Raw genomic sequence first — 144,179 nt, 5'->3', positions numbered from 1 at the left:
AGAAAGGGGGAGCCTGATTTTTTTCGGGCTATTCTTCTCCTTGCTCTGTTAAAGGTGCCTTCCTAAGAGGAGTGGGCAATCTGTCTCACTGTTTCTCCTGATACCTTTGCTGACTTTCTTTTGCATGACAAGCTGTGAAACAGGCTACGGCCCTTCGGCAGTAGGCTAGAGAAACGGCTCCGGCTTTGATGGACAGACACACGGGCCCCAGATGCTCCTCCTCTAGCTCTAGAGCAGAGCTTTGCAATTTAATAGAATAGAATGTGAGCCACATGTATAATTTTAGATTTCCTAAGAGCCACGTTAAGAACTAAAATATCAGGTGACATTAAATTTAACAATGTGTTTTATTCAACCCAGTCTATTCATGCTATTATTATTTCAACATGTAACCCATATAAAAATTATGTCTGAAATACCCTATCTTCTCTTTTTTGTATTAAATCTTTGAAATCCAACCTGCATTTTATACTTAGAGCGTGCCTCAGTTCGAACAAGCCACATTCAAGTGCTCATGAGGCCAGTGCTCAGCAGATGCCTACTGGACAGGGCAGGTCTAGAGATCTGATTTTCTTTCCTTTGGAGGATGGGAGACATTGTAGTTTCTTGAACAGCTTCTCTGGAAAAGCAGTCCAGAGGTGCATATTACAAAATAGCAAACCAGCAGAACCTATTCTTTATAAAAGGAAGGCTTATACTCTACCTTGAGCCTCATCTGCTTCTTTTATCTGTTTTCACTTAGTTCAGCACACTGTTGCTAAAATTACAAAGCCTGACTTAATACCTAGTTGAGAAATATTCTGATTTACCAGGTCAGCTGATCCTTGGTCTCCTAAAAGCTTAGGACTGGATGAATTTTTAACTCAATTCCTTTTTTAAAAAAATATGTTTTTATTCATTTTTTAGAGAGAGAGAAAAAGAGAGAGATAGAAACATCGATGTGAGGGAGAAACATCAACTGGCTGCCCCTGCACGCCCCCTATTGGGGATCGAGCCCACAACCAGGGCATGTGCCCTGACCAGGAATCGAACCAAGAACTCTCAGTCCACGGGACAATGCTCAATCCACTGAGCCACACCGGCCAGGTGAGAGCAATTTTTATAAACTGGAACAGTTTATAAACAGATATCTGAGCTACTCATGGGTAAAGCTTGCAGCATTTTTAAGGGCATAGAATATTTCATAAAAATTAACAGAAAAATTCAACATATATTTCAACAGGGGTAGAAATACTTAAAGTCTGTATAATTATATTCCTTATACTTCAATTAACAAATTATTAGTTGCTAGTTCACACTCTATCTAAAGTGCAAAGCTCAGCCAAAGATATTTGTACACACAGAGCAATAAAAAAAGGGACATTTTAAGTTCCAATAACAAAGTTTACATACCATCGACCTTTAACTTGATATATTCGATGTTGTCCAATAAAGATAATTACTTTTGGTTGTAATGTAATGTCATAGTGTGTGACCATTCACAGTTATAGAGAACTTTATCTGACTGCCAATAAAATAGCAAAGTAAAATCCATTTAATGAAGTTCCAAGATGTCATAATGATAATTACCACACCGAAGGGATATCTCACTTGATTAAATCATTGTATAGAGATTTTGGCAGCAATTTCAGCTATTCTATCATCTATCAAATGTAGATACAGAAAGAAAGCCTCTTTGAACATGATGCATGTTTGCACCCTCTTTCTGGATACATGTCAGTCTTTAAAACACAGAAGTCTCATTGTATGGTTCAATTATGAAAGGTTCCACCATAATGTTTGGAGGAGCATATGTATTCAGTCACAAAAATTCTGGTCTCTATTAATGACCACAATTACAATGAATCTATAATGCTTTTATTTTTCTTTTCTATACCATTAATTAATCTTAGAAGTATTTGAATAAGACATGTGCAAGGCAGAATAAAATAATCATTACAATCGCAGGCTCTGCAGTCACACTATCTACATTTAAGTCCTAGCTATGCAGCTAGCTAGCTCTGTAATCTTGAACACTCTGTTAAAACTGCCTGTACCTATAGTTCAATAAATGATATTCTGCAATTTATTAAAAAACGTACACCTTTTGTTCTTTGAATTGAGATGCTTTATCATAAAAAAAGGAAGTAACAATTGAAAAAGTTAAAATATTTTCTAATCACATGAAGTGTTCCAAATTCCAAACAAAATCTATCACCAAGACTCCTTAGTAAACATACCTCTTCACACGCTGACCTCTATATTTTCTATTGGGAGATTAATAACATGTATCTTAGCAACAACACCTGGACCCAAGGCATATGGGAAAGTCTTGGCAGCATTCAAGGTTAAAATGCTGTAAGCTTAAATTGAATGCCAAGAAACTATAGGCCGTTTTGCCTCTAAAATATACTAATAGATGTGTACAGATGGAAAAGAGAAAGGAAAACCCTTAAAAAGAGGAAAAAGAAGGAAGAAAGAAATGAAAGAGGAAATAGGAAAAAAAGCTTAATAGATAGGTAAATAACTATCAAGCATGATAACGGAGAATGATCTAATTTAAGCCAATATAAATTTAGGTATTTATCTAATGCCATAAATACTTGGCCAAGTGATAGGCTTGAGATCATAACTACAAGAAAAAATAAGTACATGATTATTGATTACAGAAGAGAAAAAGGTAGTGTTTCAGAAGCATAAACAAACTGTATTAATGTCGGCACATATATTAGAGATGATACTTACATAACATTTCGTGGGCAAAGAACTAGGAAGCACAGGAGATGCTGATTTTCCTGTCGGGGCTAGACATGAACAGTCTCAAATACCTCACCAGCAAAGGTATTACAATGAAGTCAAGCGAAGTGATTGGAAAATATTGATGTTATTCTTATCCTCAACTCTATACATGTAGAAATGAGAGAACGACTCTGAATGAAGACTTCTTTTCAATGGATGTAAGAAAATCAGGATCTCTTCTGGTCCTAAGTGTGGAACAAGACTGAGAATGCATATTGCGAGATTCCCCGAGACTGGGGAGTGGCGTGGGAAGTTCAGAAAAGGTTAAAGAGGTGAGGATTTCTAAGGAAGGTTCGGAGATGGAGTCCATGTGCATGAACTTGCCTGATGAATCCTAAGGCAGGTTGAAATTAACAACTCCAATTTAATTATTCTGACTTAAAGACAACATCTTAAATTATAGTGGCTTGGAACCCATTAAAAGATTTGTGTAATCTATTCATTTTGACTTACAATTTTGATCATTATGTTCATATTCTATGCGTCTGAAAAATGACATGCCTTAAAATTCTTAAAATCAATATATTTGAATAATTTTGAGAATGGATCTTACTAAAATATTAGATATTTAAGGTTGAATTCCTGGCTCCTATAGGGCATGGAGAAATGGTCTCTAAGAGGGAGTCACAGATCTTTATACTCAGGCAGGGGCACTTTGTCATAAAGACAAATCCTCACCTGAGGATATGTTTTTAATTGATTTTAGAGAAAAAGGAAGGGAGAGGGAAAGAGAGAGAGAGAGACAGAAGGAGAAGGAGAAAAAGAAACATTGATGTGAGAGATAAACATTAAGCGTTGCCTCCCACAGGACCCCCAACCTGGGATCAAACCCACAACTCAGGTATGTGCCCTGACTGGGAATTGAACCTGTGACCCTTCAGTGCAATGAACAACACTCCAACCAACTAAGCCACATGGCCAAGGCTGTCATAAAAATATTTATTTTTACTTTCTAATTGCAGGGGTTAAAAAAGCATAGTGTAAAAATGAAAATAAGACCTCAAGAGCCTTTCAGGGGAAACACACACACTCACACACTCACACACACACACTTAAAATGTTTCCACGGGAGGAAATAGGAAGTGGTGGAATAATAAATAAGCATTTTTTGTCCCTTGTGCCATTCAAAGTACACAAAAATAAACAAATAATAAAAGGCAACAAGTTATCATAAAGATCTAAGATAGCAGTAGGTAGAGAGAAGCTCAGGTGATCAGGGAAGTTTCACATAGGAGGAGGAGCTTCTGCTGGGTGTCGAAGGGCGTAGATTTCATTCAGGTGACAATGGTACCACTGAAGGATAAGTCTACTCTGTCATCCAGGGTCATAGAGGGCAAATCCCTTCTCATGTCTCTTCTAACTATGCAGCAACCAAGATTTTAGTGTCCCTCTCAGCCAGGTATTCCCATTCATGCCTTATATTTTGATACAAGAATAAGCATTTCCAAAACACTTTCACACCTATTATTCCTGTGGATTAACACAATTACCTGGTATGAGACTATTAACATTTTACTTATGAGAAAATGCAGGCTCATACATTTGACCTAAGTTACCATAGTCATATAGCTATTTAGCCACAAAGATGGATTTGCATGCCGGCCTGACAACTCCACGCCTTGTGATTTTCACATGGCAGCCAGGACTTACACAGCCTGACACTGAGAAAGTTCTTGGCCAATGGAGAATACTGGAAAAAGGTGCAGGGGAATTTTAAAAAGACTGCTACCCCCTTTTTTTTTTGGTCAAGGAGATGATTATAACTTTAATTTGTATTTAATTTTAAGGAATTCCAGTGCAACTGTCTCATAAATCTGTTTCCCTCAAGGCTACTTAGGTGTCCTTGGGCTATTTTGTTGGCAGAAAGCTCAGAGATTAATGTCGCTGGGGTATGTCTAATGTCCCACATCATTATATGGCTCTTTTTCGCACCATCCAACTCCATCTCGTCAAGGGTAAGGGAAGGATATGATAGGATTTCACAATGTTAAAAATAAGTACAGTTTACTAATAATGATATTATGAGTAGGTATTAGGAAAGGCCAAAACACAATGTTGTTATGTTTCCATAGCAACCAAGTCATTTGCATGTCTAGGCTTTATTTCATCTGGGTCCAAGTTGAGTTCACCAATGATTTTGCAAATTCAAGACAAGATCAGTCACATCATTAAAGCAACAACAACACTGACCAAACCGTTAAAAGGTAGTCAAGTGGATGATGTTTTATAGTATACCATTGTAGGGGAGGTAAAATCATTTCTATTTACCCTTCTAGGTTCTTGGCCAAGTCCCTCCTCCCCAATTTGTAATAGAAGGCAGATTAACAGAAGAACAACAAACAAAAGTTAAATGATAGGTGTACCTCTTGCACACATGGGAGATAACCAGGAAAACCGAGTAACTCCCCCAAATGACCATCGCATTAAATACCTTCTCCAGCTAAAAACAAAAAGATGTTTGGGGAGCAGGCGGAGCCAGTTAGGAGAGGCTATCAGGAAAAACAAGTTTTTGGATGCCGTTTCCATCACTAAGAGGTTCTAGAGATTTAGTCATCTCCCTCTTCCCAGCACAAGAGGAAGACATCCTTACAAATGGAGGTTTCCTTCACGAATGTAAAAGTTTCTTACCAATGCGTCATTTCTCGGTGTTTAGAACTTGTCCTGTGCCTTCTCGTTCTTAAAAATAACCAGTTCAAGATCATCCATCTGCCAAGGAGACATACTTAGGGTCCAAACTGACTGCAATGATCGGTGCATTTTGCATTAGACCAATTTACCACCTTTCATTAAGGTGCCGTAACAGGTGTGCAGGCACACCACTCAGACTCCCCTGCAAGAAAGGACTCACTGCCCTGGCCGGTTTGGCTCAGAGGTTAGAGCATCTGCCTGTGGACCAGAGGTTCCTGGTTCGGTTCCCGCTAAGGGCATGTGCCTCGGTTGCAGTTTGTCCCCAGCCCCGGTTGGGGTCGTGTGGGTGGCAACCACTCGATGTGTCCCTCTCGCATTGATGTTTCTCTCTCTCTCTCTTTCCCCCTGTCTCCCTCCCGCTCTATCTGAAGATAAATACAAAAATGTCCGTGGGTGAGGATAAAAAAGAAAAAAGAAAAAGAAAGGACTCACTTCCCAGATCTGGGCCCATCAGGTGAGTGGACAGCCTCCAGCTGTTGGCTCTTCTGAGTCAGCTTCAGGTCTGCAGCTAAGATTACAATATTTGTGGGATGGCCTCTGGCCAGTGCCTGAGAAAGGTGGTGTAGCCAAGGGCGTGCTGTCTTAGGTGTGTTTTTATTGATATTTTAGAGAAACAGTAAGGAAGAGAGAGATAGAAACATCGATGTGAGAGAGGAACATTGATAGGCTGCCTCCTGCACGCCCCCTACTGGGGATCAAGCCTGCAACCCAGGCATGTGCCCTGACCAGCAATCAAACCGGGACCTCTCAGTCCATGGGACGACGCTCAATCCACTGAGCCACACCAGCTGGGTGGCATGCTGTTTTCCCTCGTAGCTCTAAAATACTTTTATAATTCATATTAGAAATAACTGAAACTTCTTATCAGAATAAAAGCTCAGATATTTTAAAGCGAAAATGTCACATCCTCTGTGAAATCTCTGGCATCTCCAGGCATACTTATGTAAGTTTCTTGGTTCCATATATTATTCATCTTATTTCATAATGCGCATCACAGTGTAACTGTAATTACTTGGTGAGGCTGCCCTTTCTAAGTCTGCCAGATGAAACAGTGTTTATTTTTTCACTGTGTCTCTGTTAGGTGTATTAGTTGTCTCTATCTACAACACACATTTAGGAAGGGGCATTCACTCCCAGGGACACTTTGTCTCCTTTGAACAGTAGATTGCGAGAGATTAGAGGATTAAGAAGCGAGAACATATCTGAGAATTGTAATCAGTCTGTCTCTGCTGGATGATCCACCCTTTCTTTACCCTCATAAAGAGACTAATAACTGAAATATGTACCAATTTAATGCTCAAATGCTAGCACAGAATTCACATAAGAACATCATATGCAGTGATATTTAGTACTTCTGTGGAGTGTTTAAATTAGAAATCGTTCTTGAATTCTACATTTCAACAATGAAAAGCTATCCTACCAAAAGATACCATTCGAAAAGGGAAAATCTTACAACACAATGGAATTCTGAGAAATTATGCAACAGCAGAGCACCCGCATTTTACATCAAATCCCTAGCAGAGCTGCACATACTGTAAGAAAAGCTAATCAGTAAATCAGTTACCTCTTGGTATAGTTTGGTTTCTGAAAACCTCTGAAATAAGATTGATAGCTTCCTTGGTAAATATGTTGAATGATTGTAATATATAGCATATATGGAAATAACAAATAAATGAGGTAAGTTTATCATATAATCCTTAATCTCTAGATGATAAAATAATATGGTACCTATTTTTTGAGGGGGGGCACTTTGCTTTTTAAATCACACTTTAATCGAAACAGCTAATAAGATACCTTTAACTCTGTGCCATGATCATTGAAAGTTATAAAATTCAAATATATTTTTGGAAAATAAAAATAATGTAATTTCCTGGCAGGCAACAATAATAAAATAAAACAAAACCAAAAAAAAAAAAAAAACACCTCCTTAATTCAAACCTTTATGAGTTTAGGAGGAACAAAAGAATTATAATATGATGGAAACAAAACAATTAAGAATTTTTTCTACCTGAGCTTTTATTCCATTGTTTCGTGTCAACATGTTAACCAATACAGTACACTGTTTATGGAAGGTGGAAGGCGAGGGTGGTGAACCACATTTTGCCATCAGGAAGTGAAGAGTAAGCTGGTGGCTGGCCAAGACGCCACCTATTCATGGCATGTCTCCAGGTTTCAAATCCAGCAGGTAAATGTGGGTCAAATCAAGATCAAGGGGGCATAAATACAGCCAGAATCCAGAGGCTAAAATCTTATAGCAAAGCTGGCAGAACCCACCGTCGGGGGTGAGGCTAATAAAAGAAACACCAGGGTAGTCAAATTGAGGCAGATGAAAACCCAGAGTAGAAATCGAAGTTCGAGAAACAGAGAGCAATAAGCTAAAGTTGAAGACAGCACCCATAAAAGGAGCAAATGAAAATCTGAAGTATAAAGAGTATATTGCTATGGTTTCTTTGATCCAGACATTCCTATCCCTAGTTTATAAATTCATGGAGCATAGCTTCAAAACAATGCCTAAAATGCAAAGTAAAATATGCACATTGTTAGTTGTATTTATCACATGTCCGTGTTCCTTTTACAATAAGAGTCCCCTCTTATCCATGAGGGATACATGACAAGACCCGCAGTGAAGGTCTGAAACCATGGATAGTACATAACCCTATATACACTTTTGTCCTATACATACATACTTATGATAAAGTTTTAATTTATAAATTAGTCACAGCAAGACATAAATAACAAAAATAATAAAATGAAACAACTATAACAATATCCTGCAATAAAAATGATGTGAATGTGGTTTCTCTCTCTCAAAATACCTTATTGTACTGTACTTACCCTTCTTTTGATAATGATGTGAGATGATAAAACGCTGTGTGATGAGATGAAGTGAGGTAAATGGGACATTAATAAGTAAAATTACGGTTACTTAAACACAATCGTTGTCATACTGAGATAGTCTCATAATCAAGAAGGCTACTAAGTGACTAAAGGGCAGGAGAGTGTGCAGCGTGGATATGCTGGACAAAGGGATGGTGTGTGTCCCCCGTGGGACAACAGCGAAGGCGCAAGATTTTTTCACACTACTCAGAATGGTGCTCAATTTAAAACTTGTGAAATGTTTATTTCCGGATTCTCCATGTAATATTTTCAGACCGCAGTTGCATACCGGTAACTGAAACCGTGGAAAATGGAAACCGCGGATGAGGGGGACTACTGTCATCGGTAAGCGTTAACATGGTTTTTGCATCTTTTTGAAAGTAAAAACTGGACACAGCCACAGACGTGACTCAATTATGTTTGAATGAGTACAATCGAGAAGACCTGATTCAAAGTTCAGCCATTCTAGAACTATGTTGTCTTTGTCTTATCAGAAGGTAACTTCATCAAAATTCTCTAAGCCTATTAGATTTTAATTTTGATGAGAAGTACATCTGGCAATCGGTTGTTTATGAAGGTTTCCTTTTGTGCATATATTCTTAAACCTACTGAAATGTAATTTACAAAAAAAAAAAAAAAAAAAAAAAAAGAGCCACACACATACAGGTTTGTACTGTAAGAGAAAATAGCACTACTAAATTTATCGTCAGACTTCTGTTCAAGGGTATTTTTTAGAATATCAGTATAGGATTATGTGTGGTTGATTAAACTGCTGAGTGGAAAAGTTTGAGCCAGGGAGCTTACAGAGAATCCTCATGGTCATTCTTTTCTATATGACCTCAGGCCATTTGCTTTATTTTTATGTTTATTTTTTGTTTTGTTTTCTTTTTCCTCTTTTATAAACCAAGATGACACATTTTATCTTTCTCCTTTATTGGGATTCGGGAGCATTATGGCACTGACTAATTGAGGCATCTTTGATTGATTTTTATTTTTCACCATGTACAAGTACTTCATGAAACCAGTACACTGGATATTAGAGTTAGCGTGCCTCATAATATATTATATTACATGTATTTGTATCCACAGACTCATAGACCACCAAAAGTAAGCGATTTAGAATTTCTAATATTTAATTTCATAAAAAATTATGTGCATTTTTATTATCTTCCTGTTATTCTTACTTATAAATTAACATAACATTCTTAAAATTATGATTAGTGACAACTATACAAAATTCAATTCACGATTATAAAGAAATTCCTTAGGTATTAATTCACTAAAAAAAAAAAACTAACACTCTAATACGAATCTTCTAAGGTTAATAATGTTCAAATATAAAATATATTCAAGTTGCTATTGTTTTCTTTCCTAAAATGATTTTCTTTCCCTCCAATATGCCATATTGTGTGTTTGTATTAAGAAAAATGGAACTTCGGTATTATGAAACTTTGGTATGCCCTGGCCAGTTTGGCTCAGTGGTTGGAGCATCCACCTGCGGACCAGAGAGTCCCAGGTTCGGTTCCCGTTAAGGGCACAAAAAAGAAAAATGGAACTTTGGTATGTTGAACATCCTAAACATACACAATGTTGTGGGTCACATATCTCAACAAAGCTGGGGGAAAATAACTACAAAATAGTCATTCATTCACTAACCAAGCAGTCAAAGATACTACCCAGTGTTATTTCCAGTGACAGTATATACATAAAAAACAATCACATGTCAATGGAACTTAGAGTAACTAAGGCAATTAATGAATGATTTAGTAACTAAGTCACTAATTAGAGTTATCATTGCATTTCTACCATCAGTCCTACATTTTTCAGGTCTTTGGAATTTATGTCTTTTGTTCTACTTGCCAGGAAGAGATAGTGTGTTTCATTCCCTTGCTAGAGCAAGTTAGTTACCTCTTCCCTCTGCAGTCTGAAGGCTCTTGGAAGAGAGTGTGGTACAACTCTTGTATCGTTATTCTGTCGTTAGCTTCTCTAGCTCTGCATATCCAAAAGCACTCTGAATTCTGGGAGGGTATTTTAAGTTGCATTTGTGTTTGGGTACCCAGGACCTAAAAAAATATATCTGGCATATCTGGGTCCCTCCATGTCTTTACACAAAAGAACAGACATTTTAAAGGGCAACAGTTTGCACTTAAGAATAGGATACTACTTCTGTGGGTCCTCATAATGGATTATCCTTCACAGTAACATCGCAGACAAGTTCTGTCTGAGGTGTGATTTATTTTACCTTTTTGTGTCTAAGCTACATGTTTAGGTTTCACCTGCTCATGGAGGGAAGCAGAATTTGCCACCCCAAAATATGATTATTAGGCATAAGGATTATTTTAGGCTAATTATTTTTAAGAAAGCCCAAGCATAGGAAAAGCTCTAAAACTTAGAAGTTACTTTTTTGTAAGAGACATTTACATGTATAAAGGAAATCTCCTTTCATAAGGTGTCTCCTTAGCTGTACAAGGAAGGAGCAGGGTGGTGACTTTATCTATAGAAACTCTTCCCAATGCGGAAGGCAAGGCTTGAAATCTGCATAACAAACAGCCTTGTTTCCCTGGTTTCCCTGGTAACCTCCCATAACTGACTGCCCACCCCAACATCTTCTTTTGTCTTTAGCTGAAGATGATATTTGGGACCCCGGCTTCTGCCTTTTCCAAGTTACTCAGTTTTCCCCGGTCTCTTCCATGTATACATGTTATATAACTTGTGTGTGTTTTTCTCTTGTTAATCTGTCTTATGGCAATTTAATTATCAGGCCAGCCAAAGAACCTAGAAGGGGGGAGAACATTTTCCTCTCTAGCACCCACACACAGAAGGCCTCATGTCATAGAGCTAGGAGGGGACATGGTTAGAAGATGTCATTAATGTTTCATCACAGTTCAAACAATTGCAGACTATGAAGGGCAAGTAAGCATAGTTAAGCCCGGCGTTTTATCTCAGCTGAGGAGAGTTTTATTTTTCTTCTCACTCCAACTAATTTTCCAATTTCTGCCACGGACGAGGTGTCCTACAATTTAATGCAATCCTGACACTGACTTCCCGGCTACCTTCAGACTCGACAATGAAGGCTCAGTGCCATGACAATGCCCTCACCTCCATGCCCGTTGCAAGTATCAGGTCCCCAGATTACCCACAAAGCCGTCCTCCTGAACTCCAAAGTCAACGGCACCACCCCCAGGTTCAATAATTTGTCAGAATGAGCCACAGAAGTCAGAAGAAATGCTACATTTATTATTATCCTGTGTTACGGTGAATGCAAGTGAACAGCCAGAATAAGAGGTATGGATCTAGGAAGAGGACCAGAAGTGTCCTGAGCACAGGAATGTTTGTCCCTGTGGAGTTAGGCTTGTCACCTTCCAGGAATGTGGATGTTCTTGACAATGCAGAAGTGCCCCAAGCTCTGTTATTTGAGGATTTGTAATGGCTTCATTAGGCATGATTGTAGCCCGTGCTGAGGACTCAAGCTCTAGCTCCCCGCTTTGCAGAAGTTAGGGTTTAGGGATGGAAGTGCTATGCTGCTAATCAACGTGCGGTCTTTCTGGTGACCAGTTCTCTCCCCAAAGCTACCGAAGGGGCCCACCAAGAGTCACCACATTCAGACCAACGATACCCCTGTCATCCTGTCACTCGGGAAAGTCCCAGGGTTCCAGGAGCTTCAAGGTGCCTGGAAGCAGAGCAAAGACCAAAGATCTTTCTGATTGTTCCACAGGCGACAAGACACTTACTCCTGTGAAGATATAATTTAGAAGAAAAAGGGTAGGTGGTTGGAATCCACAAAGATTCCAATTATATCTCCACTCTCTACTCTTTACGTAAAACGTTTAGTGTTCAGTTTCCTCATTTACCCCAAAGGGGATAAGCAGAGTTAAAGGACTTAAGGTGTGTAAAACAAAGCACAGAGCTGGCAACGCTCAATATAAAAACGAGTTACTTAAACCCGGGTCTTCAACATTCTTTAAAGGAACAGCTACGTCATGTTCCGTCGTTCAGCGCACTTCCGCTGCAAGGACCCGGCCCTGCGGTGGTCGTGTGAAAGCAGCCACGGACAAAAACGTGAGCAAAGGAGCATGCCTGTGTTCCAATAAAACTTTATTTACAAAAACAAGCAGCAGTCCACATTTGGCCTCCAGGCCATAGTTTGCCCAGACCTCTCATGTACATGATGCAAACTCAGAATTAAGATACGATAATATTCTATACCAGTTCTAAATTTATATGCTGGGCACATAAGATGCAGTTTGCTAGAAGAATTGTGTGCATTATTTCTGCAAACTCAACCAACATTTTGGGTTAAATTATACCCCTCAAACAAACAAACAAACAAAAAACATGAAAAGTGTAAGTCTTCTTCAAGAGTACCTCAGAATGTGACTTTATTGGAAAGAAAGTCCCTCTGCAAAGGGGAAGCCTGGACACAGACAAAGAGGGACATAAAGCACAGAGGGGCGGGGAGAGGACACTTATAAGCTAAATAATGCCTGAGGCCCCTGGAAACGAGGAGAAAGACCTGGGGCAGGACTTTCCCTAGCGGTGCCAAAGGAAACCGGTCCTGCTAACACTTCGAGTTTAGACTTCTGGGTTGCAGAACTCCGAGACCACACCTTCCCGTGGTTCTGAGCTAACACCTGCGGTGCTTTGTGACGGCAGCCCTGCGAAATGAACGCAGAGTTCGGTGCTGGGACTTGGGGTGCCGTGGTAACAGACACCCAAAACTACGTGTCTTTGGAATTGCATAGTGGGTGAAAACTGGAAGGATTTTGAGGTGCATGACAGAGAAATCCTAGATTAAAATTGCAAAGAGGTTGAGAAAAAAAAACTGAAGACCTAAGAGTATATACTAAGATATTCCAAATAAGGTCATTTTTAATAAATAAATGATTAACTTACAAGGGAACTGAGTTATGTTTTAATATAAGAATTATAAGATAACGATGAATGAGATAAATAGAAATCACAGTAAGAGGATAAAAGGCAGATTGGGAATTAGCAAAAATAAAAATAAAAGATTAAGAATAAAGTACTTTCAAAAGGTATGAAATAGAGCCTGGCCCATGTGGCTCAGTGGTTGAGCATCAACCCGTGCATCAAGAGGTCACTGGTTTGATTCCTGGTCAGGGCATGTGCCCAGGTTGTGGGCCCGATCCCCAGCGGGGGGCATGCAGGAGGCGGCCAATCGATGTCCTCTCTTATCGATGTCTCTATTTCTCTCCTTCTCTCTTCTTCTCTCTTTCTAAAGTCAGTAAAGAAAAATAAAAGGTATTAAATAGAGATGCAAATCTAGAAGTGAAATACTGACAGCAGAGTATAAGATGAAGTGTCATAATACAAGAAACACATAGTTGGAGTCAAAGAATGGCAACATTCCAGGGGAGAAAGACAAGGCAGCCATTCGGGCAGGCTGATTAAATTTTGCTTAATAAAGTCTCCATGAAACAGATGTCTGGATGCTAGGTGGTATTCCCTAAATGTATTTACTTTTCTAGTTAGCAAGAGTCTGAGGGCAGAGAGTTACACAAAGTCTTCTTTTTCTCTGACCTTGGGTGTACAAAGGACAGGACAGCCTAGAATTTCAGCATAAATTTTAATATTTGTCAGTGAGGTTAAAGCCCTTGGCAGAAGGACGGCGAGAAGCATCCGCAGAACCTAGTAAACCTACAGGCCTCTGGCCCGGGACATGCTCCGCTGCCTGCTTTATTTTGTAAGGAGGAAATGTATTTAAATTCAGAGTACTGTGTTATTTGTTCAAATATGCAACACGCCTCCTCCTGAAGAAATCATCTCTCTTTTCTAATGACAATTTGTATTTATTAATATATCATTCTGGTACGTTTCATGGTCTTACTCATTTCAGTCTCTTGCTGAGATCTAGACAGCTGGTATTCTTTCAAAAACTGCTGCTTCGACTGGACAACAAATATCAGTTTCACTTTCCCTGCGTTTCAGTCTTGATAAAATTTGATGTCTCTGTATTTAAGAAGATGTTTCTGAAAAGTCAGTCATCATTTGGTGGTCTCTGCCGATTTGGAATGATCAAGCTAACGTCCAGCCTGTTCCTGTTTAAATTACTCTTTGGAGTGTAACGTGGCTACTGATGAAGACTCACTGCAACCTGAAGAAAACAATCAATCCAGACAGTCTATGGGAGGACCTAGGGCTTAGGGAAGTTCTCCCAGTCAGTAGAACTGGGAGAATCCTACACGCCTGAACCCAACAGGAATAACTCTATGCGTATACTAAAGCTGTGATGAGAAGTGAAATGAACCAGTGAGAGACAGACAAGTACCTTATGATTTCACTTATATGTGGAGTTGAATGAACAAAAGAAACAAAATAGAAACAGGCTGACAGATACAGAGGACAGACTGACAGCTGTCAGAGAGGGGGAGGTTGGTGTGGGGGGCTGGGTGACAAAGGTGAAGGGATTAAGCAGTCCTGATTGATAGCTGCAGGAATGACCACAGAGATGTAGATCACAGCATGAAGAATATAGTCAATAATATGGACATAAATAGGTATGGGGCCGGGGGGGGGGGGACCTGAAGCAGCCAGGGGACTACTCTATAAAGTATATGCTTTTCTTACTCCTTTGCTGTACATCTGAAAGTGACACAGAATAACACCAGATGTAAACTGTAACGGGAAAGAAGAATAAAAGCTCTACGCTGCTGACTTTCCCTTCCCCTTTCTTCCTGTCCTCTTCTGTAACGACTGCTCCATCTTGGCCCCCAGCCATGTGCAGTTGGCTTGCCGTGTGTGCACACACTGGATCACACCCTTTCTTTTTCTTCAATAAATCCTTTTCGGTGATGCCACACCTAGTTTACATTATTTTTCAGTCGATACTACCAAGCATCACCTCTGCTTTGAAACTGGGAAGGGACGGCGGCGAAGGAGTGTGACGAGAACCGTCTACGCACAGAGTCCTGGCGCAAAGTCATGATCAAGACGGACAGGGTCAGCCCAGACCCCCAAGGAGGTGCCTGGGGTAGAAGGAGAATCCTTCTGGGAAGTCTTTCAAATCACGGCCGATGGAACATGGAGTCCCCTCCGTGGTTAGGTAAGACAAAATGATAAATTAAAAACAAACAAATGGATTTCAATGGTGTAATTTTCCACTTTAGCGAAAAGTTCTGCATCAGGCCATAAAGAGGTAATTAAAATCAAGCTGTTCAGGAAATTAACTTTAATGGCATTAGAAGGGAAGTCATAATACTCTAGATAGAGTATGTCATGTTCAGATATGCTTAATATGATTTTTGAGGGAAGAATTGAAACGTGGTTGCAACAGAGCGTCCAGGCCCGCACCCCCTTGGCATTGGCAGAGCCCCCACATGAGATTGGGGAGCACTTCTACCTGTGTATTGACAGTGCACCTCTCAGCTTCAGGCATAGCTCAGATTGGACCTGTGTCTCGACCGAGTCAGGAGGATATACTATGCTACAATGAAATATAGTCTTCTTCCTGAAGAAAACATCTTGATGACGTTCATTCTTTTCCAATCATTGTAAGAAACAAACAGCCAAATTGACCATCTTAGCCATTTTTAAGCATACAGTTCGATCATGTATATTTACGTTGTTGGGAAACAGATCTTGAGAACTTGTCCATCTTGCAAATCTGACGTTCCATACCCATTAAACAACAATTTCCATTTCCCCTGCTCCCTCCAGCCCCTGGTAAGTAACTACCCTTCAGCTTTAGATACCATAAATGACTGGAACCATACACTGTGTGTCTTTTTGTGAGTGGCTTATTCACTTGGCATAATGTCCTCAAGGTTTATTCACGTGTAGCCTGTGACAGGCCTTCCTTTCTCTTTTAAAGACTAAATAATATTCTATTGCATGTATATAACAGATTTTGTTTATTCATTTATCTGCTGATGGGCATTTGCATTGCATCCACCTCTCGGTTATTGGGAGTAGTCCTGCTGTGAACATGGGTGTGCAAATACCTCTTTAAGACCATGCTTTCAATTCAGTCGTATATATACCCAGACATGGGATTGCTGGGTAATATGGTGATTCTATTTTTACTTTTTTGAGGAGCATTTATAATGTTTTCCAAGCAGGTACGCCATTTACCATCCCACCAACAAGGCCTAAAGCTTCCATCTCTCTACATGTTCACAGAAACTTGCTGGTTTATGTCAATTTGCTTGTTTGCTTATTCAATAGTCAACCTAATTGTTGTGAAGTAACATCTCATTATGAATTTGATCTCTGATGATCGGTGAAGTAACATCTCATTATGGATTTGATCTGCATGTCTCCGATGATTGGTGAAGTAACATCTCATTATGGATTTGATCTGCATGTCTCTGATGATTGGTGAAGTAACATCTCATTATGGATTTGATTTGCATGTCTCTGATGATTGGTGAAGTAACATTTCATTATGGATTTGATTTGCATGTCTCCGATGATTGGTGCCGGGGAGCACCTTTCCGTATGCTTTTCGGCCATTTGTGTATTTTCTTCAGACAGATACCTATTCAGATCCTTTGCTCATATTTTAACTGGGTTATTTAGTTTTTGCTCTTGATTTGTAGTTCTTTATACAGTCTGGACATTAGCTCCTTATCAGATACACAATTTCCGTACTTTCTCCTCCTTTTCATAGGTTAATTTCTATTCTCTTGGTTTTGTCTTTTGGTTCACAAAAGTATTTCAACTTTGGTGTAGTTCCATCCGTCTAATTGTGCATTTATTGCCTCTGGTTTGGGTAGTATATCAAGACTCATTCCAAGTCCAAGGTCATGCTTTTCCCAAAGGTATTCTCCTAGGAGTTTATAGTTTTAATTTTAGATTTATAACAATTGTGGTGATTGTGTGTTTTCCCCCCTTCATTCTGTTAATTTATGCATTACATTGATTGGATTTTGTATGTTCAACTGTCCTCATTGACAGAAATAATCCCACTTGGTCACGGTGTATAATCCTTTGAATGTATTATTGAATTTAGTTTGCTAGTATTTGGTTGAGAATTTTTATGGTCAATGTTTATCAGGGATATTGTCTATAGCTTTTTTTTTTAGTTTCTTTGCCTGGCTTTGATATCAGGGTAATGATGGCTTCATAGAATGGGCTTGGAATAGTGTGGCTTTGAGGAGTAGTAAGCAGAACACATTTCAAACTGCAAAGGCCTGGGAGTAACTGTTTTTAACAAACACAATGTTTGGAGAAGTAAGTGGACAGAACCGGGCACAGACAGAGAAGCAAATTTGCTTGACAGTCCAGCGAATAGTCCGAAGTGCTTCCCAAAGCCTGGTCTACAGACCAGCCCAGAACCTCAGACTCTCCCAGGCCCATTACGAAATGGCCCACGCGAAAAATGAGCATAAACGTATTTATAGTCTTCAAAGACGAGTCTTTAAAGAGCTAAACTTTAGCCCTGGCCGGTTTGGCTCAGAGGTGAGAGTGTCAGCCCTTGGCAGACCCAAGGGTCAAGGATTAAATTCCTGGTCAAGGGCACATACCTGAGTTGCAGGTTCAATCCCTGGCCCCAGTCAGGGTCCTGCAGCAGGCAGCCAATCAATGTGTCTCTCTCACATTGATGCTTCTCTCTTTCTCTCTCTCTCTTCCATTCTATCTAAAAATCTATAGAAAAATATCCTCAGGTGAGGATTAACAACAACAACAAAAAGAGCTGAAGTTTAAAATAATCTTCTATCATGAGAATAAAACTTTCCTAATTTTAATGGCAACTGGTTTTTTTAATGACATAATGATTATAGCATTTACTATTAAAGTATAGAAAGGATTTTCATATCAATTCTGGAAGTGTTTAAGTGCATGGAATGAAAAATGTGGCCCCCAAACTATACTACGCATTATCAGATGTGACTACATCGTGTTCATTCCCCCTTTCCAAAGAACACCCTGATCTCCTTTCAACAAATATGTCTCCTCTCTGTACTCACCTCCTTTAGCAGATGGTCAGTCCAGGTACCTGCTTCCAACCCCGAGGGTTTGGTTTCAGTACCACTATGGCGCAGAGGCATGACAACTGGAAACTCTTTGTAGAATGACCTTGACCGGATGCTTCCTACAACGGTGCCCACTTCCTGGCTCCTGGAAGCCCTCCCCCCCACTCCCTGAGCCCAGTTATCTTTTCCATAAAAACCGTCTTATTTAATTTATCTAGAGTTTTATTATTATTCTTTTTAATGGCTAGTGTACCAGAAAGTAGCTGAAACATGTACTAAACAGCTATGGGAGCTTGAGGAAATTATATCTTTGCTGGGGATAATAGTACCTGCCTCAGAGGTGACTGCAGAAATTAAATCAATTATTGGTAAAGTGCTGAGCATAGTTAGCTATCTGACCACCGTTGTGGTTGTGGCTATCATGCAGAGTGCACAATCCCAGGCCACAAAGGGCGTTACCAAAACATGGGTACGTACCTGCCCTGCCATCAGCCCTTCTTATAAAAGTCAACAGAGCGATAGGGTAAAAGCTTAGCGCTTTCCTCTCACATAGCCAACAACCACCTTTAAAATCAATTTCCAATCATAAAACATGACCTTGGTTTAGAAATAACTGAAATTCATTTGCAACACCTGCTTCTGAGCCCTGACTCCTAATGCCGGCTTTCACTCACCAATTATCTTTAGTGGTTTTGCTTATTTCAAAATCCCCGTAGAATTCATTCAAATAAAATTCTCCAGGACATCAAAATCGTTCGGCTGTAGCTCACTTCCTCGACAGCAAGTTATCAGTTACAGGTGCTTTCCCAAACTGCATAAAAATTAGAGAAGGAACATTGAGCAACTAGTTTACCGGTCTGGGCAGGAACCAGCAAAAGCAGAGCATGTGATGGGTCGCTGAATATACGATAGAATTTACTAATAACCTGGCTAATCAATCAATTTTTGCTCACAAGCCCTTGTCCCTAGCTAGCAAATTACCAAGTGAAAGCAACACATGTGAACTCAATCTAAAAAAGCAACAAAATGTCATTTCACTCATTTTACACATCCTTACCCTTTAATCCCCGGTCCCTGTCATGTGCGCTCCGATTCCAGTGGACAATCTGAATGTGTGGGTGGATTTTTTTCCCCCGCAGAAGTAATTAGGGTGTTGGAGAGAGTGAGCCGAGCTGAAGAGTCCATGCTGATTAAAGGCTTCTGCTTTCGGTTTTCGAGTCCACCTGCCATCTCTTCTCCTCCCTGAGGTGCAAAGTACACAGAAACGGGATCGTTCCTTACAGGAAGCAGAGAAGGCATTGGCTGCACAGGCTTTGTCCCGCACGGAGCTGAAGGAAGCCGGCCCACCTAGCACCTGACTGCTCCTCTCACGGAGTGGGATCACCTGGGCACCCCCAGCGCTGAACTCTTGCAGGAGCAGCTGGGAAGAGACTGCGCAGCATCGTGGTGTTCTTACCCTGCGGCCTTACCACCAAGCCTATAAAAGGGAGCCATGCCCTGGCTGGTTTGGCTCAGAGGTTGGAGCGTTGGCCTGCAATCTGGAGAGACCTGGATTCGGTTCCCGCTAAGGGCACGTACCTCGGTTGCAGTTTGTCCCCGGCCCTGGTTGGGTCGTGCAGGTGGCAACCACTCCATGTGTCCTCTTCACGTCGATGTTTCTCTCTCTCTCCCTCCCACTTTATCTGAACAAAAAATGGGAAAATGTCTTCAAGTGAGGATAAAAAAAAAGGAGACATAATTTTGGATTACTATTTTACCTTGCAAAATGCCCTCAGATTTCTCCTGACAGACCTTTTTATTGCAGACAGAGATCAATTGCTTATATTCCCAATCTGTTTCATGGTGATGGCTCAGCATCAAACCCAGCTGGCTACCTGCTTCCGTGAAAACTGACAAGTTTGGGGAGGAAGAGACGGTGGCCCTATTAAAAAGAAAAAGGAACACACACACACACACACACACACCCCTATGTGAATTGCTGCCCTGGCATTTTTCCTTCACTGCTTCTGTCCCCGTGTCTGTGGACGGTACTCCGGACGCAGGCGGCCGTTCCCCGGCTGTCCATCTCGCGGGCATTGCCTTCCATCACCTTGGCTCGGGCACTGCCTTCCATCACCTTGGCTCGGGCATTGCCTTCCATCACCTTGGCTCGGGCATTGCCTTCCATCACCTTGGCTCGGAAGGTTCCCGGAGAGCCTCCCTCTTCCCACAGGAGGATCTGGGCAGTAACAGTCTCTGGAATATACCAAGCAGCAGAGTTTTCACCTTTATTTGAGGGGCTTCCAACAAAGCCAACAAGATAAGTAATTCCCAGGCCCTATTATCTTGGTAAAAATATCAACAGCGGCCAGTGAAATAGAGACACGAGGCAAAATAGGGTCAGCGTGGAAATGCACTTAGTGGCGTGGCTACCACTCAGCCCATGCACATCAGTGAAGATAATGATAATGCCTATTGTTAAGATATTCAACTTTTTTTCTTCTTAAACTAGATCTAAGTGATGGAAATTTGTGTAGTTCTAATCACCTCCTCTACACTGATAAATCCCAAATCTCTGAACGGAGTTCCAGATATAAACAACTGATCAATTGAATCCAATATTCTCCTCAAGGTGCCTCCCACAGTCACCTCCAACCCATCGTACTCAGAGGTGAGATCACCATCTTCACAGTCGGTGTCTTTCATCCCGTCTCATCAGAGTCGGAAACCGGGGAACCCTCGTGGATTCCCTGCCCACTGCTCACGGCCAGAGGGCCCCAAGCCCTCTGGTTACGGCTCCAGCTCTCCCAGGTGAGCGCGCTCTCCCTCACGCGTCCACGGCCTGTCCTTGCTCAAACGCACCTTTTCCCAAAGGAAGCGTTTGTTGTCCTTACAATCACAGCATATGCGTGTATATAATACACATCTCCTAGGTCAGCTACACGCTTTGTGGAGCCCTGCACACACGTTAAATGACGGTCCCCAAACCGCCGAGCAGTGCTGTGCAGGGGAGCAAGTGCATTCGATGTTTCTTTTCCCACAGCCTCTCTGTCGGTCCTGGTCCTTTCTCTCCCTTCTTCGTGGTGATTTCCATTTGCTGTTTAATTCACAATCCCTCCTGCACGGGGAAGTCCCCCGGTGAGTAAAGAAACTCGCAGGTACCCAGGGCCAGGCTCATGATTCTGACGCAACAACTTCCTGGCCTACCGGCGTCCGGGTTCTTCTAACACCTTCCAGACCTATCCGGCATGTCCTCCGAGGCTGGGGAAGGCAGTCACTCCTTCCCTCAGACTGGCCTCCAACACACGGCAGCCCTGCGGCCTTCAAGGGATCACAGCCTTCATGCGGAGATACTACTGGTGCCCAGATCAAGGGTGGGGGGGAGTCCCTCCCTGGCCAGTCACCTCCAGAAGAAGCAATAACTCATGATAAAATATTCATGGAGGATTACAGATTTTTTCTTAGTACAAAACAAAATGCAATGATTAATTATATAAACGTTGGAGTCACAGAGCTTTGCTTCTACCATTCACAAACTGTGTGATCTTGGATTAATTTCTTAAACCCTCTGAGCCTCCAATTTTTTTGCAGATGGGTCTGCAAAATGAGATCATAATATTACCAACCTTGTAGGATTGTTCATAAGGGCTAAATCAGCTATCATTACATTGCTCAGCTAATTTTAGCTCTGACTAATATAAAGTAGGCTACCTCATCCTATGTATGGCTTTCTCCCATGAATTCTAAATGATCTCTTATCAACAGTTCCACTATTGATTTATTTTGTTAGCATTTTCCTATTATAATATTACTCATTTCTTTATTTTAAAATTTCTGGTATTATTTTCTTTGTAGTGTATCTTGACAAAGTAACATGTAGTGAGATTTTTGTGTTTTAAACTAAGGGGGAGCCTGGTAGGTGTGGCTCAGTGGTTGAGCATCAGCTCCACGCACCAAGATGTCCTGGTTTGATTCCCTGTCAGGACACATGCCCAGGTTGTGGGCCCGATCCCCAGTGGGGGCATGCAGGAGGCAGCCAATCAATGTTCTCTCTCATCAATGTTTCTATCTCTCCATTTCTCTCTCTCTCTCTCTAATATCAATAAAGAAAAACACACACATACAGTTAAAACCATCGGGGAGTTTCATGGGGAAACTTGATCTAAGTAAGTTTATAGGAATTAGTGATATGCTAACCAGGACCATACATTTTTACTATTACTTTTATTTTTCTTATTTCAGAGTTCTGCTTTGGATTATTTTTTTTGTTACATAGTGGTTTGGGAATTATACATTCTTTGGGATTCTTCTGTTGGTTTCCCTTAAATTTTTAACAAACATCTATTAACAGATGTTGTTCTGTGTACTCCCAGCCCTGAAACAAAACAAACCTCAGTCCCTTTTCACTTCCTCTCTCCGCCTTCTCCTTCCACGTTTCATAAATGTGAGTACCGAGTTTCCCTGTGTTTCACTTCCTTTTCCTTTTGGAATTGACCTTTTGACCTTCTGGAGTACATGCTGCACACGTTCCCTCGGGTACATCTGATGAGTCATTGCCCGTCTGAAAACGCACTTACTCTCCCCTCTAATTAAGTGCCATTCACCTAAGTGTCGCTCCACTTCTCTCTGTACAGACACTGCTCCACTGTCCCCCGCATTCCGGTGGCAGGTCAGAAACCCAAGGCCGTGCAAGTCTCCTTCCAATGTGGGGCTTAGGTTTCATCTCTTCCTTTTGGAAACTTTCAAGGTTTTCTTTGCCTCATGATTGCAATCCAAAAAGTTCAGCGGGATGTGTTTCCGTGTTATTGGCTGTTTTACTTACGTTCAGCCTCTGGCAGACCCTTGGAGTCTGAAGACTTAAATCTGCACTGAGAAACGAGACTGCCCAGCATCCGCAGAGAAGGTCCAATATTCTCTAAAGATGGTCCTGGGTGTCTAGTCAGTTGTAATTAAACTTCCCTCCACTTTCAGGCCTTAACAAGCCCTTCCTTGTTGATGACGCTTCAGGAATATCCGGGCACAGTGTGCTAGGAAGCAAATGAGAACGTTGTGATTTACAGCGATTCGTTTCCATAGACTGTTTCCCCGGGGGTAAGTGAAGACTTCTCCTACGCAGCCCTCCTCCTGGGCTACCCCATAGGCTACCCAGCCGGGAAACGCTCAGCGACACATCATTCGCCTTTCTTAAGTTGACACAATTTTATCAAGTACTCCTGGTTCGGACCTACCCTTCGGTGGGCAAGAATTTTGTGTAAATAAACATGTTGACTCTAAATGGTAGGAGGAAGGAAAGGCCACTTTAAGACCCCGCCACCGAAACCTTCTGGAACATTTCATTTCTCTTCTGTCCTTGGGACATTAAATAATCATGACCTGACCTGATAGTTTTCCTGGACTTTTCTTATTCCAGTTGGCTATACCCTCATTGACCGACTTCTCAGTATAAGACTACCTCGATCACCCTGGCTGGTTCGGCTCAGTGGTGAGAGCGTCGGCCTGCGGACGGAAGGGTCTCGGGTTCGATTCTCAGTCAAGGGCACGTACCTGGGTTGCAGGTTTGATCCCCAGCCCTGGTTGGGGTCGTGTGGGAGGCAGCCAATCGATGTGTCTCTCTCTTTCTCCCTCCCTCTCAATAAAAGACAATACCTCTAGCTACTTCTATTGCTTATTTTGCGTGTGTGCGTGCCTGCGTGTGTGCGGATGTTGCGTGTTGACTGCTCTGGGGGAGATTTGCGGCTGCCGGAGGCCCTGGCTCGCTGTGTGCATCCGAAGTGCTGACCTCAGGGTAGTAAGTGACCGTGTGGCTGGAGGACAGTGCGCCAATGGCATTGTGCACAGGTCAGCTTCATTTCAGGGCCGTGCTGTCTAAGCCGGCCACTGTGTCTGAGACAGGGGAGACGTAGGGAAGCTGGGGTAGAGGGAAAGGATTGACCCCTTTTTTTAGATGAAAAAATAAATAAATGTAAAAGAGCCCATAAAGTGACTAGATATGTTATCAATCGAAGAGACTGAAGGCATGCTGGTAAAAAATAAATCAAACTAATAATGTGCCCACACAATTTATAAACAAACAAAACAGAACGAAGCAACCCCTCCCCCCCCCGTTATGTCTCAATCTGTGCCAAATTATTTCTCTCTTAAGCGCCTAGGATGGAAATGTATTATTTCCATAAGGTTCAAGTACACGTTAAAGCCAAAGGGAAGTGGGGGAAAGCTGTCTTGGGGCAGGAACACTGGAGAAGCGAGAGACAAGACACACGATGAACTTTGGTTCGACCTGAGTCAGGAAAGTTGCTGTTAGAGGCACCTATTCGGAGATGGAATAAAGACCCATATGACAGTCACTTGTCACGTCAATAACTTTAATTTACCCACTTTATCATTTACTAGCGTTCCTTCAAGGTAAAATGATAAAGATAAGAATATATCCTTGGAAATGTATAATTATTGACAACCGAAGGGGAATGATAAAGTGAAGTGGCTTAGGATTTAGAGCTCAGGACACTAGGATTCTCTTTCCCTCCCTTCCACTAAATCACTGTGTGATCTCCAGCAAGTTAGCTCACCTTTCTGGAGTGATACTCCTCGTCTGCAGAGGAGCGTGACAACAGCCGTCCGACCTCGACACGGAGAAGACTGATGCAAGCATGTGTTTTAGTACCAAGCACAGCGCCTGGTATATTGTTAAGTGATGAATACATCGGCTTCTCCTTTCATTCCATCCTTTCCTTGAGGTGACGTCCCATACGTCCTGCCTGCAAGCGACTTCATTTCCATAATGTATGTTTCATGTAGGATTTCATATTTCAGCCAAGTGTCTATAGTCAGCACTTGAGATTCAAATGATCTCTCTTTGAAATTCTGTCTCCCCTTGAAAGTTGGGATCGCTGTTTAAATCACAGTGCAAGACAGACTCGGTCAAGCAGCGTAGCCTCCGTTCATCCAGCCCCTCTGTGATGTGCGGAGAAAAACACGGAACGGTTTTCACCCTGACAGGTGCTGAGGCGTCACTGCTAGGACTAAAATAATTTGAGAAAGCAAGCAGAGCGTTGGAAGCTAATGGCATTCGGTCATGTTCTTAATTTAGAGACTGTCTATTGAGTATCAATTACAGCTCACACTTCAGAGAGGGTAACAAATCAACCCGATTTCAGATCATCTGATATAAGAGAATTAAAAAACAAAAATCGACTAGGAAGCTTTATGTAATGATCACTTTCACTGCTTCAGCCAAAGAAGGAAAATGATGGAGAATCAGGGACCAAAATCTAACCTAATCAGTGAAGTTGCTTCCAGCTAAAGCACTGGAGACTCTTGTAAAATTCTTAACTGAAGAGCAATAAATTCTCATGGTTACGCTTTTAGACGACAAAACCTAAACATTGAGAAGAGCAGGGGATGATCGGTTCTCCAAAGGGTTTACATGAATCCCTTCCGATTCCTTCCTGGTGCTTTGGCAGAGGAGTGTGATTATCTAGGAAGGGATGAGCACCCTACATGCAAGGCGTGCCCAGGCCTGACGGAGGTCCTTACGGGGGATTGCTGTCACTGAGCCACACTGCCATATTATTAGGGCAATGCGATGTCATAAAACAGATGCTGGGACCGTTTGATTGAACTGTTCTCCTCTCTTGCCCTCAAAGGCACATCTGAGTCGCAGAGAGAGCCTTTGTGCTAGCTCGCGGACTAAGTCTTTTCCGCAGATCGAAAGTGAGGACAACAGTGCCTATTTGTGAATACATTTCCTGGGGCAAAACCACCTGGTGGCACTATGGAAGGAACAGCTGGGGATTGCTTTTATAAATGGCTTGGTGGTGACATCATCAGTTGACATCTGCAGCCGATTCCTAAAGTCAGACCAGAACACGGCAAACAAGTGACTCAGGTGTGGGTGAGACTCCACTGGCTCATCGTGGGCGTTTCGGCTTTGGATTCAGTGTGTTCCGCCTACTTCCAAACGCTCAGTGTCTCTCGCGGGTTCTCACTTCCAGGCCCACCAGGCAGAGTCATCCCGACAGACACTGAAAGCACAGTGACTCCCAGCAGATGGTCCATAAACACTTTGCACGGGAGCCATGCATCTCTACAACGATCACGCGAGGTAGTGTGTAGCAAAGCCACAGTTGAGAATCACTGTGAGGCCTGGACAGTTTGCTCAGTGGTTAGAGTATCAGCCCATGGACCAAAGAGTCACAGGTTCGATTCCAGTGAAGGGCACATACCTTGGTTGCAGTGCGGTCCCTGGAGGCAACCATTCAATGTGTCTCTCTCACGTTGGATAAATGGAAAAATATCCTCGGGTGAGGATTAAAAAAAAAGTGCTGTGACAGGTACACTGTTTAATGAGGCATCATCTGGGTCCTGAGCAAAAAAATCACAAGCACATAGTGTTTAAACGTTCACTTTTTAAAACATGGGAGGTACTTACCAGACAACAAGATAGCTCTAACAATATGTAATCATTACTGGTGTTTTGCTTTATTCGTTTTTTTTTACCCTTCCTTCCTTTCTCCCTCCCTCCCTCCCTCTCTCTCTCTCTATCTTTCTTCTTCTCCTTCCTTCCTTCCTTCATTCCTCCCTCCCTCCCTCCTTCTTCCTTCCTCCTTCCTTTCTCCTTTTCTGTCTTTTCTTTTATTTTATTTTTCGCTGCATTTACCTTGACGATGTATCTATTTTAAGCCAAGTAAGCAATGATGATAATGTAAGGCATTATGCTAAGCACAGTGAGGGATATATCCTTGACTATGACAAAACTTTTATCCTCAAGGAACTTACCCTGGTTCACAAGACAAATATGTACACACATAGATACAGCAAATTTATGATGGCTGCTTAGTCAGAAGGAACTTTACCCCCTCCTTACATAGAAAAAAATGGTATTTGAATTGGACCTTGAAGAATGGGTAAGGTTTTGCAAAAAGAAGTAAACTGAGAATAAGAATTCAAATGAGATGAGATAGTACAGACAAAGAGACAAATAAATTAGGGGATCAGAGGATGGGCCACAAAGTTTTTAAGAGTTTTTAAGGAATAATGACTAGAGGTTCTTGGTATGATTAGCAATAAAACCAAAACAAACAACATTGGGAAAATTAGCAAATGGTAGATGATTGGAGTATAGGATTATGCACATATGTATATGTGTGTGTGTGTGTGTGTGTGTGTATATATGAAAATTAGAGCCACAGACCCAAAATGTTGAAATCTAGAGACAAGAACTAATGTTTTAGGACGAGAAACAAACTAGGGCTTTAGAGCGTCATAAAGTGATCACATTTTAGGAGAAAGCAGACATAGATTACGTCGAGAGTAGTGCAAAGAAGAATAAGGACCTTGGGAACACACACCCATGGGATGTGGGCGGAAATCAAGAAGAGAGCCAGCTCAACGAAGACGTATGAAAGTCCAAGGAGAAGAGTCACGATGTCAGGGGCTGCAAGGGTCGAAGAGAAGCACTCCTAGGAGTGTCGAAACAGAGAGGAGTGCACAGGGGTTGTTCTACCCCTCCGACTGTGCAAGGAGGGTACAGTCTCAGACCCTCACTGTCTTTGACAGCCCTCAGTCCCACCCACTCTTCCTTTCCTAAAGCCCTTTGTCTCATCCCTGAGCCTTCCCCAGCTTCTCTGGGGCCCACATCCCCCTACATTGGCATAATCACTATCTCAGGCTGCTCTTCCACGGGGAGCCGAGTGCAGAATTATCACATGGAGTTTTCAGCCAGTTCACATCCCTAGCCCATCAGGGCATTGCTGACATCTCAGACTTTAAATATTCCAGTTGAGAATGGGGGGGGGGATCTTTATCTAAATATTGATTCTCCAGTTAAGAAGAGTAAAGAAATCCACAGAGTCAATGGACTCTGTGCACTTCCCCCCAAATTTGCCAGGTCCGTGGCGATGGAAATGTCTTCAGCCCTGAGAGAGGGGTCGTGCCGGGGGCTCCTGAAACTCCGGAGCCGTCTCACTTGAAACACAAGGATATGAATCTGCCCTCCGACGTGGAGAGTCGTATTGATTTTTCCCCACTGTAGTGCACCTTCCGCTCCTGAATCACTTTAGTGACTTCAACTTGAGATATTAAATGTCTGGTTCCTGAAAGTTCACTCTGACCTAGCTCTTCTCGCTTCGCTTATATCGACGCACCGGGAGGGGGAGCCTAGTGGGCCGCTGCGGGGTGGAAACAGCAGAGGACATTTGCGTTAGGTCGAGGTATTGCGTTGCTTTCTGCTTACTTGATGGTATAGCGGGGAGACTTGCTAAGATGACGAAGAAGAGGAAGCTTTTTTAAATGACTTTCAAATTAAACAGGTTTCAGGAGTCTGTTGAAGCCAAGAAGATAGACGTCTGCTGGGGTTTTACACATGCTGATGAAGAGAAATTTTGAAAAAAAGATCTTTTATAAGTAACAAAATATTCACCATAAAAGTCTTATTTTTCCTTATTTTCTCTTTTGTATTTCTGACCTGTTTCCCTTCTTATGTGAACCTGCGTGTAAAAAGTTTGCCCCTGAATGTCTACAAACTGTGACATGGAAATAACAAGATGCTTCATCAAGAGCCTTCCTTCCAAACACCTGGGCGGTGCAGTCACCTGGGAAACACCATCATGATGTAGAATCCTCCCACAGGCTCCTGTGAGTGCGTGGTACCCTATCGCTCAACTTTGCAACTCTGCCTAGGTTTTATTTACTTTTGCCGAGTTAAAATGAATTTCAATGTAATTGTATGCTGAAAATTGTTTTGAACATTCAAAACACCTACAAATAACTGGAGAGGCTGTAGGGGCCAGAGGCTAGGTGGAAATCAAGCAGAGACGAGGCAGTTTCAAAACCAGGGAAGAGATACACAGCTGTAGACTCGGGACTGCTTTCCCAAGCATATTAATTCCTTCCTGGGGTGGACAAAACCAGGGCTTTGCACATCAAATAGATACTATTTTCAGACTCCTTGGGAATAATAAATTAGAGCCTGCAAAGTTAACATGGGGAGTATCGGGGATCAGGCTACTGCATAGACATCCTTCACTCAAAGCAAAATCGCATTAGAACAAAATATCAGATCGCAGCTCCTTTCCTTTTACATTCTTTCTGATTATATATCTTTAGAGCATCAAGTGGATGCATCAGCAGAAGTTGGAGGTGTTTAATAATTTAACAGATTACTCATTACATTATTAGACAATGTCAAATAAAGCAAACACTTTTTTTTTTCAGTAATTTAAGCAAATTCTACCAGGAGACTCTTCTACTTCAGACATGTTGCTTGGTACTAGGAGCACACTGATGAATAAAACAGACAAGCTCTCCACCCTTATGGGCCTTGCAGCCTAGGGGCTGGGGTGTACACTGGTTTTGGGAGTGGGGAAGAGAGGAAGCAGAGTGAAAGCTCAGTTGCCCACCTAGATCTGAACTAGACAGGGAAGTATAAAAGACTCACAGCAGGAATTAGATGGATTCAGTAGGACATTCTAGTGCTCAACCTTATTCAGTTTTCCTCTTTCCCCGGGCACACATTAAGATTATGTTTCCCAGGCTGCTTGCAGCCAGGTGGAGCAGTGTGCTTGGTTACAATCAATGGACTGTGGGAAGAAATGTTTGTCACTTCCAAGCCAAACCATGACATAGCCAGGACATGACTCTGTGGTGGTCTCTTTTCTGTCTCAGCAATCTGAGAGAACTGTTGTTGAGATGGTAGAACCATAGGTTTGAAATAGGCTGAAGGGTTGAGTTGTTACATGGATGACAGTTTTCTGGACAGTAACCATGACTGCAGTGGATTCTCTGTGAAGAAATAACACCTTTTCTCACGTTAAGCTTTGAGATGATAGTATACTTTCTGCAGCGTGACTTAACATGCCCGGTCACTACAGGGGACTAGTGGGCACGTAACACATGGATACCTGGAGTCCTGTATTTCTTCAAGGTAGGAATCCCTGCTAGGAAAGAGGGTCTGGGAAGGTAGGGAGAAAATAAGGCAGAATTTTGTATTCTTGAAGCCAATACATGGAATTATAGAAATTCCTTATTGTTTTACATAAGAGTATATATAACCCCATTTCAGTCTGTTTGTAAATAAGAAACAGATTGAAAAATTAGAGTATAACTCTCCTTAAGACTTAAGAAATATTCCATAAGATCAAAAGAAGAATAGAAATAAACTAAGTCTGGAAGAGAGGGGTTTTGTTTGATCTCAAAGTGTTACCATTTTATCTGATCAGCAATTTGATTTCATTCATATGAAATGGGCAAGTACAAAATTTGTGTTGTCTGTCTGTGTGTGATATGAAATTAATTTTACTCAGCTCCACCAGGAAAATGTAATATTTTAACTATATAATAAAATGGGTTTTCGGTGAGTAGACTCTGATCACTGACTCATAAAGAAAAAGTAATAATCATCTTTTGTTTTGTTTCAAAGCCAGGAACCGAATTTAAAAAAATGCAAAATGTATAATACATAAGTAGTCATTGGAAGTGCAGAGAATGCGTGTGAGACCAAGACAGGCACGGTCCTTGATCTCTTGGAGCCTACATTCTAATAAGGGCAGATGGAATACAAGTAACACATGTAAAGAGATATGTCAAGTAGTGAAAAGTGCTATATGATACTTTTCTGCACTATTCCCTTTTTTTTTGTATATTTCCCAACCATGCATAGTTAAACAGTATATTATTGGGTTTGAGAGTCTGAGTGGAAGTGTAAAACTAGCTTTGTAAGGAAAAGGGCATCTCATCACTCTTAAGGTAGAGACTCACGAGAGACCAGAATTTCTCAGGGGACGTTAGTGACAAGGTTGGAAGTGAGTCCTGAAAAACACAGGCCTCATCACAGCCAGGGTGTCTGGCTGGCCTCTAGGTAAGACAGGTACCAGGCATTTGATCCCACGGAGTGAGCTGCTTTCTAATTTCAAGTTACCAAGCTCAATATGACAGATGATGAGCACCCAGATGATGAGCACCCAGGTGTACTCAAAGAACACATCTGTGGGGTGAGCTGAGTTACCTAGGCCAACTCAGGGAAGGAGATGGAGAACTTCATCAGCACATGGTCAACAAGAACAGGTCAACATTGTAGGCACCCGAGGCTGCTAGCTCCTGTGGCTGTTGAGGATTTAGCCATTCCCAGATTTCTGATTGGAGATGGTCAATTTGGTGCTCTGTTCAGTTATCAATATAAATGTAACTTAAACACTCTATAGCATAGAACTTTATACAGTTGATCAAGTAAAGCAGGTTAATTCTATAGTCAAGCACACTCAAAATGATATTGTGACATATTTCATCCTCATTTTTACAGACTACATGTTTGTGTGCCCCTGTAATGTATATGGTGAAACCCTAACCCCCAGTGAGTTGTTATTAAGAAGGGGAGCGCTTGGGAGGTAAGTAAGTTTAGATGGGTTCCTGAGGGTGGAGCCCCGAGGACAGAATCAATGTCCTGATAAGTATGAAAGGAGAATAGAGCTGGCTCTCTCAGCCACTGGAGGGCACAGAGAGAAACTGGACCAGCCAGGAAACAGGACCTCAGGACATGGGATTTGCCAGCACCTTGACCTTGGACTTCCCAGACCCCAGAACTGTGAGAAAGCAATGTTAGTTTTTTAAGCCATTAGTCTATGATATTATTGTTATAGCAACCCAACTTGACTAAGGCATTCATCACATCTATATTTTCTTCTCTGGCCTTGTTTATTCTTATTGCAACAATTTATAAGATAAGTAAATACCTGCATCTGGATCATGAGACTGAGAAAGGTTTCTTTGGAGATATTTTGAAGGATTCATGAACAGAATTGGGGCAACTCATGACCTGGACAAAGAGATTTAGGGATATTTGCTCCGCAGACTGATTTTTTCCCCCTAACTGTACATTTCAACTCAACAAGAAGCAGTCTTAAAAGACAGATATTTCTCTCTGTGATTATGTAGTAGATAACTCTCAGTGGTGTCTCCTCCACAAACTGTCTCCATAAATGTGGTGACAGGTATATATGAGTATAGTTTCTTGTCACCTCTCTGATCTCGAGGAAACAGATATTAACCAAAACCATTCTGTTTACAAGAATCTGGGAGCAGAAAGTACTTCACAGTTCCTAGACTTGCCTGGTCTCAGTTTAGAAAATAGAATGCATCACACTGTCTAAATTTCAGGGAGAATTCATTTGGTCTCTCCTGCGGCAGGTGTCCGCTCCAGTCAATGATTATGACCAGTAATGAGTATGACATGGTACAACAGTAGGAATCTCCCCTCAATCCCATTTTTTAAAAGTTTTTTTTTTCTTCTTTATTTATTTTAAAGAGAGAGGAAGGGAGAGGGAGAAATAGAAACATCGATGAGAGAGAACATTGATTGGCCACCTCCTTCATGCCCCCCACTGGGGATTTGGCCCACAACCTGGGCATGTGCCCTGAGAATCGAACCGATGACCTCTTGCTGCATGGGTCTAGGCTCAACCACTGAGCCACACCGGCCGGGCTCAATTCCATTTTTATGAAAGATTGAAAATGATCAAATATGAAGATTCATTATGATTGAAAGACTGTCATTATCCAAAATGTCAAGAAACTGTGAGAAAGTTTGCCAGTGATCAGAAAGCTGGAATAATAACATACTGAAGTCGAAAGAGAAAAATTTACAGGATGGGGTGATTGATGAAAACAGAACCATTTGATTGTTTATTTTCAAGTGTGTATTTACTTTATATATATATGTGTGTGTGTGTGTCTATGTTTTTATTGACTTTTTAGAGAGAGCAGAAAGGAGAGACAGACAGAAACATCGATGTGAGAAAAAAACATCCATCGACTGACTCCTACATGCCCCCTACAAGGAATGGAGCCCAAAATCCAGGCATGTGCTCTGACTGGAAATTCGACCAGGGCCTCTCAGTCCACGGGAAGACATTCAGTCCATGAGCCACACCAGCTGGGCTCAGGCGTGCATTTCCAATAGTTTGGGGAGAGCCTGAATAATTATGGGATGAAAACAAACGAGAGGGAAAGCGTTCATAAGCAGAGGCCAGCAATCTACTCTATGCAGTTTATAAATTTGGCAATGAAAGTAGGAAAGAAACAGAGACCCGTTCATAACCTATTTCTGGTTCTCAGTGTCTAACACATGAACACTCTGCTGATTTTTTTTTTTTAATCCTCATCCAAGGACATTTTCCCATTTTTTGTTCAGATAGAGTGGGAGGGGGAGAGGGAGAGAGAGAGAGAGAAACATCGACGTGAAAGGGACACATCGAGTGGCCACCACCCACACGACCAACCAGGGCCAGGGACAAACTACAACCGAGCATGTGCCCTTAGCGGGAAATCGAACCCGGGTCTCTCTGGACCGCAGGTCGACGGTCTAACTGCTGAGCCAAACCAGCTGGGGCTGATGAACTTTTAATGTGTTTTAAAATCAACAATAAAATTCTTCAAGAATTTTCCTATTACAGAAAACTGTGCTTAACGCCGCCTGTGCTGAAGAATTTGGTAAAACGCACATTGGATTCATGCTCACAGTTTTACGAAACTGCCAAAAGGTCCTCACCTCTGAAATGATCCCAGAGAGAACAGGATGAATGAAGGAATTCGGATCTTTGAGTCCCTTCGAGTGAGTTCGCTTCTTTCTTATGTCTAAAGTTAAGTTGGAGTTAAAACGAGATTACGTTTGCCGTTGGGAGTGAACTGTGGCCCAGTCGGGTTGCCCTCCTTCTAATGTACCACTTCGATGAGTGCGTTCAGGGCACTGGATTTTAAACATTGGAAAGGGGCTCTGCCTGATTTAAGGACATGTGTGTGTTAGCAGGACAATGGAGCGGTTCACAGAATCAAAGGGAAGCTGGACTTGCTTCTGGAAGCACGTGAACCGGGGCAGCTTTGAGAAACCCAGCAGTGGACGTGGGGGGACCATCTTTCCAGGGTCCTGCTGTATGGGAAGTCTGCTCGGACACCTTTCCATTCTTTGTCTCCAGTCATTTCTTGAGGAAATCCAATGGCAAAGTCTGGACCATGTGAAGTCCCTGACTCAGGATTGATGTTTCGTGGCCGGAAGACACAATCATGGAGACTCAGAATAACTGAGCTATGTGCATGTCCATCTATGAGTTGAGCCTACTTCTCCCTGTGTTTTTCATTTTTCTCAAGCTGCTTTGAGTAGCATGTTTTATTCATCCTTGTGCATGGCCTGTCCTCAGTCTTGCTATTTTGCCCCCAAATAAAATATTAATAATCCCATTTAATAAGAATTTGCTATGGTCCAGTCTCTGTTTTAAATGTTTTACATACATTATCGCATATGAGATGGTTGTTATTATCTCTATTTTACAGAAAAGTGAACTGAAGTATGAGATATATTAACTTTCTCAACTCATACTTACAATGTAGTAGGGACAGGATTTTAACTGAGCAGTTGATTGCTGAGTTGTGTGCTTAGCTAATCTTGCTGGACTTGGTTTAAAGAATGCATATTTAAAAACCTCTTGTTCAAAAAAGCAATAACTCTATGATATTACTTCTACGTGGAGCCTAAAAAAATAAAATGAAACCTCCAATGACTCTGACCCACTCAGAGTAAAACCAAGGTCCTCACAGACAGGGGCCCACACAGCCTGACCTGACCCATCTTCCTTCGCTCTCGGAGGTCACCCCCTGCGACATACCCCTTGTGCACTGTATGAGTGTCCTAGGGCTTCCGTGACAAAGCACCACAGACCCGATGGCGCACACAGCAGACACTTATTTTCTCACAGCTCTGGAGGCTACAAGTCCAAGATCAAGATGTTGGCAGGGTTGGTTTCTTATTGGCTCACCCTAATAATCCCATTTTAACTTAATTACCTCTTTAAGATTATATCTCCAAATACAGTCACGTTCCGAGGTACTTGGGATTACGACCTCGACGTATGAATTTTTAGGGAAAGAGTTCAGTGTCTGCCACTCACTCTGAGTGGGCCTTCACGCAAGCCCCAGAGCCGACGTCCAGTCGGGGTACGCCTGCCTGGGGCCCACTCCAGGATGTTTCTGTCTGCCTGAACAATGCTTACTCCTGATATCTCCAAGTTCTGTTCCACAACTCACTAAGGCTTTATAATACACCATCTTCCCTAAAAGGATTTGTCTGCTCAACCTTTTCACCACCCTTCAACTCAGCCCTTCTGTCCCATTCCGCCATTCAATTCCTCCGTAGCACTTACCGTTTTCCATCATCCGTCTCTCCTAATAGAGTATGAGCTCCATGAGGGCCTTGATTGACTGCAGAATCTCAAGAGTCTACAACAATGCCTGGCATAGAGTCAGCTTTCAGTAATCATTTGCTGAACACTAAATTCATCAATATCTGAATAGCCGGTTTCCAAATGTGGCTTAGATAGGCAAAAACCTGTTCATTTTCAAATGCAATTAAAAAATAAGTTATTCATAAAAAGTCCAAGTTTGTGTAGAAATACAACAGTATCAATAAAGAGGAAATGTATTTCACGGTAGAAACAAATAGAATCGAATAGAATCAAATAGAAAAAAAAAGAGAGAGAGAGAGAATGATAAATGGAAATTCCATTCCATTTTCTCTTTTGAAGCCAACCTATTCTATGGGATTCTATGAGAGTCAACACAAACTCACTGTATTATTTTCTGGACCGAAAAAAAGACTTTTCTCTCCAGATGGACAGGTACTAGGAAAAAAAAGAAAAGAAAAGAAATCTCTGCAAATGATCAAGCCGTTTGCCCAGGCACGTGGGAATTCTGAAACACATCTCTGAAGTCACATTTTCCAAGCCCGTGGATTCAGCACATAGCACCATGTCTTTGTAAAGGGAGGCAGGCAGCGCAGGACAGAGGGGCCGCCGGAGCAGACGGAGCCCGGAGTCATGCCAAAGGCAAGCGCCGAGGCATTTCCCCTGCTGAGTTCTGCTTCTGCCTTAGCTTCTCGGAAGCCAAGTGCGGTTGTTCATACATCAGAAAGACTGGGGTACAAAGAGGGGGAGGAGGAGCTGGCGCTCTGCTCATTAAAGACTTTAAGGCGCCCCAGGGATCCCGGGAAACGCCCGGAGCGAGGGAGTCTGTTGACTAAACCATGCTTGTGTCATCACATTGCGTACTTTGCCTGGATGTGAACTATAGGAAAAAGCCTCCGGCTCTGGCATTCCCTGGCTCCATTGGCTTTAATTAAACCGGGTTTGCGATTAGGAAGTTAGCAAACTCTTCGCAGCTGAAAAACCCGGGTTAGTCACATGGGTAGATTGTTCCCTTTAATTCACACCGCTCGGAAGCTCTGTCGCACGCGGTGACCTGGTGTCAAGCACAGTGCCCAGGGCCCTTAGTGGCGTCTGCTCGCCAGGCCTGTGGAAGGGGACTGCCACCTCACACTGGTGCCCATGACCGATGGCCTCAGAGAAGCAGGTCGCTGGGTTCTGGCCCTTATCTGGGATCTGTCACTCTGTAAAATGGCCCCCCAGCAACGAGTAGAAAGTGTGGGTCCCCTTGTTGGACCGACAAGGCAGTGGCCCAGGGTTTCCTGACCCTCCCAGGACAAGTACTCCATTTCATGTTCAACGACTGTCTGGTGCTGGAGGTCTGAGCCCATAATTAGCTACCTTCCTCTCGTTACAAAGAAATGGCCTTATGTGCTGAATCCTCGGGCTTGGAAAAGGAATCCTTTGGTGGCAGCCGTGTTCTGGTTAAGAGGCAGGGGGAATAGAGGGGCGAAAAGAAAACAAAACCCTCCCTGGCAGAGATTGGGACCCGATTTGACTTCCCTTAAGGGGAGTACAATACTGGCGAAAAGCGACCAGGGTACGTAACAGAAAGCATTCTAAAGCGGAAATCTGAAACTCCAGAAGCCTCAACTCTGTTTAAGGCCAAAAGTGACAGAGTGACACGCTCTTCAGTCAGCCACAGAAACTCTAGATTGCCTTCCTGCCGCAGGTCAGACTTGTGTCGTCACAGAAGCCCATGGCCCGCGGAGTGAAATGCCAAAGCCTTCCGAGAAGAGAACTCTCCCTTGGTGACCCCCCTTGCCCACTTCCTACTCCTTGGATTCCTCGAATAGTTTCCTAAGTCACTCACTGTCCTCTCTCTCTCTGCCTCGGTCTCTTCCTCCTGGGATGTTCCACTGTCTTCCTGACTTTGCACCTGCTACTTCTGATAGGAGTTTTCCAAGCTGGGCCACTGTGTCCTGTGGCAGACCAAGTGAGCCTCTTCCATGCTCGTGTGACATTGCTGTTGCCGGTCCTTAGACATGAGTTGAGCAGCCTCGGGGTGAGCTGTAGGCCCAGTTGAGTAAGTCGTAATGTTTATCTTGGAGTTTCATGGAGTAACATCTAGATTCTCCTAGACTCAAGGTTCAGGTCTGTGTTACCCGTGTGCCTTGCCTCTCCATGAGTCTTCTCACTATTTGACATGTTCATTTCCTTACATCTGGACTCCAGTTCCTGACCAGCTAGTGTGCTTCCAATTTGGGGGCACAGATCTTATAAAAATCCACTCAAAGCTCTGGGAAGAGACAGGCGTGAACCTTGGAGGTGAGTGCCAAGTGTCTCTTTCAGAGACTAGGATTGACTGCCTTGTACACACATCTCTGAGGAGTGAGGGCAAATTGCTACACAAGACACATTTCCAGGAGCGCTAATCCCAACAGGCGTGCCCAGGCCTTGACGGGGCATCTCCTCATCCTTCACACCGTCCTTTGCCTAATGAACTTTCACATCTACTCTAAGTCACAACCTAAATGGGACTTCCTCAGAATGGCGTTCTCTGGCCGAGCCAGGACTAGAATCCCATGCTGGGCCTTCCATGCCATCCTAACGTTTCGTCCCCTGTGGTCTTCTCCTCTGCCATGGTGGATGGTAACAGGAACAACCTGCCTGTTTGCGGACTGCTGGATTCTTGCATCTAGCACGACGGCTTGCCTGTGATGAACAGATACTGCTTGTTAGTGAATAAATGAACAGATTACTATAAAAAAATGAAACTGCCTCTTAGGGGCAGGGAACAAACCGATATCCAAAGCAATAACAGAGTAGCTTCGGATAGGAGGGAAGCCTGCCCCGACGGTAAAGGAAAAGAAGCATCAGGCGCAAGTAGCTGACCTCTGGCAACATCTTCAGGCAAATCACTTTCCTCCCAAGTCTACTTACTTATGTGTTAGCTAGGGTCATTATACAAATGACATTAACTAATGCTTGTGGAAGTGCTATCCTTCACACTGTATCAATTCTTAGGGTGATGCTTTCTTATTCTATTAACTCTTAATTCCCCAAAGGGTTGGGGGGAATGATTTGCCTCCAAGACTAGTCACAGTTTCAAAGACTGATAGAGGGCTACAGTGAGGGTTAGTTGCAACACAAAAGTGTCCTTCTGTCTGGTTATCCCTTGTCAAGGCTGGGAACTATGTGTCATGGCCGATAGAATCCTCCACTGAAGATGGTTGACAATGATGCCTCAATAGGAAGAGCTTTGGAGCTGAAGGGACATTGCAAGTTTAACCACAAAACCTTAAAAAGGTGGGGGTGGGGGGAGGAAAGCTTGAATCCAGAGATAGGTATGTGATAAAAAAGCAGAGGGCAACAATCCATCAGGGAGACAGTCAGGAGGCAATCGGCTTTTAAAGCATTTCTATGGAGCTGCAGGAAAGTTTGCTGAGATCCAGGTCTCCAGGTGCCATTGTTCAAGGGATCGGTACCCTGCCCCTGGCTGCCCAGGGCTGACCTAGTCTTGGTTCACAATGGCTCAAAGCTTGCACATGAATTCCCTGGTCTTGGGCCATTCCCAAGACCAAATCGCATAAAGAACTAACAAGAATTAAAAACACCTTTTAATATTTTGCTTCACATCTCAACACACTAAACATCTAATTCTCACCTATTTTAGGCTGCTTTTCAGGTCATGACCACCTCATCCATTTCTGTGTCCTTAAAACAGGGTTTGAAATTGTATGGAATAGGGCCAGATCTAATTGGCAAAAAAAAAAAAGGCAGATTATAATGGTTAACAGTTAAAGTTATGTTAGGACTTTGAACCACAACTAGATGAAGTAATTTATTCTTCCTTGTTGTTCAGAAGTTTTGGGTTATGGTGAAATGTTAAGGATTCTCTGAAAACAACCTCCTTCAATCTTTTACCAGTCAAGGGCTAGTTGTGGGTTTTTGCCAAGGACTCCATGGTTCTCCTTAGAAACATTTGGAGATTTGAAATGCACTTTCATCAATCTCTTCCAGTCCAATCAAGTGGATGACTGAGAGGGAAGCATCCAGCAAGCTTGCTTGGCATATCTTGCTTGGCAGAAATGATCTTAATCCGCCTCCCTCTCATCACTGTCCACAAGAAGAAAACATCTTTATGGGCGGTTTGGCACTAAGGGAGAGTTGGTTTCTCAGGTTCCATCTGGGAACTTTCCTGAGAATTCTGTGTGTGTGGTGTGTATTTAAGGAAACAGTTCTAGTAGCTGCCTCTGGGGAGGGAGCACAACATTAAGGGTTTTGGTTGGGAAGGCAAGTACTTAAAAATCAACTCTTGCCCTGGCCGATGTGGCTCAGCTCATTGAGCGTTGTCCCGTGAACCGAAAGGTCTTTGGTTTGGGCACATGCCCAGGTTGCAGGCTCAATACCTGGTCAGGGTGTGTGCAGGAGGCAGCCAATCACATTGATGTTTCTCTCTCTCTCTCTCTCTCTCTCTCTCTCTCTCTCTCTCTCTCTCTCTCCTCCTCCTCTCCCTCTCTCCCTCTAAAAAAATCAATAAAACATGTTTTAAAGCATACTTTTAAAAATAATTATTATTAATAGAAAAATAAAAGAAGCTATTTTTCAATGAGGTCAGATTTACAGAAAAGTTGTAGAGATAAAATAGATCCTTCAGTTTTCCTTTTTATTTTTTATTGTGGTAAAATATACATAACATATGCCCTGGCCGGTTTGGCTCAGTGGTTGGAGCATTGGCCTGTGGACCAGAGAGTCCCGGGTTTGGTTCCCGCTAGGGACATGTACCAAAAAAACAAACAAACAGACAAAAAAAAAAAAAACAACCCATAAAATTTACCATCTTAATCACTTCTAAATATACAGTTCAGTGGTATTAAATATATTCATAATGTGGTGCAACCATTACCATCATTCATTTCTATAATTATTTTCATCTTCCCAAACTGAAACTCCATACCAATTAAACAACAACTTCACATTTTCTCAGTCCCATCCAGCCCCTGGTAACCACTGTCTTGCTTTCTGTCCCAATGAATTGACTACCTCATTTAAGTGGAGTAGTACACTATGTGTCCTTTTGTGACTGACTTATTTTACTTAGCATTATGTCCTAAAGGTTCATTCATAGTACAGTGTGGGTCAGAATTCCCTTTCTTTTTAAGGCTGACAAATATTCTATAACATGCACATATCACATTTTGCTTATCCATTCATCCTTTAATGGGTTGCCTCCATGTTTTAGCTGTGAACATGGAGTCCTTGTTTTCAATTCTTTGGGCTATTTACCAAGAAGTGAAATTTCTCGATCATATGGGAATTCTATTTTTAATTTTTTGAGGAGCTGCCACACTGGTTTTCACAGTGGCTGTACAATTTTATATTGCCACTAGCAAGTCACCAAGATTCCAATTTCTCTACATCCTCACCATCACTTGCGATTTCCTGTTTTTCAATAGAACATTTTTTTCAATGTTTTCATCTATTTAACATCTTTCATCACCATGATGTATTTGTCACAACTAAGAAACCAACATTGGTACATTACTGTTACTAAACTACATGTTTAGATTTCACCATTTTTTCCCACTAATGTTCTCTACTATGAGACTTTATTTTTACTCTATACATTTTGCAATAATTCAAATGTTTAATCTTCTGCATTGTGTTTTTCAATATATAAATGTTAAAATACAACAGGACAAATAAGTTGACTCGGCTATTTCCAAACTCAAGCTAATTGACTGAGCAGGTAAATTAAGGCCAAAAGGCAGAGGACAGTAAAAACAAAGAAAGGAAATTCACCACAAGAAAAATGAATGCATATTAATTTTGCACCTTTTGCATAATCTTTAATGGCCACTTTAAATCACAGTGTGCTCAGGACATTGGGAATATAAAGCGCACTCAACTTCCATGCTCCTTAATGCTCTTGTAGCTCATACTTGGAAGCACGTTCCACTGTGATTTGTTCCCAATTCCATTAAATCTTAAGCTTTAAAACATTTTATTTCTTCCTCCGGTAGACTCACCCATAAAATATGTTGAGGAATCATATCTTCTCTTGAGGCCGTTTTTCAGGTACTCTATATTTCAAAGTGATGGCCCAGAGGTGGAATAGAGAATAAGAGGAGGAAGATACTTGGAGAGGGAGGCTGCGACTGTGGTTAAAAAGAATAAAATAGAGAGAGATTTGAAGAGGAAATCCGCTCTTGGCTTAAAGTATCATCTTCTTTAATACAGGCAAGGATTGGTGTTTCCTCAGAGCTGTATTTTCATGAGATTCTATATTTATTCATTAGGTCTTAACGCTTGGAAAGTAAGGTCTCGGCTAGAAACTTTGAAACTTACTGAAATTTGGAATCGTCTAGAACAGCGATTCTCAACCTGTGGGTCGCGACCCCTTTGGGGGTTGAACGACCCTTTTACAGGGGTCGCCTAAGACCATCGGAAAACACATATTTCTGATGGCAATTCATAACAGTAGCAAAATTACACTTATGAAGTAGCAACGAAAATAATTTTATGGTTGGGGGTCACCACAACACAAGGGACTGTATTAAATGGTCGCAATATCAGGAAGGTTGAGAACCACTGCAGTCTGGGAGTTTAGCTTTTTCTGAGTGGAGTATACACTTAAGATTTAATTAGGTACTTATTGGCTTGGATGTCGTCATCATTTGTGGCTGAAGGGAGTGTTAGAACCGTTATTTATGAGGTCAAGACAGTATAAAAACCTTGACTGTAACTGTACCTAATTTACCAAGGAGGAGAGTAGAAACCCAGAAAAATCAAATTCCAGTGCTTAAAAGTTGTACTAAGCCAGGAATATGTCTTCTAAGTCTTCCTACGACACATTGTCACTTCTGGAGAGAAAGCTACTCAAAGAAATATTTGAGGGTCCTTGAGGTGTAAGTGAACATATAAATAAACACAACTAAGATGAATAAAAGTCCCGTCTTCATTATATTTTAAGCTCCCTGAAGGCAAGGAACATGCCCCTGTTCCATGTATCATGCAGCTTACCTTGAGACCTTTAAAAATGGCCTTCCCTGATGAACTCATTATCTGTGATCCAACATCTACAACAGGAAAGAATAGGTTTAATAATTTGTATCATGACTTAGAGAAGTGATCCAAGAGTTTAAATTCAAAATCCGAGGTCCTGCTGGCTATCACTTATTCACTCTGTGATTTCTGGAAGGTAATTTACAGCACAGAGCTGTGCTGATACAAAAGAGAGTACTCTAAAGAATACAGGCAAATGATATAATGTTATGAATCATCTAAGACGTAGTTAAATAACACAGCTAGCTCTTTGCTACTAGATTATTTATATTATCTACCCAGCATATGGATATACCATGATTGTAGAACAAGTTAAACCAAAGCATAGGGGGTGCCATTTACCAAACATTATTCCGATCCCCAAAGAGCGAGATGTTTCAATATAGACACACGGCACAGAATTTAGTTACTAGTAAGAAGCCTGGCCTACGGTTAATACATCCGATTTAATCCGATTTTCAGATCAAAGGAGATAATAATGATTACGTCGCCATTTTTCCAAGGTAAGCTTGAGAAAGAGGTAACTCATCCCTTTAAGAAAAGCCATCACCACAGTTTGAATGATCCCAGGTGCAGACCCTGAGTGCTAATGATTTACAGGTAAATGCTCCCAGAAGAAACAGGTAGAGGTGTGTGAGGAGAAGGGTCTAAAAGGTGCAAGCAGGGTGCAATTTCAAGGGAAGTTCCGGTTTTGGCCTGCTTCCCACGGGAAGCTCTGGAGCGTGTATTACGCGTCAGGATTTGTGCCCCTGGAGGCAGGGGAACACCAGTCAGTCGCTGGCTCCCGGCTGCAGAGCTGGGGTGTGACCAGGATATTGTGACTGGTCGGGAAGCAATTTGACCCAGCAGAGATACCCTCTCTCTTCCAGCTTATTGTCTGCCTGCTGCGTCAAGAATCATTTGGTCACAAGTAATAAACACCACCGCAAGATTATTTAAGCAAAAAGAAATTTATTACACTAATTACCTGACTAAGTCATAAAACACTAAACAGATATAACCAGCTTGGTTATACCAAGGACTTAATAGAAAGCCAAAGAGAACCGAACAGCCTCTCCTCCTCTCTCTATTCTTACTCACCGCGTCTCTGTCTTTCTGGAGACACCGTGTCTGTGCTGCGACACAGCGACACAGCTCTCCAGATGCCTGGTCCCCGGCCTAAGTCTTCGTGGGCTTTCACTGCCAAGGAAAATGCTGATTGACCAAAGGTCTCTGGGTCTCTTAGTTCCAGGTCTTGAAAAGGGGGGATCCGATTGGTCAGAGAGCAATTGCTGTTCCCGTGACCAACAGCAGGGAAGGAGGGAGCTAGTTTAACAAAACAGGACTTGAAGAGCCCACCCGTTCACCCGAGGCTCGGAGGCGGCCGCTCTCAGGGAATCCATGAGGGCTGGGCAGGTACCTCCTAAAGCATCGCTCCTGCAGCCACAAAACCAGCTCAGAACGGTCCTATCCTATTGCATGGTTTACTGAGTTGCTCTTCGGAGACAACAGACCAAAACTGCAAGTCATGCAGCTGAAGCATGTGCACAGGAGAGGACTTTGACCTCCAGATACACTCAAAACCAAAGTGTCTCCCACCCACAACACGGAACCAAAGGACTGGGACATGACCAGAACTTCAACACCAGAACCCTTCCAGAAGCAGAGGGTCCATTGTTCAGAAAGATCCTGTTTTGATGCCCTCTACCATAAATGGCCAAGCTCCAAGTTCCTCCAATTAAAACTTTCCCCACCATACCTATTACCACTATACCCTTAAAAACCCACCGCAGCCCTGGCCAGTGTGGCTCAGTGGATTGAGCATCATCCCATGCACCAAATGGTCAAAGTTCAGAGGGGGTGAAGGAGGCAGCTGATCAATGTTTCTCTCTCATTGATGTTTCTCTCTCTCCCTCCCTCTCTCTTTCTCTCTCTGAAAAATCAATTAAAAATTTTTTTAAAATAAATAAATTTACTGAAATATTTTTGAGTCCTTAAAGTTCTGGTCCTGGAGAACATAAAACACCATGGGGAAATGTCAGATGAATTCATAAGGGAGCTAGCAGAACACAATGCTGAAAGGGTCCCCAACGAGAATGCGGGTGAATGTGCCAGGGACAATGGAATTACCTCGGTACACTACTCATGATGGCATCAAAACAACAAACTCATGAGCTTTATTCTCTATTTCCCAAAGTTCATCTATTATTTTATTAAACCAAAATAGCTAAAAGTTTGCTAAAGCACCATCACTACCTTCTACATCAGATATGGCTCATATTCTCTGAAGCTGTTTCTTATTTTATTTTTTTTTTGTCATGTGCCCCTAGTGGGAACCGAACCCGGGACTCTCTGGTCTGCAGGCCGATGCTCCACCCACTGAGCCAAACCGGCCAGGGCTGAAGCTGTTTCTTAACGCTCTTCATTGAGCTACCAGCCCTCTTGAAACCCATTTTTTGAAAGAATTTTACAAGTGAAAGACTGTATTTCTAAGAACTTGGAGGCTACAGAGAGGAATATAGAGAAGCCAGCTTAAGTAACTACTCTGAAGGATCTCTAGAAGGGTCTGGCCGAGTGGCTCTGTTTGAAAAGATTACTGGAAGTGGATGAGATCTGTCACTCCTTAGAAGCATTTGAAACTCAGTTACAAAGCAGCGATGGGCTAGAAGGGCCTCCAGCCTTCAGGACGTGTCTCATACCGCATTCAGGAAAGCGACACAAGGAATAGTAATTAGCACATGTTCAAGCAACCATCAGCAATGTAGATTTTCTTTTCAAGTGACGATTAACCTGATTTTCCTTCCTGTTTATGGGAGGCTGGAGTATTATAAAACCACACAGATGTAAAAGAATTTACATCTCCCCTGCTCAGAATACATAAATGATGGCTTTCTAATTGAAACTGTTTGGAGAACATGGTGCTATGCCTCTGTAGCATGAAAGAATAATTAAAATATTATTATATCATCATGGGTTGCGAGTTGTAATGTAACCATTTCCTAATTATGTTCTGCAGAGCACCAGTCCCAAGAGAGGCTCCTTTAAGGGAAACAATCAGGGGGTGATATATGTGTCATACGTTGTGACAACCTTTAACAACCAGGATATCTCTAAAAATGTCCCCCGATAAAGATAACTATTTCATCAGCATTACCCAAACTTAACTGCTCATGAATTCTCCCTCCCCACTATGTAATAACCTTTGCCATTCAGTAAAAGTCACGTTGGGTAAAATACAGTTTTGCACAGTCTTGCGTGACGTTGACAGATTCCTTAGACGACTAGACCTAGGTTCAAATCCCATTTCTACCGCACACTAGCTGCAGAAATCTGAGTCAGTTACTTTGTTATTGGTGGAGGTGGAGTTCTTGGGGTACCATGAGGAAAAAAATTTTCTGAGGGCCCCACAGAATTATGGGTTTTGTAGAAAGCTTTGTTGATGATGTAAAATTAAGAGGGGTTTTCTCCAAGGCCTTATTTCTGTCCATCTTGCTATGAAAGAAGTTCAATCTTGTCTTCAATAAGGCCCACATGAAGGCCATTGCCTAGAATGTTTGTTTCATATTGAAGACCAGTCCAGCATCTGGCTAGCTTATCTTGTGTTCCCAACTGCAATCCATTGCACGTGGGGTCGGCATGGCCACGGGCCGTGAGGCTGCTGAAGGCCACGTGGCTATGGAGAGAACAGGCTAACACATGGATGGTTAGGGTCAGAGCAAGAGAGGAAAGGCATGAACGAGAGCGAGAGAGGGAACTCTGAAGATCTCAAGATTTTGTGCACTTCTGATGGGGTCTGCCCCTAGCCAATCCATTCTTCCTCAGGCTGGAGTGACAGGCAAGCACCCAGACTTTACTCTGCACCCTCTCATTTCCCCCAAGATCTGTAGGGAGTGGACCTGTGGTTCCCTGGGACACATGAAGCTGTAGCTTCCTGGTGACGCTGCCTAGATGACCATGCTTAACATGTCTGCCCTCCCCTTTGCTCGCTTCCTATTATTGATATCAACTAGCTAACTATGACAATAACAACTTGAGCTGTCTTGTTTTACCCAAGATGTTTAAATGGTTTTGGTCCACCTGACAGAGGCGGAAACATACACGAATCTATTAGAGACAGACATCTCTTAAGTCTGGCAGTTTCTGAGATTTTGTATACACTCACTCCTCTATGTGACACAGCGTGTACAGTAAGTTCTTAGTGAAATGATTAATAATTAAACCACACACGGTCACAGAACTATAAAAGAGAAATGCCTATGGATGGGCAAGAATGGGTAACATGTGTATGGGAGTGTAAGTCTCTCCTTCTGTGGGAGACTCGCAAGACATCCTCTCTGTATTATTTTAATCAAAAAATAGATATATGGCCCTGGCCAGTTCGGCTCAGCGGTTAGAGTGTTGGCCCGCGGACCAATGAGTCATGGGTTCAATTCTGGTCAAGGCATGTACCTCGGTTGTGATTTGTCCCCGATCCTGGATGGGGTCGTGCCGGAGGCAGCCACTTGATGTGTCCCTTTCACATCAGTATTTCTCTCTCTCTCTTTCTCTCTCTCTCTCTCTCTTCCTTTCCTTCCCTCCCACTCTATCTGAACAAAAATGGGAGAAAAAAATGCCCTCAGGTGAGGATAAAAAAAAAAAGAATAGATATATGAATATATTATCTTTAAAACATAGGCATAATCAGCAAAACAACCATTAAAATCTAGAAAATGGTCGCTAGGGAGTGGGCAGAAATTTCCCCTAGTTCTGAGGCAATAAAGTGCCATTGTCTTATGTTTCATGATGCTATTTGAACTTTTAAGCCATGCATATGAATAATTTAATACAGAAAAAAATTTAAAGAACAATTATGGGCAAATATAATGTACAAAAAACAACTTGTTATCTATTAGAAAATTTTTAAAGAAATCCTAACAAAAATACTTGGTATTAAGAAAACTTCTTTACCTTTTTTTTTTTTTTAATCAATAAAAGAAAATGTAAATTGATACCATACAAACCTAAAACAATAACTTATAATGACAAAATTGAATGGCAAATAAAAATCTTAGTTTGTTAAACTTAGGTTCTAACATCCTTACTGGGTGCACTCTGTTTGAAAACATGGATTTAGTCTTTGCGCTAATTCACAATAAGCCTTAATATCTGGTAGGGCTCAGAAGATCACTGGAAAATTAATTATTATTGCATTTATTGGAAGTATTGGTTAATCAAGAAATCTAATATAGTGTTGATGTAAGAAACGTCCAAACATGTAGAGAATTTCTGCAAGAATGTATTTGAGCCAAACCGACAGCAGTTCCTGGATAATGATAGTTTTCGTTTCTTTTACACATTTGAAATGAAGATGGGAACTAAGATTACATGAAAGTGGGGGACAGTGGGGCAGATATTGGATTACAGGACAGTTAATAAGATGTGCTTCCTTCAGGATGGTTACTTTTATTTCTTAACCTAGGAACACAAAAACATGAACAGGGCTTGTGTAAGGAAGGCGAAGATAAACCTTTTACTAAAGTTACATGCCTGAGGCATAACTACCCACCATGACCTGTCCAGTTAGGAATTTATGATCAGATCACCCTGTGAGGTTCCTGTCTATAGAAACCCTTTTTCATCCACAATAAAAAATAACTATTGATTATCACTAGGGATAAGAAACTTTTCACTACTATAATTTTCATACTTTTGTCCTATCTGAAGATACATATATGTATAACTTATGGTAAAATTATAAGTATTTAGCCCTAAATTTGAAGGAAACATTGTACATCATAGAAGATTAATTTTGTGTGAACAAAGAATCTAAAAAAAAAATAGTTGATCTCTTTAAAATAGTTAATGAGATATTGAATTTACATTTGAAAAAGCTAGATATTCTCACTGAAATATACAACATCAAAGTCCTAAACAGATCAGAGGGTACAGATTTCTCTATCATCATTCAAGCTATTGAACCTAAATATCTAGGGGAATCCTTAGGGGGGAAAAATAAAATTTCAGCATTTTCACATTGGCAAATCATTTCTGAACTTTATGATCACGCTGCTGCAAAAATCTATTTATGTATTTCTGAATTTTGAAATATTGAAATGTTTCTACTTAATAAAAGCATGAGATCAGTGTTTTTGTCATGTTTAAGCTTCAAATAGCTTATGTTTTTCTGGAAAACAGGTGAGACCGTGAACACGGTTGAAAAACTGGGTAATCAGAATTGGCTTAGTCACTGTGTTGCAAGGAAGAGAGATGCTCAGGTCAGGACATCGGACAAGGCGGAGCCAATTCCAAAGCACCACACACACATACCACGGGTTCTCATGGGGAGGCGGAATGTGACCCAGGCTCGGCCTCAAGTCCTGGCTATCTAGTCAGTCATTAATAAGAGGCATCCTTGCTCCTTGCTCTAAAATTCCACCGTTAAAATGATGGCTCTGCTTTTACAACCTACCTCTATGTTTCAGCCACTAGTGAGTAACTAATTGATTTACTCTGGCTGGCTAGGAATTTTACATATTTGGGTGTCAGACGTTTTTAATAGTATTGGTCGGTCTCTCTCTCTCTCTCTGTCTCTCTTCTCCCCCCTTCCCCCCCGGGATACAGTTTCTGCAAATCGGCTGGATTCCCCAGGAAACGTGTTTCTCCGAGCTGTTAGGGCACGTCCGGAGCAGGCTTTAGTTCATGGCTAATTTGGCCCATGACTAGGCCATACTCTTCTGGGGAACCTGTCTAATGCCCTGAGAATCCGAAGCTCTTTCCGCTCTGGATGAGGAGAGCAGGGACCATTCCCTGCCTGGGTGAGTTTGGGGATTGCTCCACTGCCTTGGTGCCTGGTGCTCAGGGATTCAAAGGCAGCGGTGCAGCCGGCCGCGCTCTAGTTCTGGGAAGCTCTCCTGCGCTCTCTCCTGCGGTGATTCTGCACATATTCTGGCTGGTGGCCTCCTCTCACAGCGAGTCCTGTCTCCTTAACTCAGCCGGACCACCGGGCGCGGTTCATCGCCCCTCCCGTGCGGTGCCAATAGGCTGGGGAGACCACAGGGCCCCCCTTCTCTCCAAGCCTGCTTCTCGCGGCGCTTGTGGCTCGACGCCTGAGACCCATTTCCTCTCTTTTGCCTCCTTTTCTAACCGTGTGCGCGGGGCTGGTGGAGATGGGTTTCCTTCCCCTATCGTAGCTGGAAGAGGAATTTAAGTGTTCTTTCTAATTGCAGAATAAAACTTAATGTTCTCTAGAAAATGAATTTCAGGCCTCAGTGGGCAGAGGAGGGAAGTAATGTTTGCTTGGTGGTGGTTTTCTTTTCCCCCGTTGGGTCTCTCCAGTTCCGGAGGAACTCGGGGCGCCTGGCGCACACGAAGCCTTCTCTGCGCGTTGCTGCTCCGTCCCCACGGAGGCGTCCTGCAAGGATCATTGATCATTCTAGTGTGTGTATTCTCTGCAAAGTAAACGGGCCACCATGTTGTCATGGAAAACAGATTTAATGCAATAATTTGGGTCTGTCATTTATCTTGGGGATATTTGTTGATTCGTATGCTTCAGAGGTGTACAGAAGAATCACTTGATGAACTTTTTCAGGGACTGTGCCCTCCACCCTGAACATTCTGTTGCAGAAGGATGGGACAGATAGGGTTTCTTTCCGTTTTTTTTAAATTTTTTTCTTCATTGCTTTTCGTGAGAGAGGAAGGGAGAGGAAGAGAGAGATAGAAACATCGATGAGAGAGAACATCGAGTGGCCGCCTCCTTCATGCCCCCCACTGGGGATCGGGCCCACAACCTGGGCATGTGCCCTGACCAGGAATCGAACCTGCAAACTCTTGGTGCATGGGTCGACGCTCAACCACTGAGCCACACCGGCCCAGCACAGATAGGGTTTATAAAAGCGATGCGGATGGAACTCGTAGTGGGGACTTGTTTATTTTATTGGTTATCCTTTTCATGTTCTATAGATCAGTATTCTATGTTTCAGAGCTGCCTTTGAATTTTCATAATATAATCATAATAGGTACTGATATGAGTCACCACAAAACATAAAATGTTCAATTGGACTTCAAAGTGTTATCACTTTGATCAATTTAGAGAATCGTATTAAATTCTTTCTTGTTTTTATTTTGAAAAGTAGCAAGTCTATTGTAGAATATATGCCAATATAGCTCTTCTATCTGAATACTGGGGAACTAACCTTTCCCATATTCAACTGAATAGCAGAGTCTCTTAATGAAAATCTGGACCAGTAAGCAGAAAAATAGTATTTCTTCACTTAAAAAAAATGATAATAATCAGCCAGGCCAGTGTGGCTCAGTGGATTGAGTGCCATCCCATGGACTCAAAGGGTCCTGGTTCAATTCCCAGTCAGGGCACATGCCTGGGTTGAAGGCTTGATCCCCAGAAGGGGGCATGCAGGAGGCAGCCAATGGATGTTTCTCTCTCACATTGATGCTTCTATCTCTCTCTCTAAAAAAAATAAAATAAAAAAAAAAAAAAATCAATAAAAACATTTAAAAAAAAGAACCATGGAGGGTTCCTTTACTTGATGATATCTATCCATGTAATGATTGAGTTATAGTTCAGTTTATTCATAGACAATATTTATTAATAATTTATTCATATGCTGGTCTTGGCACTGCAGGTATAGCCTTGACTGAGCCCTAAGCCTTGCTAACAGGCAGACCACAAATCAAGAAGCATCAGAGGATTGTTAGTGAAAGCTAATGGAGTTAAAGACTCTAGCAAAAACATATCATTTATTATTAAAAACAAAAATCCTTAAACTTAAAAGTCTGCTGTAAATCAACTAGATTTTGAGATAATGTCAGTGTCATTTGGCCCATTTAAAAATATACATTTTTTCTTTATTGATTTTTTTTTAGAGAGAAAGAGGAAGGAGTAGGGAGAGAGAGATAGAAACATCGATGAGAAAGAACATCAATTGACCGCCTCCCACTGGGGATTGGGCTTACAACCTGGGCATGTGTCCTGACTGGGAATCGAACCAGTGACTTCTTGGTGCATTGATCGACACTCAACCACTGAGCCACACCGGCCGGGCCACTTAGCCTATTTTAGAGTCAAAATAAAATTTCATCAATATGTCTCAATACAGCAATGACACCAGGACCGTGAGAGATGTCTATTTCAGGTCTTTTACAGTACTTCTCAGACAGGAACTTTTGTTTACTCTCCAGAAGCCACGGGCATGTCATAATTGGAAGAACAACACTTTGCAATTACGGGTTTGAGTAATTGTATATAATTCATATTGACATGTATCGGGTGTAGGTGTGGTACTTGGAAAGTACAAGGAGATGTCCTTTTAAGAACTTGAAAGTGAGACTGCACTCTGTTCAGCAATAGTCAGTGATTGAGGGAAACAGTATGTAAAAGTAACTTTAAGAGACAAAAGGACTCACAGGCCAGAAACTCATAATCTGATAGCCTGTAATAATTTCATCTTCAAACATGTCTATCAGAAGAAGAGGCTGGCTTGCCTCAAAGGAAGCAACAGAGAAACAAAGATCTCAGGGTCCACCCTAAATCTATCCAACAGAAGATAAAATCTCCGCCAGCCGATTGTATGAATAAAACGATCTGTTTAGTGACAGGAGTGCATTCAGCTATTAAACAATCAATGTGCTAATTCTCTGTACTCTCTTTGGGCAAGATTCTGATCATAATTTACTTTTATCCGTAGGTGTGTCCGTAGTGAGAGAACGTGAGAATCACGCGAACTAAAACGCTTTGACAGTCTTTTCTCATTATTAAGGAATGTTTTCGTTATGTCTCGATAAATATGCTTTATGGGCTCAGTTGATAGGAGCCTGAGAAATGGGTCCACTGTCATGAGAAGACTAAATTATGTTTGGAGTCAGAAAGAATGAAAACAGACCTGGTAAAGTCACCTAAGCAGACAATACTCACCGTTCAGTATGTTTAACAGCAAACATCTTGGTACTCTCTTGAACGGTCAGGTAGAATAGCCGGTAATGTTCCTTTTTAATGAACACTTACAATGCCCTAGCTTGTTTTCCTTAATGCAAGGGTCACTCTGTTTGCAGGCTGCTTCTGTCCCAAAGAGATGCCTTAAAAATGTGTCACTTTAATGCAAATTGAGTACTACTACATGAATGAACCTTGAAGATATACTAAAAAGAAGTAGACAAATAGGCAAATTCACAGAGACAGAAAGTAGATTAGTGTTTGCTAGAGTCTGGGAGGGTAATGGGTACAGTATTGCAGGGGGTGGGTCAGAATAAGTCTGGGGTTATAGTGGTGATGGCTGTGCATTCTTATGACTATACTAAAAAACACTGAACTGAGCTCTTAAAAACGGTGAATTTTTCATCAAAATTAGAACTAAACTACAGGACAACCATCATTCAGAACCGCCTAAAGTCTGGCTGAATGGAAGTCCTACAACTAGGGATTTAAAGAAGCAGCTACATCAAGACTGAGAGGCAGAATGGGCTATTCCCGCACCATGTGTGGCAGATAAAAAGCAGGAGGGATATCTGTCTAGATTATTTATTTTTACAATGAAAACATCAGAAATAAATAATGAAGCAGCTTTTATTAGAAGGGGAAAACCTTGTTAAAATCAGGCCACTTAGAAATTATATTATTATACACATCTGACCAATACCATACATGGCTTAGATAAGTAAAACTTTAGCCGGGCCGATGTGGCTCAGTGGACTGAGCATCATCCCATGCACTGAGACATCCCGGTTCGATTCCCGGTCAGGGCACAGGCCCAATTTCAGGCTCAATCCCCAGTAGGGGGCGTGCAGGAGGAGGCCGATCGATGTTTCTCTCTCTCATAGATATTTCTATCTCTCTCTAAAAAAAAATCAATAAAAACACGTTTTAGAAAAGTAAAACTTTAACATTATATTTCAATTCTCTTCAGCTGGGATTGGTTCTTATCAAATAAAACCTTGGTTTTCCCCCACAAGACATGGTTATACTGAAATAGATGTTTATATGGAATCATTAAAATTTAAGGACCTATTTAGTCATCTATTTTGTCAGTATTTCTTGAGCAGCTATTACGTGACAAGAACTGCGGAGGTAGAGAGTTAAAAAGTGGTATGAGCAATCACGGGCTCTTCCCCTCCAAGGTCCCGGATGACAAGGATCTAAGGGGAACAACTAGACTGGAAAATTTACTTAATTGACCTGTCATAGTTTTTGACAACACTTTCTGTTCTTAATGCAAATGGTAAGGAAAATAAAGGATTTCATTTGCTTTTCTTCCTAACAGCCCTCAATTTATAGAGATACTGGAAATAGGTGTGGGAAGTAAACCCTTTGGTGAATACTAACCTGTTTACTATGAGAGAAGAGACTTGAGAGGTGAGTTAGCCAGTGCTGTGATGTTAATCACAGAAACCAGGATACTGATCATGTTCAGGATTTAACCCTTTTCTGAACTTCATGTATTTTGTCTCATACAGTGGGAAGAGGCCATGAAATCAATAATCTGTATCAGTGATTCTTTTCCACTTCGAAGTTTTCAGAACCTCTTTGAAAATCTGATCCATTTGCCTCTCTCCTTTCTAAAAATGCAGCGAGAGGTGCCTATACTTGAATGACTGCATGCATTTCACGGGGCTGGTACTTTTCTTGAAAACCATCTCTGGGTTCCTGAAGTATCATAGAGATCTTAAGAGCAGCTCGCTTATAAGAAGAATGCCTTATTAATGTAGATTAATACATTTTAGTTAATTCATTCAAACCAATAAATGAATTATTATGCATCCGATGCTTAGACAAGTGTCTATCTCATAATAAATATTCAATAAGTGTTCATTTTGTTGTTATTATAGTTACATTGAGTTTCTCATGTGGTAGGAATTTTCTCAAATGCTAGAATAATAATATCTAAGGTTTTCTGTGTTTCTTACAGTCCAGGCATATATGTTATATAATTTAATACTTCCAATTATCCTATGCAGTGGATATTTTACAACTTACCACACAATGTGTGAAGTGATGGTCTTGCCCAATGCCAGTAGGGTTTGTGCTAAAATCTCATTCCTCACTTCATCATCAGAATGAAATGATCGGGTTTGTACCCAAACCTAGGGCTTCTGATTTCAAAGCCAGGCTTTCATTCCCTATGATATGCTACTCTTGGCTGATTTCACACAGACTATTCAAAACTTGTCTGGGATGATTCACGTAGATCACCGAGGTGAAAATGTATATCTCAGAGAAGGAATTGTGGTTAATATCAACTGAGTTCAAAGCTACAGCCAGAGAGAGGCAAACTCACCACTTGAAGTAAATGTCAAACATTTGCATTAGGATTGTGCTTTAAGTGCTGCCTTTTCATAAAGTCAAGGAACAGATACATTATCATAAATTTCCTTTGTCATATGAACTATCCCCCTACTCACCTCACTAGAAAAGGCTGCATATTTCAATTTCTATAATTTTAGTATTAAGAATTCTAGGGCACATTTCAAAGGTTATAGAGTTTGAGAATGGAATGACCCTTGCGACTCTTTTTTGCCTTATTACGGTCTGAGTCAAAGGTGTTATAATCCAAAATATTCTTAGTTAAATCTCAGAGATGGGCATTTAAAATCTAGAGAGGTGATCAACACTTTTTCTTGTTTTCCTTACGTATCAAGACAGGATTTTGAAACTTGTCTAGAGACGTCCTGATTTTAGATATTTCTTAGATGAAAAAGTAACGGTATTTTAAATGTTCAGACATAGAAAAAAGGGAGAGATCTATTAATGTTTGACACTTTGGGAAGGAAGAGAAATTCATGCAGCTATGGTCTTTAATGAGACTACGCTTCTGATCCAGTGATGAAACCAACGTACCGATGGAAAGATTACTTGGCTTATCAGTCATACCCAACTGAGTCTCCAGGAATTAGAAAAGTTAGGGCTTTTGAAATAAAAGATTGGGCCAGAAAGGGATGGAAGCTCCTCTGTTAAGCGGAATTCTGTGTTTTGGAATTTCCGGGCATTTTTGCCCCTAACAACATCGATGGAACCATCTTTCCTCCCGCTCCTTCCTACTCCCCCAAAACATACTTGCACTCCCACCTGTTCAACCCATTGAACTGTTTTCATCTTCCCATACTCTACCAGATACTGCATTTTTACAGTCACTGGAACAAATGTGTCTCTGAGTTGCATATGTGAGGTTCAAACAGATAAAAGAGGTTGAAATAGGAATCTTAGGGCGATATCTACACATAGAAGGGAGAAGTCCTGAGAAGGAAGAAGGAGAAACCTCGCTCTGTAGTCCTCCTTGTCAAGTAGATTCATTAGTTATAGACATGCGCCTGCCACCGGGGGGGGGGGGGGGGGGGGGGGGCAGAAAACACGCCCTAGAGCATCAGTCTCCCGGCATCCTTTCCCTCAGCTTCTTTTGGGAGTTAGTGTTGGGCAGAGTCTGAGCTGGATTGGAAAGGGTGGGGCAGGGCTGCCGGGGCCCCTTCTCTCAAGTACCGCCATGTTTTAATAGGTGTGTGGGTAGGTGAGTTCTAAAAAGCTATTCTAGTTGCCAGAGACCTCCAGTAAAGAAGGACAGAGGCATAAGAATAGGTCTGGAACTAAGGAACTAGATACTTCCATGTGGCAGAGTCAAATAAAGACCTACCACACTTGCCCAGCTGGTGTGGCTCAGTGGTTGAGCATTGGTCCATGCACAAGAGGTCACCGGTTTGATTCCCGGTCAGGGCACATGCCCAGGTTGTGGGCTCAATCCCCAGTGGGAGGCATGCAGGAGGTGGCCAATCGATGTTCTCTCTCATTGATGTTTCTCTTTCTCCCTCTCCCTTCCTCTTTCTCTAATATCAATAAAGAAAAAAAGAAAAAATAATTAAAAAAAGACCTACTGCCCTGGCCGATTTGGTGCAGCAGTTAGAGCATCAGCCTGTGGTCCAGAGAGACCTGGGTTCGGTTCCTGCTAAGGGCACGTACCTCGGTTGCAGTTTGTCCCCAGCCCTGGATGGGTCATGTGGGTGGCAGCCACTTGATGTGTCTCTTTAGCGTCAATGTTTTTTTCTCTCTCTCTCCCCCTCCCACTCTGTCTGAACAAAAAATGGAAAAGTGTCCTTGGGTGAGGATAAAAAAGAAAAAAGACCTACCACACACTGCTTCTGTACCCTGTTCCCAACCAGTGATTCATGGCACTCTGGTGTGACCCAAATAGATTGAAGAGGTGCCCAGATACAGATCCCCTCAGCCTGTGAGGCAGCTGAGTGGCATTTCCCCAGTGGGCCAGAGAAAGGGGATCATTTTCTAGGATCCATGCTGTAAAACACAGTGGGAAGACTGCCCACACAGGCCATGCCTCTGTCATAGCTCTAGGTACTTCTGTCAACCAAGCACAGTACTGGTGTATCCCAGGAATGTGCCATATATTGAGCCATTGAATCCTCCTAGTAATTTGCAAAGTATGTATTATCCTCATTTTACATATGAAGAAATAGAGGTTGATGAATCTAAAGAAATAGGCTAAAAGCCATACCACTGGGGAAAAACTGAACAGGAAACAGGGAAACTGAGTTTTCTTTTATTCCAGATCCTATGCTCTTCCCATACTCTTCCTAGGCACAACTTGAACAAACTGCTTTCTGGGTTTTGTTTGTTTGTTTGTTTGTTTGTTTATCCTCATCCGAGGACATTTTCCCATTTTTTGTTCAGATAGAGTGGGAGGGAGAGAGAAGAAGAGAGAGAGAGAAAGAGAAACATCGGTGTGAAAGGGACACGTCAAGTGGCTGCCTCCCCCATGACCCAACCAGGGCCGGGGACAAACTGCAACTGAGGTACATGCCCTTAGCGGGAAACAAACCCCAGTCTCTCTGGACCGCAGGCCTACACTCTAACCACTGAGCCAAACCGGCCAGGGCACAAACTGCTTTTTGTAACAGTTTCTTTCCCCCTAGACTCTGAGCTTCTTCAGAGGAAAAACTGTATCATATTTGTGTCCGGCATCCTTTTGCAGACACACACACACTCAACTCTCCTCCACGCATCCATCCTGAATTTTACTGTGGAGCAATGTCCTGGGGTGCAAACCTCTGGACCCCAACAAAGGGGTGCAGCTCTTGAGACAAAGTCCCATCACAGAAAAAAAAAAAAAAAGGCAAAAAACAAACAGAACAACGGTGAGAACTACTCCAAGGGTAGTACCTCATTTTAGCCAAGTAACAAATGTACAGCAAGACTCTAGGTTGTATTTACCTACCTATCTTATGATTGGAATTGAGTACTGAGGTGTGTGGAACATGCGAAAGATGGTATCTACCTAGAAGGGTCCCTGTCGGCCAAGGAGGCTCAAATTTAAGAGCTTAGCAGCCGTTTCTAAAGAGGAGCCTCTCTCTTGCAAGCTACACTTCAGGGAGAAGCTGCTCTAAGCTGCTTTTCTCCCTCAATGAGCGGCTTGCTTGCACTGTGTTGCTGACATCGGAATCAGCCCTTATAAAGGATTTCCCGGAATTGTATTTCAAGCAGTAGGGCTGAAGCTTCCTGAGTCTAATCAGAGCTGTGTAGCTATATCCCCAGCATCTTCACCATCCAATCAGAGTGGCTCTATTCTGACCAATCAGAACAGTGCCTTCTTTTGGACCAATCACAATGTGAGGGTTTGCAGTCCTCATTTGCATGAGGAGGAACCAATCAGGGACCAGGAGTGGGGACTACTCTTCAGATAAGTCAGTTCCCCTCTGGCTTGGAGAGTGCGTTTCACCTTTCCACCAAAGCCAAAGACACGTTTCTCCGGCTGGAGCAAAATGAACCACCAAAGACATCTCACCAAACTGAAGCAGAGAAGAGCAGGCAGAGCAGAGCTGAGCTGTCTAGCTGAAGAGGGTCGTGCCCCAGGACCACCTCACCCCAGAAACGCCTCATAGCCGCTTCGTAACTGAGCTGTAACACATTGAGCTTGCCCCCATCTGTGTGATTCTCACAGCAGCGCTGTATCACAATTGAGCTGTTTGCACTGAACGAAGTTTCTTTCTTTGCCACGCCCAACCTTGGGATTCCTGTTGGCGTTGGATTGGCGCCAACCATCAATTGACAGGCGATTGTCAAAGGAGATGCACATTAACACATTTATCTGTTTTCAAAAACGAACTGAGATATAGTTAGTCAGCAAGTAGCTCTGATTCATCTGAATGGTTGGCCAATAAGGTCTGGCCTCCCGCCCTCCCCACTTTGGATTATACGGTAAGTATTTTCCATAAACTAAGTGGGGGAAATCTATAGCTCAAAGTTTAAAGGAAAATGTATTTAATACATATAAACAGTACATTGGATTAAATAGTACAGTTGGCAATTATCAGCGTTTAAGTAAGCTACTTCTTGGTATTGCTGCCTTGGCCCGTCTGTCCCAGTGGCCTGTGAGAGGGTCTTAAACAGACATGAGCCCTCACGTAAGCACATGCCTTAGAGAGTAGCGCACAGAATCACAAGCACATGTAAGTTCCTAATATGACTTCTCCAATGGCCCTTGTGATCAACAGTCTCCACCTCCCAGGGCCTTCTCTTGTGTAACCCTTAGAAAGACCCCAAAGACCTTACCAAATCTTCCACTCTTTTTGGTTTGAATTGGCCATCCAGCCCTAGCCTGGGAAGCACGAGGGCACTCCACCCGTGGACCCTAACAGAGGCAGGTCACCCAGGTACTGCCTCTCCTTCTGCCTGTGCCCTGCCTTGAGCTCCATGTACTTCCTGCAGGACCTGTGAAAAATAAACTTCTTTCAATTCCTATGGCCTTTATTGAGCCTGTGCCCACCATTTGACACCCTGAGGATGGAATTACCCAAATGGTCATCCCATCAAGTCACAGCAGCAAACATAAAATTACATGTCAGCATAAATGTGTGAAGGGGCAAAGGGTTGGTTTAAATATTATTTTATGAGCTATACAAACAAACAAAATGAGTAGACAACTTGCTTAGATCGACTCCGAAGCTGCATTTTGGCCCGAGAGCCACAGTCTTTTTTTTTTTTTTTTTAATCATCTTCACCCGAGGACATTTTTCCATTTTTTGTTCAGGTAGAGTGGGAGGGAGAGAGAGAGAGAGAAACATCGATGTGAAAGGGACACATCGAGTGGCTGCCACCCGCACAACCAACCAGGGCCGGGGACAAACTGCAACCGAGGTACATGCCCTTAGCGGGAACCGAACCCGGGTCTCTCTGGACTGCAGGCCGACACTCTAACCGCTGAGCCAAACCAGCCAGGGCCCGAGAGCCTCAGTCTTAAAATGATGCTACCAGAGTTCTTTTCAGGACAGAGTGTCCCCATCACTCTTGCTTAAAGCAACTAAAGAATATTTAGCTATTCAGCCCAAGAAGAGTTGACCCTGGTTATTTTAAAGACTATCTTTGGGGAAATGAAATTAATGTTCTTCCAAATTTTCTAGAAGGCAGAACTAGAACCAGTAGGTTAATTACGTTCAAGGAAACAGATTTCAGCTTAAAATAAGGTGGAACTCCCCAGGCATCAGCGCAGACCAAAAATGAAGTGACTTTCCCACTCTGACCACATTCGAGCGTAAGTAGACAGGCAGACAGAAGAAACACTTTGAGGGAGCATTGTGGTCAACTAGGGCATCTCCAGCTTCCGGGTAAGAGAAAATGTAGCAAGTACCACTTTCCTAGCTAGTTATTAAATCTGGCCTTGAACCCTAAAGAAGGAAACAAATCCACCTCTTTTTGGCAATGGTCAGTGTTCTGTCCTTTCTGATGATTCCTGGGGGAGAATCAATCAGTTTTCTTTAGTACAGGGCCAGGCGTACAGGAAATGAACTGGATATTTATAAGGCCCCTGTAGATGCCCCAAAGCAGAGGAGCTTCGAGTTCAATTCCTTTGCCATGGACAAGGAACCTCACGACAGCCAAGTCCCAGGCAGCATCATTTCACAACTACTTTTTTATCTGTCATCGAAGAGATTTTCCTAGTTTAGTTTTCTCCTGTTTGGGGTACACAAGGGCCCATTGGCTGCTCTGCTTGGAATACAAATAGTCTCTGCCGGCTGCCCTCCTCAGCCGACACCTCTGGACTTGTTGCCGCCTCTGGACCTGTTGCCACCTCTGGACTTGTTGCCACACCTGGACCTGTTGCCACACCTAGTTCATGCTTTTCTCCGCAGTTTCAGAGGGTTGGATTCTGACTCCTTTGGTGTTTTAGTCTTTCAGAAGTTATTTCCACCCTCTTTTCAAGGAAAAGTTATGCAAAAAGGAGGAAAAGATGAGGAAGCAGGGAGAGACAGAAAGAAGCTAGAAGTTCCTTCCAGTTTTCAAAGGGCTCTGTATGTGGGAAACCTAATTCGTCAGAGTGTGCCCTGGGATGATGCTATCACTCCGTGCTCTCCTGAGTCATGGTCTAGGTTCGTATGGCGACATGTCATATTCAACATCTATTATTAACTGAGTGGCTTTTTTTTTTAATCCTCACCTGAGGATATTTTTCTATTTATTTTCAGACAAAGTGGGAGGGAGAAAGAGAGGAATATTGACATGAGAGATACACATTGACTGGCTACTTCCCGCACCAGGGCCCCGACCAGGGCCAGGGACGAACTGCAACTGAGGTACGTGCCTTTGACCAGAATCAAACCCGCAACTCTGGTCTGCAGGCCAATCTCCAACCACGGAGCCAGACCGGCCAGGGCGCTAGCTGAGTGGCTTTATCAGATGCATATCTGTTGGTATTTGAGCACCACGGAACTATGAGAGTTGATAAGTGCATTTACTTATTCAACAAATACTTATTGGGCTTTGTGTAGTCATGTTGTAGGTGCTAGAACAGTGTTAGGGAAGTGACCAATGTCTCTGTCATCAGGAGACTTATTTCCTACTGGGAAGGTGCACAGAATATATTTTATCCTACACAAAATCAGGCTGAGGTAGGGGGGGAAAGGCCTGGTGTGAGTAACTCCTGGTTCTTTTAAGTGAAATCATACATCCCCAGTCACAGGTAAGAGCAAAATACTCACCTCCTCCACTCCTGTGCTTTATACTCATTTCTTCTCATCTTATGGAGAGAAAGTCTAGTTGGAAGAAAAAGCAAACTGGAATGAGATGAACATAACTGGGAGTTTTATTTATACATATTTATTGTCAATCCAGTGTTCCATTTTCCTTTTCTTTTAAGTGAGGACAGTAATGAATGCTTCATGTCGTGATGAATTCAGTGAGACAAATATGTAAAATATTGCCCGCCCTGTGTGGCTCCGTGGTTGAGCATTGACCCACGCACCAAGAGGTCGCTGGTTCGATTCCGGTTCAGGGCAGATACCCAGGCTGTGGGCCTGATCCCTAGTGGGGGGCATGCAGGAGGCGGCCAATCGATGTTCTCGCTCATCGATGTTTCCATCTCTCTCTCCCTCTCCCTTCAGCTCTATAAAATCAATAAAGAAAAAAAAAATTTAAATATGTCGAGGGCCTCGGACTTCATAGGTGATCGATGAATGGAGATATATTCAGAAGGTGGAGAAATCTGATTAGGTTTCCTTCTTTTTCCTTCATCATAAGCCTAATATGTAGCCGGTGAAGTCTCCAGGAGACATGAGTGCATGTCCTTTGCCAGAAAATAATTGTTTCCTTTGAAGTATTTCTTTCGACAGGTTTTTAATCGGTTCAGTTGAAAGATTGTTTGTTTTTATTATTTATGAGTCAGAAGTGCTGTAACCTTGACTGGATGCTTATATCTCCATACGTATTAGAATCCGCAAGGCTTTTCCCTGGGCGATGCGGAGGGGACACTGTCGGTTTTTGTCATTAGGACTGTTTCTTTAACAAGGGGTACAGAGGGCACTGCGGGGCAGCAGGCCACCTGGTCCATGGCCAAAGCCCTCACTGTTCGCAGCGTGACTCTATCGACTGGCTGATGTGGGGACACAGAGGTCTTGCTCCCTTGATCAAAACTAAGACAAATCTGAAGGACCGTCCTGGGTGAGGCTGGCTGAGGCCGCACTGTCACCACATCACAGCCCGACTTCTGTGCCTCGACCCGCTTCTTTCCCCTCTTCCCCAGCCTTGCTTGAGAGAACACACTCCAGTAAGCCTTTTCCTTTTCCACCCTTAGCGTCTATGCTAGCCGGGGCCAGGGTCTCCAGGGGCAGCCATGGCGCTGCCCAGGCTGAGGGTTACAGCAATACATTGGAATTCCCATGGGCCAGAGTCCCTTCCACCTCCATCTCTGCAGCTTCCTGCGTTCCCTGGGATCACCTGTGGGAGGAACACAAGGCCAGTAAGAACCAGCAGCAGGTGTCTCGTGGTCCTTGGAAGGCAGGAGGCAATGGAGCCAGGAGAGCAGAACTCTTTGCACCGTGTGACTCTGGACGAGACTTTCATTGGTCCCTCTAGGGTGCGGGCAGTTGGATGGGGCACGAACTGGACCGATATATAAAAGCTAATCCTACACTCATCACCCGCTCAAAGGCCATTTTCCTGGGACAACAACCGCAACCAAGTGTCATATCTTTTCGGCCCCACTCATTGTCATCAGTGTCCTGCTCAGATGCGTCAGTTGCATGACGTGCAATCACTCGGTGGTCTGTTTCCGCACGGAATGCTGTGCGGCAGGAAGAACAAACCAGCGATGGTTCCCTACAACCACCTGTCTGATCCCCGAGAAACCACTGGGAGGCAGAACCCAGACACAAAAGAGCATTTAGTGCGAAGTAAGAGCTGCATTTTTATGGCAAGGGTAAACACAGGAAAAACGAATTTCAGTATCAGAACACAGGAAAGTGACTGCACCTGGAGGGGGGCGTCGTTATTAAGAGCGAGCGTGAGAGACGCTCAGGATGCTGGCGACGTTCTGTGCCTCGGTCTGTGCGCTGCCCACAACCGTGTGACTTTGTGTATACTCATCAGACTGCACTTATGATTTGTGCAGTTTTCAGTAGGTATATTGCATTACAATGCAAGCTTATTAGAAACAAAATATGTGCACCGGATAACACAGCCTTTAGGGAATTAAAATGACTTCAAAATGTAAGAATATATAGGCATTTTAAGAAACTTAGTAATAGAATATTCCTACTGCTTATCATAAGCCAGGTAATAATCCTATCAAAAATGACCAACAGACAAGCGTTCAGGGACAGACAAACATTCAAGTTTTGTACACTAGAGAATCATTTAAATGAATTTTCTACAAAAATATGTTCTCCTTCTTCATAATGACAAGTGTTCACGTCCTGGCAGGTGATCACCACTGAAATGTGTACAAGGCACTTAAGAGGAGAAAATTTCAAAACACACCATCTGAAATCCATTTAAAGAAAATTTCTCTCTGAAGAGCAGAAAAGCAAAGAGGGCAATTGATGGCAATTATGACTTGACAAAATCAATTAGCTTGTTATGGGATCAGCTTGCTTTGAAAATTAATGGATTGCCTGGCCGATGTGGCTCAGTGGTTGAGCATTGACCCATGTACCAAGAGGTTGCTGGTTCCATTCCTGGTCAGGGCACATGCCAGGGTTGCAGGCTCGGTCTCCAGTAGGGAGCGTGCAGGAGGCAGCCAATCCATGTTTTTATCTCACATCAATATTTCGATATCTCTCTCCCCTCCTCTCTCTAAAAAAATCAATAAAACATATTAAAAATAAAAAAATAAGCCCGGTTGGTGTGGCTATGTGGTTGAGCGTCGACCCATGCACCAAGAGGTCACCGGTTTGATACCCGGTCAGGGCACATACACAGTTTGTGGGGCTGATCCCCAGTGGGGGGCATGCAGAAGGCAGCCTGTCAATGTTCTCTCTCATTGATGTTTCTACCTCTCTTTCTCCATCTCTCTTCCTCTCTCTCTAATATCTATAAAGCAAATAAATAAATAAAATGAATGGATTGATGATAATAACACACTCAGTTACCTCCTATCTATCCATCTAATATGGCAAGTAGAAGTCATGGAACATCATGACTTTGCAAGAATGAAAGTTGTAGCTAAGACTTGTTTTCATCAAGATGCTTCTTTGATAGGAAAAAAAATAACCCTCAGTCTGGCCAGTGTGGCTCAGTGGTTGAGCATCGATCCATGTAACAAAAGGTCACCAGTTTGATTCCTGGTCAGTACACATGCCCAGGTTGTGGGTCCGATCCCCAGTGGGGGGCATGCAGGAGGTGATGTTCTCTCTCATCAATGTTTCTTCTATCTCTCTCTCTCTCTCACTTCCTCTCTTTCTCTAAAATCAATAAAGGAGAAAAAAAAAAAACAACTAACCCCCAATGAAGCAGCTTGAGCAAAGCTGGAAATGTGTTTAAAGTACGCTGGTGCTCCCCAGAGATTAACATTAGTTACAACTGGAACCAGCTCTCCTCCTTCTTCTCCCCCTGCTTAAAGGACTCACCTCTGCTGCGCCATCATCTGTCACATGGACTTTTAAAATGTAAACCTTCACTTTCACATATTCCCATGGAAATGAGCAAATAAGCAAATAAAACCTATTACGGCTTCTATACATGCCCTAAAAGTATTTCAATCATGAGTTATAATGACATTTTTGTTTCTTTGCACAGAACCATATTCAATGATTTAAAAAAAAAAAATTTGAGATATATTCAGTACCTAGATAGAGCAAACCTAATGTCCTTCCACTGCATAAAATATATTAAAATAGATAACCAGACGTTTGGGGAAATTTTCTACCCTACCAGAACCCACGCTGATGTTTTAAAAATGCACAGCAGTTAACCTCACTCCTGTCTCCGCATAACTGACGGTGACATCCGAGACTTCTCAATGGCCTGGAAAGCCCACCTGCTCAGCTGGCGTTTCCTGACTGGACTCACCTGATGTTCTAAGGCATCCAGTGCATGTCATGAATTGACTTATTTTTTGTGCTTTTGGAATGGTAGTAACTCTGCCATCCTAGGAAGAGTGGACAAAAAAGTCAAGTTACTTTTATACGGTAGAATTCTCTTGCAGAGTTAGCAAAGGCCACCAGGCTCTCTCCTCTCCACGCATGTTCTCTTTGGCCTCTCCTCACTCATGATGTCTTCTTGTTCTCCTCTTGTCCATCTTAGTCCAGCCTGAGGGCTGTCTTGCAATTCTGCAAATGAGCAAGATATGCTTAGGGTCTTGTCCCCTCTACTTGGAACGCTCTTCCCCTACATAGCTGTGTGGTGTGCTCTCTTCCCTCCTGCCTGCCGGTGTTTAATGGTACATTCTCAGAAAGGCCTACACTCTACTGTTCCCACATTTACCCTCCCCCCAACAAAGTAACTCATTTCCTGCTGTCATTTTCTTCAGATCACACATGCAATAATTGTTTTGTATTAGTTGTCTCCTCTCTGACATCAGAAGAAAGCCTCATGAAAGTAGGACTCCTGTAAACTGGGTCGCTGTGTCTCCTAGAACAGTGCCAACGTTCTCCATGGATATTTGTTAAAGGAATGAATGAATTCTGATAGAACACAATCTTTTGTTTTGTTTTTCTTATCCTCACCCGAGGACATTTTTCCATTGTTTGTTCAGGTAGAGTGGGAGGGAGAGAGAGGAACAGAGAGAGAGAGAGAGAAACATCGATGTGAAAGGGACACATCGAGTGGCTGCCACCCGCACTACCAACCAGGGCCGGGGACAAACTGCAACCAAGGTACGGGCCCTTAGCGGGAACCGAACCCGGGTCTCTCAGGACCGCAGGCCGACGCTCTAACCGCTGAGCCAAACTGGCCAGGGCTAGAACACAATCTTAATAGTTACGCATTTTTCACCATGCTGAAATGTTTAAAGTCATAGGTTATTTAGAAACAGCTAAAAAAAAAAAAATAGCAATAGCAATTAACCTTATAACCAAGTTATAAAACATCAGGTGATCTCAACTGACTGCCACTAATAAGAATTGGTCCAATTCTAGAGCAAAATAAAATACACAGTTTTTCGCGGGCATTTATCATCTATGAGCTATGAGTTTCTACAAAGGCATAAGGAACTTCTTTGGATAAACCTCTACTTGTCAGCTACAGCTTGCAGCATCCCTTCACCAATTCTGAAAGCATCTCTTGGTTCACTGACTCCCTCCGAGAGCAAACGTAGGCTACCCTCTCAGGTCCATTTACCCAGTCAACCCATAATGCTAGGTTGCACATCCAGGCCGAGAGATTGCTGGAACAGTGCGGGGACTGCCATTTCCAAAGGCAATCAGTGAGAAGTATGCAATATCCTTTCTGCTCTCAGACCCATAAACTTAACAGGGGTTTCCATTCACATGAGAGCTACTCTTCAAAGCTGAGTTCAATGCATCAAGTCCCTGCCTGGTGGAAATCTCCTGCGTTGCATTTGTGCACAGCATGTGATGAAAGCGTCATTGCGAATGTTCTAGGTCTTCCCTGGCCAGTGTTTCTCAGTGGTTAGAGCATCAGCCCACACTGACAGATCGTGGATTCAATTCCTGGTCAAGGGCATGTACCCGGGTTGCAGGTTTGATTCCTGGCCCTGATCGGGGCACGTGTGGGGAGGCAACCAGTCGATGTTTCTGTCTCACATCACATTGATGCTTCTCTCTCTCTTTTTCTTTCTCTCTCTCTGCCATCCGTCCTCCACTCTCTCTAAAAATCAACAGAAAAACAGATCCTGAGGTGAGAATTAACAAAAAAGAAGAAGAAGGAAGAGGAGAAGGAAGAGGAGGAGGAAGAGGAGGAAGAAGGAAGAAGAAATAAAGAAAGTTCTGGGTCTTAGCCTTAAAGAGGATTGGAAGCTTCTACCTTTGTCCTCTTGGAGGCCGTGAGTGGCTATTAGCAGCCCAGCTAAAGGGTTGGAAAAACATACTGAAGAAACAAGAAGAGCAAGAAGCCCTGAGACACTATCTGGAGAGACACTATCTGGAGAGAGCGGCCCAGCTACACATGTGCCTGGCTCAGCCCGGTCTTCTGACTGTCAGCGGTACACAAGTCATGTGAGTGCACCCTCTTGAATAGTTCAGACCAGTTAACCACCCTGATAACTGGAGCCCCTGTCAACATCTCATGGAACATAAAGACTATACAGTTGAACTTAGTCAACCTATTGAAGAATCATGAGAAATCATGATTGATGATATATATGTCAGTTGTTGTGTTAGGCCACAAATTTGGGGGTGGTTTCTTATGCAGCAATAGAGAATTCAACTATTACAACTAACCCCTCACATACTTGACTGGTGAGGAAGGCAAGGTACAGGGACCTCTTTAAAAGACAGAGGATTGTAAAGATGTCAATCTTATCTAATTTCCTGCTTCCGAATTTAGAGAGGTAGAGGTCACTGAAGAGAGGGTTGGGATAGCTACTTCAACCATTATTCTTCCCAAGTCATTGTCTTTCATCAGAATCAAGATTCTGAATTATTTCATCCCTAGTAGTGTGGCTGCCTTCTCCCTGACCTTAGAGAAGTACACGCTTCTTCGGGTAGGGATGGAGGGTAGTGAACATGTGTAAGTCTGGGTGGGGCAGGGCAACAACATTAACATTTTGCAGATCATCCTGCCACATCTTTTTGGACCAAACACACGTCCAACCAAATCTTCTTGGTCTAACAAACTGTCTTGACACAGAAAACTGCCCCCGGCTCTAACACACTGCAGTTGGCCTAATATTTGGATCATTATACCAAGTACCCATTAGATTATATAACCAGGAAAGACAGTGTATATCCTTAAGGTATAAAATGAAATAGTAAAAAAACAAAACAAACAAACAAACAAAAACCTTAAGAGAAGAATCTGTTTTGATGTTTAAGGATTAGAGACTTCGCTCAGTAATATTCTTAACCTAACATTGTTAAATGTGGGCCCAAGTTTACGAACAGGGAGTTGAAAGCAGAGTTCTTACTCTTTTTCTCAAATTGGTCTTTGTCATTCTTTGTCTATTTATTTATTTATTTTATTTTCTGTAGATTCTTTGATAGGTCTTTCGGTTGGTTTTGTCTTAGAGGAAATAAATGTAACATTCTAATCTGCTCATATTCCAACCCAAATGCACAAAGTCATTTATAAAAAGGTGTGTTAAATAATTCAATGAGCAGATTATTATTACAGTGAATTCAACAAATGGATGTGGTATACCCCTAATACCCTCACGTAAAATCTGTTTTAATTCTATAATCCCAACTGTATGCAACATACTTAAATGAGCACCATTAACTTGTATTTTTTAATGTTGCATTTAGAAACATAATAACATTGAGAAACATTTATTAAGAAAGCATCAACTCTATTTGCACATTCTGAAAGAGAATATTAGAGAAACAGAATTTTAATTTTTATGTGTATAATTTGTTAATATAATTAGAATGAAATGCAATTAGGTACTTTCAGATCTTTCAATGTTAATTAAAAAGCTAATAACTTGGATGGCTATAAATACTGAATTAGTGGGACTAACGCTCCAGGCAGTTAATCCTTTATTTGTCATTTACTGAGGATCGCTTAGCTGGGGCTCCATGTTCATGTTGGGGATCTGCAACCAGTGGAACATCATGTGCTGTAAGGTCCCTAAATCTTAGTATATCTCTGAACCATTTGCCAATACACTGCATGCCACCCTGGGGATTTTCCAACAGCCAGTAACCATTGCTTTGGCTCAGTCCATTAAGGAATTTTATCTTCAGCAATTTCTCTGACTCCCTAGACCCTAGTAGTGATTTCTATGTTTTAGCAAAAGGAAAAGAAGATCCACTAGAAAAATAAAAGTGAAGGGCTCCATGTCTATGTTTCAGAAGCCCATCAGTATTGGGTTTAAGTGGAAATAACATTTTAAGAGTGGACAATATGAGCATCATAGAGATTAATATCAGCAGTTGATGGAAATACATCAAATACCATTTGATGTTTTTTATAGTGATGGAATTCATGAGTATATATTATTTAAAATGAAATAAAACAAAACAAAATTTCATTACTCACCTTTGGAGAATGCTAGAGAACCAGTTCATGATTCTCAAAATTAGCAAAGAATGGGAAAGTTTTTTGTTTTTGTTTTTTTTGATTCCCTGACTTTCCATTTATAAACCATCTCAGAATACCTCCTTCTGCTCCTTCTGGGAGTAATACATGAATAAGGAATGACAGACTTAGAATGTCACTACTTTGCAAAGCATAATAAAATAAAGTTTCTAAGCAATTATCATCAATGGTTGCTAAAACCATTAAGAGAGGATGGAGTGAGCTGATAACACCTCAATCCACTGATCAATATGTATATATCATTAAGCTTTTGCTGCAATAATGTTATTTGAAAATAATCACAGAACTCAGTAGCATACAACAAATATGCATTTCTTCGTTGTAAAACATTTGGGTCTACGTGTCAGTTGATGTTAAGCTGCACTTAACTTCCAACTGTGAGTTGGTGTTAGGTCTACTTCTCTGTCTTCACAATCTGCAGCCCAACATGAAAAAAGCAGACACTGTTTGAAACACACATGCTCACGGCAGAACGCCGAGCTCTAGAAGGCTAAGCCAGACTGAGCAACTGCATTGGAAGCCATGGTGTCGATATGGTGTATGTCCTATCCATTCTTCCGTAGGATAAAGGAAGTCAAATGGCTAAGCCCAACACCAGTGGAGTGGGGAAATGTGCTTTCCTCTTGTGAGGGTTGAGAAGGAGAGAGAGAAATCATTGAGTAGAATCCACTATAACATCACAAAAAGAGAGACAATCACGTGATGCGACTCCTGATGACATAAATTAAGAACTATGCAATAGAACTTCTGCAGTATTCTAAGCCAGTCTATATATCGAACTATGACATCATAGGAAATAAAGGGGCAGAGGAAAAATTTAAACAGCATCACAAAGAAGCCATTGACAAATCTAGAATGTGAAAATCACTACAGAGCAATTAATTGTTTTGGTGTACACAATAAATTTTAAATGTATAAGATTGGAGAAGCAACATATGGATTAAAAGATATTAACATAAAACTCAGAAAGATGCAGTGGATTTGGACCAATCAAACGGAACGAAACTATTGGGGATATTTGAACAATAATTACCTACCTGTGATATCAAAAGTATTAACTTTCTTAGGTGTGATAATGGTACAATGGTTATGGTTTTTGAAATAACGCTTTTATCTTATATAAATACATACTGAAATATTTAAGACTAAAATGAGATGTGCTTCAAAATAATCTAAGGATGATCAAGCAGAATAGGAAGAAACATAGTTAAAAATGTTTTGTGGGTGATGAGTACATTATCCTATTCTCTCTATTCTTTCAGTCATTTCTATTTTTCAATAACAAAAAATGCAAACAGAGAGACACACCTATAGAATTAAGAAAGAGGAAAAAAATAAAAAGGAAGAAAGAAGAGAGAATTTCTTCTCGCCAAGCAGAAGTACATGTGGTTAAGAAGCAAATAACTTTTGGAGATGGTGTTCTGTTATAGTTTTTTTTGCTTGAATCTCCCTACTTTAGCCCTGTGAAGCAAGTAAAAAATGTTTATCTCATAGTGGTAAAAACTAAGGACTCTTAGTGTACATTTCAAGGACTAAAATGTGTGAATTATAAAGCATATTTAAAATATGTTTTTATTGATTTTTTTAGAAAGAAAGAGGAAGGGAGAGGGAGAGAGGGATAGAAACCTTGATGAGAGAGCAACATTGATCAGCTGGCCCCTGCACGCCCCCTATTGGGGATCAAGCCTGAAACCCAGGTAGGTGCCCTGACTGGGAATCGAACTGGTGACCTCTTGATACATGGGATGATGCTCAACCAACTGAGCTACAGTGTCCTTTTTCCCTAAAAAATAAACAATAGATTCAAAGACCCTTCCCCCTCTAAAATAGCAAGAGAAGACTTCAAAAACAGTTATATTTAGATTCTCCCAAAGAACACCTGTTAGTGAGCTTAAAATTAGTCTGTGTGAGCAGGGGACTTGATTTAGTTAGATGAGCTATTCTTTGCTAACTAAATCTCCTCCAATCCTTTGGTAGCCACAAACAATTTTGTTTCACACCCAAGGAAACAGAGCCAATGATCAGTTAGTTATATTCATGTTTTCCTAAGTAAATGAGAATGTCCTCATTTTGTTGATAAAAATACTTATTTTATTTTAAATTATAATCAAATAGCAACATAGTTTTAGGAGCCACAAAGATAGTGGAATTTCAAGAGAACCAACCTTTTAAGAAACAGCTTGTGAATAGGGAGCTCACCTCACCTTCCTCCCAAGAAAATGAGCAATGGGTACTCTGTGTGACTTTTCAATCCGCTGCGATTTACAGGAAGGAAATCATTTATTCCTCTCAGCATGTTAGAATTATAGCTTGCTGATGAGAAACCTAAAAAGCACTCAGAGGAAACATTGGTTGCAAGCGCCTGCTGAAATTATTTAATGTTTGTCAAACTTGACTGCATTTGAAGGAGAAATTGCTAGGAATTGACTTCCGCACACACCAGGCTCTGCAGCCACTACAAGCTGTGGTGTGTTACCCTGCATCGCGTAGGAGATGAGCAGGTACAAACACAAATGGGCCCTGGCCGGTTTGGCTGAGTGGTTAGAGTGTCGCCCGTGAACCAGAGAGTCCGGGGTTCGATTCCTGCTAAGGGCACGTGCCTCAGCTGAAGTTTGTCCCCGGCCCGGTTGGGGTTGTGTGGTTGTCAGCCACTCGATGTGTCTCTCTCACGTGGATGTTTCTCTCTCTCTTTCATCCTCCCCCTCTCCCTCCCACTCCATCTGAAGATAAATGCAAAAATGTCCTCGAGTGAGGATAAAAAACAAAAACAAACACAAACGGGAAACATTCGCGAAAGTAATATCTTTTATTGCTCAATGTACAGCAGTTAGGAATAATTTGGAAAATTTTCAGAACAGCTCATTTGGGGAAATTCTTAGATCTGCTCAGAAGTGACTGTTTTCTGCAGTGTTATTAAATAATTTGGCTGTGGTTAAGACTGGTAGTCATTCTTACGGGAGTTATGTCCAGTTGCAGAATAGAGACAACGTGTCACAAAACAGGTATAAGATTTTTAATAAAAATATCTTCAAACCCTGGCTAGTGTGGCTCATTTGGTCGGGCATCATCCTGTGCACCAAAAGGTTGCTGGTTCGATTCTTGGTCAGGGCGTAGGCCTGGGTTTCAGGCTCCATCGCTTGCAGGGAGTGTGCAGGAGGCAGCCGATCAATGTTTCTCCCTTACATCTGTTTCTCTCTCTCCCTCTCTTTTCCCCTCTTTCTCTAAAAAAAAAAAAAAAAAAAAAAAATCAATAAAAACATTTAAAATATATATATCTTCAAGCCCTGTTTCTAACAAAATTAGCTATGTTTGACTTTGGTCATATAACTTAATTTCTCAGAACAAGAAGTAATATAGCCCACTCATTGCAAGTATGTCTAAGATAGTGAAAAAGAAAAATAAATAATACAACTAATACAGCCTGCCTACATGACAGCAATGAAGATTAGATGAGCCTAGTTCGGTGATTACCAAAAAGTAGACACACAAAAATGTTGTTGGCCTACTTCAAATTGTTAAATGAGAACCAATAAATTTAAGTGAATTCTGTACACGGAAAAGCACTACGCGAATATAAAACAAAAGAGCCACGGGATTATTTTACTGTTTTGTAAAATTTCTTTTCAGGCATCTTGATAGTGGCTTGCCAAAGACTTATTTCGGTGTTTTCTTATTAGTGAGAAGACTGTGTGTCAAAATTGAAATCATTCTGTCTTTTTACCTCGATATAGGATCAACCAGTTCACGGAATCTTATTAAACAGGAGTCTCGACTTCTCGTGTTAGATACAAAGCACTCTTATCATCGGTGATTTGCAATGGCTTCAACATAGCGGTGCGCTTTGACGCGTAAAATGCTGGAGCTTCATTGCAAAACGCGCAGGGAGATTTTTACGCATGAAATCTAGCCACCGTGAAGTGAACAACCAGTCTCTTCCACAAAGTGCCAGAGAAGCTGCGCCTTACTTCCCTTCTGTACAACTGATTCACTGCCACGCGATCCATAATTTATATACACACGCGAATGTGCGGAGGGGATGGGGATGTTCCTTACGGTTTTGGCACGCGCCTGCCGCTTCTAATCCAAAACACTCTCCAATCGGGCCAATTTTTCTCCGTACTGTGGAAGAATCATTTTCTTTTGGCCGGAGACTCACTGTTAAGAACATTCTGGCCTAGAGATAAAGTTTTGTTTACAAATTCATAAGGGAGAGAGATCAAACATCTAGGCCAGAACAGAGGAGGTCTTGCATCCTGAGCTCCACACGGAGTCGCGCTCCGGTCTTCAGAAGGAGAGCTGGCTGCACTCCGCGAAAAGGGCAATTTTGTTTCAGAGAAAGAAACGGTTCCCCAGTTGGAGAACACACTGCCCGTGCCAGGCTGTGTGTTCTGCAGCAGCGGCCTCAGTGAGAGTTTACATAAACACATCTTAGCTGCAAGCAGTCAAAGGCTAAAAATCACGGGGACCTATTGAGGGTGCATGAAGACAGAGGTGCAGCCGAAAAAGCTTCCAGATCAGACAGACCCCGGTGCAGAACTCCAGTGAAACAGCACGGGACCTAGCAATGGAATATCTAGCTTTTCTATGGATGAGGAGTACCAGCTACGGACAGTTTTGAACAGTTCTGAGACTCCCGTCAAACATCATGCTGCTGTGATCTTCTAGACGTGTCAGGGTGTATACATGCTGCACTCTATTTTCTTCTGTTGCTTTTCATGTAAGAAATTTCTTTGACTCCAACACTTAGACTATAGCAAAAGTACATGGATTTTAGAGTTGTGGGTCAGCTCAAATCCCTGGCCCTGTTCAGCAGTGAAGAATGACTGTCTCTGAGCCTCAAATTTCTCATCTGTTAAATGAAGACAGTAATGCTTCAGAGAATTATAAAACTGTTTTAAGCCCAGCTGGTGTGGGTCAGTGATTGAGCATCAACCCCTGCACCAAGAGGTTCCCGGTTCAATTCCTGGTCAGGGCACATGCCCAGGTTGTGGGCCAAATCCCCAGTGCCGGGCATGCAGGAGGCAGCCAATCGATGTTCTCTCATCCATGTTTCTATCTCTCTCTCCCTTTCCCTTCCTCTCTCTCTAAAATCAATAAAGAAAAAATATTAATAAAAATAAAACTGTTTTAAGAATTAAATAGAATTAAATATATGTGCATATATACATATATATATACACATACATACACATATATAACAAATGGCATATACAAAAATTTTAAGACGGTGACAGAGGGAGAGAGATATATATATATATATATATATATATATATGCTTAGAGAGATAGAGAAAGCGAGAACTTAGTCCAGGGTCTGACATGATATAAGTACTATCTATCATTATTAGTTCTAGCATTCATTTATTCATTGTTCATTCACAAGTACTTGGAAGTGTCACTTATATGATGAGTCAGAGATACATAGTAAATCAGGCAGTCACTGCACCGAAGGAGTTTATGGTGTAGTGTGGCAAATTCAGAAGAGTGCTTCAAAAGAAATACACAATGCTGTCCATAGGCGATTATCTCATGCAATCTTAGGGGCTAACAGAAACCTGTGTACACAAAGGGACATGTAGGTTATGAAATACCTGAAGCACATAAGGGAGGTAACCAAGAAAAACGGAGGAGATGAGGGAGGCATGGAGTTCTATGAGCAAGGGACACTGAGGCAAAGACATTGACATCCACTCAGCCTTCTTAGAGAGCTTTCTTTCTGTGGGTAACAGACCATGCTAAGCAATTTGCATAACTCACTTAAACCTCAAGATCAGCAACTGATAATCACAGAACTGACACTTGACCTGTCTCTACCCATGGGCTGCTTACCCTGTGGCCTCAGCACGTTTGGACTAGCACATCATGGGATTGGAGCACAGACCTGGACAAGCGGCTGAAAAGGAGAGGAAGGAGGTACCAGTGCCTTGAAGGGCATTGCTGAGGCGACTTCATTGGCGGGGAGAAAGTGCACTGGGTATGTGGTTTAGGAAAGACATCGATGGCTTTGTGCATTGAACTGGCTGGATTAGAGACAGACCTGGAGGAGGAGGGACAGGCTGGCAGGTTCGCAGTAAGTTATATGAGACAATGGTGGCCCAAACTAAAAGAGTGCTAGTTAAAGGGTGTAATGATGGGAACAGGAAGTAAGAGAAGAGCCTGGTTGAATCCTGAGAAACTGGGTAAATTAACTGAGGTAGAGAAAATAGGAGAAATAACTTTTTTCCCCTTTATTGAGTTTAGAGAAAGAGGAAGGGAGAGGGAGAGAGAGATAGAAACATCGATGACAGAGAACATTGATTGGCCGCCTCCTGCATGCCCCACACTGGGGATTGGGCCCACAACCTGTGTCCTGACCAGGAATCAAACCGGCGACCTTTTGGTGCATGGATCGATGCTCAACCACTGAGCCACACTGGCTGAGCGAGAAATAACTTTCAAAGGCAAAACCCTGTGAGGTGTAAGTGTTCAGTACATTAGAGGCATTCAGTGGGTAGTTTTGTCTTGTTTTCGTGCTCTATGTTTTTGGTTCTTTTTCTTTTCTGAAGCTACTATCATGTACATACTGGTTCTAGTTGCACTACTCACATTTTATCCACTACAGATACAAATTACAATCGTCATGGTTCTCTCAGCCAAGAAATGTTCTTATCGTAGGCAGCTTCTAAACTAATCACTAAAGCAACATATAAACATAGTCATTTTTATATGTACAAATGTTTCCCATACAAAAGAAAATAACCTTACTTTTAAATATATATCTATGCCCGGCCAGTGTGGCTCAGTGGATTGAGCATCCTCCCATGGACTGAGGGGTCCTGGTTCAATTCCCGGTTGGGGCACGTGTCTGGGTTTCGGGCTCGATCCTCAGCACCGGACATGCAGGAGGTGGCCAATCAATGTTCCTCTCTCACATCAATGTTTCTGTCTCTCTCTCTCTCTCTAAAAAGAAATCAATAAAAACATATCTATATTAATTTTGTTATATTTTATACAAACACTTTTTCCAGGTAAAGTGCACATCGCATACAAGAGGATGACATGAATGGTGTGTGTGATGTGTACCTGGCACAGATGCAATGTGCTCAGTGAAGACAGGTGGAATGACCACGGCTCTCAGTTCTACAGACCAGGCAGGTTCTCAAAACCCATCCTCTTCCAAGCAGACAAGTCTAATTGTTTGGATACTTGTCTGAAGAGTATTCAAAAACAGGTCAAAGGGAAGAGCAATATCAATAATTAAGTTCTCTGAAATCTAAAATGTTGTGATTCTACCATGAGGAATATCAAGAATCATGGGTCTGTCTGGATATAACACCCCACAATCATTTTTTCACAAGTGGACCTGGGAAAAGAAACTATAAAGACACTGTAGATAAAGTCTATATATATGCCTTAGAGATAAATCACAAGCTCTGGGTCATAAAGCAGAAAGATTCAACATCCTACTCACCAAGCTCATCTTTTATCAGCCCCGAACACCTTCCATTATTATTTTTTTCTTAAAGATATGGCCTGTTGAATTCTTACTATGAGACAGGTTCTATGCTGAGCGTAACATACATTATCACACGCTGTCTTACCGCACACTACTGACCTCTCTAAGTACTTTTCTGTTACAATGCCAAAAAGGAAAAACATCTGAAAGTTAGATAACTTTCCTAGAGTCCATATTGGGGAACTCTGATGCTCATAGTTTTTTTGTTTTTTTGTTGTTGTTTTTTTTTTGTTGTTAATGTGCTCTGTGATATATTGCAAAGAACCCTTCAATTACAGTGCCCTTGTTCTAATTCAAATCACGTTTTACAAATGTCAATGTATAAAGGTTCTTCTCTGTGTCCCAGCTTTCTCATTAGTCAGATGTGACAAATCATATCTATGCTGTTTACTTCAAAAGTTTGCTAGTGGATCGAAAATGGTATGGTAGGTATACGTACTTTGTCAATAGCAAAGAAATGCACATGGATGAATTCTGAGAGTATTATTAGCTCACATATTGAAGTGAACACTAAACTGTAATCTGAATTAATAGAGTCTCTACATAATTAAGAATTAGGAACAACTGCCCAGCTGGTGTGGCTCAGTGGATTGAGCATTGCCACATGGACTGAGAGGTTCTGGTTCGATTTCCACTCAGGGCACATGCCTGGGTTGCGGGCTCGATCCCCAGAGGGGACATTAAGGAGGCAGCCAATGGGTGTATCTCTCTCATATCGATATTTCTCTCTCTCTCTCTCTTCAATAAATATCAATAAAAATATATTTAAAAAAGAATTAGGAACAGTAATGTACATGCAAGTTTTCTCCTAGAAATATTTTAATACTCTTCTTACAATAAAATTAATAAAAAGTGATTGTTCCTTATGAAAGCCTCAAGTACATAATATAGCACATTCTGTTTGGGGTAAATCATTATAATATCTAACTTTTACTGGTTTGATAAAATGTATCTATTTAATTAATGAGTCCAGTAATTATAACTCAAAATAAAACCTGATGAAATTGAGAGTGCTTCCTCCCATCCTTTTGGGATGGCTCGTTTATATAATATTATGTTCTAATAAAGAAACAAATCCCCCCTCAAAGGTCCTATTTACAATGCAGAAATATTTCAGGACAACTTCCTACCATTCTGTGTATTTTTTTATTATTATTAATTAACTTATTTTTGTTACAGATGTTTCTCCTTTTCCCCCCCCAGACACCCTCCTCCCTATACCACCCCCCACCCCCCAGCCAAGCATTGTTGTCTGTGTCCATCGGTTGCACATACATGCATATAAGTTATTTGGTTTATCTCATCCCTCTCCCCTGGGATGACTGAAGTTTGTTAGTCTGTGTATTTTTAATTTTCAAATATTCTCTTTCCCAGAAGGTGAATTTTCAATGAAATAAGAGTAAGAGCAGAATTTGCTGGAAAGATTTGATGAATCATCTATCATGTTTCTCTAACAGTTTTGACCATATATTCTGCTATTTATAGGTAAATAAATTAAAGCTATGAGAATAAATTGATTAAAGTCACATCCACCTATACTAAATCAAATCTGGATAAAAACTGAATTTTGTATGCAAGTGTTTATTCAAATTAAAAACATAATACCTTATAGATAAACCACTCACATAACTTATAGATAATCTCTATAATACCTTATAGATAAATCACTCACCTATAAATAAATCACTCACCTTATAGATAAATGGATGAAAGGGTTCAAATTCAGAATGAGGATAAAACTCTTTATCTGTTTCTTGCAAAGCTTCATCTGACCACCCACGAATTCATCCTCCAGTGTCCTTTAAACTTGTGAGCAAATGTAGGCATTCGCAGGTACCCATTGAACCTATGCATGTCTCGCACAACCTTTTGTCAACATTTTTCCACCATAATTCAGCAAACAATTCTTAGGTAAATCAGAATGCATTTTCAAGAATCTCTTACAAATTGGAAATAATTGTATCTTCTTTGGAATGAGGGTTAACTGTTTGCAAATTAGAAACATTCTTAAGGGCCAGAGAAGAATTGAGAGGTTTGGCCCGACCTTTTTTCATTTTGCATGTGGAAAAAATGAAATTTCAGAAAAGTAATGTTTCTTGCTCAAGATCAAATAAGAGTTGCTGCCTGAACTGATCGAGCTAGGTCTCTTCTTCCAGGTCTGATCCTCTTTGTACTAAAGCTATGATGCCCAGTGGTCCTCTTTTCTCATGCGGCGATCGTCTAAAAGGAGAAACAGAGAATAAATAATCAGATATACAAATAAAGGCAGTAATTACAAAATGTGGTGATAATCAGCAACCCAGAAAAGTTCACGCTGTGTGCCAGGCGTTGTTCTGAGCACGTTTTCGTTAAGGTTTTACTCATTCCTCAAGGCAGCCGAGCGAGCGAACACACTGGTCACTTCCACAGATGAACTAGCTCAGGTAGCTGGTGACAGTCACAGAACTCGGAGGCAGTGGAGTCAAGGTTCAAACCCGAGAAGAGACAAGGGTGCAGGCTATGAAGTGGAGGATGAGAATGCGGGGGAGCCAGTCCCAGGCAAAGCAAGGCACGCAACGTCCTTGAGTCCGGAAAACACGGGGTGCAGCACAACAGGGCGAGAAGATGTGTGGCTGCAATATCAGTTCCGAGAGGGGGGGGTGAGACTAGGTAACGGGAAGAAGACTGGCGAAGGGTGAGTGACTCAGGGCCGCGAATTCCGTGATGACAACGTTGAGTTTTTCAGCAATGAAATAGAAAGCCGTTGAAGATTGTTTTAAAAGCAAGTGGAACGTGTCCTGAATTTCATTTGTAAAGTTTACTGGGGCTGAAAAATCCTTATTTGTTGATATTTGGAAACAATTCCTTTATTTAGTCATTGATTCATTTACTTAAAAAAATTTATTTTCTTTTATTGATTTTTAGAGAAAGAAGAAGGAAGAGGAAGAGACAGATAGACACATCAATGAACTCTGGCTGGTTTGGCTCAGCGATTGGAGCATCCGCCTGTAGACCAGAGAGACCAGGGTTCGGTTCCCGCTAAGGGCACGTACCTCCGTTGCGGTTTGTCCTTGGCCCCAGTTGGGGTCGTGTGGGTGGCAGCCACTGGATGTGTCTCTCTCACATCGATGTTTCTCTCTCTTTCTTTTTCCCTTTCTCCCTCCCACTCTATCTGAAGATAAATGCAAAAATCTCCTCAGGTGAGGATTAAAAAAGAAGAAGAAACATTGATGAGAGAAAATATCAACTGGCCTCCTCCTGCATGCCCCCCACTGGATATTTGGCCCATAATCTGGGCATGTGCCCTGACCAGGAATCAAACCAGGGACCTCTTGGTGCATGGGTCGATGCTCAACCACTGAGTCACTCTGGTCGAGCTCATTCATTTACTTAATAAGCATTTGTGAAGTGCTGATTTTAGCACACAATCTTAACCAAGATTTCCTGTGGCAGCAATATCCCTTATTTACTAAACCAAATATATGCTTACTTACAGCAAATGGTTATATCTGGCAGCTTCTCAATTATTCCTGAATCTTAGCAACTTGTATAACAGTAGATACGGGTACTTGAAATATAAACTAGTGAACCTATTATTTCTGTCAAAGCAATCGTTTAAAGAAAAAAAAAATGTTTTCCAGAATCAACTGGTTATTTAGATATCATATACTATTCCTTAGAATTTTAGTCTTCTTAGTTTATATTTCCAGGTAAGAATATAAAAATTGTTGCAAAATGGTAAATATATGTTCTTCTGACAGTCACATACCAGGCTCCAACAATGATAAGTAGTGCTTATAAGTTACCTACAGCAATCATGCTGAGACACAGTACAAAGCTCAGGGTTCTCAGCCACAGTATGACTTTTACGTTATATACTTAGCAGAAAGGAACAGTACTAAAAAAGCATGGATCTTCTGAAAAATTATACATTTACCTCATGCTATCCAACAGTTCCGTTTAACAAACATTTATTAAATATCTACTATGTACAAAGTGCTATCCTTAAAGCACCGTGAAAGACATAAAAATAAATGGCGTGCCTCCGTGCCTATAAATCTCCTTTAATGACATGAGGTTCCGTTATCAAACCATTTTACTTCATGTTGCTACTTCAGATTGCGTGCCAAAGATGAGATTGTGCCGCAGATCTTTTGGGGAAACCTAAAGGTAGTTCTCCCAGGAAAACTGCAGTGTGTCTCATTTGTTGAAGCAGGAGGGTCTTCAAACATTTAAAACTCTAAACAAGAAATCTCGGTAGTCACACGTGTATCAAAGGATCAGTCGTCTTCTTATTCACAGAACCATGGGATCATCAAGTGTCTGAATAGAAAGATATCTAGAGGACATTTAGTACAAGGCTTTCCTGGCTTCACAGTAACATAAGAAGACCTGGGATGCTTTGTTTTTTTTTTTCATTCTGTAAGAGGGCGAGGGGGCTGGGATGCTTTTTAATAACAACTTTTCAGGCTTTGGCCATGAGGGATTGATTCAACAGGTCTGGGTGGAGGCAGCCTTCTGTATTTTGTGAAAGACTCCCAGATTATTCTCTCTCTCTCTCTTTTTTTTTTTTTTGTGGTATGTGCCCCTAGTGGGAACTGAACCCAGGACTCTCTGGTCCGCAGGCCGACGACGCTCAACCGCTGAGCCAAACTGGCCAGGGCCAGATTATTCTTGATATATAGCCAGGGTTGAGAACATACATGTAGCCCAATTCCTGGATCTCTTATTTAAATATGGCTGATGCAATATTTTCAACAAGTTGTCATTTGTCATTTTCTCTCTGCTCTAACATACATTACATTAAGTGTCTGATTGTAGATTGCTATAGTTATTAAAATAGTATCCATCTATGTGTAATATATACAGTGAAGGGCAAAAGTAGGTTTACAGTTGTGTGACAAAGAGTTTATTCATGTATTATTAATTATTGTATTATTTTCCATATGAATATATGTGTGTAAAAATTTGTTAAACTATGTCTCCAAAAATGATGTGGTAAGCTCCCTGAGGGCAGAGCCTAGGGCTGTTTTCTTGATTATTTCGTATCTGGCTTTTAGCTCAGACCTTGACATTTAGGAGACAGTCATTAAGGTCTGTTGAATGCATACCTGAAGGAATGAGGTCCTTCATTAGTTTGACCTGAAGTCTGTCTCTCTGAAACATCCACCTATTGTGCTATTTTTTCTAGTTCTAGGAACCTTAGTAAGTCCAAATTCCAGATATTGGGTAGACAAACACAAGTAAAGTATTCTCTTCCCTTCTTTTAATGCTCTTAATTAATTGCCCAGAGAGAAAGATGCAGATGCTTTTAAGGAAGAAATGCTAAGTGCAATGTCAATTAGTCTGGAACAAAGGTGGGGACTGAGAGAAAGGTGACTCACCTGGCTGTGACTTAGAGGACAGGAAGCTGTGGCTGTCAAGGAATGCTCTTCAGGAGAAGTGATGCTGAGTTGAGTCTTGATGGCTGAGCACTTGACTTACCTTAAATCCAATAGCACAAATTATGTTACTCTTCAACGGGGTAGCCTTTTTCCAGGGTCTGTCTCTCCAACTGTCTCTAGGAAAACATCCATATTCCTACAGTCATTTCTCACACAAGCATGCTGTGTCCCTTGCTGATTTTTGTTTCACAGAAAATTCATTTAAATACCCTGAATCGCATAACCTAACGAAGGCTCTCAGGGTGAGGAAAACAGCACATGGCTTTCAAGTTAAAGAGCTGGCTACAGAGGCACGTATTTTGTTTACGAGTAACATGATTTCTGTAATTCTAGTATGAGTTGCAAGCAAATAACACTGATGTGCATGTACACTATAGCAGAACCCAAGCCTCTCAAGCATGCTAAATCAAATTGAAAACGGAAAAATGACCGACACAAAAGGGTTTGAAGTGAGATGCTAACAATGGTTAGTTTTTACCCTTTGACTGAGTTCATAGACTGACTTGCACAATCAACAGATATGCAAGAATCATAAATATCCCCAAGTAAGCCATGCTATCTAATAAGCTGTGGAAAGATGACTCTGAGTTACTGTTGTTGTCATAGAAACAGTGCGTGCCGATCAAATCAGCGAGAGGGCTAGAGCAATGTGTGCTTGTGCGTCCTGCTTATGTTGTAGTACATGGGGGGAATGTCAGAAGACAGAGACTCGCTAGCTCTAAGGGTAAACTACTGCCGTCATTCTAAAAGTTAAATGTTCCTCTGTTTTCTAGAGGCATACACTTAGGGAGGTACCTCTCTGCTCTTTAGAAAAATAACTTTTAAATTGGAAATGATGAATTCCATTTCTTCAAAAAGCTTTGGGAAAATCAACTGAGCCCCTCTGAAGAGCTAAATCAATCTCAGGTTGCGTTCGTGTATTGGAAAAGCACAGAGCCCCAGGGTGATCAAACAGACTGAACAGCTACTAGGTGTCCGTTAAGCCTGTGTTAGGAAGGCGCAGATCTGATGCGTTTCTCCTGGGAGGTTTGTCTCTAAAATGAGACGAGAAATCACATGGTGCCCTGGAAAGTGAATCGGACAGGCCCAGCGGGGAAATACACCTGTATTCAATACATGGAAATGATGAAGCTCATTTCTGGTGCTTACTTTCTGTCACGGCCTCTCCTTGTTGGCCACACATGATCCTCGTTCAGCTTTGGAAAACAGGGGTTTGAAATGTAGAGGACATATTATGAATAGTTTGTCAAGGCATACGTTTCTCGGTAGGTACAAGAAACAAAATATGTAAATGGTAAACTCTTGAGGGTAGAATTCCTTTTGCTATAGGAAATAATACAGGGTAAGCATTTTGTATATTATTATTGCTTGGTTATATTCAGATTAAAAAAGAAGGCCGTGGCTGGTTGGCTCAGCGGTTAGAGCATTGGCCCATGGACCAGGTTCGGTTCCTGCTAAGGGCATGTACCTTGGTTGAAGTTTGTCCCTGCCCCAGTTGGGGTCGTGTGGGTGGCAACCAGTCAATGTGTCTCTCTCACGTCGATGTTTCTCTCTCTCTCTTCCTCCCTCTCTCCCTCTCGCTCTATCTGAGGATGAATGCAAAAGTGTCCTAGGGTGAGGATTGAAAAAAAAAAGAAGAAAAAATAATGGTGGCGCCCATCTCGAATCTCAAGAAACTCCTCATTTACCAAACAGCCATCCAGGCCATGACCAAGAATGATACCATAATTTGTATCTACGTCTTCACATTTTTTTTTTTTTTTTTTTTTTTTTTGGTGGTACGTGCCCCTAGCAGGAACCGAACCTGGGACTCTCTGGTCCACGGGCCGATGCTCAACCGCTGAGCCAAACTGGCCAGGGCCGTCTTCACTCTTTAACAAATATTATATTTATTTCATTACTAAAGATCCATGGTGTTTTCTTATATTCCATAAAATACGAGAATTATGTAGATGGTGTCTGAATTCTGAATTCGTCTTAGTAAATAAAAAAAGAAATGCTTGCAAATGAAGTTCCAGATTCCCAAAACTAAAGAGACCCCAGTGACTCGCTATAAACAGATTATTGTTAGGTTAACCTATGGGCTTTTTTAATAGTCACTACTGAGAATGAAGCTTGTAGTTTCCTCTTGTCAAACAAAACCAACCAGTAATAGAAACTATTTCTTAGGAAGATATGTCTCAGTTTCATGGTATTTTGACCGATCATTATCAACAGGGTCCGCGAAACCTTTCAGAGGTAGTAATGTTTGAGATGGGAGTTGAAGGTTCAAGAAAGTGAGGAGGGAGAGAAGCGATTCCACTCAGAAGGCTAACACAGGAGTTCTCAGCCTGTGGTCCCAGAGCCAGCAGCAACGGCATCACTTGGGAAGTTGTTAGACAAGCTAACCCTACCTCACACTTAGTGGAATCAGAATCTCTGGGGAGGGACCCAGCAACCTGTGTTTCAACAAGCCCTCTAGGTAAATTTTATGCATCCTAATATTGTTGAATCACTGGGAAGAAAATTCGTACTTTAAAAGAAAATGCTGTGTTTGAAGGACCTCAAGTTCTTCAGTGCGGCTCAACTTTAGACTAAGGACCGATGGTGGTAAAGGTTGAGGACGAAAACACAGGAAAGAGGGCCATGTGCTTCATGTGCCCTCCCATGGAATTGGTACTGTCAGTGAGAATGATGGAGAGCCCCGAAATGTCTGTAAGCTGGGAATTAATACAGCACCTGCTCAACTAACTCTAAGGACGAGGTGAGAAATAGACGGAGCCCCTGGAAGGATGAGCTTGTCCACAGAAATGAGGTAGTCACTGGGAGATGAAAAGATGTCCCCGTGAAAGAAGACTTCCAGAGGCGGGAAAGGGCTGCCTGACTCCAGATTCAGATGGACTGAAGCGGGACAAGACAAAGACCTGTTCTGGCTTTTGTCTGTGGGTAGACGCTGAAGCTACTAAAAGCAATTAAAAATATGTAAGAGGCGCCTCTCCCTCCCTCATAAATATTTAAACAGCATTAATATAATATACTATTAATATATTATAATTAATGTTATAATTATATAATATACTAATATATTATAGTTACTATATTAATAATGTCATAATGTTATTAATATTATAGAATAGCATCATATTATAAATATATATATATACGCATATGTGCACTGTGGCAACAAATGAGACATCCTAGAAAAATTATATAAGAGAATTGAAAAAAAACAAAAACCTGAAGTAGCTAAAAAGACTTGCTGGACAGAACAAAATCTTCAGCCTGGTGTTTGCAGCACCATCATAGACCTAACCATCTCTTGTCTATCCATAAAAATCATTGACTTAGGTGTGAAAATACAGTTAATATGAAAAGAGCTAGAGTTTGCATAATTTTGAGAGAAACCTGGCTTTTTTAAAGGGAAAGGTAAAAAAGAAAAGAAAAACAGTATTAAAAACTCTAAAGCAGCAATGCTTTTAAAAAATGTAATTTAACCTGTAGTGAAATATAGAGGGAATAAGAACATTTACATAATGCTTTTGAAACTAAGGGAAAAACCTGACTTAGAGCACAATTTTAAATATTGATAATTTAGGAAAGAAATCATAAAAAGACAGCTGGATAAAGCCCTTCCTGCCCTCCCTCCACTGGCGTTCAACATCCTCCTGAAATGAGCCCTGAACACTTATCCAGCTCATCCAATAGCCCCCTCGCCATCTTTCAGAATCTAAGCTTTACTAAATTTGCGGAAGAGGAAACTATGAAGAAGAAGGCAGTATACGACAAGAATTTATTGTCACATCACTGGGTCCTAGGGTGGCTTGCTGGGACTCCACGCTACTTCATGCTACTTGGGAGCTGTCTGTGCAATTACCACTGACTCACAGCCCCACAGACAATGTGGTATGTGGGGGAAGGACAGTTAAACCTAAGGTGTCACCTTAGTCCTCATGGCCTGTCTGGCAGTTGTCATTTTTTTTGTTGTTTTTGCAAGCAAATCATCCTATAGAAAATTTTGCGGTCTTGCCTCTGATCACCTTAGCTGCCTTCCCATCTCTGATCCATCCCCCCAACCCCACCCACACAATGTCTAAGGACACACACACACACACACACACACACACACTTAGGGTCAGGAAAAACTATACGATGATCTTTCCACCAAATGCCTCTCCTTTCTTCCAAATTGCAGATAACAAGGCCAGAAGTGTGATGACTGAGTGGGTTTGGAAAGGTAATTACGGAAATAGTCTCAAAAATGGTGGTGACTGCAGGGCAACAAACTCACCTTATAACTGCCAGAGCCGCTTGGAATGAGATACACGTCTTCAGTGTGCAAGCCCGGATGCTGTAGACCCAAAGAAGCTGCAGATCAGCCAGTTACCAGAAGAACCCTCTACATCCAGCTCATTTTGATTTTGTACCGAGAAAGGCCACTGAACTTGAAGTTATGACTCCTAAGCAGGCTGTGAGGGAGAAACACAGCCTGGGTGAGGGAGTTCTCTGGGCTCCCGGCCTTAGGTGCCTGTGATTTGCAAACAGCCTCACCTTCATCCGCTGCCTCCAATGGCTGGAGGGTTGAAATGTAAGGAAACATTCACCAGCTCTCAACTATTGCACTCAGCTTTGAGATGACAGGTGAAGACTTCGGGGGAGATTATGTTTCTAAAGCATAGGCCCAAATGTCCAGGGAACATGTACCCTACTCCCAGCTCCGATCCCTACACTCAGCAGCAGGGAATAAGCTCTCTATTCCAGCTGCCTTTGCTCTAGTACCTTGCACCCCAAATGTTGATTTTTTTCCACCCATCTTTCACCTAGAGGCCCTGGCTCTCCTCCCCACTTCTTTATGACGCAAGCGCCCCCCCCCCCCCCCCCCCCCCAGCGGAGTACTAGTGCTGGCGGGTCACAAAGGCAGGTGCAAACACACGCGCTCAGTGCTGCGGGCACTTCAGGCTGGCTTGGGCTGCGGTCCTGCTGCTCCAACTCCAAGGACCCCCAGAAGCGAGCCCTGACCTCCACCATTCACCATGGCCAGCTCGTTATGCCTCCCCGTCTCCCGGCACCTCTCATCCTTGAAACCCTTGCAGGCCCACTTCCGAGACGTCCGAGAGGGTATCTGCGTGGCCATCCAGCGCAGCGACGGGCGCATCCACCTCGCCGTGGTCACGGAGTTCAAAAGAGAAAACACCTGGGTCACAGTAGAGTGGGTGGAAAAGGGAGTCAAAAAAGGTAAGAGGATTGACCTAGAGAGCATATTCCTGCTGAACCCAGTGCTGTCCTCTGCTGAACACGCCGCACCGTCCAGGTTGTTGTCCCCCTTGTCTCTGGCGCCCTCTTCGGCCATCGGGGACCAACAGGCGGCCACGCGGTGGATTGCAAAGATCCCCCAGAAACACGAAACGCCCTCAGGGGACAGCCTGGCTGTAAAAGTCCCCAGCAACCCTTGCCTGATGAAGTGGAAAAAGTCTCCCTGCCTCCGGGAAATTGAGAAGCTGCAGAAGCAGCGGGAGACTCGCAGACAGCAGCAGCTGGAGATCCGAGCCCAGCGCACCCTGGAAGTCCGCACGGGGAACCCCAACTACGAGATGGTGCGCCTGATCGAGGAGTACCGCAGGCACCTGGACAGCGGCTCCGTGTCCAACCCGGAGCTGCGGGCGGACCGTCGGATCTGCGTCTGCGTGAGGAAGCGGCCTCTCAACCAGCAGGAGACCAGCATGCAGGACCTGGACATCATCACCATCCCCTCGGACCACGTGGTCATGGTGCACGAGTCCAAGCAAAAGGTGGACCTCACGCGCTACCTGGAGAACCAGACCTTCTGCTTCGACCACGCTTTCGATGACACGGCCTCCAACGAGCTGGTGTACAAGTTCACCGCCCAGCCGCTGGTGGAGTCCATCTTCCGCAAGGGCATGGCCACCTGCTTTGCCTACGGGCAGACGGGCAGCGGGAAGACGCACACCATGGGCGGAGCCCTTTCAGGAAAGGCCCAGAATTGTTCTACAGGCATGTACGCCCTGGTGGCACAGGATGTCTTCCGGAAGCTTAAAACCTCAGCTTATGAGCAGCTGGATCTCAAAGTCTATGGCGCATTTTTTGAGATTTATGGGGGCAAGGTCTACGATCTGTTGAACTGGAAGAAGCAGCTGCAGGTCCTGGAGGATGGCCATCAGCAGGTCCAGGTGGTCGGGCTGCAGGAGAAGGAGGCGTGCAGTGTGGAGGACCTGCTGAGCCTCGTGGCGCTGGGGAGCAGCTGCCGGACTTCTGGGCAGACGTCAGTCAACGCCCACTCTTCCAGGAGCCACGCGGTCTTCCAGATCATCCTGAAGTCGCGAGGGACGCTGCATGGCAAGTTTTCTCTTGTAGACTTAGCCGGGAACGAAAGGGGGGCAGATACCGCCAAGGCCAACAGGAAAAGACAGCTGGAAGGGGCAGAAATTAATAAGAGTCTCCTCGCGCTCAAGGAATGCATCCGGGCTTTGGGTCAGAACAAGTCCCACACCCCGTTCCGATCCAGCAAACTCACCCAGGTGCTCCGGGACTCCTTCATAGGCCAGAACTCCTCCACTTGCATGATTGCCACCATCTCTCCAGGGAGGTCCTCCTGCGAAAACACCCTCAACACTTTAAGATACGCAAATCGAGTAAAAGAATTAAGTCTAGATGTCAGGCCCCACAATCGTCGTCCCTATCCCATGGGACATGAGGTGCCAAGGATGTTGGAAGATCACATTAGAAATTCAGAAATGTCCCTTCGGAACGATGAATGTGTTGACATGCCATGTATACAGAGAGAGAAGGAGGAAGAGTCGAGAGAAATGGACAGGTTCTCCACTCCATTCCTGGAGGAAACCAAGACTTCGTGGAAGGAATCCAGCCCGTGGCCAGTGAACAACATGCAGGAGACATCGGATGGGGTCAGCTATGATGTTCATTTTTGCATTGTCCAGTTATTGTCCATTTTGGAGCAGAAAATCGGTATTCTGACTGACATTCAAAACAAACTGCAATTATTACGAGCCGACCTCCAACGGAAGAGAAAGGTTGAGTGAAGCCAATGGCAACAGATCAGATCTGAAATCCTAGATACGGGGCTGCAGTTGCTACTTCTCTTATAAATAAAAATTGCCTAAGTAATCTAGAGATAAAGATCCTTCTGGAAAGCTTGAATCATCTTAAAATACTCATCAGAAATGCCCTCTTTCTTCTTCTTCTGTATTTCTGCAGTTTGTCGTCATTCTGTAGGACAGTGGTTCTCAACTGGAAACCATTTTGCCTCCCAGGGACATTTGACAATGTCTATAAACATTTGAAGTTGCAAAACTGGGTATGCGGGGCGTGGTGATACTGACATATACTGGGTAGAGGGCCAAGGATGCTGTTCAACATCCTGCAATATACCAGATGGCCTCCAGCAACAGATAATTATCTGGTTAAAAATGTCAATAGTAGTGAAGTTAAGAAACCCAAGGGGAAAAACCTAGCTGTGAGAAAAGCAGATACCCCAGATTTGCGGTTAGGAAGTAAAATACTACAGATTGAAAAAATGAGACTTGGAATATGCCACGGGGTACACAATGCAGTGTATCTAATGATAACACTCATGAATCTTTTTTCTGTTGCATTGTGTAGATTCAAATAGTTTCTAAGCTCTAGTCATCTGGGGAGGGGTAGGGAGAAATGTTTGTTCAGGGACTCTGTGTGAGAGCCTAAAATTGGGAGAGATTTTTACTCTTCATCTTTGCTTTGAAATGGCAAAGTGTGTGTGTGTGTGTGTGTGTGTGTGTGTGTGTGTGCACGTGCACACGCTAGCACATGTGTTGCATAAGCATTGGCTTTGTTGACTATACTGTCTTTAAGCTTTTTTTTTTCACTCGCTGTCTTTATCAAATTTTGTGTTTATATGAGTCACATAAAAAGCTTTTGCCCATCAGCCCTGGCCTGTTTGGCTCAGCCATTTAAGAATCGGCCTGTGGACCAGAGAGTCCCGGGTTCGGTTTCCGCTAAGGGCACATACCTCGGTTGCACTTTGTCCCCAGCCCCAGTTGGGGTTGTGTGGGTGGCAACCAGTCGATGTGTCTCTCTCATGTCAATGTTTCTCTCTTTCTCCTTCCCCCCTCTCTCCCTCCTGCTCTATCTGAAGATAAATGCAAAAATGTCCTCAGGTGAGGATTAAATTTTAAAAAAAAAGCTTTCGCCCATCAAATTAAGGTAGGAAACAAGTCAGCAAAGCTATAGTAGAAATGTCTGACCTGAAGTGAAACATGAATGTGAGAAATATCAGTGCCTGATATCAAATCAATAAAGAGACAATTTTCCTGATTCAGGGATCACAGAGTCCATCCTTCTGTAAACAAACAAAAAGATTAATCTGATATGCAAATATAAATATGATAAATAACCTAATATGCATCTGTCTTCAGCAAACATCTTATTTAGAAGATGCCATAATAAAATAATTAAGGGTCTTTTGGTTCCAAGTCTAGCAGTTCAAAACTGTTTTAAGAATAAAATGGAAGGATTTTCCAAAAAAGTGCATGGTCAGGTTGGGAAAATTTGGGGACACAGGAAATTAGTATTCCGATACTGTTACTATCTTTGGTAGACATGGCCTATTCAAAATTTTTCATTTAAGTTGTAAAGGCTTCATTGACATTGAGAATTCTGACACATAATTTTACCATGAAGTAGAATAGTGATGTTCTAGACAAAAGCTCACGGTGTGAAACAATATAGATCATATGTAATGCTTTTTAGTAATTAGTCAATATAGGGCCTCTAAAACATTTCCCCCTCAGCTGGCTTATCTATGCAGGTGAAATTATATATTATTTTTATCAAAGCAAACAAAACTTTGAAAATCTATCCTTTAGCATAAGATGATCTTCCTTTCAAAAGATTTTTAAAAATAAAATGTATATTTTAATTTTTTAAATTAAATTTATTGGGTTGACATTGGTTAATAGGATCAAATAGATTTCAAATGTACATTTCTATGATACATGATCTGTATGTTGCATTGTGTACCCACCACCCAGAGTCGAATCATCTTTGGTTCACCATATATTTGGCTTCCTTTACTCTTTACTACCCCCACCCCCTGAAATGTTTTACTCTTAGTTTTTGTTTGTTTGTTTGTTTGTTTGTTTGTTTATACAATTATAAAAAGTATGGGGTTAAGAATTTTACCTGGATTTCAGGCCCAATTCTATTATAACAATATCTGTAATTGTAGGCAAGTAATTTATCCCCACTGAGCTGTTTCCTTCTTTATGAGCCACAATAATTATAGCATCTCCTTCAAAAGATTGTGAGATGTTTTTATTTTCTCCCTTCTTCTCTCCCATCTGTTTTGCCAGTGGCTAGTGCTTATTTATTATTGTTCTTGGTCTTGTCATTGTCCTTTTTCATCTACTACCCCTCACCATGCCCTCCACTACCACTCCTGTTATACACACAAGTTTGGGTAGCCTACTCGGAGTTTCAACATTCTGGTATCAATAACACCACTTTTTGTATTTCACTTTTTAACAAAGTGTAGCACACAGTGAAGTACACAGCTCTTAACTCTACCATTCCATGAATGTCTGCCAAATGAATGCACTTCTGTAATCTCCACATATGTTAAGATACAGAACATACTCAGTGTCCCAGAAGCTGCATTCCTGCCTCGTTTTACTCATTATTTCCAGCATCAAAGGAAAGGCCTATTCTAACTAAAGTCATCATAAATAAGTTGGCCTCTTTAGAGAAAAAAGGTGGTTTTGTCATATGAACGGGATCACACACTAGATATTCTTGTTCTCTGTCTTGTCTCTCAATCAGAATTATCTGTGATCTGTCCTTTTTACATGGGTCCATAGTGTTCCACTGCATAAGTATCTCATTGATTTATGATTTTTCACTCTTGATAGAAAATTGAGTTATTTCTGTCTTATACAATTACTAATGATGCTATAAACAATCTTACACATTTTCTTTGGTGCTCGTTTATATGTTAAGTATGCCTAGGCATGGAATTCTTAGATCCATAGCATGTATATGGTCAGCATAAGTGGTCATGCCAGGAAGTTTTCCAAAGGCCTTGCACCAATTGTACACAATTACCAACATTTTATAAGAATTATGGGTCTTCCATATATTTGCCTACATTTAGTATCATTATTATTATTATTTTTTTTTTATCCTCACCCGAGGACATTTTTCCATTTTTTGTTCAGGTAGAGTGGGAAGGAGAGAGAGGAACAGAGAGAGAGAGAGAGAAACATCAACGCGAAGGGACACATCGAGTGGCTGCCACCCGCACAACCAACCAGGGCCGGGGACAAACTGCAACCGAGGTACGTGCCCTTAGCGGGAACCGAACCCGGGTCTCTCAGGACCGCAGGCCGACGCTCTAACCGCTGAGCCAAACCAGCCAGGGCTAGTATCATTATTTTTAAAAACTCTAATTTTATGCCTTCTAATGTGTCACGGAGAGGTATCTCACTATGGTTTTAACTTGTGTTTGGTTTGGGTTTTTCTCTTGATGACTAATGTTGAACATCTTTACATATGCTTACTGGCTATTTAGCTGTTCTCTTCTGTGCAATATATGTATTATCAATGTGTTCTTCTTCAGATATATGTATTCCAAGTATCTCCTACCAGACTGTGAAATATCTATTCAGTCTTCTTTTGTAATTTTATGAATTTTTAGAGAGAGGGGAAGGGAGAGAGAAAAATTGATGTGAGAAAGAAACATCAATCGGTTGTCTCTCCCATGCACATGGACAGGGTATCAAACCTTCACCCTGGGCATGTGCCCTGACTGGGCATTGAACCAACAACCGTTCAGTGCACAGGACGATGCCCAACCAACTGAGCCACACCAGCCAGGGTACCGATTCACTCTTCTAATGATGTCTTTTGATGATCAGAAGGTTACAGAGTTAATAAAGTTCCATTTATCAGTTTTATTTAATAGTGAAGCCCTATTTAATAAATCTCTACCCCAAACAATTCTCCTTTGCTATCTTCTAAAACGTCTTGTTTGGACTCGGAGTGGAGCCAGGGCCTCTCATTTGGATGCCTCCAAGGGTGGTGGCCAGTGGAACCAGTAGCAGGACCTGGGCCAAGTGAGGCTACGTCCACAGGGACCTGGGGCTTCCTTCAGTCTGTACCTGGGCTCGTGTTTGGAAAATCTGCCGTCAGGGTGTGGTCCTGCCTTCTCAGTGTGGCTCTCCTCAGTCTCGGGCTTCACTGGGGTTTCGCAGCCTCCTACCGGGATGCCAAAGCTCCCACAAAGGCATTTTTTGTTTGTGAATCGCTGTTACTGTTTATTGGAAGGGTCAAAATTTGGGGACCTCCTATTCTACCATCTTGTTTACCCCATGAGTCTCATCTCACCCAGAGTTCTCTTTATGAGATTGTACAGACTCAATGTATGTAATGGACATAGATTATTTAGATTTAGATTTGGCACTTTTTTCTTATACCAGCATTAATTTAACTTATGGACATAGAACTATAGTATACTCATTATCTTTAATTTCCAAATTATTGGTTTCAAATTTTTCATTCCTGATATTGTTGTACCTTTTATTATTTTTTTCAGTCAGACTTGCAATATACTTATAAATTATATTAGTCTTTTCAAAGAAACAACTCCTGACCATTTTATTTTCTCTATTGTATGTTTGCTTTCTGTTTTATTAATCCATGTTTACTCCTTTCTTTTAAAAAATTTCACTTTTTCAACTCTTTGACCTCAATACTTAGATCATGAATTTGTCAGGTTTTTTAATGCTTTTAAATTATAAATTTATAAATACCGATTCAGCTACATTATAATGTCATATTTTCATCATTCAAAGATTGAATACTCAGCTATTTAAAATATTTAATTTTTTATTTCCACTTATTTTACCAATGAGTTATTACAAGAATTGTTATATCTCTATGATTTTAGGTCAAATATATACAATACTAATGTTTTTAAAATGTTCTGTAATACTCCATGATTTTTATTAGTTACCAAGAAAGATATTACATTCCCAAACTTTGTAGGCTTTTTGTTCTTGTTCTGACAGTGTTTAGTTTATTAATTTTGAGGCTATGTTACTAGTTGCATATAAATTTAGGGTTATTATATATTTCTGTTCAATTCAACTTTAAAATTCTTCTTTGCTCCTTGTAATTTTCTCTGCTTTAATTTCTGCATTTTCCAAGATTAGTACAGACATAATGTTTTTTCTACAGGTTGCATTTGCACAGTGTATAGTTTATCAATGTTTTATTTTGAATCATTTTGTTTTTATAGTTAATGTTTATTTTTATAAGCAATATGTTGTTGGTTCTAGTTCATTTTATTTTAATCCAGATTATATATATATTTTTTTAAATTAGAACATCTCATCCATTTGCATTTAATGTAACTCCAAATATATTAACATTTACAGCTACAACATAATTTGTTTCCTACTTACCTACTCCGTATTTAATTATTTTTTCCACTTTTCTCCCTCTGTATCAAGTTATTTTTATTTTGTTGTTCATCATTTCTCCTCTAATTGCTTGCCAATTATATATTCTTATGCTCTTTATTTATAATCGCCTTGGAAAATATAGCATACATCTTTATTACTAAGTTGTATTTTTATTTCCTCCTGGAAATGAAACTATCTTAAAATGTCTTATTATTCTTTTCTCAAGGTTTAATTTTTGTCATTTAATTCTATTTAGTTTTATATGCTTTCAATACATCATTATAAAGAGTAAATATCATTTAAATTACTCATTTGTTTATTTCTGATGTTCTTAATTCTTCACTACCTAATCTTGCATCCATTTAAGATCATTTGTCTTCTTGAATAATTCAAATATAAAGATATAACAGTAGGCCTTTTGGTGATGCATACCCTCAGCCTAATTAGTAATTATTTCAGTTTAATTTTTAAGTATATTTTTGCTGTTTATAGAATATTTGTCCTTTAAAGGAACTTTTAAGCTTTTCTGCTTGTCTTTAATTATCAGTACTATTTTGTTGTTTTTTTCTATGATGTGACAAGGTGTGATTTTCTTTGTTTTTATCCTTTTTGCATTTTGTAGAATTTTTTAATCTGTCACTTAATATTCTTTGTCAGTTTTGGAAATTTTTCAACTTTTATCCCTCCAAATATTATTTCTGTCTCTATCTCTTTTCTCCTTGGGCTCTAATTACAAGTATGTTAGTAAATGTCACTATGTTCTACATATCTCCTACTATTTTACCTAGTTTTATTCTCTTAATACTTTAATGTGTATATCATCTAATAACTTATCTTTTATTTCACTAGTCCTCTATGTTTGAGCTTCTGTTAAACTTATATATTAAACTATTAAATTTTAACTTTTATTCTCAGTTTTAGGATTTTCATTTGATAGCTTAGTTGGTTAGAGCATCATTCTCATATGCCAACGTGGCAGGTTCAATCCCTGGTCAGGGCACATATAAGAACCAATCAATGAATGCATAAAATAAGTTGAACAAAAAAGAGATGCAGCTCTCTCTCTCTCTCTCTCTCTCTTTCTCTCTCTCTCTCTCTCATTTTGCTTCCTCTCTCTAAAATCAATCATTTAATAAAAAGAAATAAAAAATAGATCTTCATTCTTTGGTGATATCTGATTTACCAGTGGCCTTCTAATTGTCTATTTTTCTTGTTGATTTCAGTTATTTGGTGCTTTTTGTTATCACGTCTCCTAAGTTTTGATTGAATATTGAATATTATATATGTGATAATGCAGAAGTTGCACATGATATTATATTCCTCCAAAAAATTATTTTTCTTTCTGAAGACCCATAGAGTAAGGGCATATCAACTTGATCCACGGTGCTGATTACCTTTAATTTTAGAGTATAACATGTCTGACATCTTCACTGAAATTCTCCACCTTTATGGAAATTTGCCTTCCCCCAAACTATGAGCTTGCTAGATTATCTGCTAAATTTGTAAGTCTCTTTTCCATAGCTTTATGTCTTTTAACCCTTTAGAATACTGCTCAGCTTTAGAGTGAGCAAATACCTAAAGAAGAATATGCACACAGAAATAATGTATGTCTCGCCTCTCTACGGTCCCCTTTTCTCCAAAATCAGTCCTGTTGGCTCTAGTAGACCTGAACTTCAGTCTGGGTCTCCTATGAGACTGCGTCCCTGGGAGACTGCAGCAACATTTGCTTGACTACTGCTTTGGGGGGCCATACTGTTCACACTCAAGACAGCCTTGGGGAAACACCGGAGTGAAGGTAATGACCATCGTAAAGTACTTCTCTTTTTCTCTGCGATCTTTTATTTTCTTAAATAGGTGCTAGTCTAGTCACGGAACTGTGCATTTGTCACCGCAATCAATTCTAAAACATTTCATTACCCCCAAAAGAAACCTTATACCCCTTAGGCCTCATCCGCTAATGCCCTAGCCCCAAGCTGTAGGCAATCTAATCCTTTCTGTCCTCTGGCTCTCTGCAGTTCTGATCTTGTTTTTTGTTTTGTTTTTGAATTTTGTTCTATTTATTGCTTTTAGAGAGAGAGGAAGGGAGAGGAAGAGAGAGACAGAAACATCGATGGGCCACCTCCTGCATGCCCCCGCCCCCCCACTGGGAATTTGGTCCACAACCTGGGCATGTGCCCTGATCCGGAATCGAACCGGCGACATCTTGGTGCATGGGTCCATGCTCAACCACTGGGCCACCCCGACCAGGCTCCAGTTCCGATCTTTTACATCCTGACTGCCTTTTTGTTCCTTGGTACCTTCCTAACCAGAAGCATTTTGGTATTTTTTCCAACTTTATTGTGACCTTAGTAAGATAGCTCGTTACCCTATTTTTATACTAGTGTATTTGTTGACATAAATACTGTACCTAATGATTTATGCATTTTATTTAGACTTTGGAGACAAACTACATAGCCATCAAATTTTTTACAAGTTCTAGTCAAACCCAACCAAATTGAGATTTTTATTCTATGTTGAGGGAGAGCAGCAAATCCACTTGGGTAGCTAATGGCCTCATTGTTGGGAAACAGATGCAGAGACTACAAAACGGTGTTGAATGTGTTCTTTGCCGCCTGGGGAGATACATAGTGGTTATTTAGTGGGTTTTTATTTAGTATTTTTTTTATCTGTTGCAGGTTTGGAAATTGAGGAAAGTTACAAAATTTAAAGGCAAGTCCTGAGAGCAATTTAACACCAAATTTTCTCAGCTCTTCATTTGGAAGGACCGTGTAAACAAACCTGTTTAAGTCTGTGCGTGTGTGTGTACACACACAATTCCCCATATGCCCGTTATATGTTCTTCTTAGGAATTCGGACATCCACATCTGCATAATGAGATTTAACACTCTCTTTTAGTTAAAAAAAAAAATTGCTGGACAGACATTCAAAGCAGTACATAGGCTGAATTATTTGGTGTAAGTAAAGGAAAACCAGCCAGAAGTTGGCTCAACATTGTCTTTCTCAATAAAATTTAGGATTCTTCAGGGCAGGGATAATGTCTTGTTCAGTGTATCATCAGAATTTCACATGATCCCTGACAACTTATAAGTTATTAACACTCATGTGGGGGTATTTATATTTTCTATCCATTTCACCTAGTGAGAGTAGGAGGAAAATACAGCTGTCTTTATTTGACATTTTTTTTATCTATTTTGAGAAATCATTCTGCCCAATGGCAGAAACTAAAATGTTCACATGGGCAGCTGTCACTGGTGAATGCCTGGTCTTCAGCAGTTGCTTGCGTCGGCCAAACAGTGGGTCTAAGGAAGGCATCGTATCTTCACACTGGCACCCACCTGGTCTCAGCCTTCCAACCTGACCTCTAGCAAGAGACTGCATGGCACACCTGCCAAGGCTACTCATTTGTCTTAGCCACAGGCTCCCCAGGGTCCCTCGGCATCACTGTCTCCTCTCTCCACACTCCGGCCTGCAGGCAAACATTTGGTGATTAGCTGCCACCGACCAGAGACCTGCCAGAGGCTCTAGAGGTTTGGATCCAGCTATTACCTGGCCACATGCAGCTCTCTCTGCACTTGTAGAGGATTTGTCAGCTTCTAGGAGCCCAACCAGGGAATGTAGGTTATCGCCATCTCGGGCTCTTCAGTCATTGTAGGGTTTGTTCATCACCTGTTTAGCGTGTGGCTCAAAGGGAAGAGCCCTCAGATGATACTTTCTGTTACCCTGTCTTATGCTCTGCTGTTCAAAAGCCCAAGGGAGCTCTGGCCGGTTTAGCTCAGTGATTAGAGCACTGATCCATGGACCAAAGAGTTGTGGGTTTGATTCCGATCAAGGGCACGTACTTTGGTTGCAGTTGGCAAGGCCGGGGTCGTGCGGGAGACAACCAATCAATGTCTCTCTCTCACGTCAATGTTTCTCTCTCTCTCCTTCCCTTACACTCTATCTGAAGATAAATTTAAAAATACAAATATCCTTGGGTGAGGATTTAAAAAAAAAAAAAAAAAGCCCATGGGAGTTGGTTGTAGGCAGGCAGGCAGGAAAAACTCCATCATATATGAATAAACTCTATGGCATGAGTTCTCAAGGTCTATATTTGGTTCTAGAAAACCCAAACTCTCCTTTTATTGTCTTTACTGACAGTTCCAAAAGTCGATTTAAATGCTCAAAAATAGAATATCCACCCATTTTTTTTTCACTGAGTTTCTATGTTAATAACTCTCTCCCTAAAAGTATAATCCCATAACTGTCTAGATTCTAGGGTACAGACTGATTGTACAAGAAAAATGCATTTGAAGGGTGAGGGCAATGAAGGAGAAGGTGTAGACACAGCAGCCAGTAATTCAGTGTTTCCCCCACATGCCCTTCACCTTGTACGAAGCAAAGGACTGAGCGGAGAGACGATCTTATCCTTACTGACTCGGGCGTCTCCCGGATCTCAAATGCCACCTGGTACACAGAGGAAGAGAAATATTGCCAAATGATGAATTGTACATAAGGTGGCTCAGATATTTCCCACCAACACACTCATTTCCGAAAACATGCAGAGAGAAAAGGGCCAGAGGCAGAATTCTGAGAATATGACTATTTAGGGTCAAGAGAGTGGAAATTGTTAGCGAAGGACAGGTCAGGAAAGTAAAAGAAAAAACTAGTGGAGGGGGGAGTAGTTTAGAAAGCATGGGAAGAGAGAATTGCAAGGGAGAGAGTAGTTCGCTATGTTAAAAAATTTTTTTTAAAAAGCAGTTATTGAATAGCAGAAAGACTTAAGAGCAGGCCAGAGGTTTTTTGACAATTTGTAGGTCATTAATGAGAGATCAGCTTGAGTGAGATGCTTGCTCCAGAAGTCATTTTGCAGTGGGCTGAGGTGTCAGTGAGCAGCCTGGGTAATGAGAAGGAGAAGGGCTCCATAAATCCTAAACCACTGTACAAACACAATCAGGAAAGACAGCTTGCTGGATTCAGGGGCTGGCTGTGGCTCAGTCACTAAACTTTTTGAATTCATCTTTTTTTCTTTTGACATCGGACACACACTTACTAGGGTTTTAGCCGAGTATGTACCGATCGATGGAGAACTTAAGGAAACAGATGCTAAATTCAAACAGTCTTCTGGTCTTTATTTAACATGCCCCGGGTATTTAACGATGTCTAAATATTCCCACTATTTTCACCAAGTCATCTTCCTGCTGCCAATAGCTTAGCAACTTTACCTTAGCTTCTTGCTAAATTCTGATTCATTTAGGCAAAAAAGTAGTATACATTTGGCTATGGCATGAACTCTAGCCATGAGATTTGGGGTGCAGTCCATCACTCAGCCATCCCTTAGAAGTAGACCCAAATGCCTTACTTTCAATATCTCTTCTTTCTTGGCTTCTATATCTCTGATTTCTGCTTTGTATAGGTTTCCTGTCAATAAAGTTAGCTTACTCGATACTACATGGACTTAACGTGTAATTAATCATACTCTGTTTTTTTTTCCCCCTCTGACCTGAGCCCATATTCCTCAAATAACCTTATTCTAACTCTCCTTATAATGACACTTAGTTGTCAAAACATTAATATACAGGTATAAGAATTAGCAGTTATATATTAGTTATATTTAAAATTATTCAGAAAGTAATGGGTTGAGAATATTAATTTGTTTTTTTAGAGAAAACACTAGCAGATATTAATATTTAAAAGATGTCACCACTGTTTGAGATTTTTCTACCAGAACCCTGTAACTTATCTGTTCAGTACAAGGATTGTTTATGAAGAAAATAATCAAGTGAAATAATTTCATGGTTATTTTTATTGGCAAAACAGTGACATCTATTGTTCAATGTTATATAAAATGAAATTAAAAAATCAAAAGCAATGCCATCTTTTTTTTATGTGATTACCTCCAGAAAAATGATACTCTCTTTAATCTAGTTCAAAAAAAAATTAATAGGTGATATCTAGAAACTCATTTTTATATAAAATCAAATTTAGCTGATTATTTAGAAGCCTGAACATTTAATCACTTTTCAAAAGGCCCAGGATCTGTCAAGTTCCAAAAAATACAAAGAAAAAAATTAGAATTAAAATATGGGATAAAATTTTTTATTTTTATTGTTGAGAATATTACAGATGTTCCCCCTTTCTCCCCCTTGACCCTCCACTCCCCACACCAACCCCCTTCCTGCCTTCCCCATATTATTGTCTATGTCCATTGGTTATGCATATATGCAAATAAGTTTTTTGGATTATCTCTTCTTATCCCACCCTCATCCTCCTTCCCTCTGGCGTTTGTCAGTTTGTTCCCTAATTCCATGTCTCTGGATCTATTTTGATCATTAGCTTAATCTGGAAACAGCCCAAGTGTCCATCAGTAGATGAGTGGATGAAAAAACTGTGGTACATTTACACAATGGAGTACTATGCAGCTGTAACAAGAAAGATCTCTTACCCTTTGAGACAATATGGAGGGACCTGGAGAGTATTATGCTGAGCAAAATAGCCAGTCAGAGAAAGACAAATACCACATGGAGCTCACTTGTTTATGGAGTACAATTTTTAAAGTTAATTGCATATCAAAATAGATGTGTTTTTCTCCTCACAAATGTCTCAGATAGACACCACTGAAATCTGTGAAAGCCCAAACTGAGTTCTGGGTTCAAGGCAAGTTTCTGTTCTTACCCTGTCTCTGTTATCTCAATCTATGAATGTAGAAAAGTTGTTCACCATCATGGCTATAGTTTATTCTCCATAACAGGGTGGGGCTTATTCTGAAGATGATCAATTTCCTTCTAGCTCTTACTTTTCCCTAAGATGTCATTGACAACCATTCAATTAAGCAAAAATGTTAGAAGATGACAGTTCCAAGTGTCCATAACTCTATGGAGGAACTGGAATTCTCAAACACTGCTGAGCATTTTGGCAGTATCTTATAGATTTTAAGATGGACATATCCTATCTGTCATTCAGCAATTCCATTTGATAATGCTGTAGAGGAAATTCTTACATATATACATAAGGATACACCTTCAAGAACTATATTATTGCAGTACTAAAAATATTGGAATGAATGAATCTATTATAGGAGAGTAGATAAAATCTTGTATATGTATCTATTGATAAACTTTATAACATAAACATATCATGATTGAATTAGAATAGAAATAGCAGCATGGATAAATCTCAATCGAACATGATTGATAAAAGATACAATTTCCAGAATAAAATGTGCAAAATAATCTTTTATAGCATGTAAAAAAATCTTTTATAAAAATTTGATTCATTGATATGAATACATCATATGTTAAACAGCATACAACAATCATGGAAATAATAAATACCTCACATAGAAGGACAGTCACCTACGGAAATAAAGGGGAGTGAATGTAATCAAGGATGGGGCATGGGACTTGAACTGCATCTGAACGGTTTCCTTACAAAAAAAAAAAATATATATATATATATATATATATATATATATATATATATATATATATATGTAGGAGGCAAATCTGAAGCAAAATAAGCCAAAATTGGGAGTTATTATAAAGGAATAATAGGTGTATCGATTCTCATCATAAAATTATACCTTTCATCGTGTTTGAAATAGATTATAATCTTGTTATAAATGACATTAAAATTCTAGGTCTACATTACAGAAAAGTGAGTCTCTCCTTAATAATCTCTTTCTAAAGAAAGCTGAAAGAGATCATTGAGATGATTTAGGGGGGGAAATAGTTTAATTTTATGAGAGAACATGTTTGTTATATGATTTTAAAAAATGATTAGCCAATTCAATGAAAATAATTATTTTTGTGATCATGTGTGAATATACTATTAACATTAAGCTCATTGAACATCAACCAGTAACAGAAGAAATAAGAACCACAAAATATAGCCCTTCAAAGGAGCCTACACATGACATTATTAGCATTTTCCAGTATATGATATGGGAGATAATGTTTCAAATCACTAGAAACCAAGCCCTAATGTGATTTCAATGAGATTCTAAGCAGTGGTTCAACCTAGATTTCAAGATGCTTTGTTTATTAGAAGCTCTAGGGACTGCTACTGGAGAAGGGAAAATTGGAGACCATAGCTCGTGGTTACCTGGAGTCTTGGCCCCTGATGGCAGCATTTTCTTCTATCATCAGAATACTTCCCTTTAAAATAAATTTCTAAAATAATAAAAAGGATCAAACTGATCATCATTTTGAAGGGAAAAAAATCAGCCTTTGGAAATGAAAGACTTTAAAAAGAGTAATTTTAGAGAAGAACAATAAAACAAGCTCTTGCTTAGTTTCCTGGCTCTCTTGAAGCTCTCTCTTTAAGTTAAAATATCGGCACCCTGCACATTCCATTTTTCAATGAATATTTTTGAGCTTGTATTGCACAGCAGCTGAGTGCTCATTGGCCCCTCACAGCCTCCTTCAAAAAATATCACAGAAGCCCTAGCTGAGGTGGGTCACTTGGTTGAGCATCATCCTGTGCACCAAAAGGTCACCTGTTGGGTTCCCAGGTGAGGCACATGCCCAGGTTGCAGGTTTGGTCCCCGGTCAAGGTGTGTCCAGTAGGTAACTCATCAATGTTTATCATATCGATATTTCTCTCCCTCTCTCTCCCCCTCTTCCTACCTCTCTCTCTAAAATCAATTTTTTTAAATGCCATACTTCCAACCAGTTTATCAAATCATCTAACCGGTTACCAGCTAGCTTGCATTAAAGCACAGAAATTTTTAAGGCGTGTTTATGTGGAGGGAGGCAGCAGATGGCAAGAGAAGACATACAAGCTAACATAGGTCCTAACAGAACAGGGTAGGAGGCAATGTAACTTATCTCTCATAACCACCCCATATCTCCTTCCCCCCTCATGCAAATTTATCTTCTGTTCATGTTCTTTCCACTCCTAAAACTAACTCTCTCTCTCCCCCCTCACCTAGAATCTTCCACATTCTGTCCTTCTGGAAAAACTCTCCCCTAAAATCTTTATATGGATGACTTTGGCACATCCTCTGCAAAGTTTTCTCTGAGTTCCCAAATCTGAATTAGTTACCCTTAAATGTGTTCCCGGAGCACCACTGGAACACATTACCCTGTCATTTTTCTTTCTTGTTATAGTGTATGCCTCACTGCAGAACTAGGCCCTGCATGGGAAGACAGGAGCCATGTTTTGAAATATTTGCAACTTTTCTAAAGGCATACATTTACTTACATATGCATCTTATATAATTCAAATTTCTACATATAGTTTCATAATTCAAATTTCTACATATAGTTTCCAATTCAAAACTAGTAAGATATAAATATTATTTAAAATTCCATTGCTACTGACAAGAACAGAATTCTTACAAGTTATATTTCAAGGTATGGTAAATTTTAGATTGGAAATAAATGTGATGGTGCTCTCTTAAATTTTCCTATTCTAATATCTGTGACCATGTATATGACCCAAATCCTCGTATACATTATTCTTTCCATAAATAATTACAAAACGATGTTATGTTTGACTTTTTAATATATAAATAATTAGAAATAGTTTTTATTCATAAGCACATCTAAAATCACTAAGAACAAGAATTTTGGCTTAAGTCAATCACTTTCTGGAGCTAACAATAAAAGATACTAAACTTGAAGGTCATTTCTTCCCAGGTTCTTCCTTATTGTATGTAAAACAGGAGAAGGGAAACTCAGCTAATGAATCTTTTATACTAAAATTATGCTCTAAAACATTTAATAGGATTTTTAAAAGTCATTTAGTATGGAAACAACCTTTGTTTTGACTGATTGCTTTATATTTCAATTGTTTGTTTTTGAGTCATTAAACACATGCTAATTGACCATCTTAACAATCAAATCAACAAAGCAGTTGCAAATGTTACTTTAGGCTTAATGTGTCTCTTTTTAAGCCACTTAGATTCACACCTACTGGAGAACTGAAAGTTGGTTCTCAGATTTTGTCACTGAAAGTAGATTCTAACTTTGAGGGTTGTTGGATATTGTAATGAAGCACAGTGATCGCCATAGCACAAGCAAGATTATCTTAAAAGACACTATTGGTGTGGAGAAAATACGATCAGAATTACAGAGTGCATCTGTCTTTCAGACCTGGTGCAGCTGTTCGCGTTCCCACCACAGGTGCAGGTAGAAAGTGTTCCGGGCACTTTGTCTGACTTTGTCCCAAGACCGCCTGGGAGAATACAGAGAAAACATGGTAATGCAGGGGAAAAGGTGGAGAAAGAATTTTTGCAGCTCAGGAATAACCTTGTAAACAGGAAAGAGCTGTTTTACTCCACAAAGATAGAATCTAAAATTTGAGTTTCAAAATCTATAGCATAAAAAAAGAAAAGAAAAAAAAAACAAACATAATGCCACGTCATTTCACACTGTTGTCATAGGGTCAAGTAGAATTGGTCACAGATGTGACGCAGCTGTCACTGAAAAGCACGTCCTGACTTCTGCTGCGTTTCTGACTTTGTCACGATGTAAAAGGAGTAAATAGATTGGAAAATGCTCTTATGTGTTCTATTACGTGACATCTTTTACTAAGTTTTGGGCGTGGGAAAGATTATTATTTTGCCTTGAAAATTCAACAAGTATTTTTCAGAAAAGCCTTTTACAATAATATTTTACAATTCCATTGTGGGAGATCACACTGCCTTTCGCGCTAGGACGATGAATTCGCTGAGTAGGTGATTTCGTTTGGTTCCCTAGAATCAGACCCTGCAGAGAGGTAACTATTATAAAAGTTGCAGTAAGGGAAAGAGCCCCAGGAAGCCTCAAAGGGTGCAATGTCAGATAAAAGAGTAGAGGGTAGCTTCTATCTTAGAGCATTTTAGAGTGTAAGGTAGGGCTCAGAATTCTACTGACCTAAAATAAGGGCTCTGACCTTCCCTGTGCCTCCTGCCTTCAGACATTCACGAGGCATTTTCAAGGGGAATGTAGTTTTCCAGGTAACTGTCTCCCCCAAACCCCAAAAAAGGTGTCAGTAGCCTAAGGGCAGTCTTTTGCTTACTGTTGGAAGCAGAAAACACCTACAGCTGGTAGCAAGGATGGAAGGATATAGCAAAACAGAGAAAGACAAATACCCCATGATCTCACTTATCTGTGAAATATAATGAACAATATAAGCTGATGAACAAAATAGATCCAGAGACATACAAGTAGGGATCAGACCGACAAACCTCAGGATGGGGAGGAGAGCTAAAACAAAGAACTCATATGCATATATGCATAACCAATGGACACAGACAACAATACTGTGAAGAGGTGGGGGAGGAGTGGGGAGATGTTTCCCCCTTAAAGTGGTGGGACAAGGAGAAACATCTATAATACAAATAAGTAAAAAGAAAAGAAAAAAAAAACAGTATTAAAAATATTCAAATGTCCTAATGGCCATCGATGTATATTAAAAATGTTTTAATAACTATCTGAGCCTAGAACCTAACTCATTTTTACCGATAAATCCAGATCTTCTTGCTGATTTTTAAATGTACGTTGCATTCCCCAATCAACAAGTGTGAAAATCAAAAACAGTATTAAAAAGTAATCCTAAGGGATCTGAGTGGAGCATAAACATTGTAGACCACAGTCAAGTTTCACTCTCTCATATTCAAAGACGAGAAAACTGAGGTTTGGAGAAGAAACATAATTTATATACAGCCATACACAGGTAAAGGCGTAAAACACATTATAAAAGAACCTGGATGTAAATGCTATGTCACTCCCGCCGTTTTTTTTTTTGTTTCGTTTCTTTTTTAAATTTTCTTTTCTTTATTGATTTTAGAGAGAGAGGAAGGGAGAGGGAGAGAGAGAGAAACATGGACGAGAGAGAACCTCCATTGGCTGCCTCCCACATGCCCCCCACTGGGGATCGGGCCCACGACCTGGGCATGTGTCCTGACTGGGAATCGAACCAGGGACCTCTTGGTGCATAGGCCGATGCTCAACCACTGAGCCACACTGGCCAGGCATCTCCAGATGTTTTTATTCGCCCATGATAATGTCATTTATTTTGATAATTAACATACACCCTTATAATAAAATATAACCTGGTATTTTATAGCATTCTCCACATTTCCGATTAGTTTGAATATTTTATTTTTCTTCATTCACGTCCTTTTACATCCAATTCAGACAGAGGTCACAACATAGGGTTTTGGAAGGTCATAGCAATCACTGAAGCAGGTCAGACGAGAGAGACGACAGGACCTGTACCCCACAGAGGAGTGTTACCTGTCTCAAGGAGGCAGCCGGTGTTCAGAGGCAGATCATTGTTGCAAAGGGAAATAAAGGTCTCGTGTTCCCAGAGCTTCTATTTTTTCCAAGCTTAACCAGAAGCCAGGATATTTCTGCAGAGAGTCTCCTCATTTCTAAATACTGGCCTCTGACCACCACCCCTTGTTTTGCACTGGGAGCCAATTCTGGAAAAGTCATGTTCCTGTGCAGGTGAGCTGCCCTTGGTCCCTGTTCCGTGCCCACGGGGTTGGCACAGCCTCATCTGAAGTCACTCAGATGAAAACGATCTGGAACAAAGATTCTGGCCAAACCAAAATGCATGGACAACAGGGTTTACCCTGTGGGTCTGGATTTGCGTTTCGAATCCCTACATTGAGCAAATGCTCCCACGAACTGCAAAGCGCATGCAATTCCATCACCAGAGAGAGTTTCTTTTCAACGCACAGGAGGTATTCTTCCGTTTGGAGCATCTGTGTGCACCACAAGCAGAAATGAAAGACCTTTATGTTTTTTGACATTGTTCTAATTTCTGACAAAGGAAGTCCAGTCTGACTGCAGGACTCTCGGTCTCATGATGCTCGGTGTCTTCGTTCAGAACGTTTTTATGTGACACCACCTCTCTTATCCAGGAACAAAATTCTAAGATACTATTGAATACCGACACACGTAAGTTATAAAATCAATATGAAAGCCTAACCATGAAAGAAGAGAAAACTAAGTTACAATGAAGTAATTGTACTTCTGTCTAAATGCTTGGACAGGACTATATGAAAAGATTTTCTTAAATAGCTGATACTTGCACCTACACATAAGATGGTCCTATATATGTTAGCTACGAACAAAGACCAGTAAAGAGCTGGGTATTAGTGATCTTAATTTCAAACATACTTTGTTCTCAATAAAATATTTTCCATAAAGGCAAATAATTGGGGGTATAAATTTTCAGAAATGTAAATAAAGGTATATTGTTCCCTTGATTTTCACAATTGTTGAGTGTCTGGGGAATGCAATGTACATTTAAAAACCAGCAAAAAGATTTGGGTTTATTTGTAAAAATGAATTAGGTCCTGGGGTCAGATAGTTATTAAAACATTTTTAATACATATCGATGGCCATTAGGACATTTGAAAGTCATAAAAACATGAGAAAGTCTTCATGTGCTGACTACAGCTTGCACTTAAAGGGGTTCCTGCATCCCACAGTGGAGCCTCTCAATTATTGTGGTAACCCAGAGAGCCCCATAAGGCACTAACGTGCGCCCTAAGGCACAGTACTTCCCTTTTGAGAACCAATGCTCTAAAATCATCAGAAGGACAAAAGCCAGATGATGAACAAACTAGCAGAAAAAAATGCTGATTGAACCAAATGAAATAGACCTCACTGTTTTCAAGTGACGGCCGACGCGGTGTCTGGGAGAAGGTACCGTTTTGAAATCAGTGTTGGCCGTGGCGGGCCAGACTTAAGCAAAGGGCAAAATAGCAATTTATTATCCATGAAGTGCTCCGCCCCTCACCTCAGGCTGACAAAGCAGTAAGCTAAAGCAATCTCTGCGGCCGGGGCTATCACACTTATTGGTTGTAATGAAAGGTCAAGGTGAATTAGGCCGATGCCTTTCGTCCATTCAGACGTTTCATTGCTCGGGCATGTGCCAATTCCTTTGATCCAGAGATCACCAAATCTCCTCTTTAGCTGAGACTGTGAGGATTCAATAGTATAGGTAGATTTTAGAGAACAGATACCGATTTTAAAGTCTTGAAGAGATTAGCCAGTGATAATCACACCATCCATTTATCTGTGAACACAAGACTAGAAATCAAAATGAAGTTCAGATTTTTAAAACAATCTCCAGATGACAGCTCTGACACTGTATTTTATGTTAAATGTGAAATAAATATCTATTTTAAGTCACTTTTCCATTAAAGAATTTTGAGCGAACAGCCAAAGTATCTTTCTAAAATTCAATAGCATCATGATAGGCTCTGGAAATTTTGAAGCAAGACCCTGCACTTAAAATATATTAATACAATTATTTTCATCAAATGTAAATGAATGTACAAGAAAAGATTTACAAATAAAAAATCTAATTCTTTTGTCTTACTAAATGTTATAGGGAAAGACATGAATTTATTTCTAAATCATATTGCTAGCAAAAAAAAAACAACAACAACATTGTTGGATCAAACAAAATTATTTTTTAAAAAGCATTAAAAGCTAAGGGAATAAAAACATAACTAACCTAATCATTGGGCTAATGAAGCTCAATAGTCATAGAATACCAAAGATACGAATTTGACCTAATAAATTGTGTAGTCATTTGAAGTACGGCTGAAACCTTCAGATAATGAGTTTACTGACGAAATACAGTGAGTGAAGAGTATGATGTGGGAACATTGATTTTAGTAAATGAGCAAATGTATCTGCTTTCTTATGTATCTAGTAAACAGGTTTTCCATTTTATTTCTCATCTCTCCTCAGAGTTAGCAATCCAAATATACTTATTTGACAAAATGATTGAGTTCTTAGGAAATTAAACGAGAAGTTGAAAGGTCAATAGTCTAATCCTTATTCAACCCTGACCCATACCGTTTTGAGAAACCTTAGTAAGTCTAGTTACCAAAGTGGATTTAATTATTTTTAACCATCTTTAACTCTTAACATTTTATATAAAAATTATAGAAGGAAAGTGTCTATATTCCCTTTACTTTATCAGAGGAGTGTTATTTTCATTACAAATATGATTTAAAGGGATTTTCTTGACCACGATTTATATAGAATGTTAAAGAACTCACTGTTAGCTATATACAATCCTTATTTCTTTTCTAGAAATCTTTCCCCTAATATGCATTGAGATTCCATTAATCGTTGAACAAATGTTTATTAAACTCATCTAATGTGACAGGTACTCTGCTCACCACTAGGGAAACATAGTCAAATTCTTGAAAAAGCTTTTAAGTGATTAGGTAAATATAAATTGTATGTGCGTACACATTCACAGAGCAGAGCAGGGAAGGTTAAATGCCGCAGAAATGTACGCACAGGGCTACAAGGGAACACTTCTGACGAAAGTGATTATACAAGTTTCCCTTAAAAACCTGGACTACGTTGAATGGGTAATATGTCACCAGAGATGTTTGCAGAGGTAAGGGAGTGGAGAGAAACTGTGATGTGGTAGAAGACATTTCTGACAGAGGGAAGAGCCGTAGGAAAGGTAATATTTTGGTAAATAGCAGGAATTTGCATATTTCCTTGAGGACAGCATATATAGAGGGAGATAATACAGGATAAGACCAAAAGAGTGAAGTCTGATCAAATCATCCAGTGGCAATAGGAAACTGAATAGGTGCATGTGTGAGAGTGGTAGAAAGAGAGCTTTATGTTTTTAGCACTACTCTTTAAAAAATGGGAGAGCATCGTTCAAGTACCTGCTGTCATAACGGGGAAGAAGACAGGCATTTCTGTTACATGTTGAAAATATGCAAATGATTTAGTGCCGCTTCTTATAGTGCCTTTATGGAAAGTAATGGCACAGAGATATGAAAGAACATGGGTGTGATTTAAACTGCAGACACTGTGAGCTTTAAAGTTGACAAATCCTAAAAGGTAGCCGCCCTCCTCAACTAATGCAAAACAGGAAAATGCCTCCCAAGTCATTTTCTCCAAAATCTCTGGAAATCTTCCTGGCTCCCCTGTCGCAGTAGAGAGCTCCATCCCTGTGCTTCATGCAGAAGATATGTGATTTTTGCATTTGTTTATCCAATTCTCCATGAGCTTAATCTGAACAGCTATCTAATTTATTCTCTGAGGATAAAGGAAAACAGCTTGTCTCTTTTCAGAAAATATGTGGACTGAATTATTTATTTCTAACTTCTTAAGAAGCTTATAAAATGCAGGATGAAAGGTCAAGACTAATTAAGAAAAATGGTTTGAGTTCCAACAGAAGAAATGTGTGTTAATTGGCAAAAATAACCTGCTCTAGCCATTACCCTATTGATACTCAGTAAAACCTGAGTTCACTGAAAAAAGGAGAATGTCTTCGTTTTAACAAGTTGTGTGTTGTGATCACGTTGATTTTACTGAAGGACAAATGATTTGTGAATGATGATATTTCTCACTGACAATTGCGTTATATATTTTTTTCATTATCTAAGGCAACGGATGGCTACTGAACATGTTGGCAATGGACCCTTAAGGCCAATGGACTGGATTGTAGAGACAGAGGCAAGATTAGGGAAGCTGTAGCCAATACCTCATAGCTCCTATAGTCTCCTTCTCTAAATAATGCAACTTTAGTGATGGTATCTTTTAAGCTAATGAGAATTCAGCATGGCTTCCCAACCATTGAGAAGTAACGATTTGTGCTGTTCCCTGAGTGAATGCATGGTGAAGACGGCGCTGATCTGGGAATGAGAAACTACAGTTTGTGCCTCTTGATCTGAGCCTTTGCTTTCTCTCCTCTACCGATACCTGCCCAGAGGTCACGATGCTCTGGGTGCATCGCACACATATGCGCCTCAAACAAGACATCCCAGTGAACCTCCTAGTCTTCCCTTCTAAGATCAGCTTTCTCTCTAGATTTCCTTAAGTCAATAAATCTTTTTTTTTTTTTTGCTAGGCATTGTCCCAAGTTTGGAATTATGAAGACAAATCTGTAGGTAAACTGTCCTCAGGGATCTTTCAACCAAATAGAAGGAGACAGACATGTAAAAGTAGATGGGATACTATGGAGTTTAATATGTTGCAGGTTGTGATAGAAATCTATGACTCTCCCAGCCCTTCATCACCTACATCCTATCTGTCACCTAGTTTTGGAAATTCTTCCTTTAGGTGTTAGTTCTTCTTCATTAGAATGAACATAAGCTTCAAGAGAGCAGAAGTTGTGCTTAAATATAGTAGGTACTTAATACATAATCCTTGAATACACTTGTTAAATGCCTGGAATAGTAATTAGAGCAGTGTGGGTACTAAATCAATATTTGTTACATGAATAAAAGTGCATTCATTTTCATTCAGCTCTTATGGAAAGAAGTTGTAATTACCTTCTATTCGAACGATTGTAGGACATCCATAATTCCAGAGTCTCCCTTTTTCAGCATCCAAGAATAAAACTACCAAATGCATTGCCCCTAAAGAACTAACATTGAATACAGGGGTGGAGAAACTTTTTTCAATCTAGAATCACATAGTAAATAATTTAAGTTTTGTGGCCTATATTGTTTTTTAGCTACTACTCAACTTTGCTACTGTAATGTTTAAATACCTATGGCCATTATGCAAACAAATGAACAAGTTAGCCTGTATCCCAATAAAACTATTTACAAAAACAGGCAATGGGTCTGATTTGACTATAGTTTTCTGACCTCTGATTTAATAGCTATCTGAAGTTCCTAAAGCATTTGTATAATGCTATTTTATAAGATTCATTTGACAACCTTATAGTGGTTTTGCTCACACATTCAATGAACAGTAATTGATTTCCTATGTGTGAGGAATTGAGTTACATACTAGGAATAGGAGGGGAATAGGCACAGTTTCTCTCCTCATAGAACTCAAGGTCAACACTAAAGAGACAAGCCTGTAAACAGGTAGTTACTATTGAAATATATATATATAATATTGATATAGATATAATATAAGGTGTCCCAAAAAAATGTATACAGGTTGTCTGTAGATTGTATTATGTTTTGAAAATGAAATGTATTTTAATTAACGCTGGCTTCATTTTTATCCAAGTTTGTGTATACCATTTTTGAGACACCGTACATTAAATCAATAGTATACACAGAGTTCTGAGAATAGAGAGTAGGCACTAATTAACTTGTTCTTGTTCTGTGCTACACAGCAGTGTAAATCTTCAATAAACAGATCACTGAGCTTATTAATACTGTTCAGGAGAATACAGCAAACTTCAAATTCCACTTCTTCCGAGGTGCAAAGTGCTGGTTTATAGTCTGTTGTATTTCTGGTGTAAGTGTCTTTCTCTTGGTCGTGCAGCTGGTGGACACACCTGCCCTTACCCACTCTGTCTTCTCCAACACCTGCGGGATAAGACACACAGGCCTAATCCTTTGGCAGGAAGCCTACACCTTGCTCATGAAGACTCAGGTTCGGCACCAAGAGCGTGGGTTTGGGAATACAAGAAGGCTTCATCCAAATTCAGCCTCCCAGCCCCTCTAAACATCACAGTGCTGGGGCAGCATCTCTCATCCTGTTTCCTCATCCATAAAATCATAAGAAGAAGACTATTCATTATAGAAAAATTGTAATATGAAATAGAATACAATTATGAAGTGCCTGCTCCTTTGTAGGCATTTAGCACCTGTTAGGTCTCCTCGCTGTCACCGCGAGCATAAGAAAGCTATGCCCTGGTTCAGATGGCATCCTAGACACCGTCCCTGCGGGCCACCCCCTGCTGCCAAGTAGAGGGCCAGCACCCAGGCCTCCAGCCCCTTTTCTGATCCTTGCTCTGTGTCCAAGAAACATCAAATGAAGTATGGAGATCTAAACATAATTTGCTTACGGAGTGCTTATTAGATTCCAGACCCTGTGCTAAATGCTTTCTTCATCAAGTCATTCAATCAGCACACATTCCTGTGAACACTAATCGTATTCCAGCTTTAAAGATTAAGGATCTGAAATGTGAAGCGGTTCATGACTTGGCTCTAGCAAGTAGCAGAGCTTTTCAGGCAGCTCCTTTCAAAAGTCACCACCCAAACCACGTGTGAGCTCATCCAGCCTTCGCCTTCGGAGGCCTTTGCGGAACCAGGCTGCAACAGCTAGCTCATCGGGTATCTGTGTCCGTAACTACAGGTGTCTATCAACCCTCCTATCTTATGCTAAGAGGTAATTCCTCACACGCACACTCTCCAAATACTACAAAGAGGCTGTTACAGCACACAGCTGAATGCACCGAGGACTAAACCTAGAGAACTTTCAAACGGCCAGTTTTCACTCTTGCCTTATTTTAACATCACTGTTCTATTGCTTTCTTCTAAGTTTGTTCGACATTCTTTTCTTTGTATCCTTCAGAGCTATTCCTTTTCTCCAAGCTATTCTTCCCCTCTGCTTTAAAGGAACATGCACTTCACACACACACACACACACACACACCTCACATAGCTAGACCGGAGTTTACAAAATGTAACGCTTCCAAAGATCAGGTGCAAAATGCATCTCGGAGAAAAGCGACAGGTAACCATTTTCCTTGCTAATAATTGTACTCAGAGGCGAAGGGCAAGTCTGCCTGCTTCTGTGCTCAGGGACAATAGGAACTGGGAAGGACCAATTACATTTGCAGCGGTTCTTAACCTTGCCTTCACATTGCAACCGCTGAGGAAGCTTTTTTTTTTTTTTTAATTGAACTTGTTATTTTGAGATACATGCACTTGTAGAGAATCCTACAGAGAGAATTTCTATGTGTGCTTTAGCCATTCTCCAGATGGTAACATCTTGCAAAACTCTAGTACAATGCTAGCCCAGCCAGAATAGTGACATGGATACAGTCCAGATATGGACACTTCCATCACCACAAGAAAGTCTCATACTGCCTATTTATAGCCACATCCATTTCTCTGCCCCCCCACCTCCTCCTTAATTTCTAGTAAACATTCATTTCTTCTCCATTTTCCTAGTTGTGTTATTTCAAACAACGGTGTATAGATGGACTTATGTAGTCTGGACCCTTAATTCTCTGGAACTTCATTCAGATACCATGATGTGTTTTTTTCCTTCTTCGCTGTGATTTTGGGGGATTATATAGACTGGTGTTCTGACTGACTGTGCCCTGTGCATAACTGAATCCAGTGTACATATTATCCTGCTTCTTTCTGGAGATCCAAGATCCAAAAGGAAGCAGTGGTACCAATTCATCTTAATAATATAACAAAATGAAAAAAAATCAGTGGAATTTGGAGCAGGGTCTGGTCACTTTTTCCTCCCAGTCCTCAGAAAAGCCTTGTGGAAGGGGTAGATGCTGGCATGAGCTTCAGATGATCCGTCTCAGTTTGATGCATTAGGAGACATCGGCCAGGTCTAGACAAAGAACGACAGGAGTGAAGCAGAAAGTCCGTTAAACTTGACTCTCACTGTGCCGTTGCTCAGCTGTTTCGTAGTCTAACTTGCCCACATTTTGCATCTCGGTCTCTTCTAGTTTCTACTCAAGACTTCATGACAGTAATCTTATCTCAGCTTTAAACTCACATCTGGCCCTGGCTGGTTTGGCTCAGTGGTTAGAGCGTCAGCCTGCAGTCCAGAGAGACCCGGGTTCGGTTCCCGCTAAGGGCACGTACCTCGGTTGCAGTTTGTCCCCGGCTCTGGTTGGTCGTGCGGGTGGCAGCCACTCGATGTGTCCCTTTCACGTCGATGTTTCTCTTTTTCTCTCTCTCTCTCCCACTCTATCTGAACAAAAAATGGAATAATGTCCTCGGGTGAGGATAAAAAAATTAAATTAAAAAAATAAACTCACCTCTGTACACTCAGAAACAGGGATTTTGCAAACCTTACGTCTCCTTCGGCTCTGCCAACAGGGGGCCACAGATGTGGCCAGTGTCCCTCCTTCCCGCTCATCCTGACGGTATCACCTCATCGTCTCTGCACTCGACAGTAACAATATTTTTTGCAGAAGCAACAGTTGAAGCCAGATCGTAATTGTTCTAAATCTCAGAGGACCAGGCTCCTTGTGCCCCCGTCACATGCACGGGCTCGTCTGGGACCCGCCTCCTCAGAGAGCTAGGTGTCAGGTCCCACGGACCGTCCTCCAGCTCAGAGGCTTCAGCACCAGCTCCGCCAAACCCTGACCTCAAAGGTCCGAGTTTCCTCTGTGGGTCTCCTCCTCCTCCGAGCTGCTAGGCATTAACAATCTCAACCTCTTCCTTTTGTTTCTTAGGAGCTGTGGCTGTGTCCTGACAGTTCTGCCCCCGTGATACCTTGCAGTTCCCTTTCTGCCTTTCCTGATGCCTACTTAACAACCTCATACCCGCTCAAATAACCAGGGTGGCTTCTGGCTGCCAATAGGGCGGAGTAACACGAAGATGTACGAGATCCAATCTTCCCTTTGGGTTTGTCTCTAAAAACCATATTTTCTAAACAGGGCCTAGAAAATCTTTACATTATTCATTTTGACAGTTCATTTACTCAATATCCACAGAGTACCTCTAATGAGTCAGCAACTGTGTTGAAGCTGGAGATGCAAAGGAGGGTGGGACCCAGTTTCTCCTTCCGAAGAGTTCACAATGCCACGCGGGGATAGAAATATAATTGCAATTACAGGATTGTGAGCTGAATGATCAAAGATGCAGAGATTGCACACTCTAGGGAGTAGTAATATCCAAGAGACTAAGGAAGAGTCGTCCCATCTGAGTATAAAGAATACACAGATGGTTCGCAGGCAGCTGGGAAGGGTGCAGAGACTCAAGGAAACAGAAAGTTGCTTGGAACTATTCGGGATCAACAAATGGTACTGGTTGACTGAAGGGTAAATTGTCATGATGGCCCTGAAAAGGGATATTTGAAGAGGACTACCAGACCACAGAGGTCCTTGTCAGCACACGGGAGAGTTTTAACTTTATCCTCTAGCCAGACACATTAAAACATGAATTCACTGCCATTGCCTAAACACTGGGAGACGTCACATGAATTTCTGGCTTCTCGAAATATCAGACCCTCTGGCGACACACACCAGGGCCGCATGTCTGTACCATGGCAGTTGGCTGGAGCTGAGTAATAACCGCCCTCTCGAGGTAGAACCCATGCTATCCAGGCGGCCAGTCTGCTGCTGCCTTTTTAAAAAATAAATCAGGTACCTGGTTGACCTAGGTAGGCATTTGCCACCCTGCTTCACTGAGTGAGAAATGTTTAAGCAAGGGAATTCTGCGATGAAATGTACGGTTTAGGAAAACCACTGGAGGTAATAGAGTAAATGATCTAGAATGAGTCAGAAGGCGAGATGGTGATGCTATCAAAGTAATGAGGCCTAAAGCCTTTTAGGAGGCATTGGTAATAGGGGTGGAAATAAATGGGCGAGGTTTTAAAAAGAAATGAAGATACAGGATTGATAGATTTGGGAAAGGGCCAGATAAGAGGGATCGGAAGGGTAAAGATACATGCATCCATTATTTGCAGGGTTTTTGACTTTGGGGTCCAGTAGTAAAATGCTATAACACACACACACACACACACACACACACACACACACACGGAAATTCATATCCATCTAATTGGTTGATTCTTGATTATATGATTAACAACATCTGTAATTGTTATCACTTACGTCTTTGCCAATAGGGCGGAGTAACACGAAGATGTACGAGATCCAATCTTCCCTTTGGGTTTGTCTCTAAAAACCATATTTTCTAAACAGGGCCTAGAAAATCTTTACATTATTCATTTTGCCAAACCTTGCCAAACAAGGTTTCCTAGATGTTGCTCAGACAACAACCTGTGATGATTATTTAACTACACATGCCTAGGTCTCCAGCCTAAGGTCACAGGTGTTTCCCATTTCCCGTCTTCTTTGATACAGTAATGTTTTAATTGGGCAAGTGTCCAAAAATTAAAAAGTGAGTACACTGCTTCGAAACATAATTAATTCGATGCTAAATAATCTTTAAACAGTATAAATAGATATAAGTAATAAATAAAATGGACATTTCTTATACTCAAAAATCCCCAAAGAGATCATTTACAATCAGCTTCTGAAGCTAGTGCCATAGGACATTCCAGACTATCTCATTTAACAGCTTTGCTTGTATCCTGTATCTTTGTGGGCTATTTTTCAGGCAGATGACACAACATAGCTCATTTTTAAGAAGGGAAATAATACCAAAGTAGTTAGGAAATGGAATCATTTTTAAGAAGGGAAATAATACCAAAGTAGTTAGGAAATGGAATCAGATAGAATACATTTTTTAAGATAACCAGTAAAGTCAGCATATTTAAATATTGGATTTATAGTACAAGGCCAGAACAATGCCAAAATGGTTGGAATACATGAATACCCGACTGGTTTTTATGCATTAAACTGAAGAGATTCCAAGTTTTAAATCTTCATGGAAAGTCTCGACTATGAATTTAACTGCTGCCCAGCCTCCTTAAATATGACATGTCTATATAAGTATTGTTACTATTTATTATAATAATTGTATTAACTCTACACAGATTTGTCAACTTCCTGGTTAAAATCTTACAAAACACCTATGCACCATTCTCACAGTACGATCCACTTATAAATTGACCATCAATGTGCTAACATTTAATTAATGAGTTATAATGCCTTCTGACAGTCTAGAATAATGATGAGAAAGATATATGAGAAATTGTCCAAGGTTGAATAACTCAACAATGGCCACAGGTACCTTAGAAATGACAATTCTAACTTCAATCCTTAAATACTGGTGTTTGCTTTTCCCTGGTAATTTATAAGTAGCATGCAAAAGATAAATATTTACCATGAGTTTACATAATGCCAGTTAAGTCTTTGGGAGGCATTAAATAATGCAATTCAATCTTTTTTACCCATTAATTCATTAATGCTAATATTAGTTTTATTCATATGACTAAAATTTGTTCTTAGAGTTTTCTTTCAATTGTCTGGAAGAGAACATTATAAGTGACAGTTTTGTTAGCTTTCCCTCCTGTTCTCTGTACCCTTTTCTGAAGAGAGTTTTTAAAAAGATTAATAAGGAGGGGGCAAAAGATTAGTTAATTAGTTAGCAAATACAGATCAAAGATAATTGAGCCAAGCAGTGACCCTTGTTCACTGAAGAGCCTCATAAGGAAAGAAAATATCACAAGTTATTCTTTGAAAAGTTGGTTATAAAAGATGCAAAAGCAGCAAAAAGCATGAAACACCCCAGAGCTCCCCTAGGGTCCCTTGAAATCACACACAGGTGCGGAGGACAACACACGTGTGCGTGCGCAAAGTTTCCACAGGTCAGGTCTTCTGAAGACTTCCTACGATCAGGAGACTCCCTGTGCTGTTTGTTGCCTGCCAAGAACCCCAGCCCAGTGTCAGACGTAATGATGGAGCTGTTCATTAGCTAGCAGGTGGCTACGCTAATTGATTTGGGAGGCAGGGTGGTCTAGTCAGAGGAGAAGATCAAGCTTCAGAGTCCCACAGCTCTTCATCTGTAACCATCCCACATACCGAACTGGCTGCAACGTATTTTATATCTCTGAACCTCAGTTTCACCAACTTCAGACACCGACATAAATCACTCCCTCTCAAATTGCAGAGCAACGTTTCCTCAAGACGAATTTCCAGTTTTCCTTGCCCATACCTGTTGGGATTGTCAAAAGGTTTGCCTGGGCTCAGAAATGACCTCTCTGCTCACAACTGTTGAGAAAAGTTAATTGTCAGTTAAAAAAAAAAAAAAAATAGCAAGGAACTTATCATTAGCCTAAGCTAGCAGTCTGGGAAGAAAGGTTGACTCACCATGGGCCTCAACCCCGAAAGAACGGCCTGGAGGCCGCGGCTCCTCTAGCACATCGCTTGGGTGGGTTTCCTGAGAAGTGCGTTTCAAGCTCCCATAACCCAGCTGGAAAAACATCTTGGGTGATGACATCAGGCATCTTCAGGATTGGGGAATCCTCGCGGCCCAATGAGCTGCCGTTCAGACCAATGTTGATTTTCAAGAACTATGCTCTGCAGGTGGTGAAGCCCTGCCCCCCAAATTTCACAGACACACACACACACTGATTCCACCGGGTCCCCAAGAAGGGCAAGGACCAAATAATAGTTGGAAAATAATACAGAGATCAGACAGAGAATACAGGAAGACATCTCAGTAATGCACATATAAAGAGCAAAGTTCCTCCCAATGTATATATTGAGGTTTTAAGTTTTTCAGAAGAAAATCACAATAAATTTAGGACTGTCGACAGATTTCTTAGTGCTGCCTAGGAATGATTTTTAGTCTCTCTCTCTCTCTCTCTCCCTCCCTCCCTCCCTTCTCTTTCTCCTTCTCCTTCTCTCCCTCTTTTCCTCTCTTTCTCTTCCTGGAAATCTCAGCCGTCACTCCCATTTCCTCCTAGTCACTCCCCTCCTCATCTTTAGGTTGCAGGTTAAATGGCCACATAATTCAATGGCCCTCCTTTGAAAGGCATTTTGTGACCAATCAAATCTGAAGTGCGAGCCGTGTGTTTTCCTAGCATCCTCTATTTTCCCCATGAGGATTTGTTATATTACATAATAATTGCTCCTTTATGAGACCGTACAGGGACTTGGGCCTGGGGCCAAAGGAATGCCAGATGGCCAGAAGGAACCAAGCTGATGGCAAGAACGCAACCATCCCTCCGCTTCTTAGAAAAATACGTAAAAGCAATTATTCTTTTGTCCCCTCTAACCATTTAACTCCCTGCAATTGTTGAAGCCACTGTTCCACAGGAGCGGTTGATCAGAGTGTGAGCGCTACATGACCTTCTTTGGGTGGTGATAGTGAGCAACAGCCATCTTGGCCTTCACAGAGCAGGCGTGAAGAGAGTTGCTAAGTGGCTGGATAGCTCCACCCTGACATGGAAAATTCCACTCTCTGTCCATACTTTGCATAAACCCACCTTGTCCCCAGCTTATAAAATCAACCAAGCAGAGCCTTTCAGGGAGTCTGTTGGGAGGACTTGAACTGGTGCCTAAGCTTAATAAACTTTGTCCAAAATTTTTCTCTGGTGGTTCCTCTTGGTTTCCATCTTAGGGAACCCAAGGACCCCAAAGCCAGTAACATTTACTTTTCTTGCCATTCTTTAGCTGTTTAAGTTCCATATGGGCAGGGTCTCTACCTTGTTTATTCTCACATCTTTCACACTTACAATACATTGTATACAATCAATACATATGCTGATGAATACATGTATGAATATAAAGTCGCATGAATATATGGGAACAGTTATGTACCTCTCCAGACACACACGCATACACATCTACAGTAAATTTCTTATGTCTTCCATTTTTAGTACCTCTGCTGTTTCTGGCATGTACCTAATAAATTAAGGTAGGCACAAAGCAGGAGCTGCAAACAAGAAGCAAGTACTAAACTTTGAACTAAACAGGTTCTTGGTTACAGGGTACAGAGCAATGTCCAGTTTTTGAAACTGTGTAAGGTCATTGCACTAGTATAATGATTAAACGGGGCCTTAATAACTTTTTTCTTATTCCATTATTTCATTTTATTTTCAATTATAGTTTACATTCAATATTATTTTGTACTAGCTTCAGGAGTATCACGGTGGTTAGACAATCACATACTTTAGAGTGGTCCCTCTGCTACCAATACCCATCTGGCACCACACAGAATTGTTACAATAGTATTGACTATATTCCCTGTTTTAATTTTGCTTATTTATTTTGCTCTTTTGACATCTAAGTAAAATCATATAGTATTTGTCTCTCGCTTATTTCACTTAGCGTAATACCCTCTAGGTCAATGGAGCTCTGCATTGGCTATGGGGCTGAAGCCACGGGTTTTAAAGGACACTGACCACATCAATTAGTGATGAATTCAGACACAAGGCCTTGAGTAAAAAAGATGTCTTTGTTGCCTCTCTCTTAGCACCATAGCATCAATGAACTAAAATGATATTCACCGGAGAGTTAATTGTATTATCTTCTGCTTTTCATTCCATTGCTTTGGCCTTGTCAGAAGATATGGGACCAGCTCCAAGGACATCCACTCCCTGAAACACCTAGGGAAAAAGTAGCCACTTGGTTAAAAAGGGTGCTTTGCTTAATAAGTTTCTCTTTCCTGGGAAGCTGAGAGATACCTTGGTTACAGGGAACCTCTTATTTCTCGTAACCAACAAGCATCATATCACACATCATAAATTAAAGAGGTCTCAATACACTGCTCTCCACAAAGATGAACAAAGACAGGTGCCAGTGATAAAAACTCAGCAACAGGGCTAGAGGAGGGGACCCAGATGAAGAATAATAAATAGACCATTTGACAGTGGAAGAAATGGTTGGGAGTCTTCCCTCAGCTGAGGAGCCATAAACTGTATTTTGTCAGCACACCCTAGCGCTCAGCTCTGCACTCGGGGGCAGTGACTACTGCCAGTGGATGAACTACAAGCCATCTGAACATCGGTAAGGCATTTTCCTGTTAGCCTTGAGTATGTGATTGGCATTGGATGACAAGATTGCTAAGTAGCAAGGCCCCCCATGCATCTCCCCTGTACTAGTTCGACAATCCAGCAAAGCACAGGTCTTGTAGTGTGTCTCGTTTGTCTAGATGCCGTGCTCTATGTAGTTTATTAACAGAACAGTGGAGAGGAGAGAGATTCCCCTCCCCTAACACTCAGGAAACCCTTCGGCTCAGAAGGAATCTGTGTGTCTTCCCAAGGCTTTGCAGAGACTATGTGAAGCTTATTTCTATGTCGTCTTGAGTAGGCCGCCAGAGAAGAGGGGAGTCTCAGGAAACAGACCACTGGGAGTGCTGGAGAAGTCCAAGCAGATATTGGGAAATGTTTTCATGTGAGCCAAGTTTTTCTTTTGTCTGCATCTTACAAAAACAGGGGTGAGAATTCACTATAAAGAGTATGACCACAACAAGAGAACTGAGGCTTAAAGTCAGAGCAACTAGGTTGGGGTCTCATCCCACCATGTTCTCACACAGGTGATCACTATGGGCAGCAAATGTAAGCTCCCGTCTCCGGTGGCCCATTTGTCAAGATCTGATAATAATGCCAAATTTTCACAGTGTTTTTAGTCAGATCAGGTGAAATACATTAGATCCTCTACTTGAAAGGTAGGGAATCTATTGAAAAACAGAATTGGCCCTGGATGGTTTGGCTCAGCGGTTAGAGCATCAGCCTGCGGTCTGGAGAGACCCGGGTTCGGTTCCCGCTAAGGGCACGTACTTCGGTTGCAGTTTGTCCCCGGCCCTGGTTGGTCGTGCGGTGGCAGCCACTCGATGTGTCCTTTCACGTCGATGTTTCTCTCTCTCTGTCTCTTCCTCTCTCTCCCTCCCACTCTATCTGTACAAAAAATGGAAAAATGTCCTCGGGTGAGGATAAAAAAACAAACAAACAAACAAAAAAAGACAGAATTGGATAATCAAAATGACGTTATTAATAATAAAGTAGTAGATTTATTGCACTCATTATCAGGCACGATGGCACGCTTTAGATACGTATTTTTATTTAGTCTCCATAACAGCTGTAAAGGGAAGTTTCTCTGTTTTCCCTCTGTACACACAACACTCAGATTTCATTTCTGGTCACCAAATGCATGGATTTTTTCCCCCACACCAAGCAATTCTCTGAAACCAGCTGGGTGTCCTACAATTTAATTTAATTCTGACATATTGAACTTGGTGTCAGATCCTACTGTTAAGGTCTCAGTCCAAGAAGGCTCCTCCCACTCCAGATGCCAATTGCAAGTCCAGACTGTCACTTGTGTTTCTGACCTACTGGATGCAATTCCGAGGTTCCCAGAACTCCTTCCTGGAGTTTGATCCTTTGCTGCCATGGATCACAGAACACAGGAAAATGGTTTGCTCACTAGATGGCCAGTCTATTGCAAAGGATACAGCTCAGGAAGAGCCAGATAAAAGAGATGCACAGGGCAAGGCACAAGGGAAGGGGCAGGGGCTCTCTATGCCTTCTCCAGGCGGGCCACCCTCCTAGCACCTCCACGTGTTCAGCAACCTGGACGCTCTACCAACCCCAGACTTTTGGAAGCTTTATGGAGGCTTCCTTACTGAGGCATGACTGATGAACTCATGGGCCTGTAATGACTGACTCCGTGTCCAGCTCTTCCACCCTCACCTCCCCTGGAGGCCTGGAGTGGGGCTGGAAGTTCCAACCTGCTAATCACTCCACTGGTTTCCATTGGCAACCAGTTTCCATCCTGAAGCTATCTGGAGCCCACATCACCTGTCATCTCATTAGCATACAAAAAAAAAAAATCATTTGAAAGTTTCCAGTGGTTTAAGAGCTATGTGTCAGCAAATGAGGACAAAGACCAAATAGATGTTTCATATTATAAACCTCAATTATTACAACAGCCCTTCAGAAGTTTGTACTAGTGTAACCATTTTATAGATGAGAAAACTGAGACATAGGGTGATTCAGTACCTTTCCCAAGGTCTCCATGTCAGGGGAAGGCAGAGATTTGAAACCAAGCGGTCTGACTCTGGTAGAGTAGACAGTTAGATTATTAATAGAAGAGGAGGGAGCTAAAGGAACAGTCAGCCTGGAAGCCACCAGCCTCTTTGTCCACATGGAGCAAAACATCCTGCCTAGTTGAGGAGGCAGGAAAGATAGCTTTACAGTCCCCCCAGGGCGTAACCAGCATCTTTCCACGGAATTAACAGGGGAAGAAGAAGCCGGTGAGGGGCATATTACATGTGCAATAGGAGCCAAAATGGTGACCATACAAGGGGGAGGGCAGGTGCCTAGGAAAATCTGGGGAAAAGATTGGGTAGGGGTAGGGGTATGGACACAAGACCCCAGAAAATTCAGGAAAGAGACTGGATAGGGGAAGGCACAGGCATAGGCCCAGAAAAATCCAGGAAAGAGATTGGATCGTTTGGAAAAAAGTCTGCTCTTTTCCAGACCCAAGGAAATCTATGGAGCTTAGCAAGGACCTCGGCACAGTCAGTGTGCTCTCGCCTGCCACTCTCTGCCTCCCTGAGCGTGTGCTATTGCTTTCACTCTGATAAATCTTGCCATCGTCGCTTCAAACTCCTCCTATGTGAGCGTCTCTGAAATTCTGGTGACACTTGAAGAGCCTAGTTCCTCTGATAATAACCCCAGAATCTACGTATTATACTGCCATCTTTTTGGTACATAATTTTTGCTTTCTAAACTTTTTATAACCTTTTTTCATGTTGCATTTTTTTTTTAATAAATAGAAGAATAAGTTACATTTGGGGGGGGGGTCATAAGGTGCTTTGTTTTCTCTTTTCCCTTGGCTGACATATAGTATTTATATAATTTTTAAATGTGTACCTTGAAATAATTTAAACTTACAAAAATGTGCAAAGATAATACAGTGTCCCCACATTCCATTTACCAGTTCCCTTAATAGCAACATCTTCTATAACCATGACACATTTGTCAAAACTAATAAATTAACAATGATGCAATAATGTTAGCTATATTTATAGACTTTTTATATTCTTTCATCTATTGACAGAGGAGAACTTAAGTCATTCTATTTGAGGGGAAATATGAGTGAAGGCAAATCTCTCTGGAAATTTTCTCTCAGTAACAAAAGATTTTTTTTTTTTTTTTTAGGAGCTTAGATTCCCCCATCCCACCTGATGAAATCTCTGCTGTATGTCTTTAAATGTGGATTACTGACAATGAGGAGAGGAAGTCAAGTATATTTCTGTGGCTCTTTCAAGCCTTATTTTAGATGCACTCCTGTGACACCAGACTGGTTCCAAGCTGGGGCTAGCGCCGCTCTGGCAAAGTTCAGGGCCTCCAGGTTCTTGATTCGTGCAGGAAAGAATTCAGGAACAAGTCCTTGTGAGAATGAACACAAACTTTATTCAGCTAAAGAAAAGAGGCTAGGACGCAGGTTCCTGGAAACAGGATAGAGGTTGAGCCAGCTGCTGCCCTCCCTGGTTGCACATCTCACCGGGCACCACTATGAAAGTCCACCTCTGAGTGGATGCAGGTGGACTCGTCACCAGTTAGTTGTGAGCCAGGTCAGTCAGTTCTTTTGGTTTTATGTGTTTCCAAGGGTGGGTTGTTTGTGGCACCAAATTGGTACTCTATCTTCAGGTTGGGAGAAGGGGCCTTGTTTCTAATATGGTCTATTCCAGAAGTATCATGGCATTCATTCTCCTCATCCCATCCTTCTATTTGTGGTTTTGTTTTTCATTATAATGATGGTGTAAAGAGCTTTGGGGTTGTTCTTTGGTCAATTTTTCCTCCACGTTGGATTGATCTGGTTTAGCCAGTCTTTGATGTCGATGACTTCTGTGACCACCACAGGGGAGTCCTGCCATAAACTCTTTCCCTGTGATGATGTATAGAGGTGGAGCTTTGGTGAGAGGACGTAGTGGCTTATCAGCTTGCAAGTCTGCTCCTACTTCCTCATTCCACTCGTCGCGAGTTTTCCCCAACTTCTTTCTATCCTGCCTCATTTGGATCTGGGAATGTGTTCCTTCAACCTTGACTTCCAAGGTGTAGTGAGCTCCATCAAACGAGTCTCCTGAGAACCTGGACATGGTCTAGATTGTGTATTTTCTTTACGGCCCCATCACCGCAAAGAAACATAGCTTCTACAAAAGAGACCATGCGTCTTGCCAGGATTCCTCTGTTTTATGGGATTTTTACACAGATCAAATGTAGTGTTTATGCCAATGCACATTGCACTTTGCCTGATTTTTGTTAATTGCTCAGAAACTGGCTGAAATCTACATTGTAAATGCCTGACAGAGAAAAAGATGGCAGTAAGTTATAAGTCTTTTCTTCTCAAAGTAGTCTAAATACCAGCAACCTCAGGATCACCTGGGAGATTATTCAACATGCAGAATCTCAGGAAAATTTACTGAACTAACTGAATCAGAACTCACACATTAACACAATTCTTGGATGATTTGTATTTGCATTAAGGTCTAAAAAGCATAGATATATATTACCTTACTTTTTCCACATGTGCTGTTATTTTCATTAATACCAACACCCACCCCTGAATACACCCCTCCCCTCTTCTTTCCCAACTCTTTTGTGCCCTGATCTGTGCTCAAGTCAGCTCGACTCTACAGATAGTATTAACTGCACTCTGGCTTCTGCATGGATTACACCAATGGAAGAACCCAGCAGGAAATGACAGCGAGAAAGGGAGATCAAGGTGTGTTCCATATCTGCTTCCCACCCCTACAATTTGAGCTGTGGTTTTGACAGTAGCTGTGTCCTCAGACAACAGCTTCTCTCCAGTAGTCCTAGGTCTGAATTGGTCTCGGATAATGTGACACCCACCCCACAGCCCCCCAGTCCTGAGTTATAATGGGTTCCATCCCAATCTTACTAGTACCAGAGAGCTTTCTCGGTTCTTACTGATTCCCCACCTCTACCAACCTCTGCAAATAGCTACTTCATTGACATCTTTTTCTGATCATTTCTCCTGAGTGTGTCATGTTTCCTGCTGTGATCATGATGTACTACATATTCAGAATTGATCATTTTGTACTCCTTAAATTTTACTCTGAAAAATTTATATACTTTTCTATCCACATAGATGAGCAAACTACAAACAGAAATTTTCTACTGCCTTGTGATATCAGTTAGAAATGTGTGCATAAACCTTCTTTAGAAAGTAGAACTTCCAGACAGTAGCATATCTAAGGTTTCAGTTATGTCAAATGCAAGAGGACGATTAAAAATCCTTTCTCTTTCTTCTTGTAGACACTGCTCCCAATATTGATAATGTCCTTCATGCCTTATTGATCTAGCTGACCCTACTTGTCCTAACCAAATCAAATTGGCTGTTCCCCCTTTCACAGGGCCCCATCTGCTTTGAATACCCTTTCTTTGTATTATATAATGGTTTTGTAAGACAGCATATGGCACTTTTATCAAGAACCTTAAAGGAGTTCATCCCAAGATATACGTTTCTAGAAAATGTATCCTAAGGAACTCAAACTCTGTTTCTCTGCCACACTTTAAAAATGATTAACACAGAAAAGAATGCATTACAGAAGGAAATGATTGAATGAAGTTTGGTGTATCTATACAATAAAATATTAAGCAGCCATCAAAAATCATCTATTCAAGCCATATTAATATAGGTTACATATATGTCAATATATATGTCTCTGTATAGCAATCTCTATTAACAATTATCTACATGCCCTTAGCAGTGGTTTCTCTTTATAGATAGTTGTATTTTTGGTATATCATATTTTGATATTTACATTTTAATATAAAATCTAAAGTGAAATGCACTAAGTAAAAAAATAGAAAGTCTTCCTTTAAATGTATCATTCTAACAGCCCACATGCTACCAGCACTCTCAAAGATAAGTTCCAAAATTCACTCGGCTGGGCCGTGCAAAGTTAGATTGTGAAAAATTCTGCACGGTAGAAATTGTACAAATGAAAAACTTGCAAGTAGGAACAACAGTAATGTTGGCCCAATTTAGCTCCCTCTCCTTCATGTGATAACGAGCCCTTTTGTGACGTTTTGCCTGCTCTGTGGTCCAGCTGCTCTGTTCAAGTTGCTGCAATATTCCGGGCAGATAGGCATCAAACACTCCATGTTGTAGATTTCATGTTTTATTTATGGTTATTGTTTTAGACATTATTTCCCCTATCTTTCCGTTGAATCCCTGGCAGAATGACTCTTTAAAATAACAGGATAGTGTGAACAATAGCAAGTGCAATTCGAATATTTCCCTCTGTGGAAATGTCACTGCTGACAGGAAGTGAGAATTTTTGGTTTGGCCTGAAGGCTTCATGTGAATAAAAATCTAAGTGACTCAGGTTTTTATTATTAAGCTGTGCCGGTGATAGCATTCTTTGCCACTTCAGCTCCTGCAGGAGGAAGCTAATATTGGTGCCAGCCTGTGCCAGGACATTTAATTAACTAAGTATGAAGGTGACCCTTTTGTCCGGCGGATGCCAAGGCTGAACAATTTTTTAAAGTCCATTTTTTTCAGGTTATCAGATAATCTTGACTGTCAAGAAGTTCTTTGTGATTTTATAATTGTTTATTGGTAATTTTGGAAGTGCACCCGTTCCCCCACCCCCGGCCCACAGGTTATAGCTACAAAATGCAGTAACACTGTATTTGTCTAAGCCTTTGACATTTACAGAACTAATTTCACGTATCTTGTTTTTCAGAATTCACAGCATTTAGGCACGTAATCTGATTGTCTCCTCTTTACAGATAAGGAAACTGAGATTTATTTTAGTTGGAAGGTTTATCTAAGTTTACTAGGTAACTGATAGAGCTGGTATTCAAACTATCATCTGCTAGCTCTTTAGGTAATGGGTTTTGTTTCACTATCTATGTTACTACGTAGCTTACCTTTTGTAAATTAATGTGGCTCACATCATTTAGAGTTGCTAATTAATGAAAATTGATAAATCACATTGTTTTCCCCCATAGCTGGGAATGAAGACCCTGATCCATTCAGAGAGGAATAGAGAAAATAAGGTAAATAGATCTTCAATACTAAATTACCTTGCAATTTTATAATTCCAGAGCTATTCTGGACATTTGAAGATTGAATATCTTGTCATATTTTTGTGCACATCTTCGACAAATATATTTCTGAAAATAAATTCTGAAAGATGGTCAGTAGTATGTCAGTCTATTAGAAATTTGGACGTTGTGGTTTTTCATTGTAATTTGAGCCCAGCGGTGTGGCTCAGTGGTTGAGCGTTGACCCATGCACTAAGAGGTCATGGGTTCGATTCTTGGTCAGGTTGAGGGCCAGATCCCCAGTGGGGGGCATGCAGGAGGCGACCAGTTGATGTCTTCTCTCATTGATGTTTCTATCTCTCTCTCCTTCTCCCTTCCTCTCTCTCTCTAAAAAAATACATGAAATAATAATAATAATTGTAATGTGAATATGGATGATAGTCTCCTAATTTATAGGTTTTATAAGTTTAAATTTTCTTGTAGCCATGATTCTTGCAATTTGGATGCTTACTTTTTCTAAAGCTCAGAAGAGACGCTTTGGAACATGAGTTGTTGAGATTGAAAGGCACGTTCTTGCTGATCGGTATCCTTTTCCATCCGAGCCCTGCTGAAAGGTCATCAAAGGGAGAGCCATTAGTTCATGCCGAAGCTCAGAGCTGTGCTGGCTCAATGGCAATTTGAAGAGCTATGATACTTTATAAAGGAGAAAATATCTTTTCCTTGTGTGTGTGTGTATTTGTTTTAATCCTCAAACAACACAAAACTCATATACGGCTTTTATACTCCCTCGATCCCACAGCTAATGTTCTACCCATCCTGATGCTAGGACACAGGAACCTTCACTCTTTGCGATCATCAGTTGCTTGCCCTAACATCACCCCTCTTCCTACCAACACATCATGCCACCCCTTTGTCTTCACGGCCCATATCACTAAGAAAGGACAAGGTTTTTTCAGTCAAAACTCCTTCAACTTACTTCACTAGCTTCCTCCTTCCTTAACTCAATGGCATTTCCATCTCGTCTCACTTCCTAGTTGCGCAAAAGAGGCAGTTGTCTTGTTAAACCGTCTGCCCACTGTACTGCGAGTATCATCCTAGCCAGCCTCCTCCAAGAACAGTTCTATCAATCACCCTTTCCTTGACTTCAACCATGTTTCTCCCTTTCTGTATCTTAACCAACAGAAACATAGGCCCCTCCCATATTGCATCAATGTATCCTCTTTTGATCAGAGAATGTGGCTAGATAATATCTTTCTTTTCTGGAGCTATGTTTTCTTTTTCTTTTTAGAGTGGTACATAATGAATTTTATAGTTACTTGTCGGAACAGTAGTGCTATGTCAAACACTCCTGTAACAACGGTGTCCCTGTCAAAATTTTAAGAAGGTCTCAATGCTATAGCCGTAGATGACTAATTATACTGTATTTGAATTGCAACTGACTTTATCTGATGTCCATTTCACTGACCCTTTGCTTCTGCCTCTTAATTATTTTAAGCATTGTATTATTTTTAGTTTCCTTAGATTACATTTTATTGAGGCCAGTACCTCTGAACCTCTGGGGATAGTCTATTGGGATTTTTTTTTTTTTTTTTATCCTCGCCCAAGGACATTTTTCCATTTTTTGTTCAGATAGAGTGGGGAGGGGGCGGAAACATCGACGTGAAAGGGACACATCGAGTGGCTGCTACCTACACGACCCAACCAGGGCCGGGGACAAACTACAACCAAGGTACGTGCCCTTAGCGGGAACCGAACCCGGGTTTCTCTGGACCACAGGCCAATGCTCTAACCACTGAGCAAAACTGACCAGGGCATCTATTGGGATTTCAGTGATAACTTTGACAACAACTACTGTGCTCAGACTAACCTTTGCATAGAGTACTGATTTTCTACTGTTCATCTGAACTATACATTATCCAGGGCAAAGGATACTTCCATTCTGGCCACACCAGTATTTGAACTACCCTAATATACTGATGAATTGAATTGTTCCTCAATATAAATGTGGACAGTTTTATAATAAAAACCAGAAGGCTTGAGAAATTGGACCCAGCATCTCTTGTGGCAATAATAAGCAAAAACGAGTTCAGAGCTACTCGCTCTAAGCTGGGCACGTGCTCCTCAGCTGGCTTCATGCCTTTGTTGCCTCTGTGGCTGTTTCTGTCTTCAAGGACCTTTGTTTATACACTTGGTTTAGACACGACTGCATAATTGGAACCTCCTCACAGTGATTGTCTTTCTGTTGTCCTTGTGGGTATAAATACACATTTGTAATCACAGTCCAGGACTAAGAAGCATGGAAACTGAAGTAGAATAGCCTCTGCCTTTGAATGAGAGAGCAAAGGCCTGTTTATGGGCTCCCCTGCTGTGCTGATTTTACAAAACCTAAAGTTCTGCCTCCACTTACTTACATGCGAAGCACTGCTTTCTAACAGTGCAGACAGCCTAGCTTGTAACTCCGCCTTCCGGAGCTTGCATTATTGCCTCTTCCTAACTCACACTGACCCCCTGGGTTCGGGTCTCCATTCACCAACCTAGCTCTTCCCCACCCATCAGCAAAAAAGTAATGAACTTTAAACTTGACTTGGGACTGACCTGGACTGTGCTTTCTGCACGAGTAATACTTGCCCCCACTCTTCTTTAAACCTTGGCATCTGTTTCTGAATCGGTGAGATGCCAGCTCACAAGAGGGAGGATAGAGTGTCTGCATGCATGAAGAAGAAAGCATCACTGTCATTCAATAAATGTGTCTGCTTCCTACCGAAGTTCCCAAATGGAAAGCAAACCACCCGAAAGAAAACCCATAACAAAACAATTACCTAGAAAGTGAGTATATTCTTTCTCATGCAGTTAGAGGGAGTTCTCAAAAGAGAATCATTGCAAAAGCAAGATGCCTGAGATTTTCAGGCCCGGGGTGTTTAAACACTATAATGGGGACTCAAGCAGAGATGCTGGCTACAACGTTACTCCTGCAGCTCTATCAGGAGCCTCATGTTTTCATGGCTTATTTTATAAGGCTGTCGTGTTTGAATTTATTCTGCCAAGCAGTCATTTTCTTTTCCACGGGACTGTTCAATATATCTAACCACATATCCATGTCTTCATCTCTTTTTCACCTAGACATCCTTCAACTATTTCTTTATCTTTCCAACATGACATGTATTTTTATTGCTCACTTTATATTTCTATTGTTTAGTGGGAGCTAGCATAGGTCTGCTACACGCTTTGGCTCAGCGGTTAGAGTGTCAGCCTGCACGCTGAAGAGTCATGGGATTGATTCCTGGTCAAGGGCACGTACCTGGGTTGCAGGTTCAATTCTTGGCCCCAGTTGGGGGTCGTGCAGGAGGCAGCCAATAAATGTGTCTCTCTTACATCAGTGTTTCTCTCTCTTCCTCCCTTCCACTCTATCTAAAACAAAAAACAGCCCTGGCCAGTTTGGCTCAGTGGTTGGAGCATCAGCCTGCAGACCAAAGAGCCCTGGGTTCGATTCCGGCCAAGGACCCGAATCTAGGTTGAAGTTTGTCCCTAGCCCTGGTTGGGATCATGCGGGTGGCAACCAATCAATGTGTCTCTCTCACATCGATGTTTCTTTCTCTCTCTCTCTCTCTCTCTCTCCCTCCCACTCTATCTGAAGATAAATGTAAAAATATCCTCCGGTGAGGATTACAAAAAACAAAAAGGAAAAATATCCTCAGGTGAAGATTAACGACAACAAAAAAAGACTAAAGGTGTGAACAATGCTTCCTCTTCGAATTATCACCTGCTGTTCACCAGAGTTCTTTTCATGTTGACATTGCAAACTATGTCAAAGTAAATGCACATTTCTCTCTAAGAACCACATACAGGCCTCGTAGAAATCTGAAGCTAGAAGGGATGGGCATGCTTGAAGGTACACGTGTCGACAAGTAGATAATAATAATTTATATACCCGGACACGCGATAAACATACGGGGAGCATGTCTTGTGTATAAATTGGCATTTGCGTATATGCCATTAATTAATCAAGTCAGTATTTTTCTTTCAGCAGGTGCATGGGTTTTCCTTGCTCCTTTCCCCATTGCTGCCTCGCCCTGTCCCTCTGTCTCTCTCACGGGCCACTTTCACTGCTACTGTCGGACCATCCTGGAGGCTGGAGCTTCTTGCTAGCAGACCAGCAGTCACTAAACAGTGTTTGGCACTGGCCGGTTTGGCTCAGCAGTTAGAGCATCAGCCTGCGGACCAGAGAGTCCCGGGTTCAATTTCCGCTAATGGCACGTACTTTGGTTGCAGTTTGTCCCCAGCGCCAGTAGGGGTCGTGTGGGTGGCAACCAGTCAATGTGTCTCTCACATCGATGTTTCTCTCTCTCTCCCCCTCCTGCTTTATCTGAAGATAAATGCAACAATGTCCTCAGGTGAGGATAAAAAATAAATAAACAGTGCTTTGCTGAGGTGGTAAAGACAAATGAGCACCACCTCGCTGGCACCTCAGCCAGAAGCACCGGAAGATCCAGAGGAAGGCAGATCACTGCCGCGAAACCTGGGACCCTGCGGAACGAAAGCGGGCTGATGCGGACCATCAATAGATCTCCTCGCTTCTTTGCCTGCTAATCTCCCGTCCCGTTAGTTACACAGTGCACAGCATCTTTCTTAGTCAGCAGATGTTATCAAAGAGTAATGAACTTTTAGAATGCAGAGCGTGTCCTGGCCTCGTACCTAGGAAATGTTTATTTTAGACACACTGACAGCTGATGCCAACGCTCAGAGGCAGTGGAAAGATGACCGGTGGAGTGGACATTTATTAGTTTTTAACCACTTAGCATCCACGTCTGCTTTCTAATGATACCCTGGTTTCCCGTGGGAAAATTCTCCCACCAAATACTATGTATGGTCTTAGTGGGTGGTGACGCAGGTAGTGAGCTCTCTCAGTAGAAGATCCTTCTCCTCGCTGCCTGGCACATACAAGGAGTGGGCATCTCTGCTGTGACACTGCATCATGAGCAGGGCATGTAGGCAAAGGACAGGTGGCTGGGCCCTTTCATTCGGATAGTGGTGTCCTAATTGGAAGATTCTTTTCAAAATACCGTGGCTGTTGCTTCTGCATTCTAGCTCGTTGAACTAGATTGCAAGTCTGCAACCTTTCCGCTGTGAAACACAGCCTCTCGGAAGTGAGCGCGGGGTGCGCCCTACAATGCTGCCAGGGGCCCGAAGCGCACTGTCCTGGGGCCCACAGCGTCAGTGCAGCCCTGGCTGTGCCGTCAATCAGATGACACTGGGCATGGCGTGTGGTCCCTCCGTCCTCCACGTCTTCCGCTGTGAGACACGTGTAATTATACTGTCTACCCCTAGGGCTTGATGTACGTAAGGCACTTAGAAGAAGGCCTGCGGTCATGCATGTTCTCAAGGTTTCGTGTTGACATTTACGTTGGAAACGATCCCCAGATGTTTAGGTTAGTCTCTTGTCATCACACACACACTGACTAGTATCTCAGCTAATCTCATCACCAAATCTTTTACCATCCGGCCTAAACCCATGTGCTAAATAAAACACCCAAGTCTGTTCTCATGAAAAGAAAGTCAACATTGCCAAGTGCCAAGTAGGCAAGAGGGTACCTCTAGTTTCCAAAACAAGCACCTGCCGTATCGGTCTGCCCAAATGTGCTGTGGTGAACTTGGAGGCAAGCTATAGTCCTCCCAGGCGACACCTCTAAGAAGTGTCTGCTGCCATAATTACAGCATCACTTTGTCAGAAATGTATTCCGAAGAGCATCCCACAGAGCGCACCGCGGAGAAACATCATGACGGGTCTGTGTCCTCGCCGGTCCAGCCCAGACTCACTGGCTGTCACAGACACGTTGATGTGGTAGGGTGGTTAACGAGTGGGAAAGCAGTGGACTAAGAACGAGGCCACAGACATGGAGAACAATGGAAACCTTCTGAGGCTCTTTCGCATATTAGGTCTCCCAGTATTTACTGTAGTTAAAGTCGACTTTCATGATCTGGAACAGGGCAAAGGGAAAAAGTTACCGTGATCTGGGAACCTGTGTCAACCCTTTGCAAGGGATATTCTGCTCATTCCCGTTGTCTTAATCTTTTTTTCTACACCTTTGGTTAAAATTTTTTTTAAAAAGCCATATATTCTGAAATTCCCTGGGAGAGCAAAGAGAAAGACCCCAGAATGAGAACTAGCTGGAAGGAATTTAAGTAGCTGGTCAGCTCTGCGCTCTGTTGGTAAACAACACGAACAGCTTACTCTCCACTCAGAGTCTGTTTGGAAGATGAATGGTACAATGTAGGATATTTTATATGCTTACTCTGCGTCCCAGCATGAGATAGTCAGAATGCAAATGGTATTAAAAATATAGAAATTTTACTGAAAGAAAAAATTTTAAGGTATTTCTACCACACCAGCATGGTTTTGACACATTTTACTTTTTTATGAAGATTTTAATACAGCAAAACATGTAGGTGGCCCCACAGATAAAAGGCATGCTAAAGCGTTTTGAAGGGAAACGGATTCAAAGCACTTTATTCCCGGCGCTTTTGCTCCAGAGGGAAGTTGGAAATACCCTTCTTTGTTGACATTGCAAACTATGTCAAAGCAAACGCACATTTCTCTCTAAGAACCACATACAGGCCTCGTAGAAATCTGCAGCTAGAAGGGATGGGCATGCTTGAAGGTACACGTGTCGACAAGTAGATAATAATAATTTATATACCCGGACACGCGATAAACATTTGTCTGAAATGTAGACCGGGGAACCATAGTCATTTTGTTTTACTTAAAAGACACCTTCTTATAGGTTATTAGTTAAGGGAACAAAATATTCAAATGTAATAATACAATATTTTCAATAACTAAAATAAAAATAAAACTGATAGCAAATAATTCTCTTGCCACCTATAAAAATAATATTACCAATTACCATATGTTGGTGTCAGAAAGCATTTGATTATTTTTGTTCATATTCTTATTTCCCATTTCTTGAAGAAAAAAAAAAAGGAATTATTATGTAAAGTTAGAGCCAGGCCCACTTTGGTATCAACATGCCAGTCAAGACATTTTTTCTAAAAATCAATATTTAATAGTTTAATTAATACCAGTGGTATTTCCAACAGTTCCTTTCATTACATTGTTTCAGTGCAAAATAAAGGCAGCAAGCCTGGCTGAACACTGATGTTTCAGAAATGCATTTTAGGAGAAAGCCACAGAGCCAGGGCTTGGAAATGCTGGGCAAGGGGCTGTTACAGAAACGGCATCGTAACGAGTCTTCGGTGACTTTCGGAGATATCCTGAGCTCAGCGGGCACTCTGAGGAGTGCTGCTGCTGCACAGACGACTCTCTTAATGATGGCGATTTTGCAAGAATACAAAGGGATCCTGGACCAAAGGCTGACGCATGTGCATTTATTTCCTTTTTATCAGGTTACTGCACAGGTAACAATAATGGACCCTGCAGCTTCTGCTTCCAGAGACTTTCCTACATTTAATTACTGCTTCCTTCAATGCAGCTGAAACTCTGGCACCGAAATTGTCTCCTCTGAACTTTATGTCCCTTCCTCCTCATGTTACATAGGCCTCCACCCTATCACTAGAGGGGCAGGGTGTGTGTAACAGGCAAGAGTTGGGGTCCCTAAGAATAGCCACCTATATTCTAGATTTCTGGTAAAGGATAGGAAAGACCATTCCTCCATCATCAGCTGATCATGAAGAAGCAGGGCTCGAAGAGAAGAAAAGCATATGCCATGCCAGCCGATATGGGCAAGTGCAAGCTGTGCAGGGTGAGTGTGTGTGTGTGTGTGTGTGTGTGTGCGCGCAGAAAATGAGAATTTGAGTAGGAAAATACATAGAACTTTTGAAAGATTTTTTCCCCATTTTTTTGTATTCTTCCTATGTTTCTGGGATGTTTATTAAGTATTAGGCTCTGGGGCATGGGGCATGTACGGTGCACAGTGCTGTGTCCATGCAAGATAACGAGAGAAGACAAGTATAAGCCATTGCATAGCTTGGAAGCATTATCATTAGGGTAAGTACAAGAGACTGTAGGAACACATAGAAGGACACACGACACAATCTCGGATGCAAAGTCTCCCCGGAGGAGGTGACGTCTAGTCTCACACACAGGTGGTAGGTAGACAGTGACGGGTGGAAGAGGAGCGAGGTCCGCAGCATGGGGTCTTCCCAAGGAGAAGCAGCAGAACAGGCCGGTGCCTCGAGGGCTGAGGTCAGCGCGCACTTTGAACTTGGCGGTCAGCTCAGTGGGGCTGGCGAGCTGGGTGCCAGAGGGCTGGGGATGTGAACTCTTCCCCGCTGGGATTACTTGGGGTCTTCTGTGAGGCAGCAGGTGGAGAGAGTCTAGGACAGGACGGGGGGAGCAGGGGACAGTGGAGACTGAGGACCACGTGAATACGGTGAAGGAGAACGGCTTCCTGCCGCCTCCGAGCGGCTCCAGTAAACCTGTGTCCTGCTGGGGACTGTAACACTCCAAGGCGCTTCTTCAACACAAGCCCTGGAAAGCAACTCGGAATAACGTAAACACGCAGAGGAAGGATGTTGGCGGCCTATAGAATAAAAGTAGGAAGGATACAAAATGAACTTTGGAAGTAAGCAGGAAAAGAAGCCAGTTCTGTGTGCAGTGAGGGCTCTATTTTTTTTTTTTTTTTAATCTTCCCCTGAGGATATTTTTCTATTTATCTCCAGGTAGAGAGATAGGGAGAGATAGGGAGAGAGAGAGAAACATCGACATGAGAGGGACACATCAATCAACTGGTTGCCTCCCTCATAACCCCAACCAGGGCCAGGGATGAACCACAACAAAGGGACATGCCCTTGGCTGGAATCGAACCTGGGACGCATTGGTCTGCGGGCTGATGCTCCACCACTGAGCCTAACCGGCCAGGGCAAGGGCTCTATTGTAATTCAACCAAAGTACATGTATTAGTAATCACCTGCCATGTGTCAGACACTGTACAAGGTTGGCAACTGGGGAAAGAGATCTGAATAAAACAGTTATGTGCCCGCCTTCATTGTTCTTAGAGTCTAGCAGGGTTGGAGGTGGAAGGGGGATACATGAAAGAACCCCCCAAAACATTTACAATAGGCGCCATGAGGGACACTATGAGAGAGAAGTGGCAGCATTTTAAATGAGCATGTCAGGAATGACTTAGGTGACGTGAAACTTGGATGTAAAGAATGTGTGGCCACCCAGGTGAGGAGCACAGGTGAAGTCCCTGCAACGAGAAGTCCATGTACTAGAACATCGTAAAGGCAGGCGGGTTGGAGCCCAGTGAGTGCGACGGCGTGTGGGATAAAACCGACGGAGTGCGGGAGAACATGAAACCAGGGAAGTTAGGCTGCAGCAAGGTCATGCAGAGTTTAGTAGATCATGCCAAGAAGTGGTCTCGTACTCAGTGCACTGAGAGGCTCTTGAGAGGCTGTGAGCAGAAACACGAGCAGGTGCATTTTACAGATTGACCAGGACACTGTACAGAGCAGAGAGGAGCAGGCAGGAATAGAAGTGAAAAGGTCAGGACAGATTCTTATAGTAATCTGAACACATTAAACAGTCCTGTTACAGTTTTGTCTGCCCACTAAGCTTTTACATTTCTTTTCTTCTGGTTCCTTTGGGCAATTTCTCCACCCACCCCCCTTCCAAAAGTCCTAATTGATGCTATTAGTGTGGTGCCCAAAGGTGGTACTCAGAGTGCCCCATCCCAGCAGTCAAAGTGCTGACTCAAACGGAATAGATCAGTACAGGGGTGGGCCAAGGGAGGTTTATAGTTGTGAGTACATGAAACACAGTTTATTCCTGGATTTTTTATTATGTTTTATGGATCAGAATAAAGTTTCGACTAAATCCGTAACATGATGGAAAAAACGCAACCAGTTATTTAGGACCAAGAGAAAGGTACAAATCACACCAAAAATAAAAGAGAAAGAAAAGAAAGTCTAGCTCCTTCCAGCATGTGTGCCACCATTGATGAGATCCATAACATTTTGCAATAATTTGACGTTGTTGACATATGTTACCTGAACAGACCCGTAGAAAGGACCGTCTTTAGTTGCTCCACGCGCTCAAGCTGGGTCTGCGCCGGCATTTCAGAACCAGACGCCGGGAATCCTCCTGTCCTGAAGTCATGCAGTCATGCTTCGGTGTGCATTCGTCTCATATTTCAGTCACAGGCCCCAAAGCAATGTAGGGAAATCGCAGCGCAATCTTAGCTCATAGTGGGTATTGTATTAACAGGACTAACCAACTAGAACAGCTACTTAGAGAGACTTCTTTTAATACAACTGGCTGAACATAGAATCGCAGCTAATTGATCTCAATCTAAAATAAAGATATATTATAGCTAATGTTATATAAGCTAATCTTCACATTTTTGTGCAGAAATGCACATTCACCGAATATATATGACTATATATTATGTACACGCACACACAACTTTTTATATAGCTGTTTGCAGATTAAAAGAGAGCCAACAAACCTCATTTACTCCTATAGTTTACCATAAATATAGTGGAGTTCTGAGTACTACCAACACCATTTTTTAGAATTTCTCAATGCAGCTCATTTAATTTATAGTAATCAGACTTGTAAGAACTTTAAAATCTTGATTTTTGAAGAGAGGTAACATTCAGTTACCACTACATGAACATTTGCAAGTTAAACAGGAAAGACACTCTATCAGAAAGCGGCTATTGAAAGAATATAATCATCTGTGTATCCTGCACACTCAATACTTAGAATGACTCTAGCGGACAATAATGCATCAGCCCTGGTCTGTACATTTTATGAACCTTCTACTAATGATGTTATAGTAACTACCACTGTTGTAGGTCACCAGATTTTTTAGAGTGTTTCTAAATACCTTTCATTTTATCACAATTCCATCATTATCAACCATTTTACAGACGAGAGAACTTAGAATTCAGTAGATTAACAGTACGCCCAGAATTGTGCAGCTGAAAAAGGGTTTTGGATTCCAATAGAGACTTCTGATTCTAGGCTTATTTCTCTTGTAATACATTTGCCAAGTATGATTAAGGCAATATATATGTAAATATATATTTTTCTCATTCTTAGGCTTGAATACAATGAGAAGAGCAAATCTTAGTAACAGAAAAACTGCTAAGTGTCTCTAATTCTGTTCAATATTTGAAATGCTTCTGTGAAAATATTTTCAGTCTGGACTATAAATTATACTGCTTCATGTTTGAACAGGCTGGAGTTTTTGTATGAGAAGTGAGCATTTATAGGGATAAAATCTGCAATAGTCATGCTGTTTTCTGTGCCAATTAGGGTCCTAACAGTGATTTTGATTCCTAGGAAATGCATCTCTCTCCATAGAGAAAGCAAAAAGCTCTAGTAAATTCACCTGCACCAAAACAAGGAGGTGGCTTGATCCCTCCGTGGGAAAAGGAACATTTCTCAAGAATTCTGTGCAATATTTGACTCTGAAGACAAAAAGCCCGGGCTTTAGATGTTTATCAGGCTGATGAGGAAAGCCAGTCATAGCATCAAGTGTTCACTTTACAATACATTGTGGTACTATGGTGGACTCGTGTTTCCTTGAATTAAAAGACCCACACTTAGCCCTGGCTGGTGTGGCTCAGTCAGTTGGAGTGCCGTCCTGTGCACTGAAAGGTTACGGGTTCAATTCCCAGTCAGGGCACATATCCAGGTTGTGGGTTTGATCCCTGGTTGTGGTGCATATGGGAGACAACAGACTGATGTTCCTCTCTCCCATCGACGTTTCTCTCTCCCTCTCCCTTCCTCTCTCTAAAGTCAAAGAACATATTCTCAGGTGAGGATTAAAAAATCAAATATCTCAAGGTCCACATTTAGAACATCTTGGTTTCAGAGAAATAGGTCTTTTTCATATTCAGCCATGGCATACAGTCCACTTCTCAGAACATTTTTGTCTTTGGCAGGAATAGAGCTCCATCTCAGTGAAACATTCTCATAGGCTGACCTTAGCCAACCTGCAAAATATCAGCCTTTAACAAAAACTGTTAGATGATCTAAATAAAGCCCATTGACTTAACTCTCTCTCTCTCACACTCTCTCTCTCTCTCTCTCTCTCTCTCTATATATATATATATATATATATATGCCTTTCCACTGTTTCTTTGTGTTATTTCTGTTTCATACTTCATTATATTGGCTGAAAATGATGTAAAATAATAATAAATAGTATATCTTTATTATGTATAATTGATATATATCTATATCTATATCTATATCTATATCTATATCTATATCTATATCTGATACTGAAAGCCATAAGGAAATACCCCAGTCTTTAAAGATCACCCCACTTATAGACTTGGAGTACCTCAATGTCTTGCCTGAAGGTATTCTTCAAAGTAGGACCAAACTCAGTGGAGAATGATTTGTTCCAGAGAGTTCCATTAGGCACTGTCTGTGCACAAAACCCTGGACTGGATACTGGGACCAATGATGTACGCTCATGGCTTTGACAACCAAGTTTTTTGGAATCTATTAGGAAAACCAATGTAAGACTACAGTGCAGTGTGGTCCACATTATGAGATACAGTGTTGGCTGAAAGCAAATCAATCAATATGGCTTGGGCATGTTTACAAAGCATCAGTCCAGGAAGACTTGAGGGATGAGCAAAAACTGAGCTAGAAGTTGAAGGAGAAACTCACATTCATTATGAGACAAAAAAAAGAAATTGAGAACCGAAAAATGGCGGCGGAGTGAACGGAGCTACACAGACCATCTCCCAGAACCAAACTGGAATTACAACTACAACACAGACAAATCGACGGGAAAAACCAACCGAAAAGCAGCTTGCGAGGACCATACAACGAGGGACACTGACTCCATCCCGGTAGGCTTGCGAAGGCGCGAGACGGGGCTGGGAGCCCACGGTCGGCAGCTCGGCAGCGGCCTCAGCTGGGAGCGGCGCCCTCGGGTCACACTCCCAGGCGGCCCCACAGCGCAGCCGGGACAGAGGCTGAAACAGCCACAGCCACTCACCTTGGGCTCCGGCGGAGGGAGGGCGGACTGGACTGGAGCTGTGTCGGGACACTCGGGGTTTGGAGGGCTCTCGGAGCTTTGGCTGAGTGCAGCCACTCAGGACGGTGGCCACATTGCTTCTTCCCAGGGCTCTGGGGAGAGGCAGCAGCCCCTCCCTCGGCGATCAACCCCACTCTGTGGGCCATTGAAGTGCTAATTGAGGCTCACTAACAACCAGCATCTGCCCCACCCTCGGGAAAGCCCCTTGGCTGAGCACCAGAGGGAGTTTTTCAATCAACTGACAACCCAAAACTCATCAAGTAACCTAGACTGCTAGCCTCCAGGCAAAAAGCTAGAGGATAACAGTACGTTTCCTGGGCCGGCAACTTTAACCAGGAAAGTAAGACTTGACAGTGGTGTTCAACGTGGGTCCTCCCTCGCTCATCTAAGCACAGGAGAGGGAGCCACAAACAGCAGAACACCAACACCCACAGGGAAAACTTGACAGGCTCCAAAGCCCACAGTGATAGCCAAAATGGTGAAACACAGAAACAGAAGCCAAATGAAAGAGCAAGACACCTCCACCGAAGCTGAGATCAATGTGGAGCAATTAGGCATGTTCACAGAGTTAGAATTCAGAGCCATGATCTTGAGGAAGCTGAACAGCATGAGTAAGGACATAGAGACACTGAAAATAAGCCAACTGGAAATTAAAAACCAACAAGAAGAGATAAAAAATGACATATCCGAAATGAAAAACACATTGGAAGGTTTAAAAAGCAGAGTAGGGGAAGCTGAGGACCGGATCAGTGAATTAGAAGACAGGGTAGAAAAAATCAATCAATCAGAAAAACAAAAGGAAAAAACTATTAAAAAACAGGAAGACAGCTTAAGAGAACTATGGGACAACTGGAAACGTAATAATATTCGCAACATAGGAGTCCCCGAAGAAGAAGAAAATGAGCAAGGGATAGAGAATATATTCAAAAACATAGTGAGAGAAAACTTCCCTAATTTGGTGAAGGAAGAAGGCATTCAAGTTCAAGAAGCACAGAGAGTCCCAAGTAAGAAGAACCCAAACAAGCCCACACCAAGACACATAGTAATTAAAATGCCACAAATTAAAGACAAAGAAAGAATCCTAAAAGCAGCAAGAGATAAGCAACAGGTTATCTACAAAGGGAACCCCATAAGGCTCTCAGCTGACTTCTCACAAGAAACACTACAGGCCAGAAGAGAATGGCATGAAGTAATCAAAGTCATGAAAAACAAGAATCTGAATCCAAGACTACTCTACCCAGCAAGGCTATCATTCAAAATAGAAGATCAAATAAAGAGCTTCCCAGACAAAAAAAGGCTAAGGGAATACATGAGCACCAAACCAGCACTGCAAGAAATGTTAAAAGGACTGCTGTAATTAGCAGTAGAAATGGGAAGAAAAATAGAACCACACTAAACAAAAATGGCAATAAATAAGTACATATCAATAATCACCTTAAACGTAAATGGATTGAATGCTCCCATAAAGAGACACAGAGTAGCTGATTGGATAAGAAAGCATGACTCATCTATATGTTGTTTACAAGAGACCCACCTCTCAACAAAAAATTCACATAGGTTGAAAGTGAAGGGTGGAAAAAAATTTTCCAAGCAAATGGAAAGCAAAAAAAAAGCTGGGGTAGCAATTCTCATATCTGATAAAATAGATTTCAAAATGAAGACCATAACTAGAGACAAAGATGGCCACTACACAATATTGAAAGGATCTATCCAACAGGAAGATATAACCTTGATAAACATATATGCACCCAATATAGGAGCACCAAAATATATTACAAATCTTCTGGAGGACTTCCAAGGAGAAATCAACAACAATACAATCATAGCAGGGGACTTCAACACCCCGTTGACAGCACTGGATAGATCCTCTAGGCAAAAAATTAGCAAGGAGACAGAGACTCTAAATGAAGCACTAGACCAAATGGATTTAATAGATATCTACAGAGAATTACACCCCAAAACTACAGAATACACATTATTCTCAAGTGCACATGGGACATTCTCAAAGATAGACCACATGATAGGACACAAACTAAATCTCTACAAGTTCAAGAAGATTGAAATCATATCAAGCATCTTCTCAGATCACAATGGCATGAAACTA

General features: G+C 41.5%; 1 protein-coding gene across 1 annotated transcript; it reads left to right on the top strand.

Moving 5' to 3' along the window:
- The first annotated feature begins 87,324 nt into the window (after positions 1–87,324).
- Positions 87,325–89,349, top strand: KIF2B (kinesin family member 2B). Its single transcript, XM_036269464.1, has one exon. It carries the CDS (start codon positions 87,325–87,327, stop codon positions 89,347–89,349), a length of 2,025 nt encoding a protein of 674 aa, XP_036125357.1.
- The last annotated feature ends 54,830 nt before the right edge of the window (positions 89,350–144,179 follow it).

This window comes from Molossus molossus, unplaced genomic scaffold, assembly GCF_014108415.1.
Source record: "Molossus molossus isolate mMolMol1 unplaced genomic scaffold, mMolMol1.p scaffold_m16_p_19, whole genome shotgun sequence".
NCBI lineage: Eukaryota > Metazoa > Chordata > Mammalia > Chiroptera > Molossidae > Molossus > Molossus molossus.
The sequence above is the reverse complement of the archived record's forward strand: the minus strand, read 5'-3'. Positions and strand labels throughout refer to the sequence as shown.

Bases quoted from the DNA above. Each gene is read 5' to 3' on its own strand.
- KIF2B (XM_036269464.1), top strand. From the start codon at position 87,325: ATGGCCAGCTCGTTATGCCTCCCCGTCTCCCGGCACCTCTCATCCTTG.